This window comes from Mytilus trossulus, chromosome 10 (assembly GCF_036588685.1).
Source record: "Mytilus trossulus isolate FHL-02 chromosome 10, PNRI_Mtr1.1.1.hap1, whole genome shotgun sequence".
NCBI classification, from domain to species: Eukaryota; Metazoa; Mollusca; class Bivalvia; order Mytilida; family Mytilidae; genus Mytilus; species Mytilus trossulus.
Window position 1 is genome coordinate 29787900 of NC_086382.1, and position 144179 is coordinate 29932078.

At 31.5% G+C, this 144179-nt stretch overlaps 7 protein-coding genes across 10 annotated transcripts; 2 read left to right on the plus strand and 5 right to left on the minus strand.

The window, feature by feature from the left end:
• Positions 1-12368: 12368 nt before the first annotated feature.
• Positions 12369-20952, plus strand: LOC134686156 (uncharacterized). The gene is made up of 5 exons (XM_063545830.1): positions 12369-13054; positions 14656-14770; positions 16925-17026; positions 17316-17624; positions 20119-20952. The coding sequence occupies exons 1-5, from the start codon at positions 12509-12511 to the stop codon at positions 20880-20882; spliced, it is 1836 nt and encodes a 611-aa protein (XP_063401900.1). The 5' UTR covers positions 12369-12508; the 3' UTR covers positions 20883-20952.
• Positions 20953-23559: 2607 nt separating this feature from the next.
• LOC134687187 (uncharacterized) lies at positions 23560-28449 on the minus strand. The gene is made up of 4 exons (XM_063547279.1): positions 28346-28449; positions 27147-27266; positions 25888-25989; positions 23560-23716 (listed from the first exon to the last, which is right to left on the minus strand). Exons 1-4 carry the CDS (start codon positions 28382-28384, stop codon positions 23582-23584), a joined length of 396 nt encoding a protein of 131 aa, XP_063403349.1. The 5' UTR covers positions 28385-28449; the 3' UTR covers positions 23560-23581.
• An 11118-nt stretch (positions 28450-39567) lies between these two features.
• On the minus strand, positions 39568-71800 carry LOC134687185 (guanine nucleotide exchange protein SMCR8-like). Of its 3 annotated transcripts, none has more exons than XM_063547276.1 (26): positions 71625-71800; positions 70248-70458; positions 68967-69058; positions 67845-67911; positions 66705-66787; positions 66304-66349; positions 62070-62154; positions 61586-61725; positions 60831-60963; positions 60414-60478; positions 59560-59676; positions 58378-58435; positions 57862-57931; positions 57181-57271; positions 56083-56198; positions 53493-54766; positions 52733-52778; positions 52278-52354; positions 50093-50255; positions 49411-49540; positions 46777-46833; positions 45877-45953; positions 43975-44052; positions 42907-43009; positions 41331-41394; positions 39568-40505 (listed from the first exon to the last, which is right to left on the minus strand). In XM_063547276.1, the coding sequence occupies exons 2-26, from the start codon at positions 70440-70442 to the stop codon at positions 40447-40449; spliced, it is 3486 nt and encodes a 1161-aa protein (XP_063403346.1). In that variant the 5' UTR covers positions 70443-70458; positions 71625-71800; the 3' UTR covers positions 39568-40446. The 3 variants fall into 3 exon arrangements, with proteins under 3 accessions (XP_063403346.1, XP_063403345.1, XP_063403344.1); XM_063547275.1 differs by having other exon boundaries at positions 52733-52775; positions 71722-71769; XM_063547274.1 differs by having other exon boundaries at positions 71722-71769.
• A 6032-nt stretch (positions 71801-77832) lies between these two features.
• On the minus strand, positions 77833-94182 carry LOC134687186 (baculoviral IAP repeat-containing protein 2-like). 2 transcript variants are annotated; one of them, XM_063547278.1, is made up of 7 exons: positions 94101-94179; positions 90757-91214; positions 89824-89978; positions 87565-87595; positions 81238-81369; positions 80513-80611; positions 77833-78547 (listed from the first exon to the last, which is right to left on the minus strand). In XM_063547278.1, exons 2-7 carry the CDS (start codon positions 91136-91138, stop codon positions 78354-78356), a joined length of 993 nt encoding a protein of 330 aa, XP_063403348.1. In that variant the 5' UTR covers positions 91139-91214; positions 94101-94179; the 3' UTR covers positions 77833-78353. The 2 variants fall into 2 exon arrangements, with proteins under 2 accessions (XP_063403348.1, XP_063403347.1); XM_063547277.1 differs by having other exon boundaries at positions 77835-78547; positions 94008-94182.
• A 16713-nt stretch (positions 94183-110895) lies between these two features.
• Positions 110896-119539, plus strand: LOC134687190 (uncharacterized). Its single transcript, XM_063547282.1, has 6 exons — positions 110896-111137; positions 114175-114358; positions 115127-115212; positions 116418-116507; positions 117256-117270; positions 119305-119539. Exons 1-6 carry the CDS (start codon positions 111077-111079, stop codon positions 119472-119474), a joined length of 606 nt encoding a protein of 201 aa, XP_063403352.1. The 5' UTR covers positions 110896-111076; the 3' UTR covers positions 119475-119539.
• Positions 119540-120425: 886 nt separating this feature from the next.
• LOC134686157 (amiloride-sensitive sodium channel subunit alpha-like) lies at positions 120426-129242 on the minus strand. Its single transcript, XM_063545831.1, has 7 exons — positions 129145-129242; positions 128342-128407; positions 127013-127115; positions 124571-124634; positions 124144-124254; positions 122762-122837; positions 120426-120855 (listed from the first exon to the last, which is right to left on the minus strand). The coding sequence occupies exons 5-7, from the start codon at positions 124236-124238 to the stop codon at positions 120664-120666; spliced, it is 363 nt and encodes a 120-aa protein (XP_063401901.1). The 5' UTR covers positions 124239-124254; positions 124571-124634; positions 127013-127115; positions 128342-128407; positions 129145-129242; the 3' UTR covers positions 120426-120663.
• A 1585-nt stretch (positions 129243-130827) lies between these two features.
• On the minus strand, positions 130828-134183 carry LOC134687801 (uncharacterized). Its single transcript, XM_063548256.1, has 4 exons — positions 134040-134183; positions 132935-132968; positions 132285-132584; positions 130828-131030 (listed from the first exon to the last, which is right to left on the minus strand). The coding sequence occupies exons 1-4, from the start codon at positions 134181-134183 to the stop codon at positions 130828-130830; spliced, it is 681 nt and encodes a 226-aa protein (XP_063404326.1).
• Between the last annotated feature and the right edge of the window lie 9996 nt (positions 134184-144179).

Below are 144179 nucleotides of genomic sequence, written 5' to 3' on the forward strand. Positions count from 1 at the left end.
GTGCCAAATACGGCAAAGGAAATCCATGCCTGTTATAAGAAAGTCCTTAGTTTTTCGAAAAATTCAAAGTTTTGTATACAGGAAATTTATAAAAATGACCACATTATTGATATTCATGTCAACACCGAAGTGTTGACTACTGGTCTGGTGTACCTCGTGGACGAAACGTCCACCAACAGTAGCATCGACCCAGTGGTGTAAATAGTTATCAAAGGTACCAGGATTATACATTAGTACGTCACATAAGACTCATCAGTGACGATCATATCTAAATATTTATAAAGCCAAACAAGTACAAAGTTGAAGACCATTGAGGATCCCAAATTACAAACAAAGTTGTGCCAAATACGGCTAAGGAAATCTATGCCTGGGATAAGAAAGTCCTTAGTTAAAAACAGACATACAAAAGATTGAATTATTCTTTAGACAATTTTTAAAGCAAATTCAGCACTTGCCCAAATGCACATCAATAGCTGCAACTTTATTATCATTGGGGCGTATTCCTATAGAGTGATTAATTCATACGAAATGTTTTTAAAACATTTGGAAATATAATTAGAAATGATTAAGCCCGATACAGGAAAAATTGCTTGCAGGCGATTGTCTATGCAAAATGAAAAATCTAGATCAAGTTGGTTTACAAAACTACACTATTTAACTGAAATTTATGGATTGCCGTTTCCCCATGATATAATCAAGAATCCACGATAAAATGATAAGCTTGAATAGATGATAAATAATAGAAATATTTGTATGACTGGTTATTTTTTACATAATTTAAAGACGGAAGATAAAGAAAAGTCATCCTCGAAATATATCAATTTTAATGATTCCAACTTCATGAACTTAGAAACTGGTGCATTATATTTGGAAAGCAGTGGGAAAGACCCGTACTCCGTAAATATGGCCGCTATTAAAGTTCAAATTGCCACTGGAATAATGATTCCTCAGTATCAGAGATCAAGATTTTCAAAAAACTGTATCTCAGCCATATGTCCATAACGTAACGTTGAATCAGAAGATGTGCCTCACTTTATAATTAAACTGTCAAGCATAAGAAATCGCTTTATCCGAGAACTGAATCTAATTAAAGACTGTACAACACACTATTTTCTTACCTTTCAGGAACAAGTCCGTATAGAGACATAAACCAGAGGTCTGTTTTACAAACTATCTCAATCGTTTACTTTTAATGTCAGAGTAAATGTATTCTCAGTATAGGCGGAATAAAGGTAAACCAAAATATATTACATATCAGGTAACATTTCGGTATATGAATTTGATCTGCAATTTACGGGATTGTGTCAGGATTTATATAGTGATTCTTATTCTGCAATATTAAAAGGTGGACAGTTTTTGAACTGAATACTCGTATACCTAATGCACAGTGGAAAGTTTTATTTAGATTTTATGATAACAAGGATAGCGTGTGAACAGTAAATGCTAATCTGAGGTCAGGAGTGTTTAGCCTTCTTAATATATAGATATATAAATAGTGAACTATGGACAATTGGATTGTGTAATGCATAGTTAACTTCATTTACATGGATTAGTCCGCATGGTGTATATATGTTTCTGTTTATAATAACTATGTTTATGAACATATACAATAACCAATTTTATCAGTGCCCCGTGTGTAAGGGTTAGGGTGAAAATAAAAAAGTACGCTGTATTAGCGAAGCTCCTTCTAGAGGCGGAAAATAAAGACTAGGTAACAGATAACTGGTTAACAATAAATGCCAAAAAAAACCATAACAAGTTTTATCAACAGGTCAAATAAACAAGAAAGTACGATTTGAGAGTATATATTTATATATTCACGATACATACTATAATTAAAGATCGCCGAAAGCTAATAATATAGTTACCAACTATAAATAGTTTTTTTAAATGAGAAAAAGTCCACGAATATCAAAAAGGGAAAAAAAGAAGAAAAAACTAAAAGAATGATTGTTTCGTTTCAAGCTGATAAATCTTAATTAACAAAATGAATTCAATGTTTATTTCACACAATAATATACAATTACTGTCTTTTGATGAGGTAAATGTGTGAGTTGTGTTGACGTTTGAATTCCTTATATTCACTGGGGCCAACGGAACCTACAAAAACCCAATGAATCGGTCTTTGAAAAAAAACATCTTCACCTGCGGAAAAGTATATTCACCGCATTATTCACCTCACAAAACGTCGCGTGCTTTAACGTGTATAATGTTGTTAAAAAAATGCTTGATGTTCAATACATTTTGGTTAATATTTTCCATTACATTCATTTCTCTCGGAATATGGAATAAAACAATAACTGTCTTTTGTTTTGGTAAATATTTGGTTTTATTGATTTAAAAAAAACACTGATATTCAGTTCGACCGTTGGCCGTAGTGAATATCAGTTTTTCAAAAGTCAATAGAACTACAAATACCTCATCAAAAAACAGTAATTGTATAATATTTTAGCATTGTACTTTTAGGTATATTTATGTTTTTATCAATTTTTTTTTCTTTATCTTTTTTCATCTTTTTCTTTACTGTTACGTGTAACCCCATAGAGAGCCCCGTTAAAAGGTTGATATCACCTTGCTTTGAAATGTTAAATTTTAGGGACTCTATGCGGACCTATGTGGTAATTTTGGTGGTTGTATTGCAGTTGCGTAAATTTGTCTCCATATTTCCTTTCATCATTGTTCTTTTATACGAAAAGATATACAGGTGTTACATACAAAGAAAGAAGATTCAATAAGTTTGCAAAATGATATATCATAAATCGGCAAATACCTGTATGCGGATACGTCTTTATATTAAACAAAGATCATATTTCAGTTATTTAAGTTGAATTTAAAATAGTCCTCGTCATTTGTTGACGATATTAACATTTTGGTTTTAAATCTAACTTATGATTTTTATTTTACAATATAAAAGGACGTTAGAACGACAGGAACAGTGAGTATAGTAAACTGAATAATTTTTGCATATATAAAACCACCATTTGTATTAAACGAATTCGAATAAGATTAATTCGTCGACAAATATCTTGGAAAAAAGAAAACTTCTGAATAAAGGACACCTGCAGTAAACGGCAATGTGACATTAATCTTATTGCACAATCAATCAAAGAAATATATACATAAAAAAAAATTATGTGTACAATGAACAATATTTCTTTTTTGAAAATGGATGTTCTAGATATGATATAAAAAAAGTTGTATTATTTGTAGGCTAAACTGTACATTGCAAGAGGTTAGAAACTCATTTTGGGTGTATAAGTACTAAATATTTACGTACAAAAATATTTAAAAGTTAATATTCTTAACCAATTCTAAGTATTACAAGATCATATAAAATATAATGACCAGTTTTTCCTAAAAGGTTACATTTTTGAAAAGTCCAAACGTACAACTTTTTATAGATTAATTGAACTGAAAATGGAATCTGAAACTCATGTGTCAAAGAGACAACAATCTTTGTTTGTTATGTTAATTTCTATTATTTCATATCGGTTTAGAATTAATTCATCTTATTGGATAACAATGGGCCACATATATTTCTTTATTCTCCAGTAATCAAATCCATCGGTCTAAAACAGAAAAAAAAACGGACAAGAAACCGGTCGTTAACATAATTTTGCATGTTAATGAACGGTGCGGTATACGTATGGTTCTCTGTTTAGGGAGATGTCTCTTTAATAAAATGCAATCTCGATTCGTTAATTATAAAATATCAATTGATATTAAACTCATATATTGAAACGTTGCACAAATGCATGGCAGTGACGTCTAGTTATAACAATGACTGGTCTTCACTCTTTCCAATTTAAATTGTTCAATAACTATATTTTGATTTGAACATTTGATAATGCAATACACATTATAGTTATTGAAGAACTGGTCATGATCGTGATCCATAGACTGCCCGTAGGACAGTGGTATTGACAGCGACAGCAATAATGACCTCGCAAACGCGCGTCTGGCGGACTAAATTATAATGCTGATACCTTTGATAACTATTTACACCACTGAGTCGATGCCACTGCATTGGACGTTTAGTCCCAGATGGTACCACCAGCCCAGTAGTCAACACAACGGTGTTGACATGAAAATCAATAATGTGGTCATGTTTATAAATTTCTTGTTTACAAAACTCTGAATTTTTCGAGAAACTAAGGATTTTCTTATCGAAGGCATTGATTACCTTAGCCGTATTTGCCATAATTTGGCACAACTATTTGGAATTCGGGATTCTTAATTCTCTTAAACTTTGTACTTGTTTGGCTTTATATATAAATATTTTGATATGAGCGTCACTGATGAGTCTTAAGTAGACGAAACGCTCGTCTGGTGTACTAAATTAAAATCCTGGTACCTTTGATAACTATCTACGGCTACAGCTCAGTCATTATTGCTTTAGATTCTAAAGAATACCACTGTCCTGTGGGCAATTCATGTATCACGATAATGACCAATTTTGCAATAACTATAATCTAATTACATTTAATTTCTGGACGAGTGATCTTTTGCCAAGTGCTACTCGTTACATTTTTTTGATAACATATTCAGTATTGAGATTATACTAGCCTGACCAAGCACACATTTAAGTTATAAACAAACAGTCTCACAAATTTTTGAAAAGTCTTCATTTTTTCGTATTTGATTTCACATATTTTCATAAAAAATGCATTTTATGTTTTATTATGTTCAAATCCTTGATCCAGTTATCCCTTTTTTTGATATTTTGCTATGCTTTTAGTTTTCCAAATAACTTTTTTCGTTATAAGAAGCACCGTATCTAAAATTTAAAATTATAAAGAAGCTGTATTTATGAAAACCAAAATGATACTCGTTTCCAAATTTTGTAATTTTTTATACTCAATTTTGAACAAAATTCTCAATGTGTCATAAAAGTTTTCCGTCTGTTTGGAGCTATACTATTATCATTAAAGTAACGATTATCTTAAAAGGACAATTATTGCATCAACGACAACTCATTTTTTTTGTAAATTCACAGTAGTAGTTGTTCTTTTCTAGATTTAAAACTAAAGGGAAACTCCATACTAAACAGGGTGGGGAACAAACCCTCTAGATGGTGTTAAACATGTATACAGGGATGCAATTATCATTCTATAGAGGGATAACTTTTTTTAAAGGGCAGTATGGCATATTCTACTTATAATGTCGAGATACTTAACTTTAACATGCCCAGTTTACTGCTAAACTGACTGAATATACAATTTATTGTTCATCATAATTGAATTCTGTGATGATTGGGTAAATTCCACTCAGTTATGCCTCAATGATCAGCATTTTTATTGTTAGATTTAACATAAAATTTAAAGGTCAATTATCCCTTTTTTGTTGAAAAGGTGTTCAGATAGGTATACAATAGAATGCAAGTTCTGGCACTTGAGCAGAAAACTGATCATACCAATTTTAAGTAAAGTGTAATAATTGGTTAGCCCATATAATGCTATAAACTAGACAATACCATTTTGTCACTTTCCTGCTGTAATTCTTGTTTTAACAAAAATATCTCTCTATAGAGAAATAATGTTATCTCTCTATAGAATGATTATCCCTATATACACGTATAAACACCATATGGAGGATTTGTTCCCAACCTGCTTAAATTTACGACAAAAGAGACGGTTTTTCATTCCCTATTGCTAATATTCCTTCTTTTCAGACGTTGATGTTCCTTTTGCTCCACCATTCGGTGTATACCCCACACTCGTTCGTTATATCCGTTTGTGTAGTAATGTCATATATTTTAAGGAACGTAATAAATTCATCACTTGTAAATCATTAAGTCAGGGATTTCGGTACCATAAATTACTTTAAACCTTTACTAAATTCGTTCATAGATACAAAGTAAATTTTATTGTTCCTGTAAGAAACGTTATAAAACGGTATTTCACATCATAAATTTTACAGTAATATTGTTCTCAATATTGGAAATCACTTGATGATCGTATAAACTCTTCGAAATTTGAAAAAAAACAATAGTAAAGGTTATATTATATATGATGCAATTATACCTGTGAATATAGTTTACATTGCACAAATATCGATTTTGTCATCATCATATAAACATAACTCGTCTGGTTAATTGTTTTCTAACGTGATGTATAAAAACACATCCATTTTCAAGTTTACCTATATAAAGGTTAACTCCTATCTATCCTACTGCCTGTTGATATATATATTTTTTTGCATTTCACAAGTGATGTGTTCTTTGACTGTTAATGACGGTAACATAACATATCCCTGGGATGTGTTTTAGTTGATTTTACTCTCTGATTTTGTTCAAGGTTGTTGTTGTTTTTCTGTTCAATAATTCACAGCGGTATACTACTGTTGCCTTTATTTAGTCACCCTTTTTTGCACCTGTCCTAAGTCATGAATCTGATGTTCAGTAGTTGTCGTTTGTTCATGTGGTTTATAAGTGTTTCTCGTTTCTCGTTTTTTTGTTAATATAGATTAAGTTTTTGTTTTCTCCGATTTTATGGGTTTACACTGGTCAAATTTGATGCCCTTTATAGCTTGCTGTTTCGTGTTGAAGACCGTACTTTGACCTATAACTGTTTATTTTGATCAATTGTGACTTGGATGGATAGTTGTATTATTGGCACTCATACGACATTTTCTTATAAAAAAAAATATTATATTCATAGGCCTATCAGAATGACTATGCACGATATCGAAGTTATTTGATGTTCAAGTTGTTAAGGCATTAACGAAGTTTATGATAAACCTATAATTTTCTATCCAGTTTCTTTCATCTTTTAGCTTGTCAAAACTCTAAAGGATTTACTTTATTTATGTTTTTTTTTCATTGGAGGTCAAATTTGCATTATTTTAAGCATGACCCTTGAACTGGAATTTACAATTGCAAAAATTACTATATTTTCTACTAAATGAATATTTTTTCGTGACGGATTTTTCAGTTTTTTGCAAGTCGATCAAAAAATCTAAAATTTTATTTTTATATTTAGACAATTTCATTTTTTATTTGCCTAAAACTCTAACGTCCGAACTAGAACATATAAAAACATTATTTGTCATTATTTTCGTTTAGTGATGTTATACAGTATTTACTTTTTGCATTACGTTTATGTGTTTTTGAGTTTCCAATACTGGACATGTTCCGGACCATATGAGTATTTGGACCATTCGCGTATGGTCATGACCATATGTGTATACTCATATGGTCATGACCATATGTGTATACTCATATGGTCCGACCATACGCGTATGGTCCGACCGTACGCGTATGGTCGGACCATATGATTATAATACTCGTTTTGTTATTAACGGGGTGGACCATATGAGTATTTGGACCATATAGGTATATTTTTTTTCAAAATACATTATGAAAGTTTCAATAATACAGAAACGTTATCTAAAAAAATGATGGTAACATGACAATGTATTATTTTTATAATGCAAATACTATGTAAAAATTAAATATTGGTGCCATAGTTAGTTTTCATCGTTAATTATACCTTCTTACGTGTAGGCTTGGGTTACATTTACTTCCATACGGTATCATAGTTGTTTTGGCATTTGCAAGTCTTGGTTGTGCACGACCCTTTTCATTTACACCTTTTGTTTGCGAATGAAAAGCTAGCCTTTTTGTAGCTCTGCGTACAGTGACACAGAGGTCTTGGGCCATTCCGATATGTCTACGGTGTTTTTTTAAAGAAGCTCTAGATCTCAAATATCGTAACATGACTGCAATACATCATATTCACAAACCACTTAAATAAACTATGTAACTTTCCAGTTACTCCTTAATTGTTAGATGTTGTTCAGTTCATTAAGAAATTTTTGAAAGTTATTTTTGTAAGTCGAAATATTGCCATTCACTCGCAATAACAATTCGATATTGACCATCGGTAATGACCATAAGTATAAAGTATACAATGTGTTTATTATAGTTTCGACAAGTAAGTAAAATTAACAAGGTGAAACTTCAAATTTTAAGTTAGCTTTTCTCTTTATTATAATATTATAATAAAATTGCACATATGATAGCGTCATTTTGATGAACGGTCATACCATATGAAGAGTTTAGAAGTATTAAAAGTAAACTGTAACAGAGTGTTAATTACCCCGCCAATACGCGGTATGACCATACGCGTATGGTCCAAATACTCATATGGTCCGGAACAGACATACTTGTCCCCTTAAGTGTATTATACGTAATCCGCCATTTTTGTCGGTAGACAGCACATTCTCCTTGCAATTTGGGTTGTTTTCCCAACCCATATAAAGAACCATATAATTTATATAAAATTAAGAATGGAAAAGGAGAATACATAATTTAGTTGTTTTTTATAAATATGTCTGGAATACCTTTTTTAATTTCCAAACCTCCATTCAGCTTATTGTTTTATTTTATTTTTCTAACGAAATTTGTTATTCATATTCATTCTAGTCCCTGAAACGTTTTCATACAATTTTCAAGTTTAGATAATTTTTCGATCGACACCTCACTTTAAGAAAAGAAAAATGTGAATTATCTTCAGGTAACATATTAAGCTTTGTTTCAATTGTTTCCCACTTCCTCATTCATTTAACTGTAACGTTTAGTTGCTTTGCAACTTCTATAGTAATACTTTTTATTGTAATCTTAGTTTCTCCCATCATTAGAAACATTTTCGAATTGATTTTAATTTCCAGATTCCCCACAACCTATCGAACGTATTTCTAAATTAATCACACCTTATACATGTTATATAAGAAAGCCAGATTCTTATTGGTTGATAGCCAGTGCAAATTTCGCATATTCTAATAATTTTCCTCATTTCGCACGAATTTTCTTTTTTTTTCGGAAAATTTGACAGTCCCTTGACTGGTATTTTTCCAAAATACCCCTCCATAACATGATATATCTGTTAAAACCGACGTTTTCGGACCGTGTTCTGTTCAACAATTTTTAAATTCATGAATATTCCGTCATCTTCACTTAACAGCAAACATTATTGATTGACCTTATTTGTTTAATGTGAAAAGATTTATTCATAAAAAGATTTGATCTTTGTCTTTTAATTTACTTAATCATTTAGAAGTAGCAATGAATACAAATTCAAATTCAAAGACATTAAGGGAAGTGGCCACACGTTTTAAAAGGCTTTCAATTGCAACAGAAATGGAAATCAATAGGGCTTTGGAAAAACAGCATTTAAAAAAGATACGACTTTTGGAAAAGACGACCGTAGGCAAAAGCACAACGAAGCAGGTCGACAAGATACAAAAATATGTTAGAAAGAAAAAACTGGCAACTAACCATAGGAGAAAGAAAACATATTATGAATCCAAAGGCGTTCAGACCATCTGCACAGATCTTCAAGATAGAAAACGTATGAATTCTTTTTATGTTTTTTTTGGTATAAAGAACAGTGATATGTTCTAAAGTGCAAAAAAAAAGGAATAAGACTCTGACACGAAACCGTTCTGACCAGAGCCATCAACTGGAATAATGTACAATATATTAAGTAATGAAAGCAAGATAAAAAAAAACACTTAGCAAAATTGAAAAACTAATCACTGAAAGTTTAATGTTTATTTAGTAAAACACAAAAAAAAACATATTTCAACAAGATCATATCACACACAAATGCAGAAACACATAGCAAAAAGAAGGATGTTTCAAGCAGCGAATAACAATGCAACATAAGAAAAAGTTGGATCCATAAAAATATTCAAGATAGGAAATGGAAAACACATTCAAATATCAGATGTGGTATTTAATAGTAAATGTTTTAAGGTGGTATGGGTGTCTTTCGCCATCTTGGATTGTAAAAAACAGAGAATCTAAGGTCCATATTTTCTATCAAGTTAGCAAAATTTGATGTTGGAATGCAGATTTTTAATGTGAATTTTCATTTAAAAGAACCAATTTATAAGAATATAACTTATAACTTATAAATATTATTTTTGGTTGTTTTTTGAATATTTTCAAATTGGCAATTTAAGGGGAGATAACTCTAAAACAGTGCATTTTCTGAAGGACTCTACATGAAATTTTTCTATTTTGTCTTTTAGCCGGAAAAAACTTACGGTGACCCTATTTTTTCTTTTGATATTCTCAGAGCATTGTTTGAAAGCAATCTTTTCCTAACTTATTTTACATTTCTATCATTTTGTTTAGTTTCTATTCACAAAATGTTGTTTTTCCCTGTATAATCCATACAAAATTTGTCATTTTGTCACAACCTGTAGCTTGAGAAAATGCGCGGTGACCTATCATTTTTATAATATTTTTGAACATGTATCAATAGATACTACATTTTGACAAAGTATGAACAAAGTCTATCATTTTTATTTTAGACTTCCATACCACCTTAATGTGATCCAATGCGAAGTAACACATTAATTCGATCACATTAGTATTGTAAGACGCATGTCTCAATTCAAAGTTTACAAATCATTATTTTGTCTGAGATAATAGTTGTATTTCTGATATTATTTTTCATCTCCCCTCTTATAATAGTATTTAATTTACATTATGACATAAGCTCATTTTTTATATGGGTTTTTAATCGAGTATGCCGTTTCAATTGAGATATATTCAGACTGTGACTGGAAAAAAACATGCCACGAGAATTTTAGACATTCATATGTTTTGCTTCGCCATAGGCAAACTATCAATTTAGAAAAGACTTTTGAACAAACATATGACATTCCCTATATAGTAAATGACAACCAAGTTCATTCCACACGGGTTTTGATGTGTGTGTTTTATTTCCGTCACAGCAAGACAGATTCCCGTTCAACTTAAGTTAATCAGTCGTCGGAAAAACACCTGGTTGACCATATCTGTATCACTTAGTCAATCCGTTGAGTTCATGTCGTTATATACATTTATTATATATATATATGAAACATTATTGAAAGTTTAGTCATTGTAAAAAGTAGATCAAATTACTTCTTAGTTCTCTATTACCACTCGTCAAAATATAACCTTTTTGTGCTAATGCGGCGTACCAATCAATCGATATATTGTTCCTAGATAGATGGCTATTTTATATAAAAAAAATAAAAAAAAGAACTCTACACTGCTGTCTGGCCAAAAGAGGAAATTGCATATATGTTATACTTAGAAGTTGAAAGTTAATGTGCGTTAAGCAAAAGTGTTAAGTCTATATAAGGTTTCTTTCAGAACAGAAGACGAGTGAAAGTTTTTTTTTTATGAACTTGTAGCTTTTATATTGGAGATCACACAACGAGATAAAACAAAGAGGAAGAAAATCGCTTTTCTATTTAACAATAATTTGCTGTTCTAATTTTTTCACCAAACAAACCAATACATACATTTAAATAACCACTGGACACATCACAAGATATATGTTAACTTGACATGAAATAACTTAAGTATAAAGCAAACAGTTTGGGATAACTTTTTCAGACACAATACTAACCATTGGGTCAGATAAACAAACATATCGGAAAGTAGAAAAAATTTAAATCAAAATTGATTTAGGTGGAGAGTGTTGGCTTTTTGCCCGGCAATTATTAAATGTATTAAAAGCAAAACTGAACTCAAAGGAGAAAAAATCAAAACGGAGAGACCCTTATCAAATGGCAAAATGAAAAGATCATTCACATCAAACGAATGGACATCAACTGTCATGTTCCTGACTCCATACAAGCATTTTCTTAAATAGAAAATTATTGATATAGAATACATGTATAAGAAAATCACCAGGGAAACGTACAAAAACACGTGCGCTTCGATTTATTTATTTTTACGGTGAGATTTGTTTCTTTAATTGATTATTAACCTTGACGAATCCAAGTCTGTCTGAATCATAATCTGCAAGATGTCAACGTTTTCAAACACATTGATTGACACCTCGTCGACCATACTCAGCTTCTCAAAATGACATATTCAATTTAATCATATATTAAATAGAAAATAGGCTGAAGATACCATTCCATGTAAAACTATATAAAAACACTAACAGCAGTATTCTTAAAACATTGACACATAAAGACGGAACAAAACAAACTCCGCAATAAATTGAGGGTGATCTTAGGTGATCTAAACAGGTAGGAAAGTTTAACCTTTCTGTTGAAAACCTTGGTTAGAAAAAAATTAACATTGAGAGGTTGTTTGTGTAACTTCCTAAACATGGGTGGCAAATTTTGCGTCAATAACATTTATAATAGAAATTTTGTTCAATTCCATTTTTAATAGAAATTTAAAGCTTACAATCATTGATTTCAATTTGGATTGATATTAGTATTTGATATAAAGCGTTAGACGACATAGGAGATTCCTGCTGATAAAAATCCATAGAATTTAATTTACCCTTTACATAATTCGAATATTACTTTAGGAATATAATACGTAAACTATTGTTTTTTAGAGGAGGAGATAAATAAGAGTTACTTTTATCAACTTGTAGCTTTTATAGTTGAAATCGCACCAGATGTCATTAGACGATATTTTGAATGTTTCGTTCTTCGAGGACAAAGCTTTGAGGATTATTTGTCAACAATACACAAAAAACACATGTTGTTTCACATCTACCAAAAAATGAAATGCTGTGGTTGCGAGGGTTTTCCTGACAACTCAAATCGTCCTAATTTAACAAAAACGCAGTTTTCAGTACTGTACAAAATTGATTCAACGAAGCAAAATCAATCTCATAAAAAATTTCAAAACGGCAAAACAGCACAAGTGTGCATGTGCTCCTGGACGCCACGTTCTGATATCAACACTTCAGTTCTTGATATCTCACTTGCTCACATCGTTATTAAAAGTTGTGGAAAATTTGAACTGGGTGCAGACACGTGGATTGAAACCATTACTGATATCAGAAATGAAATATTTCACAAATCTGATATAAAATCATTGTCAAGAAATGTTTTTGAAAATTCCTGGGAGAAACTTGTAAGTTCTGTTGGTGGTCTAACCAAACTCATTAGTGAAGAATACAGCTCAGAGGTGCAGTATCGTATCGATAAACTAAAGGATCGGGTTATCGTTTCCAGAGTCACACTGAAACTTGAGCATTTGTATAGGGATTACTGGAAACAAAAATGTGCAGAATTAGAGGTATTTTCCATATTATAATTATGCAAGAAATTTAATTTATTGATTTATAAATTTAAAAATTTTCCCCGCTCAACAATTGTTTGTCATCATGAAATATTTGTTATACAATTCGAAATGGATATCCCAACTTAATCTCTTTTTGAGGACATATCCCTTGAGCATGTTTTCTATGAGTGAGTTGTAACGCGTGTCAGTTATGTGGTGAACACTGCTTATCAGTATGCATGTTATAGATCAAATAACTTCAAACCAGGTTTTTGTGAGATAAGTATTGCTTTGTTGTTGTTTTACTACGCAGCGTTTTTTTAAACTATAGAACTGTAGAAAATACATGTTAAATGAACATCTGTTTTCTTTTTGACAGTAGAGTTTCATATCTGCGACATCTTGAATACAATAGTTTGCTAATAAATCAGCATCTCACAGTAAAATTAAATTAAATGGAAAGGTAGAAACACCAACAACAACTTACTGTGGATTGTTTTATTTCCGTGGGGACAAATTTTTGTGGATTGAGGAAAACTTGTATATTTGTAGTTATTTAATTTCAATATTATATAAAATAAGTAATTCGTTGAATTTTTAAGATCATAGTTCCCCTGTACTAACGAAATCCATGAAAATTAGTATCCAACGAATATTATTAAATCCACAGAATATTATACTATTTAATTTTGTTAAAATAGTCATTTTCTTGCATTTGGTGATTTGAACGAATTGTAAACTTCTGCAGTTTACTAAAATAAATTGTTAATCTCGGGAATTGTTTGTACAAAATTGGAAATTAATACACATGATGCAGTTCAATGTAATATCATTTTCTTTTCAATCTTCGTACGATGATAAATGCAAAATGTATATCGTATTTACTGTGACCTTTTATTTTCTAAATTCGCTGAGTCGATAGTGTCTATGTTGTATTTTGCATACCTGGTCTGCTTTTGTCATGTCTTTGTCATTTTAGTTTCAACATATGATTTTTGAATGTCCCTTGGATTTAATTTTGCCTCTCTTTTATGTGCGGTATAACTTTTATCGAAGGGTTTATTTTGGGTTTTGAAAAGAGGACCTTTAAATCAATGTTTCTTCTTAAAAAATAAGAATAACTGCCCTTGGGACAACATTCCATCGAGGTTCAAATGAAGTGGATCTCAGCAATTATAGGCAACAGTGAGCAAAACGTATGCCGAAAAGTACCATTTAAATTCACCGCTATTTCATGTTTAAACAAATTGAAATGAGAAAACCATAGACCTCTAAGTCTGGAAAGGTGATGGCACAAGACAAAATACATAATGCATGAACAGCCGGAACACAACAAACAACTGGAACACAGGCAAAACAAAATAAAAATAATCTTCAAGTATTCATTAACAGTTATTTGAATGAAAATTACAAATAATAGATAGATCCTGTTTTGTAAACTAAACTATCAATCAGTAAAAAATATATGAATTATGGTTAAGAAAGAAACATTAACAGTTCAGAAACAGACAACCAGTTATTAAAAATTGAAACAATAGTCAAAAGGAAATAACCTAGCTAATTCTGATAATTAAATGATATACAATATATCTTTAAATGTTTTAAAACTATTTTAGGTGAACCGAAAAGAAGAAATTGAGGCATTTATGATGTTGTTGGAAGGAACATCAGAAAGCGATCACGAAATGAATTTAATGAAAAGAAAATTAATGAATGTCATGACCAAGATTGGTAATTTATTAGAAAAAAGTATCCATTATATTTTTCATTTTTCATAGTTTGACAGTAATAAATCAGTACATGTCCATTAAAGATTCATTAAAATCTTATTCATTTGACGAAAGCTCTCATGAAAGATTCCATTTATTGTTATAGTTAGGATCTAAATATTTGCTGATATAGCTATACTTGTTTAAAATAAAATTAAAATAAAGTAAAGAAATATCTTTTATGTAAAAGAGAATCTTGTCGTGAAAAACAAATCCAAATGTATTGTGTCTTTGATGAACAATAATTTACAAAGTGTTTTGCTTTAGTGAAAACGAAGCCACATGCATCGATTTAATCATAACACATTTTGTTGCTAGACTTTTTACAAACTGGAATAGAATTTCAGGAATGTGACGTGCTACATTCGTTAATACAAGATTTGCATGTGATAAGTTATCCTCCTCTGAATACAAACATTAATACGTGCACTGGTGTGAAATGTTTAACAGCTAAAACAATGAATAAAAGGCACTTTTCATATTTCATTTATTTTGAAAAATCTTCTATGAACGACCCAACATTCTACTGAATCAAACACAACCCGTTGCAAGAGTTTATGTGATTTGACGGATCCCGGATAGGGACATGCATAGAAAAAAATTATATTGTGCGCACAACTTAAACATCTTGTGCGCACAACTTAAATATATTGTGCGCACAACTGAAATATATTGGGCACACAAAATAATATATTGTGCGTTAAATTCTTTGACCTTATACATGGTACGCGGCTTTATGTCTGCTTTTTAAAGTGACAGAATGGAGAAATGCATAACAGCACTTTTGGAAAAAAAGATTATCGCTGCATTTGTATCAGCAACTGACATGAATACTAATCAAGCTACGTTTATTTCATCTGAAACTGGATTAATTAACATATGTGATGTCAGCTGGTACTTTATATCAGTGTTAATTAGAACGGTTTGAAACAGACTTGACAATATAGGAAGGACACTATCGCACTTATGCAGACTTTGATAGTATTGTTTTACCTGTTTTCTTGTAACAAATTTAAAACTACTATTTGCACTTATGCAATAAAATTTATGTCAAGATTTTAATTATGTAAATTGACATAAGACTGACATGTTGCTAAATTCACGACTTGGATTTTGTTATGCCCCGTGGACGATATAGATGGTCATTATATTTATAATTTTTTACGTCCGTCTATCCGTCCGTCTCTGTTTATGATAAATGTTTTGGTCATAGTTTATGATGCCGTTTAAGTGTTATAAACTTAAACGCATTTATCATTGTTTATATATTTGGTTTCTCTAAAGATATCATTGTAAAAGAGAAGAGTAAGTCAAATAAACTGAAAACTGAGTACACGCACAAAATCTTTATCAATGATGACTATGTAGGATCATGATTAAGTACGGTTTTACCCCAGAATGTTCTTTTCCTTATTGAAATGTGACGGTGTGAAGAATCTTAAGAAATTCACTTTGATGTAATGATTAAATAAAGATAAAACTGAGTACAGATATAAATCTGCAATATTAGTGCCAACGAGACAGCTCATAATTTTATGAGTGTGACTGTTCCTCTGGTATCTTTCGCCCTTTTTTAATTAAAAGTCAATAAGTATAAGTCATAGTACGGTCTTCATCACGGAGTGTTAGATCACAACACACTGCAAACTATAAAAGTCCCCATAATGACTATAACAAAACGCTAAACAGATATGAACCACACCAATAAATGACAATCACTGAACAACAAGCTCCCGACATAGTCTAGTATGCTTATTATGATTTAATTTTTTTTAAGATTTGTGTACAAATGTTTCAGGTCAAGTTTAGTTTCATTCTGATTAATAGAAGATAGGACAATAGGTCACTGATAACTATGTTTGATGTTAATCGATTTCATTATACAATTTTACAGAATGTTGTTCGTAAACAACCAAAATAGCTCTAACCCTATTGTCATTATTAAACTCTGGACAATTGACACAGATAATCGTGGGAATATGTTTATAATTAAAATGTATGTAGCAATGTATTGTTTTATCAAAGTAAATTCACAAAATCCGAACACACGTTTATGATAAGCGGGTATATTTTTTTTTGTCATTTTTATTTTGTCTTTTTCTTTCATTTCGTTTAGATAACCTACACTCTGAAGTGGATAAAGTGTCGGTGAATGTGTTTGGCAATTATGATGTCTTAAAGATTACGAATGAAACAAACTTGCATCAGCAATACAGTGGTAATGATAAACCGCATACTATATATTTTATGGTCAAACAGTTGAAACCAGTCTGCATGGTTTAAATGATAAAAACAGTTTACAATTCATTTATCGCTTTAAAGATAAAACAACAACTATTATTGACAATAACTTAATAATTTTAAAGTTCGGAAAAATTCAAATGTGGTACTAAATACTCATTTTTACTGAAACATTTAAAAAAAATCTTTGTTTTGGTGCATAATCTTTTTTGAATAACAACAATCAAATTATTCGAAACACTTTTATTAAATTGGATTATTTGCAGTTGATGAGTTTATCCCTGTCCTTATGCAACTACAAGTACCAAACACATGGGATAGTGTAAAAATTGAGGAGTCCATTGAGACCATCCGAACCAGCATGATGTCACTATCAGCAGACATACAAATCAGCACATGTTTAGATAACAGTTTAACATTTCTAACTACAATTCTTCAAAATTTGACGAAAAATAAAAGTAAATTCAAACAAGAGATACATCATATCCTGATGCAGCTATTTAAAGAATCAGAAATAGATACAGATATACCTGCTTCTGTTTCCCTGTGTCTTTCAGCTTATACTTCTTCTGAAAGTAAGTGATATGCTTAATTCTCAACCATATCAAACACTAGTGTCAAATATGTTTATTTTTTATTTCTTTTCCAGAAAAAAAGTCCAGATACCTGCATCCTTTTTTAAAATGCTTGCCGATTTATTAGACCAAAACAGAACCAAAAACAGAACTCAATGAAAAATTGAAAAGGAAAAGTCCTTTACCAATATCTAAATTAAAAATATCAATCACTTCAAACGAATAAAAAAAATGTTATATTCCCAATTTGGTGCAGACATTTCCTTATGTAGAATATAGTGGATTAAACCTGGTTTATAACTACAATGTAGATAAACCTCTCACTATGTGACAGCCATATATCATTCCAATAATAATAACATCAATGTGTGAGTCAAAGAAACATATTTGATAAGTCTAATTGTTATAATTGAGGTACAACAGTCAACAGTGTGTTACGATTTAAATAACTATACAAAAAACAAATGCCTATTTAAATAACGAATAAAAGGCATATATACACTTTACTAACAAAGTAAATAAGTGAAAATAAAAAATAAAAATAAAAAAATAACCAAAGAACAATAACACAGTTGCAGAATGTATAAATACCTAGATACGTCAAAAATGGACTATATAGTAAAGGTTTTTATAAACAAAGACCAAATAAAAGAACACCATAATCCATGTTTAAGATGTTTAACACAATCTATATCAATAACTCATACTTCAAGGGCATCCTTTGTGTTGTTGAAACGGAATCTGTAGTTGGTATCTTCTGATTATTTTGTTTTAAAAAAAGAACAATACGATCTACGACATAACTCTAGTTCATCCAGTGTCTGAAAAGGCAATGGTGACGTTTAATAAGGTTAATGAATTCCGAATGCGTTAGGAAATGTATATACCATATGCAGTTGAAAGGTAATAATGCTACTACAGTGATGGCAATGTATAATTTGAGTACTAAGTATCTCGTTTGTAATGGGTTTTGGCACTGAGAAACCAACCACTGATGTCAAATTTGATTATATGCAATAACATTGGTCGGAGAGAGCAGTGTCTGTTTCTTAAATTTATTGATGTACAATGTAAGTCATAATTTGTAAAAACCGGAATATTAGAAATTATATCCAAAAATTGTATGAAGATATATAACATTACATAATGGTACGTACTTTTTCCGTCAATGTGCTTGCTTCCAATTGATTTTAAGAAAAAATTACCAACTTGAAATTATAAACACTTTAAAAGAGGGACGTACGATACCAGAGACAGTCAAACTCATAAATCGAAAATAAACTGACAACGCCTGGCTGAAAATGAAAGAAGACAAAGAGATAAACAATGTAACACATGACACAACATAGAAAACTAAAGAATAAACAACACGAACCCCATCAAAAACTAGGGGTGATCCCAGATGCTCCGGAAAGGGTAGGTCAATCCTACTCCACATGTGGCACCCGTCGTGTTGTTTATCTTAAAACACATCCGGTAAATAGTATAATCCGGTAGGTCCCATTCATTTAAATTGTATAAGTATTTTCAAATACAAATCAAGATTACAAGTCAGAAGGAAACACCTGTTTATTTTTGCGCAAATCCAGACTTTTTATGGTGTTTTTGCTTTTTTCTGTAGCTGTGTGTTGTTGATATTTATGGATGTCCAAAAAAAATCCTTACGAATGACACCTCACCTTGTTGATGATTTAGAAGTACCAAAAAGATCCTTGAAATCCCCTTTAAACACGAAACTTATTCTTTAAATTCTGTGTATTAAAATAGAAATTCAAACCTATGTATTATTATGTTCTGCATACAACTTACAACTGAAATAGGGGTAATACTTTTTTAAATTATGACTTTCTTTCTGGACTTTTGTAGGGCCCGTGTGATCTCATAGCGCAGTTATATCTAAATTGTTTTATATTAAATGTGACCCAGTAGAGTAATCGTTAATCCTATTTTTTTCATTTTTTAATGTCCATTATGTTCTATAATTCTTACACGATGTTTCCTTTTCTGACCTGTTGATTACTTTTCTTTTCATCCACGTGTGGTTCGTTTAATTTTCATTGGTCGAAATTTTATTATGACGTAAACATTCTAGCTTTTCTTTGCATTTCTTACTGCGACTATGCCCCTGGTCTACGTCGCTAAGAAAATAAACACATATGTTTGCAGATAGTACAAAAACAAGTATTGATTTTTCATATCTTTTTAAACCCATCAACGAAAATGATTTCACCCTATCTATATAAACCATATAATTGTCGTCGCCCTTCAAATGATATTGTCTATTCTTTTCTTGTAACTTTGATTATGTCATAAATTGTTTGGACTCGGATATATTGTTTCCTTTTTTTCGTATGTTTTATTGAAGAACATGTATTGTCCTCAAGGCCACACTTGAGTTACATTAATTGCATATCAGACAAATTATTGAACATCGTAAATGCCCCATCATTTCTAAATTCCTAAATATATTTTAATTATTATCCTTTTATTTCAGGAATATTACAGACAAAATTTAAATTACAACTGAAGAGAAATTTCGAAGAAGCAGGGTCCCGTATCGCTGACTGTCTTCCAATGGAAAATGGTGAAGTAGTTTTTCTTGTCAAAACAGAGCACATGGGTTGCAAACTGTACATGCGTGATGAAAAATTATCTGAAATTCAGCAGAAATCGGTTTCAATAGATTCTCAAAATATTTTGATCTTTGGTACAGACAATGTAGCTATTTTAGCAAAACGTTGTTTGACTATGATAAACATATGTACTGGTTTACATACAGGAGAAATTCCACTTCCAGAGGACAACACTTTAGCAGTTTCCAATGGCAACAAAGAATTTATATTTTACACCAATAAGTCTTTGTCATTCATCAATTGTCAAGGGAAAATTGTTCGAAATATTTATATCGCGTGCGAAAAATGTTACTTAATTCACACAACTACCAAGTTAGTTTATCTCTTTTCTAAGAATAATGAATTGTTGGTGTGTACAAAAGATGGACAAGAAATGCAAAGGCATAGTCTTCCTGAAAAGGTATGTTCTTGTACAACAGCACCTGATGGTGGTTTGATAGCAGTCAGTAACAGTAGTTCCGTATACTACATGGATGCTGATGGATTTATCTGGTCACTTATCCAGTCTGATTTCGAACCAATGACAAATATACATATTGTTAGTTTCTGTCTTCGAACTAAGACGTTAATGTTTTGCCACGGATTTGATGATGTTTCTCTTTATGTGTATGAAAATGTAGAATAAACCGTCTTGCTACACAAAAAAGAATCTGTTTTTTTCTGCATATCGTACTACGGTGATTTTTGTTTACCAAAACAGTTAAGGTGGCTGGGGCGTCTTAATTAAAACTGATAGAATTTTTTGATAACTTGTCAAGATAAAGCTTTTATCATGCTTTTTTCAAAACTGTATTAAAAAGTATGGGTCACCGGACTTTTTTTCACGCTACAGGTTGCGCAAAATTGTCAGATTTTGTATAGATTATTCATGGAAAATTAAATTTTGTGTGATAAAACGAAAACGTACTATAAGAACTTTAAGATAAAATGTGAGAATATTGCTCTTATAACATGCTTTCAAATAAGCAAAAGAAAAAATGGGGTCACCGAACTTGTTTTCTTGCTACATATCAAAATAGGTAAATTCATAACACTTTCTATTGTAAAATTTACTTTATTGGAGTTATCTCCCCTTATTTGGCAAAGTTTGAAAAAATCTAATCAAACACAAACAAGGCGTTTTTACAAAATTACAACTGCAGTTATGTTAAAACACACAATTTTCTATATTTATATCAAAAGTCTTTTACATAATTTACATACAACTCTCAAAATTTGCACATTTCATCAAATATATAGACCAAAGATATCTGCTTATTTGAAATCCAAGATGGAGGAAGACACCCGAGCCACCTTAATGCACACCACACTAAACACTACATCATAAAAATAACATGGTAAATGATAATGATTTTGATTGTTTTGTTTACGTAAACTTAGAAATAAATATTGCAGAATAACACTTTTACTGACAGATATTTTTACAAGCGTTTTTTTCTACTGTGTAGGATTGTGAGTGTCAAAATGTTTCCTAAAATTGATACTTTTGAATGTTTTACCGTCAAAAATTTCTCAAATATTATAACATTCGTAAATTAACTGTTTGGTTCTGCTTAGCCAAAATTTGATCTCCGACCACGTTCATAGTTTTTGGTATTTCTCTCTTTATTTCCTTGCATATATCGTTTCATTTGTGAACTATTCATGTTGTCTTTTCTTTTAACTCATTAAGGTGGTACCCAACACTTTAACTAAAATAAATTTGGCTCGTTTAATTTTCTTAAAATTTTGACAAAGTATTAACTTTGACCAATTGACAAAAATATAAAAAAATCAAAAAGTTAGAACCAACCGTTTTATCAGAAAAATTACACTGGTTATATAGCAGTTTGACAAACACTTATTTTGATCATTGAGAAGCTTAATATTACCTTAACAACACAAAGTAAATAAAACGTTAAGCTGATTTTACAGAGTTGTCTCCCTGTAGTGTTAGGTACCACCTTAAGTACCACTAGGTGCATATTTTTCTATATCTCCGTTATACCATATCTAAATACATGTATTAGGATGACTTCATTTTACAGTTTGATCGAACCATGCAATAGCTCGGTCACTTAAACAAAAACTTATTTAACTGTTTCGCGGATTGTAAGAAATTGTTGTATGTACATCTTTTTTTATATGTGTGACATTTTGTTTTGTTTAACTAGTTAAACATACTGGATAATAATCACGTATTGAAAGTTTAGCAACATATCATTGTAGTATCAAGTCCATATTGGCACATGCATTCGAACTCATGTAATTTTCAATGCCCTATCAAGAATATTATGATAAGATATACAAGCCATGGAATATAGTATTAACTATGCTAGCTACAAGAGATATTCTCCATATCCAGCCGCTGCTGGAATGTTGCTATATATATTAATAGAAAGTTCACAATTGAGAAACTGTTATCATCTCTTTTGTCGTAAAGTGATGTTCTAAATAAACCTTCATTGTTAATTTCTGAGTGTAATTCAAGATATTAATTGACTGTATTTGTTGTATCAAAATAAAGAAATGATTCAGAACGTTTATGAGATTTCTTCAGTATGTGTTTGTTACCTCAATGTGTCTTATCGGTGGATTAAGGGCATACGATACAGATTTGATTCCGTATTTACAATTTGATGAAAATTTCCATATAGGGTATTTTTTCCGGATTTGTGACCGTATTTTTCCTTTAGAAAGAAAAACATAACTTTTTTGTTTTACAAGATAAACACAAATTGTTTTTTTTGGAAAATAATATGTAATTTCTGTATTTTATAAGCATCATAAAAATTTATGCACTTTTTAGTCAGAAATAACTCGCATTTATCAAATGGTTATGAAATAAAAACAAAAACGTCTTTTTTGCTGTATATTATCGAAATAAAAAAAAAAAGAGTTTTACACGATTTGGTCCTCATCATCTCTCTGCAAAATGAAACAAAATGTCGTTTTAAAACATAGGGGTCCATGCACTCGTTTTCAAATTAAATCAGTTTGAATGATAAAAATCAATCGAAAAATGCACTTTTCTCGATATGTCACAATTTGACGTCGCGAAAAATAACATTTAACGTTAGCAACGTCATAACCTCCCCTGAAACTGTATCGTATGGCCTTAATGCGCTATCAACACCGATAAAACATTGTTAAATGTACAAATGATACACTTCTTCGTAAACAGTAGTTTCAGAGTTTCGAAATATAATTGTTACAAAACTATAAAAGTCCCATGTTAGACCGACAACAATGACCAAACAAGCAGAAATATAAAAAAAAACTCACTCAACTTGTCAGAATTCAAATAAAAACACTGGCACATTTATAAATGATGTAGAGTTAGTTTTAATTAAGTTTGTATGTGGTCCATCCAGCCTTGTTACAAGAATGGGATAACAATTTACTGACAGCGGTGAGTTCATCATGTGTCATGGTACTGTAGGTCATAGTTGTGTCATCTACCATTGTAATAAGTTTTGTCTGAAATTAATACATAAATGTTGTAATATTGATGTCTGCTCTTCTGTGTCATAATAACAAGCTTTAAATACGAATTGATAGTATATAATTAATGGAACTTATTTATTATGGTAAGTAGAAAAATGTCAGACCAGTGTCCTTACTGTTGAGGTTTAAAAAGGGAAATTTGGTTATAAATTCTCTCTAGATTATTTTAGACCTTTTTTTCTTTTAAAACTATTAGAAAAAAGATATGGATTTTATAAGAGTTTAAGAAATAGCTTTAAGAACTATATATATGTAATGAAATAATGAAAAGAGAATGGTTGTCCTGACAAAATCGTTGACCTACATTGATTTGAGAAGTCGAGAAGATTACAAATATCTGACAAAAAGTCAAAAACAAGAAAAAGGAACATCCTTTAATGTTTAGAAAGGAATACATCGACTAACACCTTTGAAAACAATAGTAGGAGGGACATAATTTCAATCATTTACTTCATCAAAAAGTTTAATCAGAGCGAAGAATGTATTGCTTCACTTAGTCAATGATCAATTAAATCACATAAACTAGCGATTAAGAACTTCAAAATCCGTCTTATTGAATGGGGGCCCTATTTCAGGATAAAACAGAATTACAATAACATGAAAAGATCGTGATTCATATGCTGTCAGGCATATATTGAGATCCCCAATTTCATGGGGGAAAATAGTGTGGAAAATAGATGACAAAACAAATATTCTGAACCCAGAGTATCCATATCCTTAATTTTATAATAAAATTAAAAATAAAAAAATAGTTTGATTGAAAGTGTTTAAAAACGAGGGAAAACAACTAAGGAAAGATATCTACTCAAAATGGCCGAAGTCACCGGGTATATCAATGAAATACTTATTTTTGCCATTTCATCTGGAACGTTATTAAATAAAGGCAACAGTAGTATACCGCTGTTCAAAACTCATAAATCCATGGACAAAAAACAAAATCGGGGTAACAAACCAAAACCGAACGAAACGCATTAAATATAAGAGGAGAACAACGACACAACACCGAAACGCAACACACACAGAAACGAACCAAGCATCAGACAAAACACCACGAGAATAACAAATATAACATGAAAACCAAATACATGAATTTGGGATAGACAAGTACGGTGCCAGGTCTTATCTCAATATCTCAAAAATAAGAGGAAACACAAACAACTCAACGTTAAAATGCAACACACAGAAAAACGAACAATAATATAACAATGACCATCTTCCTGACTTGGTACAGGACACTTTCCAAGGGGAATAAAAGTGGTGGGTTGAACCTGGTTTTATGGCATGCCAAACCTCGCACTTTAATGGCTAAGTTAAATACAACATTGAAATGACAACATAATATTACAGGAATACAATACAAATAAATAGGAGAACATATTAGACAAAGAAAAACATGATTGATAGATAACAAAAAGCATCAGGTTTAAAATTCAATACGCCAAAAACGCGCCTTGTCCACACAAGACTCACCAGTGACGCCCAGATATAAAAGATCGAAAGTGAAAAAAGTACAAAGTTATACAGCACTGAAGATCAAAAGTTGAAAAGGTTTCGCCAAATACGGCATTGTTTTTATGCCCAGGATAAGAACATTCTCATTATATAGAACAATTCATTCTATTGCAAACAGTAAATTTTATCAAATGAATATGAAAGAGATATACACAAAGAAACTGAAGTATTAACTAATTACAGAAAACTAAACCTGAATACATAACGCCTAGATATAAAAGATCGAACGTGAAAAAGGTACAAAGTTGTACAGCACTGAAGATCAAAAGTTGAAAAGGTTTTGACAAATACGGCATTGTTTTTATGCACGAGATAAGAGCATCCTTATTATATAGAACACTTAATGCTATTGCAAACAGTAAATTTTAACAAATGAATACGAAAAAGATATACATAATGAAACTAAAGTATTAACTAATTACAGAAAACTAAACCCGAGTTTATCACAAAATAGACACACATCCGAATCAGTCCAGGCGTCAACGTAATTAAAAAAACATGTGACGTCACATACGATGGCGAAAAGGCAGAAACGTTATGCCACATAAAAACTGTATTGTGATAATTGAGAAGTTAAAACTGGTAACAAATAATTTGATAATTTGAAAAAGAACTATTGCAAATAATCATACCTCAAGTAAATGGAGACCATGAGTTGTATGTACATCAGCTGACTCTGTGCCAGCCATGGTGTAAAGATAACATTTATGATGGGTCATGGCAGCCATAATATGCTGAAAATATATAAATGATAACATATATATATAACGGTATTCGTTGTATCATTTTTGTTTATCAATGTAATTTTCATACGATAGATTATATATTTAACAGTTATTTTGTGTTCAGTTTCAATTCAGGGAACCATGAATCTGTTATAACCGCTTGTTGGTATTTCATATTGTATTTATATGAGTTCCCTTAGGTCCGTGAGTTGTATCAATTTTTGAAATTTTTATTGTAAACTTTGTGTTGATCCGGTAAGCGATACCTTTATCAACTGATTGTATGCAACTTTTAAATTTATATCCCGTTGCGTATTAAGTACAAATGATAAAATTTGTATTTTTGGACAATGTAATAGTATTGTGTTATCTTACAATTTAGCCGTGACACTTCTACATTATCAGACGTTGTGTATCAATTGTATGGTTAAATAAATCAATATTGCTTCAACCTCGAATGAGGATCACAAAATTAATTGTGTTGTTAACCATATTCTAGTTTGTTATATAGATCTCTGAATTGGTTATACCTCAGGCATAGATAACCTTAGCTGTATTTGGCAAAACTTTTAGGAATTTTGGTCTTCAATGCTCTTCAACTTCGTACTTTATTTGGCCTGTTTAACCTTTATTTGGATTCGAGCGTCACTGATGAGTCTTTTGTGGACGAAACGCGCGTCTGGCGTATATAATTAATTCAGTCCTGGTATCTTTGATGAGTTTATATACGCAAGTTATGATATAAAACATTAAACGGTTGTTAACGTAATAGTTTTGTAAATCAAACAGTTTTCTAATAAGAGAAATACGAGACCTGTGGAATCGTTTTGTATTCCATGAAAAGAAAAGGAAAAGTTGTATTGCTATGCCTGATTTTTGTATAATTATAGTTGGTTTATTGCAGAGGGGGTACATGACCTTCATCGGGACTCTGGGATCGGGTGTTTTTAAGCTCGGAATTACAGATTTGACCCTTTCGGGATCCGAGAATGTTTTTTTCGAAATTCGGGTTTCCGGGATTTCAATTTATTGTTCGGAATCCCGGGAGCTCGTGTTTTTAAGCCCGGTTTTTCGGGATCAGGACCCCTCATACCCCCTCATTGTAGGATAACAAACAAAGATCCTACCGATGTCAACACATTCTCTTAAACATAAGATTTACTTACAGAATGAGGATCATATTTGAAACCGAATACCTCTGTCACTGCAGATTCATGTGTTGGACGTGTTCCATGGTGATGATGATGCTTTGTACTATGTGGTGCCATTGTTGTAGCGGCAAGAGACTGAAATTAGATATACAACAAAACATTTTATGATTCATTTCACCTTTAACGTATCGTAGATGGATGGCTAGATTTACATGTTCAGTTTAAGATTAAATGCTTATTCCCGACGAGAACGATCATAATTATGAATACTGCTTTGTAGCAGACCGACACGCTAACGCCGGGTTTTCAACGTGTTAGTTCACAAGCTAAGAATCGGCTTTAAGAAATGTCACTTATCTTGAAACATTATTTTAACACTGATTCGACCCGTCTTTGTTGTAGCTCCTTAATCCCGGTTGAGCAGCGGAAAAGCTGCCGATTTCAATATTAACACCTTTGGTTTGACCTTCTACATGTGTTGTCATGAGAAACGGAATACAATATTTTAATATAAAATTGAGAATGGAAATTTAAGAATGTGCCAAAGAGACAACAACCCGACCCTAGAACAGACAACAGCAGTAGGTCTTCAATGCAGCGAGAAATTCCCGCACTCAAGAATTAGTACAATACTTTTAAGGATGAACAAGAATATATAAAATATCATTCAGTCAGGAATATGACAGTTCTTGTCTATTCGTTTTTGATGCGTTTTGTTATTTGATTTTGCCATGTGATTATGGACTTTCCGTTTTGATTTTCCTCTGAGTTCAGTATTTTTGTGAATTTACTTTTTCCCATCTCAAACTATTATACTGTTTATGTTAAATAAACATCAAAATCTAGGTCACAATGCTTATTCGGCTTTCTTATTTTTTTAAAGCTTACATCGTAATAAGCATGTGTCTAAAGTTGCAAATTTGATCTACCAAAACTCATGCTATAAAAGGTATAAACAAAATTACCATATTTTTGTACATTTTATATCATATACAATATTTTTGTTCGTGTTATAACATACACAAAACCGCAACATGTGAAAGACATGTATACTAACACATCAATCATTGTTTTTCCTTATTTAGAAAATAGAATTATTGAAAGTGAGCGGTGTCCTTGTGTAAAACAGACTAATTTTACACAAAGGATGTTTTAGTTGGTGTGATAGAATACTAAATACTGAACGCTCAGATTAATTTAACAATTAATCTTACCTGTCCGACAAAGAAACAGATCAACAGTACAAGCATCATTGTGTTTATTTTCCAAAACTCAATTACTACATGAAATGGTTTGTAAGGACAAGACTATATATATATATATATATATAGGTTGTTCTAAATTCATATCTAGATCGTGAACAAGATAAAATTTCAGGTTGTATAACTAAACTATGTAATAAACATTCCGATAAGGCGTGAAAGATCCATACGGTCGATTTACTGAAATACCTTGTCTCACTTGAAAGTTCTATTGACACCGTTATTTTAAGCCGAATTGCAACGAACTTTGGTGAAGAACAGAAATGTCGTTTGCTGGTATTCAAGTCAATATTTGACATGTTTAAACCATATGTTCACCATTAGAAAAATAGTTTACTTGAAAATACCCCATTTGATATTGATAACTATGATAACGAAAACTAAAAAATGGGAACAATTATTTATCAACGTTTCTTTTCTCTCTCTCTTTTTTGTCGATGATATTTTTGGGCAATAAAAGTCCCCGATATGACAATATGTAAAACAATTTAAATGAGTGAGCAACTTTAATGATAAAGCAGTTATTGAAAAACAAATGTGGCAGACAGAAACACACGACAACTACGTTGCACTGATTTATCATCCCGACATTAGACAGCCATACAAAAGCTTTGTTTCTTCATCAATATATTGCACGCCATACAAAAAGTGTGTGAGATTTAAATATGTTTTTGAGAGTTTAAATCTTCCTTTACCAGGACAGTAGAGTAGCTGCATATGATAAGAATAACTAAACAGTTCGCCGCTGTTCAAAAGTCATAAATCGAAGGAATACAACTCTGGGTTACATACTAAAACCGGGGGACGCACATTAAATATAAAGGGAAAACAACGAAATAATAGGAACATTAAAGTGCAACAACAAACAAACGACAGCGAATCAAACATAGTAACGAACTATTAGATAACAATCGCTATATTTCTGACTTGGTACAGGACATTTCCAGAAAAAAAATATGTGGCTTGTCAAACCTCGCGCTTTATGATAATGTTAAATATACCGACAAAATGCTAACATTGCATGACAGGAATACTCTGCAATTAAGTGCAAGAACACTCAATACAAAGAAATACACAAATAAATAATATAATAGTACATTATTTTGACACGTTAAACACAGGATAACAAAGAAGACCTTAATTTAATGTAGGACAGTACACAAAAACAGCATAACAGAATATAATAGTTGGTTAGAAACTGCTAAATACCATATGATACAGTTTTGATTCAGTGGTGGTTTTAGTGAATATGTTCATTCAAGTTATTTTTCATCTCGTCAATTCAGTATGTTAAAACATATTCATTCGTTTGCTACTATTAATGATAAAATGGGTCGAAATTTCTAGCTGCCTTTAACTAAAAAAGTTGGATTCTTGGAAATTTCTATCCTTAAGATAGATATACATATTTTGTTTTGCTTCAAAAGATAGATACAAGCGAATTTGTTTTGGTGAAATAATTTGGAATATCTCATTTTCCTAAGTATGCTAAGCCTAAAGATAAACCATTTTTATGAATTTTCATTTGTTGCAGTACATTATCTCATCTAAACAAATTTCATCGGTAATTTGTTCATAACAATTAGTAGAAATAATTCATTATTAAACTAAATGTCAACACAACACAGGGATTCATGAACTCGTTTTCAAGCTATGTCGTCAAAGAAGTCTGTTTTCTAAATATCTTGTATATGTCCCAGCGTGAAAACAACATGAAAATATTAGGAACGTCATTACGTCCCCTGTATTTGTATCATATCCTTGTAAGAAAAAGTCACCGTTCTAAAAGTAGTTGCAGTTATTTAAAGCTCCTCCAAAACCAATTATAACTAATAAACAAAACATGTAATTATCAAAGATCGTCACCTTGATCAAAAGAAAAGGTATTCTTGCCAGTTTGAGTCAAATATACCAACAACATCACATTGGCACATGTATCACATATGAATTCTAATTAGAGGACATCAACGCTTCAATGTAGGCAAAAATAGTTAACCGGGGTTCAATAGTCAAAGTTCAATTAAACATAAACAAATTAGATACTAAACTAAAATCTAAGGACACATATTAACTATAAGAGGAAAAGAACAGAACAAAAGAAACATTAAACTACAACAACAACAAACGCCAACATACATAGAAAAGGACACATTCATATTTTGTTACAGGAAATATTAAGAAAAAAATTATTGGTGCAACCTTGTTTTGTGGCTATCAAAACCTCCCGCTTATATGTCAAGGTTAAAAATACCGCTAAACTGACAATTGTGGACTGTTGATGTGTACTGATGTTTTGTTTGTCTTAGACATATGATTTTTATTATTTGTTGTTATTAGTTTTAAAATGTGTCCTTTTTTATGTTTAATATTGCACTCAAACAGATATTGAAATATGTTAGGATGCTGTAAAAAGTATGTGCACGTACTTAGTTAACAAGCTATGTATCAAAAGTCAAGTAAACTCTTCATAGATGATGAAAAAATTAACATGTACATAACGGCCATTATAAAAGTCTTCTAAATCATTCGACAGTCTTTCATAAGATTTGGTATCTGGTCCTAGAGATGTATTTACAGTACTATAAACTTGCTATGCAATTTCCACGATGGTCACATATATCTTCGGTCATCACATTGTATGATGAGGTAATTTGGACATTACTCTTTCTAATGTTTTATTAAGGTTAAACGATAATTATGATAAACTGATCATGTTGGTGTAAAAATTTCAGTTTATAATTCAGCTTATTTCATCTTATTTTTTTATTTTATTTTAAGAGGCAAATTTAGAAAATTCGAGAACAAGAATACAGAACTGTAAAAGTTGGCTGTTTTATATAGTCATCCTACTATGCTAAGAACTGTAAATTTAATTGTTTTGTGTATTTACGTTTTGGTGTTTACCTGAGTCAATATATCATGTATAGAGTGGTTATGTCTTGAAACTCGGTAAGACCGGTGCTTCTGCTATAAATAGGTCCATGAACTAAATACCGAAATAGAAAGAAAGAGATGAAATGCGAAACTGTGAGAGAGTTCATTGTACCGCTTTCAAGTAGATTGGTACTTTTGGGCACGCTATGGGATTAAATTTTAAATGTTTGACACTCGTCCAGAGATAAGGACAACTTTGACGTATTTGTCCTACTTCACGGACTTTCTTGGCCTCATGTATGAACTCATACTTTCTCAGTTGTTTTAGTGGTTGATTTACCCATTATGATATGAATAAACAAAAATAAGAGGTGTCCTGCAAATAATTAGTATGAAAAATGTCATTTAATTGTCCACACAACGGTATACACAGATACACAGCTCTTACGATGTTTTTCAATGTTGTAATTGTTTCACATTGTGTCAAGACGTTAATAAAAGAAGCAGATTATATGTTCATTGTTATTGACCTATAATAAACTATGTTTGCTTAAATTCACTTAATTTGGATTCTGGTGGATAATATGTTGTCTATAATGCAAGTTTCTGCCAACAAAATCAATATTGAACAAGTAATCCTTTGTTAGGATGCTTACACAAAAGTCACCAAAACGGACCACAAATCAGTGTTCTGCATTATCCTTGATTTCATTATATTAAAAGCATTTCGCATTTTTCCCCACTTTAAGCAGTTTCCATGGTTACAGCCGTCATTTGGGAAATTCCAAGTGAAAAGTCCCGTCCTCATATGCTAGGCAACATTTGTTATAAGTTTCATTTAATTTGAAGCATTTTGTAGTTTTTCATATTTTTACTGTTTTCATGGCAACGGCGGCCATTTTTGAAATTCCAAATCAAAAGTCAAATCTAGATATACTAGGCAACATTTGTTTTAAGTTTCATCAATTTAGAAGCATTTTTAAAATTTAAAACATTTTTGCTGTTTCCATGGCAAGTCAAACTGCTACTGCTTATTTTTTTCTCCATAATTATATACCATCATATACCATTAAATGTATCTAAAACAAATTTGATGTTCTGGAATGTTCCATGAAAATTCACCCCCTAAAATTATGCCAGGAGACCCCCTTCTGAAATAAAAAAAAAGGTCCATGTTGAAGCAGACATGTGTCTCTTAATATTCATAGAAGTAATCATTATTCCATCTACTCTACATACAGTAGGAAATTTAAGAAATGTAAAAAAAAAATGACCCCATCCATCTTTGAGCCCCCCTAATTATGCCAAGATGACACCCTGGTATCATAGATTTTGGGTTCTGCAGTCCCCATGATGCAGACCCATACCCAGAAAAAATATAAAGTTTCCATCCCTTTCTGCTTCCAGGTGGGACAAAAACTGCAAAATATAACAAAGTAATTATAAATAAAAGAATTTTCATCAATGATAAAATGAATAACACATGTTTAAAATCATGCTCACCAATCTACCTTTTTGTTTAAATAACAATGTGATTATAATCAACATGCCTCAATTTAATACGTTTTTATTTTTTACCCTTTTTTGTTTGGACTATTATTTTTTTTACTCTTCATTGAGCATATATAAAGGCAACAGTAGTATACCGCTGTTCAAAATTCATAAATCGATAGAGAAAAAAACAAATCCGGATTACAAACTAAACCTGAGGGAAACTTATCCAATATAAGGGAACTACGACACAACAGAGACACAACACCGAAACGTCACACACTGAGAAACGAACTATAATGTAACAATGGCCATTTTCCTGGCTTGGTACAGGGCGTTTTATGAAAAAAAATGGTGGGTTGAACCTGGTTTGGTGGCATTCAAAACCTCCCGCTTTAATGGCAGTGTTAATTATAACATTAAAATTACATCATTATACGACAGGGTTACAATAAATAAACAGATGAATGGGAGACAATATAGGACAGAGAAACAAACGAATAATAGCCATCCAAAGGTAACAGGTTAAAACATATTATTATACACCAGACGCGCGCTACGTCCACACAAAACTATGCTCAGGTGTAAAAAGTTTGAAGGCCATAACAACTACCAAGTTGAAGATCGTCGAGGACCATTATATCGAAATAGTTGTGATGCCAGGGTTATCCGCCTGGGACAAAACATCATTATTATCAAGAATAATACATAGTTTTGCGAACAGTAAATTTGATAAAATGACTATATAATAGATATACATGATTAAACTGAAGTGGTGCCTAGCTATAGAATAAAAAACGAATAAATTACAAAATCACAGCCCTGTTAGCCATAGTCAATGCAACGCCCAATGTGACGTCACATATACTATATGTTGTCTTTGGTTAGACGATAAAACACTTTTGGTATGTGAATCGTTTATACCGTTGGATAGTTTGAATGTAAAAGTGTAAGGTTCACTCTTATCTGCCAGCAAAAACAATTATGGATTATTACAAAACACGAATAAAAGTGTTTGGTTTTTTTTCTAAACTAGTGTGATTTTACTTTAAAAATTACAATAATATTGAAAAATAAAAACCATCATTTTTGGCAAAGTGGTATGTGAATCTGTGAATCGTTTAATTCAGTGGTAGATGTACTTAATGACAAGTGATTTGGTGACTTCAAGTACAAAATATAGATATAGATATAGTACTAGATTTAGAGATCATAGTTTATTCATCTAAGAGCAGAAGGTGACATTCTAGCACGCAAATTACAGCTTTCGTTCGCTTGACTATAAGGATCTTCAAACAAAAAAAGCATGAAACCCCTGATGTTTTCATGCGAAGTTTTAGGCCGACAACTAGTAAATTTCGTCCTTTAACTGGTTATATATTATACGCAAATAGATATTTAAATATGTTTTAAAAGAAACTGCAAAAACCGTGCCAAAAAGCATATGCTATTGACTATATAAACAAGCTCTATTCATTGTCAAAATGTCCATCAAAGGTATATATAAAATGTCAAATAACTCTTCATAGATACATGTTATTTACCAGTATAAAAATTGTGAACGCTAGACACTCTTTTTTTCCAAAAGACTCATCAATACTAAAGATACTCGAACCAAATCGATTATATTCTATTGCTAATATTTTTCTGGTTTTAATTTATATCAGAGATGCCTGTGCTAAAAACAGATAATAGTTATATGGACCAAATATCGAAATAGATAGAAATAGGTGCAATAGAAGTGCACTATGTGATAAACTATGAATTTTCGATATTAAACACTCGTCCAAATATAAAATAACAACTTTGACGTCGTTTCTCTACTTTGACCTATTACATGAAACTCAGATATTGTCTGTATGTTGCTTAAATTCTTGATTGAATTATGATCCATAGAAATGAGAGGTTTACTGCAAGCCTGTAATTATCAGAACCACATGTTTTTAAAATAGGACATAATATATAGGTCCATATACGGTAATCAATGATAAACATCACTTACGTTAGTTTTGTTGATGAAATAACTTCACATTTTAACTTCGAGTGCCTTTTATATATGTAGCTGAATTTTTTGGTTTTGTTCATTGTTAATGAACCACAATCTAAGTTTGTTTACAATCACTTTATTTGTACTATGTTGAATTATAAGTTGTCTTATGCAAGTTTCCGCCAGCAAAATTTCTAATGAAATATTACAAAACCACTAATCTTTCTCCGATTACATTCTTTTTCAAAAGTTTGTCTGTCTGAACAAGCGTGATTTTAATTACTTAAATAAATTCATCAATTTTTTGAAAGAACTATAATTCCAGCTTTTTATTTTACATTCTGCATATTACTATATTTCGCCCTTCGTCTTTTGCAAATAAAATTTTTGGAAGGGATATTGATATGTGAATCGTTTATACCCTAGACAGGTTGAGCGTGGCTGTTTAATGAATGTGAAGGTACACACTTATCTATCTTTGACGCGGGTTGATTCTATACGAGACATATTTGGTGTTAAGTGATTCGTTGACCTCAAGTACAAAATATAGATATATAGTACTAGATTGCCTGATTACTATATCATAGTTTGTTTGTCTAAGAGCATTAGGTGAATTCCTAGTACATAAATAACCGCTTTCGTTCAATTGACTAAAAGGATCATCAACTAAATAATGAAAACCCAGATTTTTTATGCGAGGTTTTAGGCCGAAGACTATAACTAAAACATTGTAAATACTCGTCCTTTAACTTGTGTTATATTGCACTATTATATATTATTATATGCCGAGCAACACGACGGGTGCCACATGTGGAGCAGGATCTGCTTATCCTTCGGAAAGCAAATGAGATCACCCGCAGTTTTTGGTTGGGTTTGTGCTGCTTAGTCTTTAGTGTTCTATGTTGTGTCATTTGTACTATTGTTTGTCTGTTCGTCTTTTTTTCATTTTTAGTCATGGCGTTGTCAGTTATGAGTGTGACTGTCCCTCAGGTGTCTTTGGCCCTCTTTTTTTATTTTATCATATTGCCCCTCGTTTTTAGTTATTATTTCGAAATATTGAAAATCTTAGTAAAGACACCATGACCAAGTATTTGAAAGAAATGTATGATGATTATGATGGTCATGAGTAAATTCATTTATTTTTCGTGGATAACAATTTTCGAGGATTGAGCAGTTATTGCATATTTGATGGTTTGTGTATCTCTGCATACATTGCAATACAAATATTTTTTGTTCCCTGGTTACCTTGAAATCTAGAAAAATGTGTATCCAATTCAACGAATAACAATAAATAGAGAGTAGTCACTTTGATTTGAATTGATTTGAATCCAATATGATTCGTGCATGTTTTTATTTATTTGCCTTCATTTGCTATCATGCTGCTCGTATTGCTATGGGTGTCTATATTCTCTTTGGTGATGATTGTTTACAGTCAGGGTTAGTAAGGGCTTGTTTTAGGTTAGTGTTAGCTTTATAATGTTTGCATACGAAAAAGGGTCGAAAAAACATCCTTTGAATGTAACAGGTGAAGGAAAATAAGTCTACACTTCATTGCAGTAAAACATTTCAGTCAGAAAATATATTTGTGGTGTTCTAAACACCATTTTTTGTTATTTGGTGTTTCAATAGAATATTTTGGAGACTTAAGGTTACATGATTACTAAAGAGGGACGAAAAATACCAAAGGGACAGTCAAACTCATAAATCTAAAACAAACTAACAATAGAACATATGACACAACATAGAAAACTAAAGAATAAACAACACGAACCCCACCAAAAACTAGGGGTGATCTCAGATGCTCCGGAAGGGTAAAGCTTGCACGCAGTTTAAAAAGAGATGAAAATTTGATTTGTTAACTTCCAGTGAATTTTATTATCTTTTATTCAACGAAATGATTTGTGAAATTTTGTACTGGACAGGATAAAACTTCTTAATAAGAAACATATGCACTTTTAAAAAAAAAATATATTACAAATTTTAATAGGGAAAATCAGTGGTGGTAAATCTCCTACAGTGTTTATTGTAATGAAGTACGTTGAACATGCTGTTCTGTTAACAGTGTGGTATAACTCTTAGTGTTTATTGTAGTGAAGTACGTTGAACATGTTGTTCTGTTAACAGTGTGGTATAACTCCGTGTTTATTGTAGTGAAGTACGTTGAACATGTTGTTCTGTTAACAGTGTGGTATAACTCCTAGTGTTTATTGTAATGAAGTACGTTGAACATGCTGTTCTGTGAACAGTGTGGTATAACTCCTAGTGTTTATTGTAATGAAGTACGTTGAACATGCTGTTCTGTTAACAGTGTGGTATAACTCCTAGTGTTTATTGTAGTGAAGTACGTTGAACATGTTGTTCTGTGAACAGTGTGGTATAACTCCTAGTGTTTATTGTAGTGAAGTGCGTTGAACATGTTGTTCTGTTAACAGTGTGGTATAACTCCTAGTGTTTATTGTAGTGAAGTGCGTTGAACATGTTGTTCTGTTAACAGTGTGGTATAACTCCTACAGTGTTTATTATAGTGAAGTACATTGAACATGTTGTTCTGTTAACAGTGTGGTATAACTCCTTGTGTTTATTGTAGTGAAGTACGTTGAACATGTTGTTCTGTGAACAGTGTGGTATAACTCCTAGTGTTTATTGTAGTGAAGTACATTGAACATGTTGTTCTGTTAACAGTTTGGTATAACTCCTACAGTGTTTATTGTAGTGAAGTACGTTGAACATGTTGTTCTGTGAACAGTGTGGTATAACTCTTAGTGTTTATTGTAGTGAAGTACGTTGAACATTTTGTTCTGTTAACAGTGTGGTATAACTCCTTGTGTTTATTGTAGTGAAGTACGTTGAACATTTTGTTCTGTTAACAGTGTGGTATAACTCCTTGTGTTTATTGTAGTGAAGTACGTTGAACATGTTGTTCTGTTAACAGTTTGGTATAACTCCTACAGTGTTTATTGTAGTGAAGTACGTTGAACATTTTGTTCTGTGAACAGTGTGGTATAACTCCTTGTGTTTATTGTAGTGAAGTACGTTGAACATTTTGTTCTGTTAACAGTGTGGTATAACTCCTTGTGTTTATTGTAGTGAAGTACATTGAACATGCTGTTCTGTTAACAGTGTGGTATAACTCTTAGTGTTTATTGTAGTGAAGTACGTTGAACATGTTGTTCTGTTAACAGTGTGGTATAACTCCGTGTTTATTGTAGTGAAGTACATTGAACATGTTGTTCTGTTAACAGTGTGGTATAACTCCTTGTGTTTATTATAGTGAAGTACGTTGAACATGTTGTTCTGTTCACAGTGTGGTATAACTCCTAGTGTTTATTGTAATGAAGTACGTTGAACATGCTGTTCTGTGAACAGTGTGGTATAACTCCTAGTGTTTATTGTAATGAAGTACGTTGAACATGCTGTTCTGTTAACAGTGTGGTATAACTCCTAGTGTTTATTGTAGTGAAGTACGTTGAACATGTTGTTCTGTGAACAGTGTGGTATAACTCCTAGTGTTTATTGTAGTGAAGTGCGTTGAACATGTTGTTCTGTTAACAGTGTGGTATAACTCCTAGTGTTTATTGTAGTGAAGTGCGTTGAACATGTTGTTCTGTTAACAGTGTGGTATAACTCCTACAGTGTTTATTGTAGTGAAGTACATTGAACATGTTGTTCTGTTAACAGTGTGGTATAACTCCTTGTGTTTATTGTAGTGAAGTACGTTGAACATGTTGTTCTGTGAACAGTGTGGTATAACTCCTTGTGTTTATTGTAGTGAAGTACATTGAACATGTTGTTCTGTTAACAGTGTGGTATAACTCCTACAGTGTTTATTTTAGTGAAGTACATTGAACATGTTGTTCTGTTAACAGTGTGGTATAACTCCTTGTGTTTATTGTAGTGAAGTACGTTGAACATGTTGTTCTGTGAACAGTGTGGTATAACTCCTAGTGTTTATTGTAGTGAAGTACATTGAACATGTTGTTCTGTTAACAGTTTGGTATAACTCCTACAGTGTTTATTGTAGTGAAGTACGTTGAACATGTTGTTCTGTGAACAGTGTGGTATAACTCTTAGTGTTTATTGTAGTGAAGTACGTTGAACATTTTGTTCTGTTAACAGTGTGGTATAACTCCTTGTGTTTATTGTAGTGAAGTACGTTGAACATTTTGTTCTGTTAACAGTGTGGTATAACTCCTTGTGTTTATTGTAGTGAAGTACGTTGAACATGTTGTTCTGTTAACAGTTCGGTATAACTCCTACAGTGTTTATTGTAGTGAAGTACGTTGAACATTTTGTTCTGTGAACAGTGTGGTATAACTCCTTGTGTTTATTGTAGTGAAGTACGTTGAACATTTTGTTCTGTTAACAGTGTGGTATAACTCCTTGTGTTTATTGTAGTGAAGTACGTTGAACATGTTGTTATGTTAACAGTGTGTATATTTTGTTCTCTCATGCTGTGTTAAACTGGATATACGTATACAAGTATTTCTAATTCTTGCAAATAAATAAATTGAATGAGTTCATATGAAGTGAATGTACGCAATCATAGGAAACTATATGGCCTTGGTGTTAGGTGAAATGGTTTGCTTGAAAGCTATTAATTAATTACATACAGAGGCTTATAACCATCTTTATTTAACAAGTTTAAAACTGCCAATCTGAAATATTATTTGTGTATTAACTACCTCAACTTCAGTGTCTTTGAACTCTTGCAAGCAACATTTAATCCTCAAAAGGCATCTGGTATATTTGAATTATAAATATTTTTTTTCTTATTTACAACTTCAGATAGTATACGGCTTAAAAAAAAGCTAAAGTCTCTTGGAAAATAAAAATTTATTCTTTCATTTATTATTATAAACAATTAAAATTGCACATGATTTGATTATAACAATTAATAACAAGATGATAACAGCAGTTTATAAAATAACAAATAAAGGATAAAATCATATGTGCACCATAAAATTACATTTCAACATAATCAGTAAACATAATGCTGAATATAATGATCATGCAAGCAAATGCATCCATCTGATAAAATCATAGAAAATAATGATCTTATTTTCAAAAAGAAAAAAGACCAGAGTTGCAATGTCCCCCCTATTACATTCATTTTTTCAATCCAAGGTACAAGGGCAAAAATTTAATTAAAAAAAAATGTTGTTTTGTTCTTTAAAACTTTTTATAAATATGTTAGAGATTAAGGCTTCAGTGCAAACGCAATGTGATTTCTGTTATATTTAATATTTCTTAGGGGCGTATTTTGTATGATCATTTGATCAGCACTTATTTAAAAAAAAAGTGTTGAAGACATTGATGATAAAAACCTATGAAATAAGTTTTATAAAAATCTGACAAGAATTGACATGTGAGAGCTCTAGCCTCTAAGAATGCAATTTTCCATATAATCAATATTTCCAGGGGACATAACTCTTTCAGAAATAACTGTTCAACACTGATTTTCAAAATTAGTCCCAAACCTTGGTGATATACCAGTAGGAAACCAGAGTAAATCTCTAACACTGGCACATCTACCAAATCAACACAAAAGCTAACTAAATAGCCATGTCTATTAATAGTTTATCACAGTCATGATGTCACTTTGGCACTTATATCTTGGTTGTTCCCAATAATAATCAAAATTAACAGTCTTTCATGACATGAATACCAACGTCCATCTTTTAAATTTAACAGAAATTTATAATTATAATCTGTGTAGCTGGCATGGATGAATATTTCTGGTAAAAGGTCTTGGTGGTATCCCTGAAATATTTAGATGCATAATAAAAAAATGTGCCTCATAGATCTATATATTCTCTAGCAGTGAATTATTTTCAGATTTTCTGTGTATGCTGGAACACCATATAGAGTACTTTTTTTATTCCAGCATCACTGATGAGTCTTTTGTAGAAGAAACTTGTATCTATCATTTGAAATTATAAGCTTGAATATTATACACCTTTCTATGATGATTTTTTTTATTTACCACTCCTGATTTTTATATGAAAATCAGTTTTGGCTGAAATAAGTTCAGTTAAAAAGAGTGTTTTGTAGCAAAATTAAATAATTACAAACATTAAAATCTAAAGTGAGATTTATAATTAACTTGGCATGCTTAATTATTACATGTAGAACAGACGTTGCTTTAAATATACTACGGATTTATTTCTATAAATTTGTACTTTAATATACGGTGGATTTATTATTTTTCAGTTTGTACAGTACAGTACAGTTTGCCACAATTTTAAGTATACTGTACATTCAGAAATTATTTTGTGTATTTATTATTGTGATTTTAATGGAAAACACATCAGAATTTACAAGCTGTAGTTCTTTTGATTGCAATAACCAAACAGTAACATTATTTGCATTAATAATAAAACTGAGCAATGATTTCTGAAGTACAAATTTCCTATAGCTTATTCTGCAAACCCAGAAAATCAAGTCTGCATGAAAAATCCAAAATTCCTAATCAATTACCGAAAATTTATCCCAAAAATATAAATGAACCTGCAATAGTTTTTAGAATGGACCTTCAACATTTAATCAGATACCTATTTACAACTCTAATTCAATCTATAAATATACCTGTTGTGTTTAAACTTTTGTAGTGATCTTCAATGTGCTGATACTTCACCAGTTCTGTAAGATACTGAAAAAATCATAGTATATAAGAGCATCTGGATGGGTAATCTTTCATTTCTGTATTCTTAAAAAATTATATAATGTATCATTTTCTCCAATATTTAATTGTTAAGGTCATTTTTCTTTATTCTTCATATGTTTACATGTATCCCATTATTCTCCATTTTTTCTATATTAAAGCATCCCATAAAATTATGTTTTTTCTTTGCCTGATTTTTTGTAAACTTTACAGGGAATTCTGTAGAAACAACTCGAGTTCACAACCAAGTAATGAATATTTAACTTTTTCTATATACATTACCTGTGAAATGGCGCAAATGAAGTTTTTATTTGTTGGTGCAAATGAAGTATAAACTTGTGGCACAAATGAAAGATTCAATTTTTTTTAAATTGGCGCAAAGTTTTAAACATGTCTGCGAAATGTTAGATAACCAATCATGCTCTCATTACATTCATTTGCTCATCTTATTCCAATTGGTTATACATGATATTTAAAGAACCATTCCTGAGGGATAAGTAATAGTTTAATATGCTCATTTTCTCCTATTTTCCTACATTTTTTTTTTGTGGTCCTATTTTTTTTTTGGCTTTTTTTTTGCTATAAGGATTTTTCTCTATTTTTCTCTATTCTATATTGATTTTGCCCTATTTTTCAATTTTCTTTTTTATATTTTGGTTCCATTTTACAGTAGATTTGGTTAACTTTTCCTTATTCTTTTAACCCCTAAACGAATGCTTAGGGTACAGCTAAGTATCAACAGGCCATAAACTTTTTTTAAATTTTGAGACAAAAGTATATATTGGTAAAAATTAAACTATCACAAACAGAAAGTAGCTGCATGCTGGACATTAAAGTTGTTAATTACATGTTACAACAAAACATAACAAAGCTACAGTCCAAATAAAACATATTTTTTACATTATACATGATAAAGCAAGGAAGTGTTGAAAAAAAAATCTTCCAGAGGTCTGTCAGATGGATGGACAGAATGAGGGAATGAGGGAAATGTGAAGATGTGACAAGATTTGCCATTGTTGTTGATGAACCAAGAGACCTTAAACATAAATGTCAAAGTTGAAGGCATAAACCTTGTGCTATTGACCTCTTGGTAATTAATAACATATCAACCAGAAGTGTTGTTTAAGAATTGAATGCTTCTTTTTGTAACTTCATTGGGTTGTAAAAGTGTTGACTGAAGTACATATGTGCACAAGGTCAATGCTTTTACAACCCTATGAAGTTACAAAAAGAACCATTCAATACTTATAATTACCTTTTTCAGCTAGGATCATGAAAACACGATTTTTATCAAGTTTTATTTAATTTTTCTGTGCACTTGTGGGGCTTCGTGTCATCATGAATGATACATTTTATTGTGTAATGAAGTTGATTAAGAAATAACATGAGATTGCAGTGTAGCCAATCAGAATACCATATCATAATGAAACATACATCTAATGTAATTATTCATTGTTGAAACCTTATTACCAACAGTAAATTGTCTATCCTTATTATTACCTCCATAATATCAATATCGCAGTCTTGTATTCCTAGTTTACTAAGAAAAGCTGTTGCAGTCTTCTTCACAGAATCACTTTCCCTTATAATACTCCCTCTTTTGCTAAAATTAATGTAAATAAATGTAAAATTAATGTAAATAAATGTAAAATTAATGTAAATAAATGTAAAATTAATGTAAAAAAATGTAAAAAAATGTAAAACTAGGGTATAAATATCTTTAATATTTGTTCAATAAACTATCATTTTATCTTTAATCATTTACATTTGTTATATCTTTAAGCTTGGAGTATAAAATTGTGTAGGATAACCTGTCCAACGCTTATACTTGCTAAATTTCTTATGAAATAACTATTAGGGGCATAACTCTTTTAAAATATTTCATCAGCATTGACTTTTTCTTAAATTGTCCAAGAAATTACTGAAATAGACCTTTGATATAAGATTTTAAGGAAGCTGGCTTGTCATGTTTTGGTTTTTTTTTGTCAGATTTTCGAAATCCTCTGTTTTTATCCATTTGAATGCCTTGAAAAAAATTGCCTGGTGACCCCCATTTTTCTTTTTGTAAATATTTTTCATGTACAATGATAAGCCATCTGTAAAAGTCTGATAACATTTTAATTACTTTTTAACAGTTTTTGAGGACTTCAACTTGTCAATGTGATAGTAATTACAATGCAATCTTACATATACACAATATTTACAAGGGGCATAATTCTTATGAAATAATTAATCTGCTCTATTTTTCGAACTTCACTGCAACATTGCAGTTTAAACTCAAGATTTAAGTTTCTTAAAAATCTGACAAGAATGGTACATGCAAGAGCGCTAACAAGACTGAAAGAACAGATGGATGTAAGCATGGGATTTCTATGTCCCCCCCCCCCACAAAGTGTTGTGCAAGGAACAACAAAAGACATGGTTGCATATGCATCTCAATTTTTTGGCAGACTGGCTGTATAAAATGTCAGCAAAGGGTGACATACAAGTGTTTCAATTAAGTTGATATTCGATATTGATTTCTCCTTGGTATGATACCTCAATATTTGTTTTCTCACTCATACCTACCTTGTTAGTGTACCAACTGTACCAAGACAGAAGGAATGGAAAAATATAAATGCTTTTGATGAAAATTCACAAAGTGATCTGAAAAATAAATTGTTGTTATGAGTAATTGCATGAAATGAAATAACTAAGGAGTTTTTCAATTTTTTTTTTCACCGTTCAGTTTGAAACAAAGAATTGTCAAGCTTTTCTTAGTACAGGTACTTTCCATGTCAACAAAGAGGGGGAGGGGGTCGGAGGCTTCCTCATCCTGAAGTCCTGGGCATAAAAACATGAAATCCTGAAGTCCTGAATTTAAAGAAATTTAAATCCCGACATACCAAAATTCATAAAAAGAATTCCCCACTCCCACTATCGTTTTCTATGTTTAGTAGACTGTGAAATTTAAATCCCGACATACCAAAATTCATAAAAAGAATTCCCCACTCCCACTATCGTTTTCTATGTTTAGTAGACTGTGAAATTGGGGTAAAAACTCTAATTTTGCATGTAAATTAGAAAGATCATATCATAGGGAACATGTATACTAGGTTTCAAGTTAATTGGACTTCAACTTCATCAAAAACTACCTTGACCAAAAACTTTAATCTGAAGTGGGACATACAGACGCACGAATGAAAGGACAGAGGGATCGACAGACAGACAAACAAACGGACCCACAGACCAGAAAACATAATGCCCCTCTACTATCGTAGTTGGGGCATAAAATGTCCAATAAATGAATTGGGACCTGTTAAAACTTTTAAATCATGGCATTTGTTTGCACCTGTCCATAGTCAGGAACCACTTGTTCAGTGGTTGTCCTTTTTTGATGTGGTTCATAAGTGTTTCTCATTTTTTTATAAATTAGACCGTTGGTTTTCCTGTTTTAATGGTTTTAAATTTTTCAAACTCTTTATAGCTAGCTGTTTGCTGTGAGCCAAGGCTCTGTGTTGCAGGCCGTTAATGGACCTATAATGGTTAACTTTAAAAAAAATTATGATTTGGATGCAGACTTGTCTCATCGGCACTAATACCACATCTTCTTATATTTATAAAAGGAGGAGTTGATCTTTATCAAAATAAACTAAAATATAACCAAACTATGTCTCACTTTTCAACAAAATCTACAAATATATTCTGTATACTGTAAACTGGGAAATTTTCGCACCGTCTTTAATTCACGATTTACTTACATGATCCTAATTCGCGCCGTTTTCAATTCGCGATTTCCTAGTGGCCTAGATAAATATTTTCATAAATGATTTGGAAAGTGATCAGCTTTACATATATATCTTAAATCAAATGATAAAATCAATCAGAAATCTTTTGTTTTCGGTTGATTAAAAATTTGGCATGTTTCAATGCTCCTAAAAACACATACACAATAATAGAAAAGTAAACCTAATTAGGAATAAATTAAAATAAAAAGCTGTCAGAATTAATGCTAATTAATCGATCTTTTGATTTGATCAATCTTTGTAGTAGATCCAACGAGGTGATACCTTTATTACTGATTGACAGGTGTCATTAACTAAATTATAATGAGTGTTGTTTACATAACAATATCCTAATGTTCGCTTCAGTGAAATAACTGATTTGTGTTAAAGACATGACTTTTAACATTGCTTTTCATTAAGAGATACAGTTATAATTTAAATCATATATTTGTAGTCTTTGAAATCAGTGTTATACAGTAGTCCTATAGATATATTCATATACATAGATATAAGAAGATGTGGTTATGAGTGCCAATGAGGCAACTCTCCATCCAAGTCACAATTTGTAAAAGTAAATGTAATTAAAAGAGTTTTTCCTTGATATTTTCGCGGTCGTTTTATTTTCGCGTTTCACTTCTTACCGCGAAAATAGCGAAAATAAAACTACTGCAAAAATTTCACTGTTTACAGTACTTTGGATACTTACACTTTTATAAACTGGATATAACCTTCTTCTGTCTTAAATGACTTTTTTCTTGATAAAATTGTTGTGATCAAACTTCCCTGAAATACAAAATAAAAATGGAACTTCAAATTCTCTCAGACAAAAATGACAGTTCAGTTTCTTCTATTCTAAACAGCAGCTTAGGAAAGTTTATCTCTTGGCTGGAATTTTCGCAAATATTTTTTGGGAAAATGATGTATTTAGAGATAGGTAAGTTAAAGATTGTCAATTTAATTTTTCTATTTTTTACTTTAGAGATGTTAGAAAAAAAACTTCTGAACTATTCAAAATATTTATTTTAATAATACCATGATGATCTTTGGATTAAAAGTGTTGAAATTTATTGAAATAGCTTTATTTGATAAAATAAATTACTTTTGATAAAAAAAAAAAATTTTAAATTGGCAAACAGACTTTTCAGGTCAATTGTCGTTGCTTTACTGAAAATCTTTTTTGAAAACAGTAGTCAAAACCTCTAAGATATGACCAATAACAGGACTTATCGTCCTTCCCTTCGCCTATATCACCCTGCTCTGTCGCTGCGTAATTCTCGTATCAAGGGGTCAAAACGACACCATGCATTATTAGCGACATCACAATGCAAGAGGAGAAGCTATCAGCAACGTAACAATGCGAGCGGAGACGCTATCAACCTTTCTCTCTTCAATCGTAAAATTGTCTTAGAAAGAGGGAATAGAATGATAAACAGAAAAATGGATTTTCGACGTATGCATATTTTAAAAAATATCAGCTGCTCTTCACAATTTGAAACGTTTTAGCTCGTTAGCTGCCCTCACTTGCCAAATAGGTTCACATTGTAGCTCACCGCTGATATTTTAGATAATGTTACAATGTGTAGAAAACGTGATAAAGTATACCTACCTGATAAACAGGTGAAATTATTACTCTTCTTTCTACATCCAATAGTGTAATGTATTTCTGAAAATATAAAAGTACTGTAAATTCAGAAATTATTACGTGCATTTATTATTGCGATTTTGTCATTTTATACTGAAATGCGATTTTAATTTTTGTGATATTTAAAAATTCCTGTTTAATTCATATAAAAAATTCAAAATGCGAGTTCAAATTATTGCGATCGCAACCATGTTGCATTTTTCACAATAATAAAAACCTTGCATTATTTTCTGAATTTACAGTGGTAACAAAATTAAAGTAAATAGGTGCATCATGTGCAAACAGCAATGAAATACACATTTCTTAATCCTTGTTTATTCATATTTTTTTTACAGTAAAATACAGGTTTGCCTTTATAAGTTCTAATGCTTAGGTGTGCAAAATTCTATTAAAATAGCAGACTTATCAATACTCTTATTTCTTTTTATTATTTATCTCCAATTTTTTTTTTTATTAAACTGGAAAGTTAAAAGAAAACTGGTAACTGTTCATGGGAGACCCTCCTGGGTAGATTAGGTCACTAAGAACACCCTAGAAGTAGAAAACTAATTCAGGGTTTTAGCTAGGATTTTGAGGGCTTTAGTCACTTTTGCGCGTGATAAAAATCAGCCTTATTTTTTTATAAAGCAAGGGATCTAGGATGTTTATCAAACTAGCTATACATATATGTCCAAGTCCTTCAAGGACTAGTCTAGGATCTTTGAAGACTTTAGGATTGCTAATGTAGGCAGTTATTTGCAATATTGAATGAATTGACTGATGTGATGCTAAGATATGAAGATAAGAACAGGGATCTGGTAATATGGTCAAAACTTCACTTCAGTTATTTTCAGGGCACACCCCTTATCAACAAAAGTTGGGTGCCTTAAATTTATTTTTAACCACTGCACAAATGAACTTGTAACGACTTTTTCACTTCACAATCATTTATATCCTTGAAAATACGTTTTAATATCTATTTGGAATCAATTTCTTTAATATTGGATAGAAGGATCTGCATCTATACTTAATGGGACAATTCTAATGACTGTAGACTGTAGATCACGTTTACTTTCGATTTTTAAACGAAATGAAATGAAAACGGGAAGTGACAATTGAATAATAATTTTAGAATAAAACCGGATTCATCTACGAACTTTTACGCATGCGCAATGCATTGAACAGGAAGCACCTGTTTGCAAGTGAAAATATTTACGTTTTGAATAAAGTTCATTCTTTTTAATCGAAGTTGTCGAAAGTTTTTGATGAATATATTTATATAAAGTATGACGAAAATACGTTGAAATGACGAAACTACGACAAGCAAACTGCAAATTATAATTCTAAGGGAAATATTGAAATTTAAAATTAAAGTTGAAATGTCCGGGAAGTTTATCAATCTTGTTCAAATGACGAAAATACGACTGAACTGTGAGAAATGATTAAAATGAAATGCTAACTGACTGATTTAACTTAAATAGATTATTATGATGGTCATTTATGAGGTTTTTTAATGATAATTAAGGGATTAGTGACCCATCTGATTGGCGATAAGCGGATTACTTGTCATCACAACTTTTAACACCTTTGGTAAACGTTAATTACCCGAGGGCCATAAACTTGTCAGAATCATAAAGACAGGTAGAATTCAAGTAATTTGATGTGTAAATACTTTTACACTTTCCAAATTTAAGTGACGAAATTGATATGAAATATTTTCGTCATTTCGAAAACCTTTTCGTAAAATACGAAAGTGACGAGCGCTAGCTAAATCACTGACTAATTGGCAATTGAATGGTTTCTGAGTTACTGAAATGCTTAACAGTCTATTACGTTTTACAATTGAATGGTTTCTGAGTTACTGAACTGCTTAACAGTCTATTTCATTTTACAATTGAATGGTTTCTGAGTTACTGAACTGCTTAACAGTCTATTTCATTTTACAATTGAATGGTCTCTGAGTTACTGAACTGCTTAACAGTCTATTTTGTTTTACAATTGAATGGTTTCTGAGTTACTGAACTGCTTAACAGTCTATTTCGTTTTACAATTGATTGGTTTCTGAGTGACTGAACTGCTCAATAGTCTATTTTGTTTTACTATTGAATGGTTTCTGAGTTACTGAACTGCTTAACAGTCTATTTGTTTTACAATTGAATGGTTTCTGAGTTACTGAACTGCTTAACAGTCTATTTTGTTTTACAATTGAATGGTTTCTGAGTTACTGAACTGCTTAACAGTCTATTTCGTTTTACAATTGAATGGTTTTCTGAGTTACTGAACTGCTTAACAGTCTATTTTGTTTTACAATTGAATGGTTTCTGAGTTACTGAACTGCTTAACAGTCTATTTTGTTTTACAATTGAATGGTTTCTGAGTGACTGAACTGCTCAATAGTCTATTTTGTTTTACAATTGAATGGTTTCTGAGTTACTGAACTGCTTAACAGTCTATTTGTTTAACAATTAAATGTTTTCTGAGTTACTGAACTGCTTAACAGTCTATTTTGTTTTACAATTGAATGGTTTCTGAGTTACTGAACTGCTTAACAGTCTATTTTGTTTTACAATTGAATGGTTTCTGAGTTACTGAACTGCTTAACAGTCTATTTTGTTTTACCTGAACTGCTTTAGGAACCATTCTGTCTACCGATCTCTTTTCCTGTCTACAAATACCAATCAGTTTTATTTCTATCAGGTCTGTTACTGCTATTGCTTTCGAAGACCACTGGATACAACTAGTCTGACATCTATAAATAAATGGACAATATATAGCATTCTTTAAATGGGCAACAAAGTATAAAAACGAAAAAGTTGATTTTATTGCTTCTTGATTTCATGGTTTTTATAAAAGCTATACACAATCCTATTACAAACATACCTTCCAACTGTCAACTATTTGCGGGGGATTTCCCCCATGGAGGCTCCAAAATGGATATTTTGTAAGAGTAATTTTGTCCACAATTTTAAAGAAAATAATTATTTTTGCAATGGCTATGCTCAGCTTGTTAAAGCATGAAGAAGCCAAAAAACAACATTAAAATATATTTGAAGGACCCCTTGAAGGTTTTGTAGAATTATAAGAACCATCTTGCACGTAAAACCCCCATGGGCATTTTGAAAAGTTGGCAGGTATGTACAAATATATACTTGGTTGAACAATTAAATTTGAGTACAGAATGCATATACAAATGAAGTCTGTGATAATTAGTATTCAATGAAAAATAAATGAAATAACAGTTCTAACAAATCACTTATTTTATTAACTTGTATGTATATCACAATGAGTCAGAAATATTTACCTGTGACAACCAGGTAGAAATAGTTTCAGTGCAGTCACCAGATTTTTTACTTCCTCCTCGTAGTGTGATGAACCAATTATTACAACAGTCCTCCCCGTTAACATACTATATATTACATTCTGGATATGGTTATAGGTCTGTAGTACTTTAGTGATTCCAAACCCTACAAGAAATATAAGATTTTTTTTATCTTAACTAAAGGTGGTACCGTGGTAGATAACACTACAGGGAGATAACTCTGTACAAATCATCTGTATGCTTTATTGATCACATTCTATTGTTAAGGAAATGTTAAGTTTCTCAATGATCAAATTTAGTGTTTGTCAAACTGCTAGAGTGGGGTGCTCATTTTCGCCATATCTTTCCATGTTTTCTTCAGTTTATGTTCAGGTCTTTATGTTTTTGAATTATACTGATATTTCTATATGAAGATAACTTCAAATGCAAAATATTCTTAGCTTGAAAACATGTTTGTTTTGAGTAAAATCATCTAAAAAGTTGGATTAAAGGGTGTTTGAAAATTTACTAATTTTTTGTCAACGGGGGACGCATATTTGCCTTTTACATATCTTTTTAAAACCAAATAACTGCAGCTTTAAACAATATTTATCAAATAAATTTCATTAAAGACGAATAGCAGACAGTTAAAAGGTGTAAAAAACTGAAATTTAGGGCAATCAGTCAAAGAATTACTAAGGAATGCTTTTTTGGAATCATTTTTGTCATTCAGGAAATTGGCTAAAAATCGTTGTCCATTTTTCAGTCCTTTGCCGTAAGTGCCGAAATTTAGTCTCATTTTCAAAAATAATCATAATTGTTATAAAAATATAATTCAATGGCATATTTCTTCCATTTCAACCATCCTTTGAAGTTTTTACACCTCAAAATCATAAAACGGGGAAATTGTGTTCACGGCGATATATGAGCGCCCGCCCCACTCTATATATCTAATAAAGTTTTCCAGATGTGGTGTACATGAGTGATTCAAGTTTTTTGAAATTGTAATATTTGTGTCAATGGGTTGAAGAAAGTATTTTGTTCAAATTTATTTTATTTTATTTACAAATTTGACAAGAAAATGTTTCACAATAATAAAGACTGGCATTTTAAAATATATGTAGCATTATATTTATGTAGCACTCTCTAGGCTTAGCAAAATTTCGGTCCTTTTATAACATAAAACTGATATAATTATGGAATTAGGTTGTGTGGAATGTAAAATTACACACACATCCAGTCAAAACAATGACTTTAAATTTGAAATCTGATCTAGGGAGATTAATATTTAAGCTGGAAATGGGGGGGGGGGGGGGGGGGGGGGGGGGAGGGGTGTAACAGGTGGCCTGCTGCAAGCTCCAAACAAAATATATGCCTTAAATGTTAGCAATACAATTTAATGTAAAAATTTGGGAACCATTTATTTAAGAATTAAAAATATGAACCAAGTGCACATAAAATATGGCTGCTAGATTTAATCTTAAATTAAGTAAAGCATAATAACAGAAATTATAGCTACCAAAATATTATGTTCATTACAAATAAGAGGTGAGAAATTTTCTGCAATTCTTGCACTTCTTAATTATTTAAACATTAATATTGTAGACAAAGAATTTGCAATAGTTTATAAATTATTCATACATTTTATATATATCATGTTTATGTTGTGCACAAGATGTAAGTTTGTACAAATTATGATTTGTACAGGGTTTGTGTACAAGTTATGAGTTTTTTGACACATACCTTCTTGCATCAGGTGTTACAGATTTATCTTCTAAAATGTACTAGCTTAATGTTTTAAATTCAAATTTATATACTTCAACCTAACCTTTAGTGCTAGTCTCCTTGACCTCAAACTGGAAATGAGGATACCTGAATGATATAAATTCTAATTTTATTTTTATCCTTATACCATATTCATACCTATAAAAAATCATTTTTGTGGTCTTATAATGTTTTGTGTATCAATGCTCAATATAAGAATGTTTGATGAAGTTGTGAAAATATGACAGAAATCATCAAAAACAAAAAACTGTGTGCTTGCATCATCCATTTGTGTTAAGCAGTTCACAAAACACTGACAACTTGTGCACAACATATACATGATATATGTATATATGTCTTTTGTGTTGTTTAGCATCATATATAGATTATCTATAGTAAATTAAAAAAATAAAAATAAACATACCTGAAGATAATGTTTCAATTTGACTGCTAAATCTAAATAGATCTGTTTTACAGCACTGCTCCATTTCTGTCTTGGATCTAAATGTAACATCATGAAAAAAATAATATTGAAAAAAGCTTATCTTGAAACAGGATAATTTACCATAAACATGATAAAATAAAAAAACAACAACATTATTTGTCAAAATCATCATGCATCAAATGTACCATATAATTGCATGGGTTCCTTTTTGATTTACTCAAAAACAAAATAAGGTTAAATAACTTCTTTAGCTAATTTTGCAATAGTACTTTTTTCCTTCAACTGAAGATTTTTCATGGTCCTCTTCTTTGTGACAAATTTTATGACTTGTTTTGTCAAATTTTTAAAAATAATTTCTAAATGTCATTTTAACATTATAATTGACTAGTGTTAAAGTTATAATTGACTAGTGTTAAAGTACTAGTGCAACCTACCCTCTTCTGCTAATATTCTCCTGTTGCTGTATACTAATTTCATCTTCTGAAACAATCAAACAATCTAAATAAAGTGCTAATGGGATACTTTTATATTGAAATTACCTCACAACACCTACCATATCTTTAAAATAATTTGTTACATGACATTAGTAGAAACATTTGAGAAATAAGAGCTCAGACACATGAAATTATTAAAGTGCTGTTTTCTTTTATTGCATAGGGGGGTAAAAACATGAACAAGATGAATGGTGTATTGATTGTTAAAATTTTTTTTTTTAATTTATGCTAGATTAATCATTTTATCAATATTAGTTAGTTAAACAAAACCTGAACTTGTCATTGTACAATTATCTACGTATGCTAAAAGCATAGTTCTTTGGTTTGATTTTTGGTGTTTTAATGCCACTTTTAAGCACTGCATAGTTCTTTGATTTGATTTTTGGTGTTTTAATGCCACTTTTAAGCACTGCATAGTACTTTGATTTGATTTTTGGTGTTTTAATGCCACTTTTAAGCACTGCATAGTACTTTGATTTGATTTTTGGTGTTTTAATGCCACTTTTAAACACTGCATAGTACTTTGATTTGATTTTTGGTGTTTTAATGCCACTTTTAAGCACTGCATAGTTCTTTGATTTGATTTTTGGTGTTTTAATGCCACTTTTAAGCACTGCATAGTACTTTGATTTGATTTTTGGTGTTTTAATGCCACTTTTAAGCACTGCATAGTGCTATGATAATTATAAAGCCAGCATACCTGATTGTAAAGACTGTGATACTTTGGGTGGACATCCACTACAAGATGACACTCCAGAACTACTATCTATATCACCATGGGGACAATTATCACAGTCTAAATGACCTTTTGTTATCATTTGACCTAAATTTTCAATAGCATTTGTATCTGGAAATGTTTTGCCAATGACTTTCTTCTCATCTTTATTTCCAACAATTGCAAATTGAGCATTTGCAATTTCTGCTGATTCAGCTAATTCACTTCTTGTTGATTGATCAATTCTATTATTAGTAAATTCACCATTTTTATTTTTTGTTGATTCATCCATTCCACTATTTACAGATGCAATATATAAATTGTTCATAGATTCAGTATCCATATTATTTACTGATTTATTTTTGCTAATATTTTCTGATAAATTATCTAAATCACTTGCAGTTTCATTTTCTTCATCAATAAAAGTTATATCTCTTTCTATCTTAATGTCTTTTTCCATATCCTTTGAAAAATCAACATCCACATTAGTTAATGTTTTTAACCTATCTCTTGACACAGCCATGCTATAATCACTTGAGCAATTACTTTCCCCACTTCGTTGAATTTCATCCGAAGTATCATTATCGTGATTGGCTTCATTTACAATTGTTGTTGACCTTTCCCTGTGTTCAAAATCATTATCAACAACATTTATAGATGCTTCATGATTATCAATCTCTTGCAAAGAATCAGGTGTTGGTCTTTCCCTGTCTATAAAATCGACCTCAACGACATTTATAGAATCTCTGTGATTATCAATTTCATTCAAAGAACCAGTGGTCCTGTTTTTTAAACTTTCATTTCTATCATTATTTCCAATATTCTTAATAGAATCTTCTTTATTTTGACACAGTGTTTCTTCAAGGTCATCTTTACCCATATCACCTTGTGTTTCCTGAGTTGTATTGTTATTTTCTGTTCCTTGAATTTCATTGGATAAAGTCTTTTCTAATCCTTGAATTTCATTGGATAAAGTCTTTTTTGATCCTTGAATTTCATTTGATAGAGTCTTTTCTGATCCTTGAATTTCATTGGATAAAGTTGTTTCTGATCCTTGAATTTCATTGGATAAAGTCTTTTCTAATCCTTGAATTTCATTGGATAAAGTCTTCTCTAAAGTATCCTCTGAAGCAGGATGTTCATCCTGTAATGAGGATCTATTACTATCTGGAAGGAAGCCATCCTTTGGAGGTGTCATGGAATTTTTGAAACTATCAAATGACCCTACTAACTGGAATGATCCTAAACTATTGGTCCTCCTAAAATGATTTAGATAAAATTTTAATATAACATTTATTTAGTTAAAACATATTTATTTAGTTAAAACATATTTATTTAGTTAAAACATATTTATTTAGTTAAAACATATTTATTTAGTTAAAACATATTTATTTATGGTGGATTGGGAAACAAGTTTTGCAACTTATATTAACCCCTTTTCTCTTTGCAGGTGCGAGTGCTGCCTTGTAGCGGCATTAGTCTGCTCTTTTTTCGAAAATCTACAAGCCTTAGGGTGTCTTTAATGTGCAAGAGATATGCCTCTCTCTTAACATGGGTCAGCCATTTATCGTACCCTTCCGACGGACTATCATCTTTTCCTCAAAACCATACTCTCAAATGGTGAAGGGGGAGCCGAAAATTCAGTCCCTGAAATGTTCATCCCAGACAAGAATCGAACCAGGAACCTTTGTGTTAGTAGTTCGATGCACTAACCACTACACCTTGGCTCTCTACTAAATCAAATTTCTGTACCATTTTGCCCTTCATTTTATAAAATTTGTGTAATTAAAGATGTTTTTACTTGATCTGGTTATATAACACTGAATTACTTCTCAAAATAATTGAGGTACATATAACTATTTATTTAAATTTCAATTTTCATAGATATTAATTTTGGGGGTTGAGGATTATCCCAGATATATTTCTGATTGGTGGTTTTGCCAAAGTATGCATATAATAAAAAATGTATACTTCGTCAGACATTGAAATTCGCACTTCACCTTTACTATATATGAAATCCATTAAGATAAATAACCTACAAAAGAATGAACCAACAGTAGTTGAAATTTGTACATTTTGGCCAAGGCCATGTGTGTTCAAGTTTTGTTCATTTGCTCCTCTTGTTAATGTGAATCCTAAAACTGATTTTGATTTTATTCATGACCTACTTTTCTGAGTCATAATTATTTGCAAAGTTCCAGAGATCATTAAAGATTGGTTGACCGATTTTTGCTAGATGTTCTGCGGCACATGTTTCATCCATGCTCAGAGAAGGCAACAAAAATTCTGAAAATAACTATTGATAGTATGGTCTGAAAATAACTATTGATAGTATGGTCTGAAAAATAACTATTGATAGTATGGTCTGAAAATAACTATTGATAGTATGGTCTGAAAATAACTATTGATAGTATGGTCTGAAAATAACTATTGATAGTATGGTCTGAAAAATAACTATTGATAGTATGGTCTGAAAATAACTATTGATAGTATGGTCTGAAAATAACTATTGATAGTATGGTCTGAAAAATAAGGAGCTGTGGTATGACTGGCAAGTCATAGAGAGATCACTTACTGCAAATAAAATCCTAGATCACTTGTAGCTGATAACATGGAATCGGAGTCTGAATCGTCATTAACTACTGATTGGAAAGAACTTGGTACTGACTTGAAACTGGACAAAGTGTCTGTCTGTAAATGATAAAGAAATTATTACAAGCAAATAAGGCAATACCAATGTCTGTAAAACTATTCTTTTATCTTTTCTACATATAATTGAATCTCATTCAATACATATTCATGTAAAAGTAAGCTTCAAATAATATACAATGTATACAATTCTAAAAAATATCATTGTAAGTTAATCATCAGAATTTAAAGTTAGGCTGTGTAGTTGTGCATCTTGACCACTAGGTCTAAGAAGATGTTCTGTAACCCTTTTCAATATCCTAAGCAAAATAAAAAAAAATTGAACAAAATTGCACTACGTGGATTCATTATTATTTGTAAGTTATCAATTACAAATTAACCCTTTCCTCCATAGTGACGCCTTTTGACACCACCCCCTTTACTCCATAATGACGCCTTTTGACGCCTGTGTAGTAACTCAGTTGAAACACTTTGACTACAAAGTGTCTGGAGTAGACTACATAAAATTTGTATCCAATATGAAAAGGAATATCATAAGAATATCCGACTTAAATTTATTTGATGAAATATTTGTTTTTCGCAATGCATTAATACTTGAAAGCATATTATCAGAATTTTATTTAAAAAAACCTATGCGAATCAAGTAAGCCAAAAAACAAAATCAATGGAGGAAAGGGTAAAGCGGATCATCTTGGGTATAAGTAAACATTGATTTTAAATGGGTTCTCTTTTGAAATTTTTCATGTTTTTCTTGTCTTTTTCTTTTCTAGGTCTTTTATGCATTATTACCTGGCAATATTCAGCATGTGTTTTTCTCATTGTTGAAGGCTGTAAAGTAATACATAACTGCTTATATCTAAGTCATTTAAATTCTTGTGGATAGCTGTCTCCTTGACAATCATACCACATCTCCTTATTTGTATATACTGTTAATACAGATATTAATGTGTGTATTTACTAATGTCGATCCTTAACTTCTAGCAAAATGGTACTAGTTGTTTTTATATTAATAAAATATACTTACTGATGACCAGCTGTGTCCCAACATGTTCCAAGTTTCCACATTAGTTCTGGTCCCAGGTACTCTCATAAAACAACATGTACTGATACAGATTCTGTAACAAAAAGTGTAGCGATTTTAGTTTTGGTGCTGTAATTTCAGAAGTTATTGCCAGGTTTTTGTTAATGCAGAAAATGCAACAGAGTTGTAAACTCAATAATTTGAACTGGCATTTTGAAATATCTTATATAAACAAAACATGATTTTCTCAAATTGTAAAAATTAAAATCACATTTAAGCCTAAATTGACAAAATAGCAAGAATAAATGCACGCAATAATTTCTGAATTTACAGTAGTTGAATTTCTAAATGGCTAACAAGTCTTTATATTAATACTTTTAGATTTAACTTACTACATTTCAATATAAAACATATCTCAATAGGACACCACCTGGTGTTCATAAGCTAAGTTATTTAAATTTTACCATCTGGTATATAAACCTCGGTTACCACATCTATGAAACTGTCGGGTACGGCCTGTAGTTTGGTATATTGGTATATACAATGTATAAGTGGTTGCAAGAGAGATTTGAGAGGAATAAAAGGAACATAATTATGTAGTAGCAGGAATTATTTAGTTGTAAATAAATGTAAAATTGTTGTACAATATATTACTTATCAAAAATATATATATATGTCACTTACTTGTCAATGTTTGTCATGAAATTAGAACCTATGAACTTGTTCCCAAAGGTCACCAAACCAGCTGGTGGATCTACAAATATAGGTTTAGGATATCAAAATCAAGTTCTTACTACTGCAATACTCACCAAGTAACATTATGTGCATTAATAAAAAAAACTCTCAATTATTTCTGAATTTACATAAACATGTTATATGTGTAATGAGAATGTTTTATCTGTTCTGGAGTACTTAGTTATACCTTACAATGAACAGTCTTATTCTGAATTAATAGATAGAAGTCTTTTCCAGGTTTTGTTCAACACAGTAATTGTTTTGAGAATTTGAGGTTTAATTTTTTTTTATTCTGTGGTATTTATTGACCATACAAACCATTTTGAAAATTATTACTACTCTTGAAATATTTCATGGAAAGCATACGATTTTGTACTGTTGACCAATTTTCAGAGAGAGGCCCCTTTACAGACATGGTTTAGAAATTATACATAAATTACTCTTGAACAGCAAGTCATCTCTTACCCAATAAAGACAGGTCTCTTTTCTCCATCTGAAGAACTGCAATGTCCTGTTTGAAATACTAGAAAAAATAAAAGTTCATTGAAAAAACTTTTTTTTTTTGGTTAATACAAGTAAGTGTTTAGGAGCCAGGCTGGACAAGGTTTTTTTTGTATTTTTTACTACTGTATCACTAGTCTGTAAACCCTGAAGTTGTGAGTTTGAAACCCACATGTTACAGGTGTGTTTGACTCAAATCCAAGTGCTCATATAGACTAAAGTTGAATTGTTTTACAATTGCCATTCTGGGGCCTTATGAGTAAGGCTGTCTATGCTGTATGTGCTTTGCTCATTGTTGTAAGCCGTACAGTCACCTATAGTTGTTAATTTCTGTGTCATTTTGGTCTCTTGTCTCATTGGCAATCATACATTCAACATTTTCTTATTTTTATATATTTATTTATAATTAACATCAAGAACCAATCAATCAACTCATTAGGTAACAAGTAAGTAAAAACTTAAAAATTTTGTACAAAATAAATTACTTTTTTTGCCCGAAAATTGATAATTCTTTATAGTTTGGGTATAGAATAAGATTATGTCTTCCTGAATTTTTAATGAGATTGCAGTGTCAAATCTTCAATGACATACAAAAACAAATATCTAATGAAGGACAGCACGTTTCTGATCAGCAGGTTAAGAACTCAGCAAGTTTAGAACTTGCTTTCGATCACTGTCAGGTATTTTACACAGTATAGATTCCAATTCATTTTATGCTTTTTTTATCAATTATAATACCATTTTTTTAAATAGTGCTTTTCAAGTACTTCTTTTTATTATATTTTCTTATGACTGCTTTAAATAATTAAAAATCTGGATAAACCACTCGTGTTCTCATGACCCCTGTTTCAAGTCAGGCATGTCATGACTGTTGTCAGTAGCATAACATAAAGTTTCTTTGTAATTTAGAGGCTTCTGTATTGATGGCAGATCTTTGTTCTGTTAAATCTATTTTTGTAATAAGGTTGCTGTCTCTTTTTACACATGTATGATTATAGAAATGCATTTACATACAGTATAAAAAAAAGTATGATACAATTTTACAGCTTTTTGAAGTGTAGGTTATATGTTACTGAGACAGCAAATAGCAAATTTAATCATCTATTAATTAAATTCGCCAAGGCAAATAAAAGTGGTTGAACAAACCTGGTATATGTGTCTCAATTTCTGAAGTCCTTCTTTGGCACCCCATGAACATAATTCATGTAGTCCTCTTAAATGTAAATCAAATTTCCTGCCTTTGGAGATTTCTACTAATTTAGGCTACAAAAAAAAATATTTTCTCAAAAAAAAGAACTAGGTTTAAATTAAATACAGAAAAGATATCTTTTCTTTAACTTTTAACCCATCAATGAAAACATCAATATTAAAATGAGGATGTGCCCCTGCTTGCAAATAATGCTATAAAAGGGTATAACTCCAGGAGGACAATAGTGACCACGCCAAAATTCGAATTTTATCAGTGCTTGTGATGTAAAGCATTGTGTATCAGTTTCTTCACATTTGTTTTTGAGACAAACTAAAGTTAGAGAATGGAAATTAATTTTGAAAAATATAAACTGACAAGGGTAACAGTCAATGCCCCTCCGCTGAGTTAGAGCCATTAAAAAAATGGTTGACTTAAGCTGAAGTCCACTAAAATATATCCTACATTTTAAGGATTTACCTTGCAATATGTTTGTGTTGGTCTTTATATAAAATATAAGGTCAATATCGGAAAATATCAATGTTTTTGTTTAGGCCTATATTCAAGGTAGAGAGTTACTAAGCCCTTCAACTGTTTGACGTTGACTATATTTTTTGGAAACATTGACCTTAAATTGTTTTTATACTTTGGATAAAAACTGCTACAATTATAGTTATGAAAATGTCAACCCATAATTAAAACGCATCTAACCCTAAACAAACCCCAAATTGTGAATAAAAATCATATGCATGAGATTAACTTCACAATATTTAGAAGAGAGACAAGAAGTGTTCTATGTTTCAAATTATTTTACCTTGTAATGATTGGTTTCAAAGAACAACAAGTTATCTGTGTCTGCTGCACTACCAAGGGAGAGAACTGAAAAATAATTATTGAAGTGAAACAAAAGTCATAAACACAGAACAAAGTGAATATTTCAACAATCGGGATAGTTAAATGTGTTAGCTAGTTTCCATAACCTCTCAAATTAGTAGTTGGTCTAACGTTTTAGCATGTTTAGAGCAAAACTACATAATTTGTCAAATTTGAGTGTCTTAATTGAAAAGGTAAGATATGTTTATAGATGGGTTTTTTATGAATGTTTTATTATTTTTTTTAAATTTGTTTAAATATATAATATATTGTATATTGATTCTTGTTTTGATCACATCCAGGGGCAAATATTATATAACTATTCTACATAATCTTCTTATTAAAGGTATAATATTACACTGTATTTGGTTTTCTGGTGTTTCAATACTTTCCCAGTCACAGAGACTTAAGTTATCATGCTTCGGTTTTCCTTTATTAGCTTGAGCTCTTTCTTCTATTTTTGAAAATCTCTGTTCCAATCTTTTATCATTCTTCAAAAAAGAAATTTCATAGCTGTTATGAAATAATTCATTTATAAGAGATCTGTGTACTTAGAGCTGTTAATGTTTTACTTTTTCAATATATTGTGGATTTATTCTCGTTCCTTAATTTTCATGGCTTTGCTCAATTTCATCTTAACCATATCATTTTGACATTTTGACATATATTATAGATAAATTAATCTAACCTTATATGTATATAAAAGACCACTTACAATGTCATCAATGAATAATGACCGTGCAAGGGCTGTATAGCCAGTCAAGGTCGTAAAACATTTCCATTTATTATAATGAATAAAAGTTTAACAGAAAGAATACAAAAGCATAAAGATAAGTGTATATTATTCAGTGGTTGTCATTTATTGATGTGGTTCATAAATCTTCTTGTTTTTAAATAGATTAGATCCATGGTGTTCCTGTTTGAATTGATTTACACAGGTAATTTTGGGGCCCTTTAAAGCTTGCTATTCGGTGTGAACCAACACTCTGTGTTGAAGGCCATACTTTGATCTATAATTGTTTATTCATTACAAATGTGACTTGGATGGAGAGTTGTCTCATTGGCACTCATACCACATCTTCTTATATCTACACACTGCCACAGTTCACTTACCAAAGTAGGATTAAGTTGACTCAGGACTCCCTGTACTTCTGAGATCTGTGATTCCAGTATTTTAAGAGACTGTAATAGCTTGTTATCCTGGTCAGTCTGTCCTGGCTGTATTGTAGTTCTGTATCTGTTGACCATCTGGTCTGTAAGAACATTTCATAACAGAACAAAATAACTCATGTTAGGGCCTTTCAAAGCTGACTAGCATATACATTGCTTATTTCGGAAGGCTGTACAGTGACCTATAGTTGCTTTAATCTGTTTCATGGGGACTCTGTTGGACAGTTGTCTCGTGAGCAATCATATCAAATTTCTTATTTTTTTAGTATGAAAATCAGTTACTGTAATATGTCCCTTTTACTAACAGTGTAATTTTGTTAACAATGTTTTTTGTTTACTACAAATGTACAACGTATACATTTTATGGAAATTTTCAGATTCACACAATTTCTGGTTGCTTTATGTAGAACTAGTTGTATATGTTTACCTTTTGTATATTGTAAATCCATCATAAATTTATCCAGGTCATTCTTGAAAACCAATTTGTTACCATACTTCAGATATCTAGCAATCTAAAGGCAAAGAACATATTTAAAATACATCAACAAACAAATTTATAAAACTTTGAATTGTTTATAAGGATTTTCTATCCCAGAAATAGATTGCCTTTACTGATAGTAAACTTGACAAAACCTCTCTAAATTTTGGGGTTTTCTGCATGCCCTTTTACTCCTTAATTGATTTGGTCTTTTAAGTTTTTTGATTCAAGTTTCACTGATGAATTTTTTGTTGAATAGACGAAGGTTTAGCTTACCAAATTATTAGCTGGTATCATTGATGAGTTTTCCTTGTTTAAGGCTATACAATTATTTACATACTAGTCTTTTTATTTCTAGTGGGTAGTTTTCTCAAACAAAAGGTCTTTAACTTACTCTAAATTCAGAAATGATTGCGAAAAATGTGACAGGGTTATTATCACAATAGTCAATATATTAAACTTGCATTTTGAGATTTTTTATACGAACTAAACAAGATTTTTGTCAATATTGCAAATATTAAAATCTCATTTGTCTAAAATGACAAAATTGAAATAAATTGAATAATAAATGCACACAACAATTTCTGATTATACCATATTTATTTTCATTAATACTTTTTTTAGCCATTTAGTCATTTAGCCATTTTTAATTTGTCTATGAGGTGATTTATTTGCACAAATCTGAAGTTTGTAGGTGTCCTTATATGATGATGATCAAATTTTGTCATACTATTATCACATCGTTTACATTTGAGTTATTTTCCCTTCTAGCAACATATGTGGATCCAAGAATTAGGAAACTAGAGGCTCTAAAGAGCCTGTGTCGCTCACCTTGGTACATTTGTATATGTGAATATTCAACAAAGGACACAGATGGATTCGTGACAAAATTGTGTTTTGGTGATGGTGATATGTTTGTAGATCTAACTTTACTGAACATTCTTGCTGCGTACATATATCCCCATCTATAATGATTGGCCCAGTAGTTTCAGTTAAAAGTGTTAGTAAAAATTTACAAATTTTATGAAAATTGTTAAAAATTGACTATCGATTCGTCTGAAATTTTCAGGGCAGAAAAATCTTGACCTGATAAACAATTTAACCCATGCCAGTTTTCCTCTTAATGTTTTTGTTTTTGAGTTATAAGCCAAAAACTGCATTTTATCCCATGTTCTATTTTTAGCCATGGCAGCCATCTTGGTAGGTTGACCAGGTCAACAGACACAATTTTTAAACTAGATACCCCAATGATGATTGTGGCCAAGTTTGGTTTAATATGGCGCAGTAGTTTCAGAGGAGAAGATTTTTGTAAAAGATAATTAAGATTTACGAAAAATGGTTAAAAATTGACTATAAAGGGCAATAACTCCTAAAGGGGTCATTTGACCATTTCGGTAATGTTGACTTATTTGTAAATCTTATTTTGCTGAACATTATTGCTGTTTACAGTTTATCTCTATCTATAATATTTTTCAAGATAATAACCAAAAACAGCAAAATTTCCTTAAAATTACCAATTTAGGGGTAGCAACCCAACAACAGGTTGTTCGATTCATCTGAAATTTTCAGGGCAGATAGATCTTGACCTGATAAACAATTTTACCCCATGTCAGAATTGCTCTAAATGCTTTGGTTTTTGAGTTATAAGCCAAAAACTGCATTTTACCCCTATGTTCTATTTTTAGCCATGGCGGCCATCTTAGTTGGTTGACCGGGTCACTGGACACAATTTTTAAACTAGATACCCCAATGATGATTGTGGCCAAGTTTGGTTTAATTTGGCCTGGTAGTTTCAGAGGAGAAGATTTTTGTAAAAGATAACTAAGATTTACGAAAAATGGTAAAAAATTGACTATAAAGGGCAATAACTCCTAAAGGGGTCATTTGACCATTTCGGTAATGTTGACTTATTTGTAAATCTTATTTTGCTGAACATTAATGCTGTTTACAGTTTATCTCTATCTATAATATTTTTCAAGATAATAACCAAAAACAGCAAAATTTCCTTAAAATTACCAATTTAGGGGTAGCAACCCAACAACAGGTTGTTCGATTCATCTGAAATTTTCAGGGCAGAGAGATCTTGACCTGATAAACAATTTTACCCCATGTCAGAATTGCTCTAAATGCTTTGGTTTTTGAGTTATAAGCCAAAAAATGCATTTTACCCCTATGTTCTATTTTTAGCCATGGCGGCCATCTTGGTAGGTTGACCGGGTCACCGGACACAATTTTTAAACTAGATACCCCAATGATGATTGTGGCCAAGTTTGGTTTTATATGGCGCAGTAGTTTCAGAGGAGAAGATTTTTGTAAAAGATAATTAAGATTTACGAAAAATGGTTAAAAATTGACTATAAAGGGCAATAACTCCTAAAGGGGTCATTTGACCATTTCGGTAATGTTGACTTATTTGTAAATCTTATTTTGCTGAACATTATTGCTGTTTACAGTTTATCTCTATCTATAATATTTTTCAAGATAATAACCAAAAACAGCAAAATTTCCTTAAAATTACCAATTTAGGGGTAGCAACCCAACAACAGGTTGTTCGATTCATCTGAAATTTTCAGGGCAGATAGATCTTGACCTGATAAACAATTTTACCCCATGTCAGAATTGCTCTAAATGCTTTGGTTTTTGAGTTATAAGCCAAAAACTGCATTTTACCCCTATGTTCTATTTTTAGCCATGGCGGCCATCTTAGTTGGTTGACCGGGTCACCGGACACAATTTTTAAACTAGATACCTCAATGATGATTGTGGCCAAGTTTGGTTTAATTTGGCCTGGTAGTTTCAGAGGAGAAGATTTTTGTAAAAGATAACTAAGATTTACGAAAAATGGTTAAAAATTGACTATAAAGGGCAATAACTCCTAAAGGGGTCATTTGACCATTTCGGTAATGTTGACTTATTTGTAAATCTTATTTTGCTGAACATTATTGCTGTTTACAGTTTATCTCTATCTATAATATTTTTCAAGATAATAACCAAAAACAGCAAAATTTCCTTAAAATTACCAATTTAGGGGTAGCAACCCAACAACAGGTTGTTCGATTCATCTGAAATTTTCAGGGCAGAGAGATCTTGACCTGATAAACAATTTTACCCCATGTCAGAATTGCTCTAAATGCTTTGGTTTTTGAGTTATAAGCCAAAAAATGCATTTTACCCCTATGTTCTATTTTTAGCCATGGCGGCCATCTTAGTTGGTTGACCGGGTCACCGGACACAATTTTTAAACTAGATACCCCAATGATGATTGTGGCCAAGTTTGGTTTAATATGGCGCAATAGTTTCAGAGGAGAAGATTTTTGTAAAAGATAATTAAGATTTACGAAAAATGGTTAAAAATTGACTATAAAGGGCAATAACTCCTAAAGGGGTCATTTGACCATTTCGGTAATGTTGACTTATTTGTAAATCTTATTTTGCTGAACATTATTGCTGTTTACAGTTTATCTCTATCTATAATATTTTTCAAGATAATAACCAAAAACAGCAAAATTTCCTTAAAATTACCAATTTAGGGGTAGCAACCCAACAACAGGTTGTTCGATTCATCTGAAATTTTCAGGGCAGATAGATCTTGACCTGATAAACAATTTTACCCCATGTCAGAATTGCTCTAAATGCTTTGGTTTTTGAGTTATAAGCCAAAAACTGCATTTTACCCCTATGTTCTATTTTTAGCCATGGCGGCCATCTTAGTTGGTTGACCGGGTCACCGGACACAATTTTTAAACTAGATACCCCAATGATGATTGTGGCCAAGTTTGGTTTAATTTGGCCTGGTAGTTTCAGAGGAGAAGATTTTTGTAAAAGTTAACGCAGGACGACGACGACGACGGACGACGACAGACGCCGGACGCAAAGTGATGAGAAAAGCTCACTTGGCCCTTCGGGCCAGGTGAGCTAAAAAGGAATGGGACAGACCTACCAATAATGTTAGGAGTGAGACTTGTAAATCAACCTCTGAGCAAATGTTTGGTAAGTAGGTCACCTGCAAAACTTACTTGGTTTAAAGTATATATTGTTTCTTACTTACGGTTGAAATTATTAAAGGCAATATAAGTTATTGAAAGAGGGGGAGGGACATAATATATTAAAAGACAAACAGTAGTGCTATGAAAGTGCAACTATAGAAACAAACTTATTTGTCCATTTGTACATATAAAAATACCTTTTTAAAATTGCAGCTTAATTCCTCATAAAAGTTCAATAATTTTCTGAAAGAAATAAAAGATATTATAATATCATTTCACTGATTTAAGCTAAATCAATATTTCATTGGTTGAGACTAGACCACATGACACTGACCGATACTTCATATTCTCCTCTGAGTATGAAATTGCCCTTTGAACATTGTTGCTCCCTTTATGTGACTAAAGAATATTTAAGGCATTCATGTCAATGTTGTAACAGTCCAACAATAAAATTATAATTAAAAAAGACTCTAGAAGGTGGCTTTTCATATTTCTGTTGGATTGAAAAATAAATGAAGCATCAAAACAAATGAGACATTTATTCCTTATATCAACTAAAAATTCACAATGTATAGTATCAAGGTATAATACAATATACCTTTGATCTGGAGTGACATAGCTGATAGCAAATGGTCTAGAATAACCCCTAGCTTGTTTGTCTAACAGGAAAAAGTGATGCACCTGTAAACATAAACAAAGATGTTAACCCTTTCAATGTTGTCAACATTGCTTGCAATTATATGGATTTTCATATATGTATATAATCAACAACAGGCCCTTTATTAATTAGATTCATATTCTTATGCAATCCACAAAGTGGACAGTAATATTTGTTGAATATAGAAGTGCACAATTTTTTAATGACAGTGAATCAGATACAAGTGCCCACAAGTATCTACCTTTTAACCATATTGAATTTCATTGAAACATGTTCGTTTCTGTGTGAGTTACATTTTAACGTTGCGTCGTTTGTTTTCTCTTATTTTTTAGTGTAAACTCACATTGCGATAAGACGTGTCACGGTACTTGTCTATCCCAAATTCATGTATTTGGTTTTGATGTTATATTTGTTATTGTCTGATGCTTAGTCCGTTTCTGTGTGTGTTACATTTTAATGTTGTGTCGTTGTTCTCCTCTTATATTTAATGTGTTTCCCTCGGTTTGAGTTTGTTACCCTGATTTTGTTTTTTGTCCATGGATTGATGAGTTTTGAACAGCGGTATACTACTGTTGCACTTCATGATATATATTCCATGAAGCACTGACATTGTTTTTAAACAGTATTGCACAATAGCCCACAGTTAAACTTGTTTATTTACTAATGGTTGGTGGTGATCACATTATTAAGGATGTCTGCTACTCTGTTTCAAAATAACAAGATTTTTAATAAGTGTTCATTATAATGTAAGTGAAGAAGGTGTCAAAATATCACACAACAAAGCATGGTAAGATTAAGCTTGATACAAAATTTCAGGAAGATTTAATGTGTAATTCCTAAGAAAATGAGACAAAATAGTATGGCACCGTTGGAGCAGGTGTATAGTGATAATCTAGCTAACATTTATTAAGGATCCCAAAACCATGTTTTTTAGGGGCTAGTTGAAAGCCAACTCTGGGTGCAGGATTTTCTCACTGTGTGGAAGACTCATTGGTAAGTTGGGCTTTTTTCTACTCGTCTGTTGGGTGGTTATATAATTATCTCCTGGACACATTCCATACTCAATTTTATTTTACTTACAAATGCATACACATTCTCTTTTGCATCTGACATCATGACCTGTGAATCTTCTGGCATGTTAAAACCTCTAAAATTATGAACAAGTGAGATGATAAATATGTAAATTATAATGTGGATTCAAAATTACTTGTTTGATACCAATTTCTGTGGATTTCTTGGTTACCCTGGAACCATGAATTCCAATGTATGAACGAATTGCAAATTTTCTACAAGAATGTATCCAGGCAGACTTTGGCAAAATTATCAAATCAATTATTCTCAAAAAAGCATGTTTTCCTGATTCCACATAAACAAATAAATCAACAGTATTCTTATTTGTTTGAGGTGAATGTGCTACCATAAGGCTACTAAGACATTTCAAATTACAAATTTGAAGTTGTTAAGAATAAGAAGAATGTTTTCTTCTTTTGTGACTATTTCTTTCCCCTTAACTTAAATTTTAATTGCCAAAGCTTTTTGCAATTTCAGCATATTTTGTGTGTTATAATTCATATCTTTTTAATTTGAATTAAAATATAATTTTGAAACCTAACATCATAATCATTATAAAGATCAGGTGTATTAAATAGTAAAATCACAAAAATACTGAACTCCAAGGATAATTCAAAACAGAAAGTCTCTAATCAAATGGCAAAATCAAAGGATAAAACACATCAAGCGAATAGACAACATCTGTCATATTTCTGACATGGTACAGGCATTTACAAATTTGGAAATGGTTGATTAAACCTGGTTTTATAGCCCTAAACCTCTCTCTTTTATGACAGCGACATCAAAACCTAAGCTATAGGTTGGTGTGACTTAAACTTAATTCAAAATACATGGACCAAAATACAGGTAACAGTAAATTGTTGTAAATTCATTATTCAGATACATTTTTGTACCATCATACCAATCAAATAAAAAACAAGCACTGTCGGAAGGAATCACATAAACTCCACAACGCGATTGACTGAAGTGTAAAATTAATATTGAGAGTAAATGTCTCTTGATTTGTTTAAACAAAAATTTACACCCGATTACAAGATGGATGAATGGACAGAGATGCAGACCTTAAAACCAAATGCCCCCTTGCTATTGGTGGCAGTGATTTAAAAATGAAAGTCAAAACATAATACATACTGTTGTCCAGATGACCCAAGATCTACTGACATAATCCTCACTGTAAAATCATTAATGTCAAAATGTATTTCTCTGTCATTTGGAATGGTTATCTGAAATAGAATTGTTATCATATAGTAATGAACTTGACTGACATCATTTTATTTATAGGGCTGTTCCATTAAAGCATTTTTGTACCAATGGCAGACATCTTGAAAACAATGTTTCTCCCTAAAGAAGTTATTTGGAGACTTGCATACAAATTTGGAATAATAATCAGTTCAAGTAACCTCCCATGTATATTTTTTTCCTTGAATGGTCCTCAATGAAAGGTTTGATTTTTTTACTGCTTCAAAACTGTTTTTAAAAAAACATAACTTTTCCATTTGCATCAAGACTAGCTTAATTACAAACAGTATGAAATTAAAAGGGAGATAATTTTAACAAAAAATCTAGATGACACAAATCAAAAACATTTAATTTTGATAGGCATAAGAGTTACATATGTATCTCCCATTAATTATCAAAACCTCTCTTTTGTCATAAAGTAAGTTGTCAAAGGTAAATATTCTAAACATGCATGGGACCCTTGCCAAATCTATGCTTCATGCATATGTAAATAAGGCTAGGTGTGGAAAAATCCTTGTAACATATTTTCATTGTTTGTTTCTATTGTAATAGCAATGGGTTTTTTTGCTGTATCAATTTATAAAACTATATTTTAATGACTGTAAAACATTTTTGTAAAAGTTCTATTTTCGCAAGAGATTAAAATTAAGAATTTTCTACTGGTACTTCACATGTCAAACCTTTTCAAAAGCTTTTTTTTTGTCTTTATTTTTATGTTTGTCTTATCTCTATTTCTGAACTGGAAAAAACATTAAATTTATGTACAGAGTACTGTTTTTTAACGCGTTTATCTTAATGAGGAAATTCGCATTGATTAACCCCCTTGATAAAAATCTCCTGATTACAGTATATGCATGATATATTTATGAGGGTCTGGATGAAATTTACAGAATTTAGAGTATGGGACAAAAAGTGTAGAATAAAGGGCAAATAAAATAAAGTCAAAATCAGAAAAAAGAAATATTGACAAAAAAGTTAAATATAGAAATTAAGGGAGTGCTAAACTATAAAAGATGGAGAATAATGAGCCTAATGAATAAAGACTACAGAATAATGGAAATAATGGATAAAGAATATAGAAAATTGGTCTATAGAATTAAAAAAAAAAGAAGAGATATTCCAGACCATAATAAATGCTTTAACTGTAACATATTGACATATAATGTTGTTTACCACTGGTTTTGGTCCCTCTAATTCTGAGAATTCAGCTATGACAATGATATCAGTATCTAGCTGTGTTATGTCAGGTTGCCTGTGCCATGGATTAGGTAATCTGAATGCAGGGTAAAGATATTCAGGTAAGTATGAGTCAGTGAAAGACTCATCTTCCATACAACCTTCCATGTAAGCAATGTCTGCCCCGAACATGGCTGTTGATGGTGATCTGAAAATAGAGTTTATTTATTAAATAGTGTTATATAGATATTTTTCCATTGTACACTGATCTGAAAACAGAGTTTACAGGTATTCATTTCACAGCATCATCATGATCATATGTCATACAGTTCTTATAAAACATGTATAAAAAGTAAAATCACAAAAATACTGAACTCAGAGGAAAATCAATTTGGAAAGTCCATAATCACATGGCAAAATCAAAAAACAAAATGTATTATTATTGTACACTATAATCCACCAATTGAGGTATAATGGTATACACCAATTGATGTATAATGCAATGCTTTTCTGTTGTCTGCTCTATGGTCAGGTGGTTGTCGCTTTGACATATTCACCATTTCCTTTCTAAATTTTATATTTTGTAATTAAATGCTAGTGTGAGATAGGAGCATGATTTTGCATCTTGCAACCTATTTCATGACCCTTATTGAGTCCTCCGACAGTTTCAGTATTGTCAAAGCCTGCTGCATCTCTTGAGAATGCATGTGTACAACAATTCTTTTGTTAAAACATTTGTACTATTGACCATGATTGACTTTTGATAATGAAAGTTTAGTATTAACAAAGAGCTCCATTCATCTGTGGAGTTGCACTCATGATCACATGACTGCAGACAGTAATGATGTCCATTGACAGGTGATTACAGGTAAAAAAAAATCCAATCAAGAATTGACAAGATAACAATAGAAGAAACTTCAAATACAATTATTGATTAAATGCAATATGTTCAGTTACTATACTAAACTAGGAATGTTTGACAAGTTTTCATACCATAATATAGTTTTAGGAAAACAATGCTCCATTTTGGTGGAATAATTTGTTTTGAAAAACAAAGAATTATACACCAATTGGTCTATGCCATTATACCTCAATTGGTGGATAATACGTCAATTGAGGTATAATCCACCAATTGGTGGTTATTCCTGACCTGATTACATTTATCAAAGGCTAATATATGTGTTTTAGTAAGCATGGGTTTAATTTTATACATAAATTTTTGAATGAGAGGCAGAATTGCATGTACATGTAAGCAAATGCATGTGACGGATTACATTAAGGTGAAATGTCATGTGTATACAGTACATGTATAAATAGTGGTTATATTTTATCACTCAATTCAGTTTCTGACTCCTATAGTAAAAGTGCATGTACCACTGTTATAGGATGTAGCAAAGCATGTCATGTGATAGAAAGTATAGTCAGCAGATAATATCTAAAGCGACAAACTAGCTAAATTATGCTTCTTTACAACATTTCAATATTTATATTTTCCAAAACAAGTCCAAAATATAAACCGGATGTGTGACTTTGAAGTGTAAAATTGTAACGTAAACGGACATTAATTGTAAATGCGGATTTCTTAAGGAGCTAAACTTTGAATCCGCTTGTAGACCTTAGGTGTTTTAATATTGATTAATATTCACGAGATACAGTTTACTTATATCGATGATTTTTTTCTGCCGTTTCAGTCTTGTTGAAATATTATTTTCAAAAGTTATGATACAAGTGGAAAATATCAACGATATTAATAAAATGGACTATTAATATCACCAAACTTAACTCATTTGTATCATAGTAGTAGAGGGTCGTATGAGTACTAGTACTATACAAATCCATGATGAAAAAAATATGTATTCCCCATAAGTAGTTTTTGTGCAATAAAATTTCCAATTTATTTATCAATCAAGTCAGTTTCCCTAGTCAAAATGTCGAGAAAATTGGTGAGGCCATAAGACTTAGAAAGTATTTTTAACATGACTAGAAACTTGTACATCCAGTATAATTTTTTTCTTTTAATACATTTTGTTCAATTATTTATATCAAAGAAATTGAAATAATATGCCTTTTGTTGTAAAATGAAAAAGAGAAACAAAATCTCAAATTGACAAAGTTGACAGCATACGGAGAAATTTGACATGAAAAAAAAACCACAATTTTTATGTAAAACTTTCTTATATCAACATCTACCTTTAGGTGTATTTTTAGTTAAATTAGAGAAATAGTATATGTCTCTGGTTAAACTAATTAAGATAGGTCCAAGTGTCTTCAGCTTTTCTGCCAAACTAAAGTAAAGGACAAATTAAATGACTAGATACAATAGCACCACTTATGAGTTCTTCAAAAAGAAACTCACCATGCAGAGAAATTTTGCTAGGGACTTACTAATACCACTATTTATAATGTTGTAGTAGTTACAAATATAAAAATTAAAAAAATAATAATATGAATATAGAAATAATAGGTTGTATTGATTAAAGGGGGGAGGGGGGATTACAAAAATTGGGGAAATGAGATATAGGGATAACAAAGGTGGAATCTCGGTGAAAGCTTTATAAAAAATCTCCCAACTCTGACTTAAAATATGGATAACTATAGAAATGATAATTGTGTACTTTTTTCAAATATACAAGATCTAAAATGTAAGCTTGACAGTTGAATTGAACATTTCTATTCACATCCAAAATTTTATGGAAATATTCTTTATAAATTGAAGCACAAAAATGTCAGTATTCTCCTCAAAAACTAACAAAACCTTTAAATAGACTTATTAAAAGGGGATATAGTTACGATACTGTTGTCAGGTCATTAAAGATTGCATATTTTGGCTTTAACATTGATTCACTGATAGGGTCTTTGCATCGGAACTAAACACATTTATTTCTAAAAAAAAAACAGTTGTTGGCATGGCACGGGTTATGTTCTTCTCATATATTTTATGAAAGTATGATACTAAACCCCTGACGGGAGGGGTTGTACCTGATATTCATATGATGAAGACATAATCTTTCAATCAGTTTAATTGAGGTCTGGAGCTGGCATGTCAGTTAACTGCTAGTAGTCTGTTGTTATTTATGTATTATTGTCATTTTATTTATTTTTTTGTTACATCTTTTGACATCGGACTCGGACTTCTCTTGAACTGAATTTTAATGTGCGTATTGTTATTCTTTTACTTTTCTACATTGGCTAGAGGTATATGGGGAGGGTTGAGATCTCATAAACATGTTTAACCCCGCCGCAATTTTGCGCCTGTCCCAAGTCAGGAGCCTCTGGCCTTTGTTAGTCTTGTATGATTTTTAAATTTTAGTTTGTGTGTATAATTCGGAGTTTAGTATGACGTCCATTATCACTGTACTATTATGCATATTTTAGGGGCCAGCTGAAGGACTCCTACGGGTGCGGGAATTCTCGCTACATTGAAGACCCATTGGTTGCCTTCGGCTGTTGTTTGCTCTATGGTCGGGTGGTTGTCGCTTTGACATATTCACCATTTCCTTTCTCAATTTTATAACATGAGGTAAAGAGGACATAACTATCGCTGTATTCCTCTGCTCTGAAGCGTGTAGAAACGACAATGAAATTTACAAATCAGCCACCATCAAGTGACCAATCAAAGAATTTATTGTCCTTTGCAAACGTTTTATTCATTTTTTTAAACTCGGAACTGATCATAACAATAAGATCTATAAATCAGTCATCATGGCCGAAATTTTCAACGAAATTGAATCATTGAAATATAATTTTTGCATTTAACGGTCCAATTTTTTTTAGCAGCACTCCGACTTGCGGTCATAAAACTTTCGAGCACGATTTTTGTACTTCAACCAATCAAAATGTTGGATTTCATGTTTCGAGCATGATTTTTGTGCTCCAAGCACTGAGCAAAGTTTTATGACGTCAACCCCAGGGATTTGCGTGTAATCCGATCACTGAAATAACAATGTTGTACCCTTTTCAAATAGACAAGATCTAAAACGTAAGCTTAATAATGTCAATGTGCCAATAGCTTTAAGTCGTTCCTTTGGTGCGGATATTAAAATTGAATGGCGGACCAGTTTAGAGTCAAATAGAACCTAAGTTTGTGTTACAAGTAATTACTGCCTTCTAATTCCATGTAAAACCATAGATAAAGAGATACACATGGAATATACACAACAAAAATTATAATTATAAGTTGTCCACATTGGACTATATGAAGAAAATACAAATTTCAATTACCAGTAACTAGTTGGAAGCTTAACCACGGAAGATTCCCTTTAAAATGTCCATATATATACTTTGCGACCCCCTGGTGCTGCTTACGATAATATTACAAGAACACACAAATAGTGACATGCACATTGTGTTGGCCGGACAAAAACAACTGCATCAAAAACGTGAGCGAGCGTAAAATTCATCTACTTTATATAGTGAGGTCGTAACAAGTAGGAAGAGTATCATGCATAACTAAAAGTCCCGATCTTCCCTATGAGGATAAGGATTAGTATAGTTTTAATTAATACAAAGCCTTAATAAAGTTCACGCAAAAATGCATTCAGCATGTTGGACGCATGGAATTTATAAAGCCTAAATGGTTTGTTTTATAAAGATTAGTTCATTTATACCTTTCAAAAAATGATAGATCTTGTTCAAAAACAAATAATATTAAATAATTATGTAAGATTTTATTGTTAGCTCATCTTGCCTAAAAGTGTTATCAATTGTTATCCGTCCGTCCATCCGTTAATAGTCGCAAGTTATAAAAAAATATTCTCCTCCGAAACTACTGGCAATAGGATACCAAACATTGTTTTTAACCCGAATGTTCCTAATGGTATCATGTTGAAAATTGCATCCGTTCAATTGATCCATCATCAAATATGGCCGATATTGCTTAAATATGAACATAGGAGTAAAACGACTTTGTACATGTAGCTAATATACCTAAAACCAAAAACAGTAAGAGCAAATTAGTCATTGCGTAGAATTGCTCAGTAGGTCCAGATCTTTCTTGGAAAAAATGGACAATCTATTTTAGAGTTATTGCCCCTAAAATGTTTTTATCATTTTAGCAAATTTCACTGTTGTTGGCATTATCTTGAAAACAGATTTGTTAACAAAAAGGATGAAAATTATCTTCGGAAACATGAAGTCAAAGCACATACGAAAAAGAAGACACGAACTTTATATAATAATAAGATATAAATGATAAAAGTATATTTCCCATCCTAATATCATACTTGTGGTTGTGGAATGCGTTCAAACTTGTGCCTATCTGGTTTTAGTAAATTATTCGAAACACTAAGGATTCTCTTACCCCAGGAGTAGATTACCTTAGCCGTATTTGGCACAACTTTTTGGAATTTTGGGTCATCAATGCTCTTCAACTTTGTATTTGTTTGGCTTTTTAACTATTTTGATCTGAGCGTCACTGATGAGTCTTATGTAGACGAAACGCGCGTCTGCCGTATAAAATTATAATCCTGGTACTTTTGATAACTATTAGTATTAATTTCATCTAAACTCTGAAACAGATAGTTTTATAGTTTGTTCTTATGTTGCACCACGGTCTCAAATTAAAGGAGTTTGAGTTTAAGCACGACACACTCTGAATGTGGCTGTCCCAAGTCAGGATCTTGGTCTCTAGTGGTAAGTTGTCTCATTTGCAATCAAACCTCATTTTCTTATTCTTATATATAATTAAATATCTGAACAAATTCAGTATATACTGTTCAACAAAAAAAGTCATTGATCATATCAAACACGATCCCTTATAGAACCATTTGATTCGACTCTCATACAAGTCAGAGGTTTAGCGCTATAAAACCAGATTCAATCCACCATTTTCTACATTTGAAAATGACTGAACCAAGTCAGGAATATGATAGTTGTTGTCCATTTGTTTGATGTGTTTTACCATTTGATTTTGCCATTTGATTAGGGACCTCCTTTGTGAACTTTCCTCGGAGTTCAGTATTTTTGTGATTTTTCTGTTTTCCCTAAATACAAGTAAAATATAAAATGCACAACTTACGTCTACACATTACGGTAACCTTAGATTCATCGAAATAGATGCTCACAGTCGCATTAAACTTGGAATATGTTCATAAGATAAAATTATGAAAGTGAAATGAGGATATGTCAAAGAACCCACAGACAAACCGACAAAAGACGACCAATGGGTCATCAACACAGCGGTTTTAGTGCTTTCAAACAAGTTTCATAAAACCCGAATTGTCCACCTGCTAATCATGGTAATAATATGCGATTTTCATTTATAAATTCATTACAATCAATAAGGATTGTCATCATAGAATTTACTTCGACAAAGACACACGCCGCGAAATGACAATTGCTCACATTTGAACCAAATCCGAGACATAATCAGCATGTACCTTTTAAATAAAGGCAACAGTAGTATACCGCTGTTCAAAACTCATAAATCGATTGGGAAAAAAACAAATCCGGGTTACACACTAAAACTGAGGGAAACGCATCAAATACAAGAGTAGAACAACGCTACAATAGAAATATAAAGTGGTTTATAAGTCATATGTCTTTTGCCACTTTGATTGTATATAAAAAAAAATCAATATTAGAAACATGTATAGTTTTGTGAAAATAAATGACACCATATAAAAAAGTAAAAATAACCAAAATACCGATCTTGGGGGAAAAAGCTCAGAACGGAAAGTCCCTAGTTTTGGAACAGGTACTCTGTATATATAGTCGCCTGTCCTAATCAAATGGAAAAAAACTTAAATACCATGGATAACAACTGTCATATTCCTGACTTGGCACATGTCATTTTCATATGTAGAGAATGGTTGATCAAATAATACTTGTAAATTTTAAAACAGAATGCCACAATAAATTCTGAGACATTAATTAATGCAGTTTTCAACATTCATTTTGTCCTTTTTTTTGTATTTTTTTTTGTATTGTTGTATTACAATCTGTGGTAATTGTTTTGTAGACAAAACGGACGTCGACTGAAAACACATGAATCCCGACCAAGTGTTTTATTAAATAGCAACACTGATAAGTCTAATGTAGACGAAACATGTGTCTGGTTTAAAACTTAGTATATTTGACGACACGTTTGTTAAGGCAGGCCTATGTCATTATGTTTGATCATGAGAAAAAAATGGGTGGAACGCAATGATTGTAGTTAAGAAATAGAAAAAAATCAAAACTGTAACAAATCAATCCAATCTTTTATCTCTTACACAGTCGTAGACTTTTTTTTTTTTTAAATATGCTAGGTTCAGACAAATTGTTTCATATGTGCATGCAAGATATGCGAATGTTATATTTTTCGACTGAAGCTCTATAAAATACGACTTTTCATTGATTTTACAAGCATTGAAACTAGAAACACCATCCACATTTTTAAAACATAATTTAAAATACACTTTTTTCATTTTAAAATATTGACGAAAGTCAGTACATATTTAATATTTATGATAACAGTTATGATAAAGTATGCAAATGAAATGATATAGTTTTACAACATTTACAAATATAAAAACGTAAAACTTAATCTCCAGTTAAATGCTAAAATAGGACATTAAAACATATATACTTATAATTTTCTCTTGAAAAGTAAAATATAAGTGTAAAATTTGCCATTGAACCTTTAATATCATATTGTAATTGAAGGCAGTATTAAATGTTAAAATATTTCACGTGAATGCTTTAAATGATGTAACTGATGAGAGCAAAATATCATGTTAATCCTTACATACATAAAATTATATATATATTCTGATACTTTTTATATAAGTAACATAGACGTAACAGATTAGGGAGCTACCATTTGATTTTAACGGGGGGGCTAGGATGAAAAAATATGTCCTGCATTTTTTTTAGTTGTAAACTCTGTCCTGCATTTTTATTTTTCACTCTATCCGGTCCTGCTTTTTTTTTTAGTTTATCCTGACTTTTTTTTACATAAATTTCGCATAAAAATCAATTGGTAGCTCCCTTAGCACAAACAGAAGATTTTGCAATTGTATCAGGAAGTTAAAACAAAATTATTCATTAATACAATTCTTACTTCACGTAGAATATAGATCGTAACACCATTAAAAAAAGTCCATAAAATATGAATGCAAGTCATTACATAAAGACAGAAACCTTTTTATAAACTTGAACATTACAAATAAGGCAATGCGTTATTTCCGCACCACATTCTATGCAACAGACAAGATGTCCACATGGCAAGAAAACTAGATTTACTTGACGCTGACCACATATTTTGCAGATTGTCTTATCTCTCATTTCTCTATTCTGAAGGGTCAATGCTCCAACATCTACAACAAAACAATGTATGTGTATATTTACTATCTCTCATTTTTCAATTATTATAGTTATAAATAGTTATCCGAAGTACCAGAATTATAATTTAGTACGTCAGATGCGCGTTTCGTCTACATTAGACTCATCAGTGACGCTCATATCAAAATATTTTATAAAGCCAAACAAATACAAAGTTGAAGAGTATTGAGGATCCAAAATTCCAATAAGTTGTGCTAAATACGTCTAAGGTAATTATGCCTGGGATAAGAAAATCCTTAGTTTTTCGATAAATTCAACACATTATATAGTAAGTAAGTAAGTAATTAGTTTATTACAGTGTCACAATCTAACATTATACATAATATATTATACATAAGATAAAAACAGCATAAAAATATATTAGATTCCTGCCTTAAAAGACATATGAGACACTTTTACCTCCTGCTCATTAAATGCATACACAATTAAATACATTTTTCAAAAGTAAAATTTAAAAATACGAAACAATTACAAAAAATGTACTTAGTAGATCAACAATTTAACTTAAAAGAACAAAAGTGTAGAATTGATTTAAAAATCTTAAATAATATGCTAATAAATTATAATTAAAAATTTAAGTTCTTTAAAAGTTATAAATTTATCTTTCTCCTCTTAAATTAAACATCAAATGCAATGCTTTAGCTAACAAAAATTGAATTTCATCACAGCTCATAACATAATTAAATTTCTCTTCTTCACTCTAGATAATAAAAACATAGTTTGATAAAAAGGGTGAATTTAAAAATTCCTCTCTCAAGTCCGAATGAAAATTACAGTTCATTAAAAAATGTTGTTCAGTTTCAATCGTATCTCCATCACAAAACTGACAAATTCTTTCATTTAAAGGTGTAACTGGTTTGGTGAAACGTCCTGTATATATGTCCCCATCTATTTAGTGGCCAAACTGATATTCGTGAATAATTAACCATACATCTTATAAACGTTTTGTTTCCAAAGTAAATACTGTGGGCTCATTATTATTTTAATATGACATGCTTCTTGTAAACATGTAAACAACACACTGATAAAGTTATCGATATATCCATGCTTAGCGGAAACTCCGACATGTACATACTAGAAAGACAATGGAAAGATGGATAATAAATGAAATATCATTCACATATTCCTTAATTGTAAACTATTTGATCGTGTTGATTAAACGATATAACACTGACTCACGAACTGTTTACTTTTATCATGTTTATTAAATATCGATTACATGTGCTTTCTCTCTTTTACACATTTTTCCCCATTCCTTATTCTAACTTAACTATATACTACGTTTTGACAGAGTCTATTCTAACTTAACAATATACAACGTTTTGACAGGGTCAATGTATTGAATCTGAAAATCCATGTACACATTTTTACCTGCTAAAATAATTAATCAAAATATGAAAATTAAATTCATAGAAATATAAAACTATTTCGTAAATACGTTTTTCATAATTGATTCACTTAATCAGACAACATTCTGAGATACAAAACGACAAACAGAATGTAATTCCTCGCTGATAAATTATATGTACTTTTTTTTTTAAGTTCGAGAAACATTGTAGACAACTTTTTTGGCTCGAGTAAAAGACGACTTTAGGAAAATGTTTGTTAGACAGCATTATAACAGCACGGGGAGTACTGTTAGAGTACAACATTTGGACAAAACACAATTGTGTAAGCAATATTGCAAGGTCCTGATTCGTCGGAACTTGTAGTCTAAAAGTCAACTCTGCAGCTTTTTTGGTACAATTTTTCATTTATGAAACTATTAGAAATTAAATACAGCACACAGACATAATTCTATTTGGCGTATGTTCAATAAACTAGAGAATATTCTTTCATATAAATCCATATCATTTCACCCAAAGAGTTTCAAAGGCCTAGATGCCTGTTGATTAGGAAAACTATTCCATAACAACTTCATATTAAAATAGATATCATACCTAAATTGTTGACCATGTCTGTATTTCCACTAGCCTGCGAAGACTGGACTTCTAATATTGCTTGAACAAGTGAGTCTAAATTTATTTCTGCTGGATTTCCTGTAAAATTAGTAAAACTATATAACATTTTTAACATATTTAAAGAATAAACAATCACTATTAAATTTCTCACATTTATTTTTAAAAAGTTGGCATGAACATAATATGATATCGTGTTATAAATTGGTTATCAAAGATACCAAGCTAATTAAGATAACCAGTTACAAAACATCGGATTTTTCTTATAAAAGCTAATATCTTTCTAACTTTCAAAGGTTATTTGCTAGATCTTTGTTTCTGTTTTGGCATATACATACTCTTTTCATCTTTGGGGAAAAGTTTGATACCAAGCATCACTGAGGTGACATTTATTGTCGAATTGTATAACTTGTTTAATGCAATTGGTCCTATTAATGTTATTTTTACCACTGAGTCGATACCACTGCTGGTGTATTGTACGTCCCCGAGAGTATCACCAACACAGCAGCTAGGTCGTTGGTACTGACATGCAAAAATGACTAGACTAAACAAAATGGTACCGTTAATGTTATGAGGATTTGATAACCTATGCCATTTATTTAATACAAATATATACAACCCAGTTTAACAATTTTTTGTGTGTTTTTAATTTTGTGCAGTTACCATAAACTATGAAGATATATGTAATTTTTCGTTTGCATTCTCACCTAACGTTTTCATGGCCTCGCTCACTGTAAGTTGGTCGAATCCCATTAGGACTGCTTCTAGTTGCGCCGATGATACAGGACTAGCTGCATAAGCTAACGACGAGGCTGATGCCACTGTTTGGTCCGTTGAAACTGAAACATATTTACTAAGTTAATATGATATGTTACTGATAAGAACATATTGCTACAATTCAAAATCAAATTTTGAAAAAATATGAAAGGGGGATCAAGTTTCATCAAAATGTAAATACATGTATATTACTATAATATTTATATAGAAAAGGTATTTATATTGCCTTTCAAATGTTTCGATTCGAGTGTTTAAGATGGAATTCATGCTAAATACAGAAAAAGTTCCTCAGACACATGTATACGTCATAAAGTGGGTTTCCATCTATTAGGAGTGATGATGATGGCCTTTTCGTGTCAAAATGCAACCGAAAGTAAAAAAACATGTAATGTGGTGATACATCGTGACACAAACATACTATTCGCAAAGAAAGTTTTGGTTAACAGTATTTTTGTGGCATCAAAGTGACGATTTTTCATCTTAAATAGAATACAAACTTATCTAACTGAAAGTTCAAGACATTCTCTGCATTGTATTGAGCAGAATTTCTTGCTTTGTGTCAACAAGCTTACCCATATGGCATGAGTAATACTGCTTCGGATTTAATCAAAAAATCTCAACTATATCTGGCATATAACATATGAAAAAAATATATGGTTATGAATGCAAAAATAAAGTACTTTTTTATATATGTATCTTACAAATGAGTTTATGTACTGTTTTAAGTATTTGCCATAATCATGTTTTATAGTAATGCATATCTCACAAAATTTCAACACGTCAGTCCAAAACATTAATTAGGCTTCAATAGGTTTTCTGAATATATCGTGACAGGAATCGAAAAAAACTTTCAGACAAAAGATATGCATTTTACTAGAGCATACATGTGGAGTAAATTTCTCCTAGTTGATACGATATTGCAGTGGTAGTGTTACCAATCATGACTTTCTTTGATGAGTGTTTTTGATAATACAGTCACTACAGTTGGGGTTCGTGTTGCTTGGTCTTTAATATTCTATGTTGTGTCTTGTGTGCTATTGTTTGTCTGTTTGTATGGCGTTATAAGTTTGTTCTTGGTCTCACTCTATGAGCTTGACTGTCATTGTGGTATCTTTCAAATGACAAATGGCAAATTTGAGCAATAGTAGAATCGACTTGCTTTATTATATATGTATTGTATTTTAGTTGATCTTATTATTCTTTTTAAGTTCTAGTGTCATTGATGAAGTTTGCAAGTTTGATATACACAGAACTTTGTAACCGTTATATTATAGGTGAGTTTATTTTAATACCAGTGTAAAAATCTATAACAAAAAGCGAATTAGAAGATACATATGAAGATACCAAAAAAATTCAACGGAATCACACGAATTCAAAAAGGAGCAAGACCGGTTGTGCTGACAGGGTAAAAGAGGGACGAAAGATACCAGAGGGACAGTCAAACTCATAAATCGAAAATAAACTGTCAACGCCAGGGCAAAAAATGAAAAAGACAAACAGACAAACAAAAGTACACATGGCACAACATAGAAAACTAAGGAATAACAAAACACGAACCCCACCAAATATGTCAGGTACTCCCGGAATGGTAGGCAGATCCTACTCCACATGTGGCAACCGTGGATTGTAGTTACGACGTATGGAACATATCCGATATCATTTGTGATACGGTAATTCCATAACAGTCAACCAACTCGTGATGGCGTCCGTAAAATTTTAGAAGGGATAATTTCAACTCCACCATTTGGAACTCCTGGTTTAATAGCTTCCTTGTGAGCAGCAACCCTCTATCAAGAAAATCATGATAGGAAATGCAAGCACGGGAATATCGTATCAATTGGGATATAAATACCCCGTATGCAGGTGCTCCGGGAATTTTGCTACTTGTAACCTACCCCTACATGCATCTCATGCCAACATGTCCTACTCAGGAATACGATTCAGTCTTTAAAATTACAGATTAGACAACAAGCACGGTATCTTAATATATACTATATGTCAACCAAAACATATCGATAATGAGTAGAGACAAACATATGTTATATTGGTTAACTAACTCGAAATGGAGACCGTAACAAACTCTGTCAGAATCGTTTTTGTGTAAGGAGCAAATGAATACTCACGAGCGTTTCATTTTAAATGAAATTTGAAACGCCATTATACATGTTATATGGACAAATCGGGTGTTAATTGATGTCAACATAATGGAATTTTATGCAACTGTTATACAAGTGAGAGATTTGGCTAGATTTACAACCAGTTCTATCCAATATTTTCCATATAAGAAAATGACGATACACCAAGTTAGAAATATGCCACTTCATATTCATTCGTTTGATGTTTTTGAGCTTTTGATTTTGCCAGTTGTTAAGCGACTTTCCATTTTTAATTTTTTCTTCAATAATTTGAGCTAGCTCAAAGTACGTTGATTTTGTTGAACAAGGAATACTGCTTTCTCAAAAGTTGCTAAGACAGGGCTATAAAATGAATCAATCACATTAGGGTCATCACTCAAGAAAGTTTACGGTCGCCATCATCACGCCATTATGACAAAAGTAAGTCAGAAATCATATCTGATATTCTTCCTCAGTCATATAATAATCTCTCATCATATGAATTACCTAACTGAACAAAGAAAGAACACGACGGGTATCGTATACGGAACAGGAAATTCTTACTCCTCCGGAGCATCTGATTTCCCTCCCGTTTTTTTTAGTGGAGTTCGTGTTGTTTCTTATTTATTATGAGGAACTGTTGATGTACATAAACTCATCATAGATACCAGAACTAAATTTTATATATATGCCAGACGCGCGTTTCGTCTACAAAAGACTCATCAGTGACGCTAGAATCCAAAAAAGATAAAAAAAAAAGGTAATGTCTTTTGGTTTTATGCGTCTTTGTTTACTCCTTGGTTTTGATTGTTATTGTCTGTTTTTGTTATTTTACTTTTTACTCCCAAGAATATGAAAGTTGAAATTATCCTTTTGTCAGAGATTCTAGTATCACATATGCACACCGATACTTCATTGTTGTAATATCAATCACGTCCTGTTTTGATGATTGAAACTTTTCACCATAGGTTTGCTTAAAGGAGTAACACGGTGGTTCTTTTTTGTGATTGGTGACTTACATTTGAATATTCTGCGTTGTATTTTGTTGTCAATTTGTTTGGTCTTTTCGTGGTCTGTTTTTGTGGAAGTGTTAGTTTATGTGTTGGAAATTAAATTATCCAGTGATTAACGTAGTGTATTCATAATGAGTCGTTTTAATATCAACTCATGTTCAGCTCTAATCATTTAGCATAAGGCAGAAAGATATATATCAAAACGATCTTATATTCGATTGTATTGGAGGTCATGTATGCAGTTAACAGCTTGTACCAATCTATCAGGAATTGTTTTCCATTCATTTTATGTAATTAAGCGTTTGATTTTGTTCTTTAATAAAGAATTTTCTATTTTGAATTTTCCTTGGAGTTCAGTCATTTTGTTTCTTTACATTTACAGTTATTATGGTAACAAAGTTGAAACCGTAATGTAACGGAACATTAGGTATTTTTTTCTTTTTTTTCAGTTTTATTGGCATTTTTTAGCGCTTGTAAAGCTGATAAGTTCTGTTTTCGTTATTTCGTATTCGTTCATGATGAACAGGGGCGGATCCAGGATTTTGGAAAGGGGGGGCGAAGATTTTCAATTTCGCCGAGCGGAGCGAAGCGAAAAATTTTTGGGACCTTTTTTCGGCTAAAAAACATAAAATAAGTGTAATATGCACAATTTAAACGGTTCCTGGCTTGGGGCATGTATATTTTATACTTGCAGTATTAAAAGTGTAAGGTTTGACATTTTTTATGGACATGGACATTCGATGAAATTTACAATACGACCAACACGAGTTAAAAAAGACAAACAAGCAGTTTTTATCAAAATGTTTGATTGATATGTTTCACCCAACATAACTCAGAGAACCGAAGTGAGGGGTTCTAAATCCCCCAAAGATTACGAAAGTGTCTGAAATGACAACGAATTTAGAATGATGGTCGACAAATGGAGACATAAAGGTCACACCCAGTAGGCAGGTTACAAAGTATTCAATATATATAAGTCCGGCGAAACAGACATTCAAGTCAGACACCCGGCCACAACATGCACAAAAAAAACTACGCCCGTTTTTTTCATCATGTTCATTTCATGCTAAATAATTTTGTTGGAAATTTTCGTTTTAATAGCAAAAAACTGGACAAGACTATTGTTTTCAATCCAGATACGGTTCAGAATTTTTGTTTAAGGCAAGAATCAGAGTCAATTTTTCTCTCTCAAATATCTAAGACTGTCTCCTCAAATCAAATGGTTCGTACCTGAGACTTGAAATTTTTCTAGAGCATATACTTAAAATTGAGAATGGAAATGGGGAATGTGTGAAAGAGACAACAACCCGACCACAGAAAAACAACAGCAGAAGGTCACGAACAGGTGTTCAATGAAGCGGGAAATTTCCGCACCTGGAGGCGTCCTTCAGCTGGTCCCTTAACAAATATAGTTCAGTGATAATGAACGCCATACTAATTTCCAAATTGTACACAAGAAACTAAAAATAAAATAATACAAGACTAACAAAGACCAGAGGCTCCTGACTTGGAACAAGCGCAAAAATGCGGTGGGGTGACAGGGGTTCATTATTCAACTTTGTTATTTATAGAATAAGCTGGTGCATTTGGGGTTAAAAATGTTTTCGTAGGTAAATAATATTGTGGAACTTTCTTTTTCTTGAGAGTGCAATAGTCTAAAGAGTATTTACTATTACTTTTTGTTTGGTGGAATAGTGAAATAGAAGTCAATATGTTCTTGCTCAATCCTGTGTTGCTTTGAAGGTTTCCTGATTGTCATGACATCCTCAGCCTAAGCAATGTTTATTACTGTAATTCTAATTTCAAAATGACCGTGTTCCGTTTTTTCAACGCACTGGTCAACTCCACCATAGCAAATCACATGACTTTGACAATCAGTAAATACCACCGAAAAATATCTTTATAAGTAAAGAATTGTCGTATAAAAATTAAATACTCGGGAAATGGCAAAGTTCACGAAGTCTAGTCTGATAAATAATTTTCCAAAAAAAAAAAAAAAAAAAAATCCGAGCAAAGGGCCCCCCCTGAATCCGCCACTGATGAAACTACTGTTTGCAAATGTATTAGGGAGTGTACAAAGACCTGCTATATATAAACATTGCAACTTAAAACAATACTTGCTGCAAATTAAAATGATATTAAAAAAATGGACGAAATTAAACATCTTCTTTCCTTCTATAAATCATATCATTTAAATATTCTGAATATTTTTTTGCCATCAACAAAGTGTTATAATGGTCATAAAATAAGAGAAGCACTACTTTTGATTGTTTTCCCGTTGACTGTTAAATGTAAATTCAAGCAAAATACAACTACTGAGCAAAGTGATCATCAGTGAAAAGCATGGAATAAAGCATAAGCATGGAAAATTAGTCCAGACAAACACGATGTGAAATTAGAAAGAAGCCCACACCAGGAACATGGGTTATATTTCTAAGTTATTGTGTACGCCATTCTTTTACAAAATGGTCTACATCAGGCTAAAGGGAAAATTGTCTTTATAATTAACACTATCAATAATTTTGAGGTACTATAGAGATCCCTAAATTTTAATGACCCATTATGTGCTCATCTTTGTGAGATATGACTCCAAGCCCAGAAGTGCATCTACATTGATCCCAGTGTATTCACCATGAAGTATGAAAACCAACATCCCCAACAAAAAAAACCCACATATCTCAATTTCCTCCATGGCACAGTGTGTTCAACCCTGATTTTAATTGAAAACGAATTCCAGTTTTCCTGCGGAGAGTCGATGGTAATCTCTGGGTGCTCTGTCTTCCTCACTCAATAAAACTGGGCATTATGAAATAACCAACAGTGATGAAAATGGTGCATAACATCAACAAGCAATCAATCAACCAATGTGAAATTAAGTGCTGCTTATGACACTGCAATATTTCTATTTGAACAATAGGCACTTGTCTCAGAATTTTTTCCCCTACATACCTTATTATATTTCTGAGACAAGTGTCTGTGAATTGAACATGTTATTAACAGATGCAATACTAAACTATGTAGAGAGAAGAAAAGTAATTGATTATAACTTCAGAGAGAAATATGAGATGTACATGAAGGACATTGAACTCTGTTGTTATACATGTTATAGAAGTATATCAGAGCAACTCACCATTTTGCACAGGAGTTCCTTGCTGTACATGCTGAAACAAAAATATTTCTGGTTTTATTTCTTTATTTCAGATTTACATAAAATATTCCAATTATTTTCAAAAGTATATAAAGATCCTAGTTGGAAAATTTATTTACTCTCAATCTACATAACTGTATTGTATTAAAAGAATACTATCTTTATTAGAACATACAATAAATATTGCACAAAATAAATATTACATAGTTAAAGTTATAGATAAAAGTACTGATAAACATGTAATCAGCTAGTCTGTTAGAGTAAAATATTTTCCCCATATCACCTATTTGTCTTTCATATAATAACACTTCAATAGCCCATGACTAGGTCATTATCAAAATTTATGCAGATTCTAGATATTTTTCTTTATGATCTGAGATTCAAATAAACATTAGGCAAATGTCTGGGTCAGCCTTTTCAAGCCATTTTTTTAAAAATGAAATATCTCAAAAAGGAGTTCCATCACCTATCAATATTTCAAGCTTATATTTTTCCTTAACTAATGATTTATTCTGACTTATAGTAAAAACTTAAATGCTAGTTCTTTTATAATTTCACCATGAATAGAACCAATTTGCCTATTCATGCTGCAGGAATATCATTCATTAATATGCTAAGAACAATAATTTAACAGTCAAAAATATAAAATGCTAATCATTATACAATTATAACATTTTTCAATTGTGAAGTTTTCCCCACCTTTTAACTTATATAATCATGGTAGCCAACTTCTCAACTTAAATGTACCAACATATACAAGGATGTTTGATACTCTTGCTTTTTACTTTTTCTCGGATATTTGGAATCCTCTGGTTTTATCCATGTAAAGCTAAAAACAAAGTTGCCTAATAACTTTAGGGGCTTTGAAATAGCTGTCAGTAACTGTGAGTACTTACAGATCAGTATTTAGTGTCTTTGTTGTTGGGAAGTTCAAGTACCTGTCCACGTCCACTTTTATTTGTAGTATTTGTAATTTTATCCATCTGATGAGTCAAGTCTTTTTCACCTGAGTTTTATTGTTCGTTCTTTATAATTATGTATTACTGTTACACCACTGTCCCAGATAAGGGGAGGTTTGGGATCTGTCTTACATGTTTAGCCTCGCCACATGCTGTTTATATGTGCCTGTTCCAAGTCAGGAACCTGTAATTCAGTGGTTGTCGTTTGTGCTACATATTTGTTTTCGTTCATTAGTTTTCTTGTTTGAATTGATTTACATTTATCATTTCAGGGCCTTTTATAGCTGACTATGCGGTATGGGCTTTGCTTATTGTTGAAGGCCATATATTGACATAATAGTTTAAATTTCTGTGTCATTTGGTCTCTTGTCAAGAGTTGTCTCATTGGCAGAATATACCCCCCTCCCCAAAAAAAAAAAAATATTCAAATGATATTATCTCAAAACTAAGAGCTTGAAACTATTATTTTTTTCTACTTTATGTCTTTTAAAAGGTTGTTATATTGACAAGGGGGAGTGAACATCCTTAAAGCTCATCTTAAATTTAAAATATCTTCCCAAAATTAAAAGGATCCTATCTTTCTTTAAACTTATGCACAGATGTTTTTTGTAACCACTTTATTCTTTAAAAAACTTATTTATTGCATATTGAGATTCTACAAGTAATAAATGCCAAATAAATATTATTTGAAATAATACAAATTGTCAATATTAAAACACTGATAAACAATCATATGAAAGTTCAACAAACATAACAAATAATTCATCAAGTTAGTGATTCACAATACACATTAATAAGGTGTAAGGACTCAAAAAAAAACCTCTTGCTATTGTTCAGACTCTAGAACTTAGAGGACATTGCTGATAGGTGATAAATAGGATAACTGAGTGATGGTCATTGAATAATAATGAATCATCATACATATAAGTTTTCACATTTAATGTTTCCTAGATTTAAATTTTTGATGCTTGGTCCATATTGGAATATATGAAAATTCAAAACAATGAAACAAAAGAATAAAATACATCTTGTTTACTTATCTCACAAGTAAAAATCTTCTTCAACAGTCCATTCTCATTTTTATAATGCAACATGCACATGTACAAGCAAAAACTGAGATAGTGGTGCACATTTATAAATTTAAAAATCAAAGACTTAAGAATAAATGAGTAAAATGCTTTCTTTTATTTACTTCGCCAAGTTGCATTGCCCTTTACCACATTAAATGTCTTAAAAATTGCTTATGACATTGCAAACATCTATGATTTTAAATTTTTCACACCTGTTGAATTCTTTCTACAAATTCTTTTCCTTTTGATGCCACTAACCACTGACACTGTGGAAAACTTTTCGCATGTTCTACAATTGGAATGTCATTTGCTTCCCACTCAGACAGCATCCCTCCACACCAAAAACATTTTGCCTTGTCCCCTTGACCTGCAAAAAAACCCAGCAATTTTAAAATTTAAATATCTACACATGCTACATGTATGCGAAAGCAGTTTGGACAATTCAAATTTGCTTAACTGTTTTTTGGACCAAAGACATGACAGTATCTGCTTTCCGATTGATAATTAAACAAGAAATGCTAAACATAAATTGAGAATGAGTCAATGGGACACAAATGATGCCCCTGCTTGCATATAACATTATAAAGGGACATAACTCTTGAACAGTAAAACACAACCATAATTTGACCTTGATCTTACATGTAGTATTGTCTGATTGTGGTAATAACTACTAATAAGCATTGTGTATAAGTTTCATAAAATTTGGTTGAGGCATTAGCTCAGGTTCAGGAGTTTGTAATTCAGTGCTTGTCCTTTTTTTTTTGCTGTGTTACATATTTGTTTTTCATTCATTATTTTGTTCATAAATCAGGCCATCTGGCCATTTAGATTTCTTGTTTGAATTGTTTTACATTTGGCATTTCAGGGCCTCTAAATAGCTGACTATGATGTATGGGCTTTGCTCATTGTAAAACGCTGTAGGCATACAGGTATATAGTCATGATAGTTGTTTATTTCTTTGTCATTTGGTCTCTTATGAAGATTTGTTCAATTGGCAATCATACATGTACAACATCTTCTTTTTTTTCATAAAGTTAGAAAACTGAAACTAATTTTGGGACTAAGTTAACACTTCACACCTTTCATGGCATGTCTGGTGCAGTGGGGTCATAAAACAAACATGAGAAACTGAACCAAAATTTTACCTGCATAAAACAACCCTGCTTCTGCTAAATCATCAGGCTTTTGCCTCATTTGTGGTGGCCACCCAGTAAAACTTGCTTTTCTTGTAGATAAGTCTCTATATGCTGCCATTTTGTATGGAGATTTCATCATAGGACACTGTGGAAAGTTTCTTTTATGTTCTGCTAAAATGTTATCATTCTGCTCCCAGTTGCTCAATATTCCCGCACAATATACACATTGTACACGATCACCATTTCCCGGACCAAGAAAATAAAATCCTTGGTTCACAAGTTCATCAATAGACAAGAAATTTTTTTCAGGAGGCCATCCATTTTGAAATGTTTCTCTTCGTAATTTTGAGTCATTCCTAAGGGGTGCTAATCTGTTCCGTGGATGATCCATGGCAGCCAAGGATCACATCTATTTCCTTAGCATGATGTGGACCATTACATTATTCTTTTACCTGACATGCTTGAACCTAAATTAAAAAAAAAACATATCGTATTGATCATGTTTAGCAATTTATTGGATAATTGAAAATGTTGAATCATTCCCATCACATATTTTCCCGTACTTTTTAATACTAAATTTTCATTGGACAACAATAACGTCCTGTACTGTACTGCTTTGATTTGTTGCGCTTGGCAATGTCAAACTCTTGAGATATCTATGATATCTTAAACGATATAATCTGTAAGTATTCGTCATCCAAACTTCTAATTAAAATATACACATGTCTTACTTACAAAAATGTACCATCATGACCATGCATACAGAAGCAATTAAAAAAGAATAAGAAAATATATGTGACATGTTTTAAGAACTAAAACAAATGTCACATAATGTATGGTATACATGTACATCATGTTGTATTCATAAATCTGGAATTGCTTTGGTGTACGGTAGCTATTCTTTATTAGAATGTAGGATAGACATGATAGAAAGTCACAGACAAAAAGTCACGGACAAAAAGTCACAGAACAAAAAGTCACAATACATTTTTTCTGATTATTTTCTTTGAATAAAAGTAAAAACACTTATTTCTATAATTTTTTATTGTATTTTTCTTGAACTATTGAATATAAATGAAACCAGCTTTGTAAACAAAATTTATTAAAAAGATATATCAAAGATGATCAAATAATTGTTAAACATGTTAAATGGCAAGGCTATTTTATTTTTTTTCTTTGAGGAAGGTGTTCCAGAAAAAAATAAAATAGCCTTGCCAGACGTCATAATTAATTGGACTAGTATGACTAGTACAAATTTATGTGTGCGATCAACTTTTTAGAAAGTTGTTTTGTTTGGTTTAGTTTTAATAAAACACTTCATGTTTGCCAAGTGCAAAAATGGTTGGTACCTCAGGGACGATAAACTTGCTATAACCCTCATAACAAGTTAATCATGTAAATACATTTGTAGGTGTATACTGTTATGAATTATAGTTATCCACTACCATTGTAAACTCATACACACGTAACCTGTACCACTGCTAACTTGTACCAACTTATTCAAATGCATTTTAATTTTTGATGATGGATATATACATGATTTACTTTACTTTCACTCAATACCTCTTCACTCAATACCTGTTTAGTCTTTATAATGTATATAATTTGAAAGTACAATGACCATTTTGTATCTAATCTCCTCTTTATGAGGAAAGTGAGCTTTCAGATAACTCATATCAGCTTTTGTTTTAATAATCAGGAATTTTCATTTAACAATAAACATTATATAGCAACAATCAGAATGTAATTATATGATTAAACAAGTTGATTAGTCAATAATCAACCAATAATCACATAATCAAAGGAACGAAATATATCAATTAGCAGGATAATTTAGAATAGTGTTTTATTTTTTTGTATAAAGCTTAAAAAAACATTCTAATATTTGTCTTAGTTTTCATTAAAATCCATTATAAAAATCAAGTAATTCAACTTTAATTCTATGAAGTTTACAAAAAAACAACAACAAAAATTTCGTATTTTTTTATATATTTTTAATGGTACGAGTTTGCAGTGGTACAAGTTCTGAATGGTCAACTTCCCAGTGGTACAAGTTAACGTTGGTACAAGTTAACAAGGTTTGAGTTTTCTGTGGTACAAGTTAACTTGCTTCTGTAACGTTTTTCCTTTATTGCATGCATCACTGGGTTTTATTATCATTGTATAATCAGATTACTAACATTGACTAATTCTCATTAACAGTTATAAAGCAATTCCTTAAAATCCATGTTTATTGCCTTCCATAAGATTATACTTTTTAAATGTCAAATCAATCATTTTAATCAGCTGGTGTCCCATTAAGATGTTTTTGCAGGTGTCTCACTTGACCTCAGTTTCAGTTGACCTTAGCCATGTTAGCTCCAGGCTCCTGTAATATAGCTCCTGTAGAATATTTCATTGTTCGGAGTCATTTAACCATATTGTAATCAGGTTACTAGAGTTAGTAGAGTAGTATACAAGAGAGAAATAGATAGTGAGAGGGGATACATATACAAGAGTAGATACGATATACAATACATATTATATATATACGAGAGGAGATGCGATTTTGTGTACGAGAGGTTCGACGTAGAAGATTTAAGATTAAGCCACCGTTTTGTTGAGCCTGCAGTTTAGATGTTGTAAACTTGTATAACTGTAACATGTACTTTGGATTTTGAATAATACAGTATTGAACTTTTAATCGACTTTGTGTTTATGTTAACTAGCAAGACTTCGTTCAGACTACACCAGGATCCATTTATTTATTTATATGACCAGGATTCCCTTAATCAAGCTACCATAGATTTTTAGGTTAACCCTGTTAAAAAGTATACTTGGCATTTGTCGTCCCTGGACGTGTGAAACGTAGACACCAAACAACAAAGCACAAACACATGAATACACACTTGAGTTCAACATGTTCAAGTTGCATCACGGCAAACATAACTAAACACTTTAATTTACGTCCTCATACTTAAACCTTTTAGTCACACTTCCACTGTTACTAACTCAAATTGCTGGAGGTGTGCCTTAGAATGCAGAAGATAGATAATAGAGATACAATGTATGCATGGCGATTGCATACATTTGTACATGTTCAAAACATTGTACCTCAAAGTGCCTTTCTCAGTATATGCTAATGATATAATTTATATATGAAATGGTATTTATTGAATTAATGTATTGATTATTCTTGACGTATTTTTTAAATGTGATCTTATCTATTTTGTATATATACAAGTTATGTCCGGGAGAAGGCCTCATTGATTACAACGTACCTGTTTTGCGTCGGTATGTTGGTTCAAAGCGATTCAAAAGCTAGCATGGCCATATTTATAATTCAAGAGCTATCTGCAAGCTGTTGGTGTTACCTTAGCTTCTTATGCCAGTTAGGGGTCTTTCCAAGAAATATTATAAAAAATAATAACAGGAAGTGAATGAAGAAAATCCAGAAAGTCCGGAAAGGTACAGTATTTATTCCGGTACTTCAGGGATAAAAGCATTACAAGTATTAGCCTTTTAAAAAGGGCTAGTCGCCTCTTAGCTGAAGAAAATGGAAAGTGCTCTCGCTTTGTAGATTAATTCATTTACTAGAATAGCCACGTGTCAATCAACAAATTTCACCACACACGTGAGGTCATACGTTATGAAGTTACTGTAGTATATATCGTTTAACGTTGTTGTTTACGATACACCAGATGATCATAGTGTTCGGCTATCTAAGTATAGTCAAAAGTTACCTGTGTACCAATATCATGAATATGCATGATTAATGACCAGGCAAAATCTAATTGCTAAAATAGAGAGGACAAATCCGATACTCTACGAGACTGAAGGACATTTACTAGGTTTGGATTGTCCTAACCAATCAATAACTTTTGATTATTCACGTCTCGAAGCATTCACGCACTGACCACAGGCGCTTTGGTCTATGATACAGATTTTTTTGTTATTAAAATATTCAATTTTTTATATTTATAATACATATCTATCACTTCTGTGCATGTCTCACCTAGTTTCGAGTGATTTAAACGACCCAGAGAAAATACCAAATTTTCTTAGTATGGATAGCAAAATTTGGTATATTTTCTCTGGGTCGTTTAAATCACTCGAAACTAGGTGAGACATGCACATAAGTGATAGATATGTATTATTAATATAAAAAATTGAATATTTTAATAAAAAAAAAAAAAAAAAATAAAAAAATCTGTATTTGGCACTGACTGTCATTCGTTCAATTCTTAATATTGCCGCCTCAATTCATAGCTTTTCTAAAATGCTATCCGTTTCATAGCTAATGCAATTAATTATTTGAATGCATACTTTTTTTTATGAATTACAAAAAAATAAACAAGAAATACGTTCAAACCTATAATTGCGTTGTATAAAAACCGCAATTTTTATACGTGTGCATGTAAACAAATTTCGTTGTAGAAGGGTTTAAACAGCACAAACAACATTTTCCAAAAGACCAAAAAAGTGAAAAAGCATATAAAACAAAACGCATTTGACTAACAGGTCGAACAACTGATGTTCTTAAACCCTGCTGACTGCCATTGGCGATTGCCAAATAAAATTAATCACGAGATGTAACAAAATGGATCTTAATATAAATTTGATACTATTAAAACAGAAACGGTAAACTTGTGGCCAAGATGTTATGCCACAAACACAAGGTGTCAATATTTTTTTTTGTATATATAATAGACATTGGTACAAAGGCTGTTATATCTATGGTATAGATCTAGAACAACGCAAAAGGGGAGGAGAAACTAACCTAATCATCTGCGTTTGTATCCTCTTAATCCACCTCTGTATAGATAAATTCGTTTCAGAACAGAATCTTGCAATAGTGTGGTTAATTGTTATACATCATGTTATAATAAATAAAAATGTGATTGTTATAGTTTTGTAGAATACAGCGCTTCGTTCATTCTCTTCAAACCTAAGTTTTGTTAACTCCGTAAAATATTATTTTCGTGTGCCTTATTAGGGTATACATTCAACCGTACCTTCCGAAGCGTTAAAATTAAATTCGATCTTTTTCACTTCATCGCGTACGTGGTGACCTATTTTTATAATGGGAGAAAAATTAAATAAGACCTTGTTTGTACTTACTCTTCAAACTAAGCTATACATGCTGAATTTGCATACTATATAGGTATTGGAAGATGTGGTATGAGTGCCTATGAGACAACTTTCCATCCAAGTCACAATTCATAAAAGTAAACCATTATATGTAAATGTACGGTCTTCATTACGGAGCCTTGGCTCACACCGAACAGAAAGCTATAAAAGTTCCCATAATTCACTGTGTAAAATCATTCGAATGTGAAAATCAACGGTATAATCTATATAAAAAAAACGAGAAACGAGTAACACTTATGAACCATATCAACAAACGATAACTACTGAACATCAGATTCCTGACTTATGATAGGTGCAAACAATTGCAGCTGGATAAAACGTTTTATTGGTACCAAACTTTGACCCTTATCTGAAACAATATTGTAACATCACAGCATAGACAGACACACTATATTCGTTTGTGAGAGACTGCTTGTATAGTTATGTTGACATGAAAGTAGATGTCTTCCTGATTCATTATCATAGTATTTGGATATGTTCTCATGATTTAAAATTCCACTAGAAAACATCCGGCTATTTTCCAAAAAATAATGTAAATACCAGTATGTGTTACAATCTTTGAGATGTATATATATATATATTTTCTCTTTTTCGTAAAACATGTTTGTTGGTGTGTAACATGATTGTTTTTCGTTCATTTTTTTGTACATAAATTGGGTCGATAGTTTTCTCGTTTGGATTGTTTTACATTTAATTGTCATTTCGGGACTTTTTATAACTGACTATGCAGTATGTGGTTTACTCATTGTTGAAGGCCGTACGCAGTGACCTATTTTTGTTAATTTCTGTGTCATTTGGTCTCTTGTGGATTTGTCTCATTGGCAATCATACCTCATCTTCTTCAATAAAATCAAATCTTCCGAAGGCTAAACAAAAGACTACACAGAACCTTCAAAGGGATGCATCTATATTATCATAAATGTGGCAGATAAAGGCGGGGTATATTGATTATGGACATAGATCAATGTTAATGGTACTAAATCAACTGAAAGAAGGTGTCTTCTAACAAAAACTTAATGGAAATATAAACAAAAAAGGAATAAAGGAATATCCTAACAACCTACCAATAAGGAAATAGATTATCTTAAAATACAAGAGGCTCTCAAGAGCCTGAATCGCTCACCTTAATTTTTTTGGTTAAATCTCTAATCAATGATTATTTTGGCTTTTCAATTTATTTAAATGTGCTTTGAATCATCCTATTTTCTTTTAAAGCAAAAACAAAAATCATTTTCTCCTATGTTCTATTTAAGCCATAGGAGCTATGTTTCTTGACATACAAGGAAATGAAATATAAAATTTAAACTAGATACTCTGAAACTCATGCATGCATTTAGCCTAAGTTTGGCTGAAATTGATGCAGCAGTTTCAAATGAGAAGATTTTTAAAAGTAAGTCAACATGATGAACAAATAGTGAAAAAAGTTTTTAAGGACAACAACTCCTTAAGGGGTCAATTGACAATTTTGGTCAAATTGACTTATTTGTAGATCTTACTTGCTTAACATTTTTGCTATTAACAGTTTATCTGTATCTATAATAATATTCAAGATAATAACCAAAAACTGCAAAATTTCTTTAAAATCATCAATTCAGGGGCATTATACCTGAAAAACCAGTTACCCAATTCGGCTGAAAATTTCAGGACAGGTAGACCTTGACCTAATAAATACTTTAACTTCTTGTCTTATTTGCTATAAATGCTGGAGTTTTTGAGATATAAGCCAAAAACTGCATTTTACCCTGTGTTCTATTTTTAGCCATGACGGCCATGTTTTTTGACGAAATAAAAAATAAAGCACACACTTTATTTTATTCACCCTACTGATCATTCAGTTGAAGTTTGGTTGAATTTGGTTGAGAAGTTTTAGAGGAGAAGATTTTTTAAAGTTAGCAAATATGATGAAACAAATTGTGAAAAATTGTCATTAAAGGACAATAACCCCTTAAGGGGTCAATTGACAAGTTTAGTCATATAAAAACTTATTTGTAGATCGTACTTTGCTGATCATTTTTGTCGTTTACAGTTTATCTTTATCTATAATTATAATAATATTCAAGATAATGACCAAAAACTGCAAAATTTCCTTAAATTAACCAATTAAGTGGCAGCAACCCAACAATGGGTTGTTTGATTCATCTGAAAATTTCAGGGCTGATAGATATTGACCCAATGAACATTTTTACCCCATATCAGATTTGCTCTGAATGCTTTCGTTTTTGAGATATAAGCCAAAAACTGCATTTGACCCTTATGTTCTATTTTAAGTAACGGCGGCCATGTTTTTTGACGGATCAAAAATCGAAGCACACACTTTGTGCAGGATAATCTAAGGAACAATCATGCTAAGTTTCATTCAAATCCATTCAGTAGTTTCAGAGGAGAAGATGTTTGAAAAATTGTTAAGGACGACAGACGACGACGACGACGACAACGACGACGACGACGACAACGACGACGGACGCCAAGTGATGAGAAAAGCTCACTTGGCCTTAAAGGCCAGGTTAGCTAAAAATTGAGGTTAAAACCAGCAATTTTTGCGGCTTTCGAAAATCCACAAGTCCAAGGAAATTCAAGATCATTTAAAAATAGTTATTCTATGAATATTAAAATCAACAGACCTACTGATCTAAAACTAAGACCGATAATTTACAGGACATTTATGTAGTACCCAAAGGCTAAGTTCCTTGATATTCGATTTAATCCACTTTGCATAAAAGTGCCAAGTTTTTTCAGAGATGACATGGATTTTCTTAACTTTATTCCAGACAGGGTCCCTCAGGATATCATACTAGTGAACTTTGACGTAATTAGCCTTTACACGAACATTCTTCATACTGTTTGGTCGCAATTGATAACATCATTTATCAAACATTCTAATTATAATTCCATGATTTTGAATATAACTTTTATGAGGTTTTAGAATATTTTCTCACGTCGGAATAGAAAAGAATTCTGTTTCTTTACCTTATGATCCCAAACGTGGTCATATTTGATAAAGCTCGATCACATCACTTGAAAAACCTGAAAATCTTAAAAACACTGTTCCTACCGTGTTGGCTAGGAAATTATTAGAAAAGTGCTTTACGGGATTTTGTCCTCAAATGACAATTTCAATTTGATCTTATTCATTTTCATGTTTTGGCTAGTTATTCATAAACATTTTGTTTAACAAATTGTCGGTATTCCAATGGAAACGAACTGTGCGCCTCTCCATGCCAACCTCTTATTATTTTTACATAAGTCTGAGTTCCTTCAGACACTTGTCAAAAACAAAAAGATCAAAGAAGTCAGGTAATTTAATTCCAAATTCAGATATATCGATTATGTTCTTTTCATTATCAATCCAAACTTTTCTGATTGGGTACCATTATAACATCCCCATAACTAGAAATTGAATAAACGACAGACACGGCTGCCTCCGCCTCATTTATAGACTTTAACATCAAATATGACTTGAAGGTTCTCTCAGTATATACCAGAACCTATGACAATAGAGATGATTTTAATTTTGAAATTATCTATTTCCCCCACCTTAGTAGCAATTTTATCTTAAACCAACTTCACCTTTACATGGGATATACATTTCCCAACTGATGCGTTATTCAAGAGTTTGAAGCTGCTACTCAGAAAGTTGATGAACCATAGGTATGTCAAAAACTCTTTTTTCTTATAAAGTTTTTCGGAATATACCAAGACCTTGTTGATAAATATCCCGTAATGTGCTTCATAAATAATACACGACAGTCTTGAAGATTATATTCTATGTACAAGCTGACATTGTTTATCGTCTTAATAAGATTTAATCATTAAGCATTAAATCAATTTAATAAATTAAGATTATCGTCTGCTAAACTAGAGTTATCTTTTCTTTAATTTTGAAGGACTTGAGCGTCTTTTATTTACCTACATAATTTCGTAAGCGGTTTTCCCGCTTTTATTTGGTATAAAATTGCATGCTTTTCGTGATTTGTTCATTGCGTGATTTCAACTGAAGGAACACAAGGGATAGGCTGATTCAGACATAAGATAAGTTCATATGTTTTAGTGATAAATAGATATAGTTGTTGCAGTTGAATTTTCCGAATGATTTTATTTCTGTAATTTATAAAGAATAATTCTATTTTATTTGAAAGTTGTTCTTGCCAAAATTTTGATTCTTAATTCAATGTATCGCTTACTTGGATAGCATTTATACTGATTAGACTATTATTTAATAGTTACATTTGTGCACACATATATTAATCATTGAATAGCATTAAATTTAAAATGCTTTAATACAGGTGATATATTTGTTTTGATTGTAATGTATGAGCGATATTCTTTAAACAGGTAATTACATGTTTGTAGTGTAAGCCGTTTTAACATTTACATGCTCGCTAATGTTTAATTTGTTACACGTACATCTTTTATAAGTTTTTTGATTTGCGGATAATTAAATAAGCTTGGTAGTTTAACTTATCGTTTATATCGACGTTATATTTGGTTTGAAGGAACATTGCACTTGTTTTAATTGTGTTTTGTTACCAACTTCAGTTGTTTAATGCATTCAAATGTATATTAATTTTATTTAAGACAACGTAGTGGGTTATATGTGGTATTTTATTTATCTAACTTGAATGAGAGAATAAGAAGTTGAATTTATATTTTGAAAGATGAATGGGCTTTCAAGACTTGATGTATGTAGCTAATCTGTTTTAATAATTATAATAGTTTATAACAATGCCAAGAGGTAGAGGCAGGCGTCGTCGGCATGCACGGTTAGAGACTTCGTCTTAGAATGGCTCCCAGGGAACAACTTCAACCACCATTTAGGAATGAGAAAAGGCGTCCCAAAGTTGATCAAGATGCCCCTGTAGTAAGACGACGGAGGGTTGATGAACCTCAACTAGTTGCCTTGCAACCAGATGTAGAATTCAAGAGATTGAACCTGAATTAGCTGCCTTAGGTGAGGTTATTGATGTTTTTGATGAACCTCTATGTTGCCTGGTTTTAATGAGGTTGTTATATTGATAACTCAAAAGCTTAAGGAAAAAATTAGGCATTGAATATATTGATTTGTCCCTAATGCATCAAAACAATTTCAACAGTCAAACAAAATGAAAACACCATTGAAATTAATGACGGTATGCTGGTTATACAAAACAAAGTTGAGAAAAACCATACTGTTAATTATGTTGAGGATTGGACTGATGGTTGTATTGCTTGTGTCCAGGTCCTTATTGAAAGGTATCCGGGAAAAGCAAGTGAACTTTTCTCATATATGTCAATCATAAGCGGTGCAGCGGCTGATCATCCTGTCGAAAAATGGTATTCTTATGACCAATAATTTCGTTTGAGTTGTATCAAGGGATCGTACAAAAAATGGTCATCCATAGATTTTTATTTATTTTTTGTTGTTGCGTATTTTAACTAACAATACTCAAAAACAACAGCAGGCTAATGTTGGATATAAATGCTGTGATTTTAATTTTAAAGGTTTTTCCAATAAACGCATTTGCACATACAGGTATGCATGTCTCAAATGTGGTTTTAATCATCCTGCTTTATGCTGTAGTTGCTTTATGGACTATGAATGTAATACTGGTCCATCTAGGTTTAAGAGAAATAACATTTCACGTTTTGTTAACAACTCTGCTAATAGACAAAACCAAAAAGGAGGTTTTAAGCAAAGATAATTTATAATTTTTCAGAACTACATCCAGACCAGTTTAATATTTGGGCCCTATGAACATCTCCGGTTAATGTAATTGAACTCTCTAAGCTTCTGGAACTATATCATGATAAGCAATGCGCTGTTGAACTTTTGAATGGATTTAAATATGGTTTTAAAATTCATTAGGTCTACACGTTCATGTGAATTGTGAATATAGAAATTTGTTGTCTGTTTTGAAAAACCATTTTGAAGCTCAAAAGAAGTGGAATAATGAGATATCATTAGGTCGAATGGCAGGCCCATTCAAACCTATTTCAAATCTTCGGTGCTCTCCTATTGGTTTAGTTCCTAAGAAAACTGGTGGACTTCGATTGATAACTTATTTGTCTTACTTTCAAATGAAAGTATCAATGATTTTATTGATACTCAGTTTATCAACGTCACTTATTCATCATTTGTCAATGCAGTCAAAATTGTAAAACAAATGGAGAATTCGGCTTTAATGGCAAATATGAATATTAAATCGGCATTTTCCTTTACTTAAATGTTATCCTGGTGATTTTGATTTACTAGGCATCTGAAACTAAATGGTCTTTACTATATCCAAACAATAATGCCCATGGGATGTTCTATTAGTTGTGCTACATTTGAAAAATTTTTAACCTTTTGCATTGGTCAGTTAAAAATAAAACGCATTCTGAAATTTGGATCATTATCTTGATGATTTTATATTTGTTGGAGAAGCTCATAAAGATGACTGTCTCTGTCTTGTGACTGCATTTTCAAAAGTTTGCTCAAACTTGGATGTTCCTATAGCAAAAGAAAAGTTACTCTGAAAGAAGTGCGTCTTTAACAGGTTCATTGGTTTTTTGTGCAAGGGCTCTTCCCTCCAGAAGGGCATTTATGAGGCATCTATTTGGCTCTTTTAAAAATGTTAAAATATCTCATCATTTTATAAGATTGACCAAAGGAATACGAGATGATTTGCATATGTGGCAATATGTTTATAAAGAATTTAATGGCTAAACATATATCCAAGATTTGAATTGGGTTTCAAATGCTGATTTACATTTGTATACTGACAGTGCAGGTGGTCATTCACTGGTTTGTGCAGCTTATTTAAATGGACCATGGGCAATTTTACAATGGCCATAATTGGGGCAAAGTTTTATTAAGTGACATTACTTAATTGGAAATTATACCTATTGCTTTGGCCATCTTTTTATGGAAAGAAAGGTTTACGAATAAGAATATAATTGTTCATTGTGATAATATGGCTGTTGTTACATTTTTAAAATCAAAATCTTCAAAAAATGATAGGATTATGTTTTTTGTTAAGAAAAATAGTTTTGTGGACATTATTATCTAATTTTTAATTTAAAGCGTTGCATATTTTTTCAAAAACAATTTTATTGCTGATGCTTTATCTCGTGGACAGATGAAGAAGTTCAGAGAAGTAACGCGCAATGCCGACCGGACGCCACAAACTATTCTACATGAGTTCTTAGATCTTTTGTTATAGAAGCTTCAAAATTGTTGAATTATTCAATTTCTCAAAGTACCAGAAATGTTTATAAAAATGCATTGCATTCGTTCAATATGTTCAGGATGGAATATTCTATTCCCCTTAGTTGGCCACCAAGTAACAGACAAATTATTGGTTACATTGGTTTTTTGTCACTAAATCATTATTCATCGTTACAATTAGATCATATATATCTGGAATAAGTTACAAATTGAAAATTCAAGGGAATGAAGATTTAACTAAATATTGTATCACTCAGAAACTTTTGGGTGGTTGTGATAGACTTTACAATTCTTAAGATCTTCGGGCACCTTTGACTATTGATATTGATTAGATTAAATGTGGCTTTGAGGCACGTGTGCTCTTCTTATTATGAAACAATATTGTTTCAAACAGCATTTAACTTAGCTTGCTGCATTTTTACGTGTGAGTGAATTTGCCATTACAACGAATGTTATGCAAGAGCATGTTTTACATAGGCGGGATGTTTATATTGACCATCTTAAATTAGCTGTTTATTACAATATTTTTTTTTTTTTCAAAACTGACCAAAAAGGGAGATCCACTACTTAAGTTGTAAAAATAAATAAAAATGAATCAAATGAGATTTGTCCTCTACAAAGTTTGAAAGCCTTTTTGCAAATAAGACCTGGATATGATGGTCCTCATTTTTACCATATAAATGGGAAATCATTGTCAAGATTTCAGTTTCAGACTGTTTTAAACAAAGGGGGTTAGATCTTACTTACACAAAGTTGGGGGCAAGGCTATTAAACATACTGATTTTGATGATATCCACCCAACTCTTTTCGCTGATCATGGCGAATCTGTCATATATTGGCAGTGACATTTTTATTAATGCTATGCAGTCAGCATTAGAGTTGTTTATTAAGATCCAAACAGATTTTTATACCCAAATGAATTTTAACCTATTTAAAGTTGCAAGCCATCGTGCATGGACACATGAAGTTGTATGTCAGTTGAATAATTTATTTCATTTGTTAAACTAATGCATCAAGTTGAACAGCTCTGTTGAATATACAACAGTTTTGTTGTTAGTTGTAAATACAAAGTTTAAAAATCTTAATTTTGTTGTGCACGTTGTTTATATTTGTACTGTTGTATAGTGAAGTTGATTACTTCGTTAATCTTTTGTTGCGTAAAGTTGATAACTTAGTTGATCTTTTGTATAGTAAAGTTTTTTACTTCGTTGATCTGTGGTATAGTATGGTTTATTACTTCGTTGTTTTGTTGTATAGTAAAGTTGATTACTTCGTTGATTTGTTGTATAGTAAAGTTGATTACTTCGTTGATCTGTTGTATAATAAAGTTGATAACTTCGTTGATCTGTTGTATAGTTTAGTTGATATTCTTCATTGAACTATTGTATAGTATAGTTGATATTCTTCTTTGATCTGTTGTATAGTAAAGTTGATTACTTCGTTGTTCTGTTGTATAGTAAAGTTGATTACTTCGTTGATATGTTGTAAAGTAAAGTTGATTACTTCGTTGATATGTTGTATAGTAAAGTTGATTACTTCGTTGATCTGTTGTATAGTAAAGTTGATTACTTCGTTGTTCTGTTGTATAGTAAAGTTGATTACTTCGTGGATCTGTTGTATAGTAAAGATGATTACTTCGTTGATCTGTTGTATAATAAAGTTGATTACTTCGTTGATCTGTTGTATAGTTTAGTTGATACTCTTCATTGGACTGTTGTATAGTATAGTTGATTACTTTGTTGATCTGTTGTATAGTAAAGTTGATTACTTCGTTGATCTGTTGTATAGTAAAGTTGATTACTTCGTTGATCTGTTGTAAGTAAAGTTGATATTCTTTGTTGAACTGGTGTATAGTATAGTTGATATACTTCGTTGAACTGTTGTATAGTATAGTTGATATACTTCGTTGAACTGTTGTATAGTATAGTTGATATACTTCGTTGAACTGTTGTATAGTATAGTTGATATACTTTGTTGAACTGTTGTATAGTATAGTTGATATACTTCGTTGAACTGTTGTATAGTATAGTTGATATACTTCGTTGAACTAATGTCTAGTATAGTTGATATACTTCGATGAACTAATGTTTAGTTGTTAAACTCAGTTCAATTAATATGTTTGTTCAAAACCTAAATTTTTAATTTGTTTTGTGTGTTAAAGTTAATTTTTTGTCATGGATTGATAAATTTTGTTTGGCGATGCTTACAAACAAGTTTGCTAGCATTTGGCTGAATTTATTACAGTTGGCGTCTGGTAGCCCAGTTGCCATTTGGAGAAAACATATGATGGTTGCCCTTCTATGTTTTTATCTTGGACATTAATGATACATTGTCGATGAATGCAAATTCATAGGCCGGTTGATATATAGTTGAACTGTCCTAATAAATCCATGACAAAAAATTGCCAAAATTCAAACTTACTATTTGTTGTTTTTTATTATTATTATTTAGTTTGTCTTACAATTTATCTTCATTTGTATAACGAAGGTAATCTGGAGTCATTGGAAATATTACGAGTGATTTCAATGGATTTGGGTTATCTTTTATCTGGTATATCGAATTCCTGAATTTATATCTGATGGTTTTTTTCGAATATTTAATAATAAGATTTAATCATTAAGCGTTAAATCAATTTAATAAATTAAGATTATCGTCTGCTAAACTAGAGTTATCTTTTCTTTAATTTTGAAGGACTTGAGCGTCTTTTATTTACCTACATAATTTCGTAAGCGGTTTTCCCGCTTTTATTTGGTATACAATTGCATGCTTTTCGTGATTTGTTCATTGCGTGATTTCAACTGAAGGAACACAAAACCCACCCTATCCCACCCTTGAGAATATTTTCTGCTCTCTGTTGTATATTTTCAGATATCGTTAAAGAAGCGTCATGGATTGGACAGAATATGATCTGAATGTATTGATTTACTGAATGGCTGAATTTATTACAGTTGGCGTCTGGTAGCCCGGGCCAGTTGCCATTTGGAGAAAACATATGATGGTTGCCCTTCTATGTTTTTATCTTGGACATTAATGATACATTGTCGATGAATGCAAATTCATAGGCCGGTTGATATATAGTTGAACTGTCCTAATAAATCCATGACAAAAAATTGCCAAAATTCAAACTTACTATTTGTTGTTTTTTATTATTATTATTTAGTTTGTCTTACAATTTATCTTCATTTGTATAACGAAGGTAATCTGGAGTCATTGGAAATATTACGAGTGATTTCAATGGATTTGGGTTATCTTTTATCTGGTATATCGAATTCCTGAATTTATATCTGATGGTTTCTTTCGAATATTTAATAATATTATGTTATAGTATTCTGTTAACTGTTTTTTTTAATATTACTTGACTGTACTATTTAGTGCTATCCATTTGACGTGGCTCGGTACTTGTACATCCCATCATTGTGTTATTGCGCTATGGTAAATGCTCGTATTTTATCTTATCATTTTTGCTCATATGTGCTTTTGAGTTTCTTTTGTTACATATTTGTATGTTTCTATAGTGATTAAGAATTGTAATACAATGTTGACAGTTGTACCCTTATTTCGAAATTTTTACCTGTTATGTCTGTTTGTTTACTTCACATATTGTTGTCAATATAATGTAATTTGAGAGACGACCTTTTCATAGAACTGTATACAAAAGAGTAGAAAGATACATACTCTACAGAAATGGTTATAAATTATTCACAAAAAGACACGAGTTATCTATAGCTATTGAATGCATATGTCACAAAAGCAGATTGGTGTGCTCGATAGTTTTAGTGTGAAATTATATTAAAGCATACTTTGGGAAATTGTTACATAATATTAATTACTTTTTGGAACACTCAGAAAATTAGTGACCAAAAAAATCTTTAGTTTTTGAATGTTCAAGATTTTTTCCAATTTGTTTTATCAATAATATGCAGCAAACACAAAAAAAAAGAAGATGTGGTATGATTGCCGATGAGACAACTGTCCACAAGAGACCAAAATGACACATTTTAAAACAACTATAGATCACCGCAAATATTGGCTGGGTTTTATTTCTCTAGTTTCGCAAGCTTCATACTTAAATGCAATGATCTCTATAACAACTGAACATAAAACATCGTGTATTTGGACGTATATTTCTAGTAACACAGTTTAACAAATAATATCTTTAAAATGTACAATTATTATTTAAAATAATTTTTGATCAGTATAGTCACAGGTATTGTTTTATAATTGACTTTCTCAACTCTTCCATAAGAAGAGTACGTAAATTTTCTTTTGTTTTAGTTCACTGAAAATCCGACTGGTATGTAATTTCTGTGTAAGATTTTTCATAGGTAATTATATATGTGTTTCGTCATATACACGGCTGGTTTTTTTATGAACATAACATACACTTTTTTATTTATATTTTTCAAACAATTCCACTTTAGGTAAGATAACTCAGATAGAAGGGGAGATATAATCCAGATAAAGTAAATTTTATAATAGAAAGTGTTTTGATTGAATTTTCCTTATTTTGTACTATGCAATAAGAAAAAAGTCAGGTGACCCATATTTTCCTTATCCAAAAGCATGCAATGAGAGCTATCTTCTCACATTTTTTCTTCAAATTCTATGCTGTATCTATTCTTTTTATCACACAAAATTTGATTTTGACAGAAGACGAATTAACGAAGTTGCGAAAATCATAAAAAAATTTCATTTACTACATGTACAATTTGACAACAAAGTTGGAAGAATCAAATACCCTTGTTTTATTTCAATGATTAAAAGCATAATTATATTTCTTTTCTCTCGATTTTGTTTTTAAGTATGCACGAACCTAATTACATCTTTAAAAATATTTTGTTTGTTTATATTTTTTTTAATGGCCACAGTTTCAAATAAAGGCAGCAGTAGTTTAATCCTTCGACCCCAAGGGTATCACCAGCCAAGTATAGTCAGCACTTCGGTGTTCACATGAATATCAATAACATTGTATATGGTAAACTTAAAACTTTTCGATAAACTAAGCAAAATGCTAAGGATTTCCTTATCCAAGGAATAGATTACCTTAGACGTATTTGGGACAACTTTTTGGAATTTGTGGTCCTCAATGCTATTTAACTCTGTATTTGTTTGGCTTTATAACTATTTTGATCTGAGTCACCGATGAGTCTTATATGTAGACGAAACTCGCGTCTGGCGTATCAAATTATTTTCCTGGTACCTTTTGTAACCATTTACAACACTGGGTCAATGCAACTGCTGGTGGGCGTTTCGTCCATGAGGGTATCAACAACCCAGTAGTCAGCACTTTTGTTTTGACATACATATCAATGATATAGTCATTTTGATGAATTTCCAATGACGAAACCTCCATATTTTCGATAAACTACGGATTTTCTTATCCCAGGAATAGATTACCTCTGTCGTATATGGGACATCTTTTGGGAATTTTTGGTCCTCAATGCTCTTTAACTCTGTACTTGTTTGACTTTATATCTATTTTGAACTGAGCGTCACTGATGAGTCTTATGTAGACGAAACTCGCGTCTGGGGTATCAAATTATATCCTGGTACCATTGATAACCATTTACAACACTAGGTAAATGCCACTGTTGGTGGGTGTTTCGTCCACGAGGGTATCAACAACCCAGTAGTCAGCACTTTTTTTTTGACATGCATATCAATCATATAGTCATTTCAATGAATTTTCTTTTGATAAAACCTCCATTTTTAAAAAAAACCAGAAATAGATTACCTCTGCCGAATGTGGCTCAACGTTTTTGAATTTCGGTCCTCATTGCTCTTCAACTTTGTACTTGTTTGGCTTTATAACTATTTTGATATGAGCATCACTGATGAGTCTTATGTAGACGAAACGCACATGTGACGTATTTTAAAAATAATAATCCTTGTACCTTTAACTATATACCGCTGTTAGAAAGTCATAAATCGATAGAGATCAACAATTGCGTATTTTTGTCAAAAATATTTCTATCATGTTAATGTAAAAAATAAAAAAAAATAAGCTGCAATGTATGTAACTTTACTAAATATTAACGGAAATTAGATAATTGCAATTATGTAATAAATTCTGGCCCTCATTGACTTGTTTCACGATGTAAACGTGGCACTAAACAAGAATAATTACATTAGATGTAAGTTTCATTATAATACGTTATTCTGATTGGCTAACGTGTTATTCCGTAAACAATTGCATCAGACAATAACATTGATCATGCATGATGACACGAGGTCCCACAAAAAAGTGCACAGGTGAATTTAATAAAGCTGGATAAAAATCGTGTTTTCATGATTTTAGCTAAAAAAATGTAATTATAAGTATTGAATACTTCTTTTTGAAACTTTATAGGGTTGTAAAAGCGTTGACCGTGCGTACATTTTTAGAATGAAGCGCTTCCGCGCTTCATACAAAATGTACTTCGGTCAACGCTTTTACCACCCAATAAATTTACAAAAAGAAGCATCCAGTTCTTAAATAAAGACGCATTCTGCACAACTCGGATCATTTCGTACGTAGCGGATTCACCCGATGATTGCCGATTGATAAAGAGGCAGAGTGAAACATCTACTTCTAATCAGATATTTTTTTTATATATTAGAAAGTACAAAGCTATTTTAAGACAAGGAAGCTAACAATTGTATCAGATTGACTGTGATCGGTGAATGCCCGGGAAAAGGAAGTATCTATAGTACTTTTCTTGTTTTTGTTCATAAACATTATTTTTTATACAGCATGTACACGATGTATGGTGCGAACTGGATTACAAATACTTCAGCTATTGTCTTAATCAAATTTTTTGACACGTTAGGCACTGAAATATAAACTTCAAAACGGTTGTATACCAAGAGATCTCATTGTATTTTTTTTCAGGAGAATTTAGTGAATAACCGTATAACAGGTTATTTTCGCGGTTGTAAAATTTTGCGTTTTTCATTGAATAAGGTATACGAAATATTTTGGCAGTTATCAATTTTTCGGATTTAAAATTTTGATCAATACCTTTGCATGTACACTTTTAAATCGGCTGAATTTTTTTGGCGATTTTGTTCAATCCTCGAAAATAAGCGAAATTTTCATCCCGCAAAAAATTACCCGCTGTACGGTAGGTATGTCATGGGCAATTTTTCTCATGAGACATGTCACGATTGTTGACAATTCGCCGTTTCAGAATCTAATGTATTCTGGGTAATATTTTCAAAAGTGTACATCAAAATTTTTTATTAGTTCAGAATGTTTTAAACAATGGAAATCCACCCAAAGGCGTAACGTTATTTTTATTTTGGTGTACGAATTATTAGATTACCAATGGTCCTTAAATTCTGAAACGGCCAAGTGCATATTGTTGCCTTAAAGACTGCTAATATTATATGAATTTAAAACATATCGCATCAATATTTTGGAAAACCGTTATTAGGTAAACATGGTGTAGAGTAGACAGTGTAAACAATAATTCCAACTTAAAGTATTCAAAATGACTAAACTTTCAAATTATGTTTGTCAAAACGAGATAAGATCTGTGATTTTCTAAATGCTTATGTTAACATGTACGATTTATAAATGCTAATAGTAAAAAGGCATCTTATTCGTTCAAATTTTGTAAATCATGGATTGTTTTGAGTAAACCCCGACAGACATTATTTTTTAGAAACAGTTTAGAACGAACAATAAACGAATGCATTTTCCCATACATCAGTTACCAGGGACAATCCCACTATTTCCTTTCATACGACACAGAATCACAACATGTGTAGAAGGCTCGAATAAATATTAACACACTGTAATATATTTTTCACGCAAACATCATTGATTTCTTAAATTATTTGATCAAGGAAGTTTTAACTTGCCACAGCTTGTAAAAAAATGACAGTAAACGCAAGTAAAAAAATTACAGTATATGCAAGTGAAAAAATGTATACTATATATAAATATACATAAATGATGAAAAGCATCACCACTTCATTGGAATTGTACACGCTATTTAGCTTAAGATAGACCTGCGGGATATAGCAGGCAACATGTACAATTACAAGGAAACCCTGATGTATTTCATTTTCGTACTTATTGAAGTATGTGCAGGTAAGAACATTAGTAAACAATTCAGAAAGTAATAGCTGTTTAATTGTCATATTCTTTTTGAATGAAAAAACAACTTTACATGGTAAGACATGTGGTCTTTTAACACAGCATTTATTTGAAGTGATACACATGAGTTTAACAGGTATGCTTAGGATGAGAAAATTAACTTTTATATCACAAGTAATAGCTTTTCTAAAAAAGGCTAGCCGTCTCTTAGCTGATGAAAATGGAAAGTATTCTCGCTTTGTAGATTAATTCATTCAGAATAGCCTTGCATTATATTAAACAACAAATTTTACCACACACGTGAGGTCACACGTTATGAAGTAGTATATCGTTCAACGTTGTAAGTTTTTACAAACTCTAGAAGATTCGGCTATTTATAGATAAAAGTTACATGTGTACCAATATCGTGAATATGCATGATTAATGACCAGGCAAAATCTAATTGCTAAACAAGAGAGGAAAAATATAATACGCTACGGGATGGAAAGACATTTACTAGATTTGGACTGTCCTAACCAATCAACAAATTTTGGTTTTTCACATCTCGTAATATCTTCCAATCATGTAGTAAGAAGCATTCACGCACTGACTGTACATGTCCATCGTTCAATTCCTAATAACGTATCCAATGAGACGTTAATAAATGAGTGTTTCGTTGTTGAAATTCAATTTTGAAATAAATACAATGGATTTTTTTTCACCAACTTAGTGTGCGTTTTATACAAATGCTCACCTTGTTATTAAGATTTTTTTCATGATATTTAAAAAATACATTTTTTTTAGTTTGAATTCAACGATCCGAGGTTAAATGCATTTTCCACCACAAGTTATGACATAACATAAAATTACAATAATACAAATTGCCAGCTCCGAATGATAAGCCTTAAAAGTATCACGCAGTATTAAGGTCAATATCAGTTAAATAAGATTACAGTTGGGTGCTACATGGGAGCAGGATCTGCTTACTCTTCTGGAACACGCAAGATGACCCTCATTTTTTGGTGGGGTTTATGTTGTCTAGTCATAAGTTTACTTTGTTGTGTTTTGTGTTCTATTATTTGTCTGTTTGTATTTTTCCTTTGTTAACAATGGTGCTGTCAGTTTATTTTTATTCTATGAGTTTGAATGTCCCTCTTGTATCTTTCGACCCTATTTCATAGAAAAAAAACCTAATTACTACACAATGCCATGATCTTCATCAATGCCCTGACTAAACTATTTTGTATAAAATCTAAATACAATCTGAAGGACAAGGTTCTTTTAATGCATTCTATGATCTTGATTTCAATTTCATCCTAAAATGTAAAATGACTATTGAGAATTATTGACAATATGCCCAAGTTACATTTTTACACAAATATGCATAATAAAGGGACCAGTACTTTCTTTGTGAGAATATAATGAATAAAAATAAAGTTATTTTGTATTATTATTGATATCATTGTTCAATCTGAAGCCAACGGGAACTTATAATGTGCTTGCTAACGAAAGGCAGCAAATTATATAATGAGGTAATAACGACTTGAATCAAGCAAACCCATATTTATGTTATATAGTTGAATTTAAGACCTTGTCTCTTAAATGTATTTAGTTCATATTATAACTGTTATGTATTTTGTATTATTGGCAATAATGTAGTTATCAAAAGTACCAGGATTATAATTTAGTACGCCAGACGCTCGTTTCGTCTACATGAGACTCATCAGTGACGCTCAAATCGAAATATTTATAAAGCCAAAGAAGAACAAAGTTGAAGAGCATTGATCGACAAATTGACATATTAAATAAACCTGTCCAATGATTGTCTTTCTTATTTTTAAGTGTTGAGAATTTTGTATCGTTGAGGTTAATAAATAGATGGACAAAATGATTACCATTATGCTTTTTTTTAACATTTATTTCATCCAAAAAAAGTAGGTTTTACCAAAAACATATTTTAAGGGCATTTACGGTTTGATTAAAAAAAAAAAAACCCAAGGCATTAAAGATGAACAATTGTTTAAACACTTTTTGTTTCATTTTGTCATTCTTTTGTCTTAAGTTCGTTTTTCTTTTCTCCTCCTCTGAACACAGATAATTAGAATTTACAACTTAATTTGGTTGAAATATACAGCTTGTTTCTAAATGGAAAATAAGAATTGTCTTTAGCTCGAGAGAAAATGAAAATATTCCACAACAAAAGTACTACCAAATAAAGATATCAACCTGTTACAATTGTACCAAGTTAGATCAGTAATTAAAGATAAAAAAAAATAAAAAAAAATAACAGAAATGATCCGATTTTTATTTTTGAAACAGGTTTATATGAAATACAGAACTCCGTTATAAGTATTCGTAAAACATTCATAGCGGTCACGTCACGGAAGACTAAACACGATTTGACCGTCGTCTCCATGTCTCAATCGGGATTGCAATGAATATATATAGATGGTCATGTGGAAAAACATGTGGTTGTCATGTGACACGTGCGTGATGAAGTCAGAGGCGTCTGAACATACATTGTAGCTAATGTAAACAAAATGGGTCGCAATGGAAAAGAACTGACATCTGATCAGAAAAGTCGTCTCGATGCATTAAATGATGCAAGTAGCAATTATCTGTATCCGCTTTAGATTTGAAAATTGAAGGATAAAGCATATGCTCCAAACAGTGATGGTTTCCGTCCCAGAATTATTTTCATTACTCCATCAAGTGTAGAGTACCATATACTAGTATGCAGATCAGAGCTTGAACTGTCCGGTGGTTTGATTCAAACTATTACATTCGGAACAGTTGAGTTAATGACGATCGAAAGACAAACCAAAATTATATTTTATTCCGAAACATGCTTTGTATTTGTACTAGGCTGCTGACACCAGGATAAATTGTCACAATACCTCTTATACTTTCGGTTTTAAAGCACTGTACAAAGAAATATGTATTACAAAAGTACATAGTATATCGTTTAATTTCAAGGGAGTTACATACCTTTCTGTTTTCTATGAACCCATCGATTACTAATTTGGGTTGAATGTTCTACCTTACATTCCAGGTGTTACTGAATTTCCATGCCAATTTCCTTGTCAATGGCGCAACAAAACATTTCGTTTATTTGAAGCACGACATGAAGATGCATGGACGTTTAGTGCTGATGGTAAAACTAGCTTGTTAGGAGACTCTGAAGGTCGTCAAAATTTCAGTTGTTATCAAATAACAGAACGATTCCTTATTTTGAGGTTTGTTAATGTTAAAATTGCATGTACAATGTACCTTGTTGTCAAAATTAGTTTCAGTAATTCGTTTAATAAATTCCTTCTAGACTTGGAACTATAAATTAAAAATCCCAAAATTAGATGCACTGCATGATGCCTTTTTTTTTTTATTATAAAAAAATGTATACGCATTAGTTGTTTAAATTCATAGTTCCGTTTGATTAGGACAATGTATACAAAAAGGGAACAAAACTTGAATAGAAGCAATTAAGTTGAAAATATCATTATATAGAAAACGAGAGACTTCAGTTTTTTTTTAAACGGAAAACAGAAGAGGAGACAAGATACAACTTACAAGACAGTGCACGAGAACTAAACTAACATAATTGCTTTTCGCATTTGATTCAAGATTGTACGCGTTCTTGGTTCTCTTTTTACTGGTTTCTTGTCACGTAATGTTGTCATTTGTATTGTTATATTTAACATTGCCATACAAGCGCGAGGTTTGGCTTGCTACAAAACCAGATTCAAATCATCATTTGATTTTATTGTCTCCTGATATTTGTCAATACCTTCTTCTAATTCGAGAGACGACAATTATGAAAAAAAAGTTTTAAAATCCGGCACATAATACATAATAGGTTTACTTATAAGAATCGAATTGCATTGTACTAATGGGATTAACTTAGGTCAAACGTAACAAGCATTTAATAAAGATATGAATAATTGTTTTTTCAAATATTGAATTTAAACTTTGACAAAATTTAACTACTGATTTCTGCACCTTTTCAGGCTTAAGGATCGTGACTCCTCATTCAAGTGTTTTCCGATCTTTTATGACCCTGCAATTCCCTTGGAGATTAAATCAGGCGGTTGGAGTAAGTTTATTTGGTGTTAATCGCATTATTAAAGTCGCATATTCTATAAACGGAAATTCCAGTTATTGGCATATCCGTACAATTGCTACATGTATTTTGTAAAATATAATACAAACATGTATGATTTCATTATAATTCTGTCGAAATTCCCATACCCCTGAATATAACGATAGAATCATTTCTAAAAAAAAAAATGAAACCTGTATCTGACAATTATATTATACCAACCAAATATTCATGAGTAGCACACATGACTAATATTAAAATTTTATCATTTTGTTCAAGCTGACACATTTTCCGTTATTTATTTTTTTTCAAACTAATGCAGAGTGTGTTCTTTAAAAAAATTGAAGAAAAATGCAAATTAACCACTTACACCATGCAACTTGCATATAAATGGTGTAAAAAATGTAACTTTATTGAATGAGAATGTTTGATATATCATCAATTGTGGTAATTCAAATTGTATGTAAATTCTGTTTATTTGCAATAATTCAATTTTGGATGTAACGCGTCTAAACTGATTGTCTGACAGTGTTTTGTCTATCAGACCATTGGCATAATTTAGACATGTCAACGTGACGTTACAAGCGTTTTTTTCTCAGGATTATCTACGGCTTAAGATGGAATTTAGAATTGACTATAATATTTGTTTAGTCTATTCGAAATAACACAAAACATGTTGTTTTTGTTGTTTTTTCGTCATAGACAGAAACAAATATTACAGTCATTCATTAAGTATCAAACGAACTATCGTCTATTTTGGCAATTGCCATAACGTTGACTGTTTTTCGTCAATTTGTTTGTTTTTAAAGTTCTTTTGGTATTGCTGAAATATTTTAGTTCTGTTTATAGGTCCACACCAATTTCAAACGTTTCGATTGAGAGATGCTTTCATAACGCGCAGTTATGTCATGCATATTTAGAGCCACAGCAAATTAAAGAAATAAAACACTGAATAGAGACATATAAATGAATATATATATATAGATAAAAGATATATCATGCAAAGTTTGTGTGGTATTGTATCAAAGATATACGAAAATGTGGTGTGAGTGACAATGTGACAACTCTCCATCCAAATAACAATTTATTAAAGTAGACTATTAAAGGTATGTTTGGGTTCATTTTGAAGAAATCTAGAGACAAACAAAAAATCGCTCAGCCGTTCAGTAAGTGTTCTTGAAACGTTTGTTCTGTTTCAGATAACTTATATTCTCCCAATAAGACAGGTGCATTTACTGATTTATGTCCAGTATGTCAAGGGAAAGATGGGTTCACTTTATGGACAGCTGGTAAGCACAACTATTTTGAAATAAAATAATATTAATCTTTTATTGAGGTCCTTTAACGTTTTTCTTATATCCTCTGGTTTTATGTGCTTTTCGATATTTTACAACATGTTATTAAAATAATCCTTTACACAATCGCTTCGGGGTCTCATCTTCTGAATGTCTTAATAGTTCATGTACGTTAATTCTTTTTTAAAATTACACTTCAAAAGAGGAACGAAAGATAACAGAGGGACAGTCATTAATTGAAAATAAACTAACAACGCCATGGCTAAAAATGGAAAAGGCAAACAGACAAACAAAAGTACACATGAAAAAAAATATAGCCTTAAGATGATAAACAACTCGAACCCCACAAAAGACTAGGTTTGATCTCATATGCTCCGAAGGGATAAGCAGATCCTGCGCCACATGTGGCACCCGTCGTGTTGCTCATGTTATAGTAAATCCGGTAAATAGTCTAATTCGGTAGGTCACTTTGATGAAAAGAAAGGCGACTGTAGTTACGACGTAAGGAACATATCCGATATCATCTGTGAAATGGTTATAAAAATTGCACTAACTAAGTAGTCTGAAAGAGAAACCAATCACCGTAACTGATTTGAGAAAAGAAAACTGGAGTGGCTTTTTGTTTAATACTCATGAACATGATAAAGAACATACAATGGAAGTATTAGAAGTCCAAAGAAAATGTTGCTTGATTACTAACTTAATAAAAACCAATCAATTGATTTTTTAAACTCTTTTTCAGACCCAGGACCACCGTGTAAGTTTTAAACACTTTTATTGTTTTGCATTAATATACCCACCAGAACTAGAAATTAAAAAGACTACAGACACGGCTTCCTCCGCCTCATTTTTGGACTTATATCTCGAATTTGACATTCACCGTCATCTCAGTACCAGAATCTATAACAAACGAGACGATTTTAATTTTAAAATTATCAATTCCCCCCACCTTAGTAGTAATATACCAACTTCACCTGCATATGGAATATACATTTCCCAACTTATTCGGTATTCAAGAGCTTGCAGCTCCTATTCAGACTTTGTAAAACGTCACCAGTGTCTGAACAGAAAGTTGATGAACCAGGGGTATGTCAAAGAACGTCTCGTCCTTTTTCTAAAAAAGTTCATCGGATGATATCAAGAACTTGTTGATAAATATTCCGTATCAACTTCACAAATAATACAAGATGGTCTTAAAGTATATATTTTGCGTACTGACCATGCTGACGTTGGTTATCATCTTAAAAACGTGTTAAAGTATTCTTTTATTTGTCTTTATTAATATTACTTTTACTTTTAAGTCAGTTTGAAGTGACTCTGTGCTTATGTAAAACATCATACTTTGAACGACAATTTTTTTTTAATTAATATTACTTTTACGTATGGATCTTGACATACTTTGAATGATAAAACTGCTTTATTCAATAATACTACTCTTTCTGTGAAGTCTGTTTATATTTTACATTTGACTTGGAACTGTACCTATGTATCCCGTCATACTTTGAACCACACAATTATTTTATTTATTATTATTAATTTTACTGTTAAGTCTGTTTTTTGTTATATCTACTTTACGTGACTCTGCATTTATGTATGCCGTCATACTTTGAACGACAAAATTATTTTATGTCTACCTGTGCGAATTTCAAACGCGCAATTTTACACGAGTACTGAAAACCTTCCATTCTTTACGGGTAGACTTTACATAGATAAATAAAGTCGTATAAGATAAACAAAATGAGTATGTTAAATTTGATGTATGCCTTTTTGTGCTTCTTCATTACATTTGTTGTTTTTATAGTGATTAAGATGATAACACAATATTTACTGCTGTACCCCTATTTTTGACATTTTTACTCTTTGAGTATGTTTGTTTTGTTCATGCATCGTTGACAATGTAATGAAATTTGATGCGACTGTCATACAAGTGAGAGGTTTAGCTAGCTTTAAAACCAGGTTCAATCCACAATTTTCTACGTAAGAAAATGCCTGTACCAAGTCAGAAATATGACAGTTGTCATCCATTAGTTTGATGTGTTTGGACTTTTGATTTTGTCTTTTGATTTCGAACCTCCCTTTTTGAATCTTCCTCGGAGTTCAGTATTTTTGTGTTTTTACTTTTTTGTTGCTTTAATGAAAACAAAAAAGTGCTTATAATCTTTATATAAATAATACAAGATGTGGTATGATTGACAATGAGACAACCCTCCACAAGAGATCAAAATGACACAGAAATTAACAACTACAGGTCACCGTACCGCCTTCAACAAAGAGCAAATCCTATAAGCATAGGTATCTATAAAAGGCCCCAAAAAGACAACAAAAACTGTATTTTATTATCATTAAATTTATTATTACCTTTATGATAAGCATAATGGTAATATTATCATACGTATAGTGATAAAGTTAACATAAGCATAAAATGAAATCAATATAAAGATAATGAAAAAATCATTATAAGCATAATGTTTAAATTGTCATAAGAAAAATGATAAAATAAGTATAATAATTATACTAATATCAGTTTACGCATTATTATTTTATCCGTGTGAGCACAGTGATATAATTACAATAACGCAAAAATGAGTTAAATGATAACAATTGTCATTTTCCTTACTTGGTACAAGACAGTTGAAGAAAAACATGAAGATTGAACCTTTTTTTTTGCCGACCAAACCTACCGCTGGTATGGCAATGTTAGTTATAACACTAAAATGACAACATTGCAGGACAAAATTTACAATGTATTACACGATATGAACATTGATCTACCCTTCCGATGTAATTTTAGCTACCCCGCTCCCTCTGTCGCTAGACTGTAATAGACCATCATCATGTACCCCGCCTGGTGTAGTTTGTAATATGAGTGACACCATCCCAAAAACATGCGCACCAACAACTGAACCAACAACAACACATAGCCACTGTGGAAAGAAAAAGCAATTGCATCCAGTAATTTAGACATAAATGTGTTGAATGTGTCCGCTACAAGTTTGATATGCAAATAAAGATTCATTTCTCACTTATTTATTTATCTATTTATCTATTTAGGGAATGTATCAAAATAGGATAGCAAATCACAATGTGACAATCAAATGCAAATATTTTACTAATGGCATATACGACCAACGTAGTAAAGAAATCAAACTAAGACAGTTCCCCCCTTTCAAAAAAAGAAAGAAAAAAAAAAACCCGATTTAATTTTAGGATTACACATTTCTTAAATTGTGATGTTTAAATCTTCCCTTATACCAAAGCAGCACAAAAAGAAATAAAAGCATGGTTATTTCAGTACGATTTTACAGTATTGAAACAAGTTTTCCTTCAAACTAATCGTACCTAGTGTGGTTATTTACCTCATATCTTCATGTTATTTAAATGAAATGTTTACAACTGGATTTATATCATTCAGTCATTTTATGATAATTATTATATTGATTATCTTAACTAACATTGGAGAAGAAACAATTGGAACCGTCTACGTTATAGCAAGTCACCATGCATATCAAATATTTTTGCAGGAAAAGATATCTGCTGAACAAAACGTACAATCTTATTTCTTAAAATATGTATATATAGATCATGTAGATATGATATGTTCTTCCCGTATATTCTTTGTGCCAGGATATTGATTGGGCGTATTGCGTCTGTTTGTTTATTCCACATTGGCTTAATGCACAAAGAGAGTGGTGAGATCCCACATGACATGTTAAATTTCCCTATCCTTCGTAAGTATTGTGTGATTTTTAAATCGTGTTTCATATTAAGGTTTCGGAGTTAAGTAATGGCATTCATTTCGCAGAATAAATATACATTATTGTTACATTTTGTTAGAACTACCATGGCGTCTTTTGACAGAAAATGTTATTCCATGAACTTTGGTGAATAATTCTAACTAAATGCTGACGAAAATGAAAGAACACAAACAATGCAAATCCGCTATTCTTTTTAATAAGTTCCCACAGTTATCAAAACAAAACACCAGTATAAACCTAACATTCTACGTGCATGATTAAACAAATCTTTAGACTGACTTATAATACTCGTATGTTATCAGTTAAGTCTTGGTGACTTGATGATTTGATATATTAACCTTCCCTTCGACATGTTCGAAAGGTTATTTATCAAAGCAAATTGTGTGTTTCTATTGTTAGAGATCAGTTATAGTAGTTTCTACAGTGTCATGTATGATGACATTAGTTTGCTTCTCTGTAACCTTTTTATGTCTCTTCATACTTCTCAGGAGAAAGAAACACAATTCTAGCAATTCTCCGATGCTAATGGCAGACATTCCAATCCATAGACCAAGAGATCCTCCAATATTTGATAGAAAACTTTCAAACTGCAACCAATAAACATTTAGAAATATAATAGCAACCCATCAAAATACTATAACGGAATCTAGACAGTCATTAAACTTGGGGTTTAATTATTGTCACGAAACAGCATGCAATGAATATCAAACTTTCCTTTTGAATACTTTCCTAAGTAGTAAAACACGAACTCAGACATTATGAAATACCTAGACATGCATTATTGATTATCGAGTTGCTACTAGTATATTATTCTATTGAACTTTGCAAAATTAATGACCATTTTCTAATTCATATCATAGAATATCCTGATATTTTTACATAATAACGACTTGGTCAATGAAGTCAATGAATATCCGACTGCGTCTAACTATTCTGTTGATACATTAACGTTCATTTCTGTGTGTGTTACGTTTAGGTGTTGTGTCTCTTTTGTGTCGTAGTTCCCTTATGTTAGATACGTTTCCCTCAGTTTAAGTTTGTAACCCGGATCTGTTTTTTTTCTCTATCGATTTATGAATTTGAACAGCGGAAAACTACTGTTGCCTTTATTGATTGTTAAGCAGAATCCAATGATGTAATACATGTTTATCATATTATAACATATAGAGGAACTTAGAAATTGATTGTTTAATTAGTTGTAGTATCATGAGTATGAATAAATCTGTTTGTTATATCACTTCCCGAACGGAATATTAAGAACTACTTAGAAGGGAATAGATCTACGATTGTTATACAATTTTCATGTGGGAATTAAACATTTCATAATGGAGGGAAAATTTACGTCAACTAATTATCTTGTGAGCGTTTAATATTATACTGGACTTCAAACAAAACAAAATAAATGTACCCTATTTTGTACTTCTAACAACTTATATAGAACTATAGATATCTAATTTGAAGTAAAACTCTTTTTTTCGCTTCATATGCTGGCTTTTATTTGTCTATTCATTACTAAGTCGACCGTTTTAAATATTTTCTAGAACGATTCCCTCGGTAGAAAATAAAACATCAAAAATATATCAAACTCCGAGAAAAATTCAAAATGGATAATTCAATATTTAAATGGCAACATAAGCTCCAACCTATCAAACCGTCATATTCCAGACTTGGTACAGACATTTTATAGTGCAGAAAATGGTGGAACAGACCTGGTTTTATAGCTAGTTAAACCTCTCACCTGTTTAGTGTTGCTTCATATAAAGGAGCTACTTGACTTCGGTTATTTCAAAGGGGTTGAAAAAAATAAAATATTTCCTTTGAATGTTTTACCATGTTTACGTACGTATATTGAGTTGTTTAATCTTTATAGAAATTACTTATCACCAAAGTTATTAAAAACGAGGAACACGTTGCGTAAAATGTGAAGTATAGATTCTATTCATCCTACCGGGGACAACAAATAACACCTGTGTTTAGCGTGGTATGTTTTGCTCGGTCTTTTGGGTTTCTATGTATATTTTGTGATTGTTTTTTGTTTGTTTATTTTTTTCTCCCTTTACATTGACCTAAATGAGTCGTAAATTTTTTTACATCTTATTTTAACTTCAGTCTAGGTGTTCCCCACTCGATGTGTGTAAATTCACTGAGTGGTATGAAAGAATAGTATGGAGATGACATGAGTTATGAAATATTCCTGTTGAAGCTCTCCATTGGTACATTAAGACATTAATAATAAACTAAGGTGCCCTCACACAAAGTTGACGTTAGGTGAATTCATCTACATGTACATCTACTTTTGTAGACTCCTTTTGATCTTTAAGCTCTTAGCGTTTCTACCCATTCATAAATCCCTTGATCGTGGCTTAATACAGTTCCCGGTGCATGTGATGATTGTTAATACTAGGAAAGCGCTCATACATCAACAAAGTTATAAATTGTTGTTTTTATACTCTACCATAACAGCAACTCAACAAATAAGCACACATATCGTACCGTGATTGAAGGTATTTCTTCTGTTACTTCCTCATACAGCGACGAAAAGTATATACTTATTTGCAACAAACTGTTTCTACAAAACAAAAGCTTACATATTAGGCCATGTTCACACCAAACTCTATGTACAGTAAATATGTTTACAATTAGTTCTATGTAATGTGGTTTTACATCAAGTTTGTCTACATCTATACACCTGGTGTAATAACCTGTTTTTATAACGTTTACATGAGGTTTGTTCACACTTGTAAACTATTTGTCATTCAAATGTTCGTTAAATGGATTTGAATTTAATTTTCCTGGACAATTTTTGTAGCAGTTTTGAAAGACATTTTAATTATTTGCAGTAATTTCATATTTCACATATACATGTAGGATATAAAGATAATAACATGTATTTTATAACCTGCACAAAAGATTTGTTCACACTTGTAAACTATATGTCAAATAAATGGTCGTTACATACAATCGAATTCAAATTTCTCAGTCATATTTTGTAACAGTTTTGAAAGCCATTTCGATGATTTGCACTACATTAAATATACTTAAGGAGCTATCATCTGATTGTAAGTGGGGGTTGGATGCAAATTTAAAAAAGAAGGCACAACAGGTTTTTTAAGTAAAAATTAATAGCAGGATGAGCATCTTGGCAAAGAAAAGTCAGGATGCAGAACCGAATTTAGTTGAAAAAAATGCAGCATGCTAACAGACAAAGAAGAAGGATTGAGATAAATTAACAGTTCGTACTTTGCAAATTAATGCTGTTTTTTTTTTATTTCTTATGCATTTTACCTCATCTCAAATAATAGCCAAACAATACATGTTTAGTTTACATGTGAATTACACAACACCGAGTTTAGGTTAATGGGGACCTTAGTCGCTAATCCAAAACAAAACTAGCATGTAACATTGATTACTTATATATATAAATATATATTAATGTTGTACATTCATTTTGAAAGGCATTAAAAGAAACCATCAATTAAATACTGTGGGTAAATGTAAAAGAAGTAGATATTGTTCATTGCCATATAAACCGATCACACATCAATTGACGCGGATGAAAAAAAAAGAACGAGCTAGCCGTAAAACTAGGGTTTATCAATCATTTTCTACATAAAGAAATGTGTGTATCAAGTCAGGAATATTACAGCCGTTTTCAATTCGTTTGATGTGTTTAAGTTAAGGATATTGCAAGTGACTTTTCGATTTTGTTTTCAAATATCTTTTTAATGTTTGAAAAGTAGTTTTCAGTAAAAGTCAATCATTTATAATTATTCATTGATAACTAACATTAGATTGCAACTTGTTTAAGAAAAATGCCAGATAAATTTCTTAGTGAGAAAATATACGATATAGAGATATAAAAGCACGTAGTCTACCTTGAATTTGCGTAAGATAGTCCTTTGCTTTTCAATATTTTTTCAAGTAAATCTTCATAGTTTTCTGCTGGCCATCTGGTTGTCGAAATTGTCATCGCGTGCCTTTTTTCACTACAATTTTTAAAAGGATTTACATCAATTCAAAGAAAACGAGAAAAAAAACCGAAATTCTTTAAAATAAGAATATTACGTTGGCGTTGGTACTTGCTTCACATTTATGTTCTCATCATATAAAGTTCTATATACCATTACAGTAATTAAATTCCAAACAATAATTTAATAAAAAAACCCACATATTTGTATTCAAACAATCGAAAGAAATGCGTTCTGTATAAATGAAAAATGTACTGACTGAAAAACATGTAAATCCTTAAATCGATTTATTGATTCATCTTTTTGTATTGTTTGTTTAAAGTCTCCTATTTACCTGCAAGGATTTAGGCAGTTGCATCCAGTCACGTTTTCATGGACATTTTCTATACAATCAAAGTCTGAAAAACAACATAATTTGAAATGATAAGCTTTTCGAAAACTAACGAAAAGTTTTAAAGTTAGCGAGTCTGATAGTTTACATGTTTTTATTTTAAGGTTAGCTTTACAATAATTCATAGTAATTTAAGTTTATTATTGAGGAAGTAAAAATCTGCATGTAAACTTCACTATTTGATATCGTTACTTAAACGCTGTAAACATTCTTTTAACAGAACAGGGAAGAACATTGCCAACATTTGAAACCACTGTGGACGCAAGGGTATCATTTTTGTGGATATCCGAAAACCGTCATATGCGTGGATATTTGATTTCGTGGTTTGGCCAATCGCTGTATAGTATACAAAGTCTATTTAAAATATATAATTGCGTTGAACAATTGAATCCGGTGTTCACCTGTACCCAACAATCCATTAAAAATTGGTATCCAATGAATATTGATAAATCCAAAGTATAAGTACTAAAATATTTTAACAATACTAGTACTGTATGTATTTGGTATGTTAAAAGAAATAACAATCAAGAACAGGATAGACAATTAGCCTTTCATAACTGTAATTGACAGTGATAGACGTCGATTGAAAGACTAATTATTGTTTGTCAAAATTTCAAGATAAATGTAAGATCTTTATTTTCATATCAGAGTTTCCTTCACTTAGTAGTGCTGAAGCCTTTTTAATGGACATTGTGGAAGAAATTAAGTTTATTACTTTTTATGTTATGAAAGCTTCTAATTGTTTAATTGTTCTTTTAAAGGGAAATTTTGGGTATTCACGCGAACTGTCCAAATACACATGTATTGCTTTTTTTTGTTGTTTTTTTAAATCCTTTTCCATAATCTTTTTTCGGCAACTGTTTCCTGAATCTATTTTCATATTTCGTCAAGTTTCTTCGTGAACTATAAACGACTGAAAAAAGTGGAAATGACGGGAAGCCAGGTTATAGATTTCTATTTGTTCGATTTTAAATTTTTGAAAACTTTCTGAAAACAAATGGCTCCAATTATTTCACAAAACGCTCTCGTTTTAGCCTAAACGAAACATTTGAATAGTCTTTCTAAATCTTTGAAATTATTCAAAATGTCTTCTGATTTTAACGGTATTCTTTGGTTTCCTACTGTGTGTATTTCGTTCAGTATTAATCATATCCGTGTTATGGTAACATATGGAACGACAAGACTGCCTTATGTTGATGATCAGCATAATATACTGGGGTCAAAACATATGCAGTGGTCAAAACTGTATATGCAGTTCTCACAGCATTATATGAAGTGGTCACAACATTATATGCAGTGCTCACAACATTATATGCAGTGCTCACAACATTATATGCAGTGCTTACACCATTAAATGCAGCGCTCACAACATTATATGCAGCGCTCACAACATTATATGCAGTGCTCACACCATTATATGTAGTTTTCACAACATTATATGCAGTGCTCACAACATTATATGCAGTGCTCACACCATTATATGCAGCGCTCACACCATTATATGTAGTTTTTACAACATTATATGCAGCGCTCACACCATTATATGCAGTGCTCACACCATTATATGAAGTTTTCACAACATTATATTCAGTGGTCACAACATTAAATGCAGCGCTCACAACATTATATGCAGTGCTCACACCATTATATGCAGCGCTCACAACATTATATGCAGCGCTCACAACATTATATGCAGTGCTCACACCATTATATGTAGTTTTCTCAACATTCTATGCAGTGCTCACAACATTATATGCAGTGCTCACACCATTATATGCAGCGCTCACACCATTATATGCAGCGCTCACAACATTATATGCAGTGCTCACAACATTATATGCAGTGCTCACACCATTATATGCAGCGCTCACAACATTATATGCAGCGCTCACAACATTATATACAGTGCTCACACCATTATATGTAGTTTTCACAACATTATATGCAGTGGTCACAACATTTTACGTTTTATTGTTGATAAAATAGATGATCAGTGATGGTGATGGTGATGATTGATGTATGAGATGCCTTAAAGATAACATGACTTAAATGACTGTTTTAATCTGTTTACTGTCCATTATCAATTATGACTGGATTCGGCAATTTCCGCTAAAAATAATCCAAAGTTAACCGAATCTCAACCACCACCATCACATACATCATCACCATCACTGATCATCATTATATATGCAGTGCTCACCACATAATACTCAGTGGTATTAAAAGTGCTTAAAAGTGGCGTTAAAACACCAACCAAAAAAATCCAAATAAAATAATAATAAATAATACTTCAATAATAGACATTGAACAGTTGGAAAGTGTTAATTATATTGAAAATGTATTTGTTATCAGATTGTAACATGTTTTATCATGAACGATCGATACCTTGACTGGTACAGGTGTATAGATCAGTCTTCCCATTAGGAAAGGTCAGTAGACAGGTGCACTTTTCTTTTACATTCCTTTCAACACATTCCTCGAAACACGCCTAGAAAAAGTATATTACTGTTGAGTGCATTATACTAGTTATGAATACACAATCGTGTCTGAACATGTAATAGTAATATCTAATATGTTATAATATTCCTAATTGTTTTGTCGTCAACAAAAATAAATATGTGGCTCAATATCATGTAAGTCCAAAAATTTTAAACAAAACAAACTACGTGTATGCAAAAACAGAAACATACAGAATTTTGTGTTCTCGTGTAAAGACATTTCATTGTTTTAATAAACGTGTCAAATAAGGGTTTTAGAGAACTCTTTAGAACATAAACATGTGTTCTTTATGCATATTTTGATGTATGAAACATGTCCATTTAATGTGTACTCGTAAACTTCGACATTTTTAAACATTACAAAGATAGACTTTGGAAAAGAAATATCATGGTAATTATTAGACCTTTTCATTTTTTGGTAGTAAATCTAAACAGTTTCTAATGCTGGACGGTCATTTCACTGTATGGGATTAATACATTTGTACAATTTATCAGATTTAAAATCCTTTTCCGATAGGATTTGTGAAATGTCTTTCACGAGAAATTTGTGTTTAGAATATACATGATATAGTGAATCAAAATTCAGAGTTGTTGCAATAGTGCTAAACGTACAAAGAGCATTGTACTCTCTTAAATGACGTGACTGCCATCTTGTTCATCCAGCCGCACTGTGTCATTACTACTACTGGTTAGCTTAAACGAAATAATGATATCATATTTCTATTCCCTAGTTTTATCGATATAATTTTACCACATTGACAACTTATCATACTTTTCAAAAGTATCTGTCATGATTTTATCTGTTATGAACTTAAATCAATAACTGATGATTTATGTGTTCATGTTGTAAAAAAAATTCATTAACTGAGGACCATTTGCAATTTCGTGGATATTTTATCTCCTTGCTGTGCTACACAGATCAGGGCAAATACAAAATGCTAATAGCGCCCCAACAAATAATGTCATATAACCTTTCTCGGTCACATTTCTGTCCAGATTGTGAAGTTGCTGAAATTAATTTGACGTTTTTCTAGTGTTGAAAGGGGGATTACAAATATAAATGTTTATCAACCTTAATATTGCGAGTTTATTGAAAGACTATACTGGTTACTAGAACAATTATATGTAACACTGGCAGTTTCTCGAAATCATCTCATCATAATATCCCTTGCCACTATGTGTTAACAAGACAATATAATAAAAATAACTGACTTACATTAATATTACTGAATGTGTTGCTTTCATCACAAACTGTTGTACCAGATATTCTCTCAATTTTTTTCTTAAAAAAATGAATCAACGTAGTTTGAATTTTTATTTCTGGATTGACAACATGTTTCTTACGATTAATGGACTTATTTTTCAATATAACAGTTTAAGCTTTCCTATTGGAAGAACGATGCCACTCGTCTCGCCGCTAGTTCTTTTCTTTATGAATAGAGAGAATTTCAGCTTCCGAATTGTTACTTACCATTTGTATGTAGCAGTATTAGTGCCTGAGTATAACATCTCCCAGTCGATGCGATATTTCAGAGTTTTTGCTCTTCACAAGGAAGGTATTAAACCAAGATTTGAAATTAAATGACGCCATCACGAGTTGGTTCACCGTTATGAAATATCAGTTTCACAAATTTATGTTACTAAAATTTCGTCCCGTTTTCTGAATGTAACCTTCCGATTTTAACATATTAAACATATTACCGAGTTTATACTAACATGAGCTACACGACGGAAAACACATTAGGATCAGGATATGCTCGTTAATTTTTTATGTGTACTTTTTTGTCTGTTGGTGATTTCTCCTATTTTTTGTAGCCATGTTGTTGTCAGAAAAACAGGAATAGTCCAGTATTTGAATTTACAATTCTCTTCAATACGCATGGTGTACAAGGAATAACAATACTTTTGCGAAAAAAAAAATATTTCAGTACTTCATATTTCATTTTGTCACCCCATATTTTCAACAACTATGAAATATGTCTATATGTGAATGGGGACAAAGCCTGGACTAATTCTTACCTGAATTAAAGAAATGTCAGTTCTAAATCCAGTAGCAACAGAGATACCATTGTTTTCTAAATAAGGATGAGAACCGTGTTCATGGATAGACAATCTTATCCCCGCTTCAGAAGCTATGAATGGGACGTAATCACTCTGATTTACATTGATTATCAGCTGTAAAGCTAAATATATATAGACAAATCAATTTGTAGCTTCAGATAATTTACTTCACAAATCTTGTTTGAACTACAATTCAAAATCATGTCACTACAATTTTACACCAACTAAAAGTATTTAAATATAAACAAGTTATACAGTATTGTCAGGAGTGCTGGTATGGTCACAATAATATGAATAAAAAAATACAAAAATTTGTCTTTTCGTAGTCTATTTTTTTTTGTTATTAAAACTGTGTAAGATATGTTACAAATAAACATATTTACCAAAAAGTGGCCCTGCACGTTTTGTGATCACTGGTTCTGGTGGAAATCTGTAGCATATACCATAGTACTTGTCAAAAAATGGAACGAATACGCTGAAACGAAATGAATGTATTTTAAAACCTAACACCCAAATAAACTAGTTCTACTATTTAAAGCGGTAAATTATAGAGATAACAAAAAAGTATATGATTCGATAACAAAAAATTCTCAATTCAAAACTATACTTTCTTTACTTTGTTTAGTTGGTTCCAGATCTTTTTTCATTTTTTCTAAGATCATATGAAGGCTTCAGTAGTATATAGGTGTTCAAAAGTCATACATTGATTGAAAGAAAACAGATCGGAGTTACAAACCTAAAACGAAGGAAACACTTTAACTATAAGAGAACAACTAAAATTATCAAAAACACATGTCAACATACATAGACACGAATCATTTGATAACAAGTGACACATTCCTGACTAGATACAGGACATTTTCAGACAATGGTGGATGAGACCTGCTTTAATGGCTAGACAAACCTCCTGCTTTTTTGGCAATATTAAAATGTATCGCGCGCGAAAAGGACAAAACTATGTGACAAAAATACAGAACGATCAAACGCATGAACTGTCAACCCACTGAGGTATCAGCTCTTATTTGATAAAAGCATTTTCTGCGAAACTTGTTTTCCCTAAACAAAAAATCGAATTAATTTAAACAGATCAAAATATTACATATCTGTATTCATATCAGATTTATTATCAGTCGTCTGTGATATGACGAATATCATGTTGTAATTTTATTCTATTGAAGCTTCCCCTTTGACAAAATATTAGTGTAGAATAAAAAACTATTTTATTTTTTAGAATTTCCACACGTAATGGTTAGTGCAAAACAACTACATACTAGTCGATGAATATATCTAATCATATTTAAGAAATATGTAATCATAAAGTATGCAAACGCACTTGTATTTTCTAGATATTTCACACCAACACCGATCATACTGAACAACATATTGATACTCTCAGTATATGATAATATTTGATATATTGCTATGTTAACATGTAAATTTCAAAGAAAAAAATACAGTATATCGCCATAACTAAAATTGACAACTGTGCAATATTTTACAAAATAATGTACAAGTAATTTCAATTCATTAAACAATTTCTGTCTACGTTTTTTCAGTTGATATTATACTCTTACAATTAACCTTTCTTCCGGAAAACAAAAGTACGTATGCTAGATATGTGACCAATTGCATAGCAGAAAACTAGAACCAGTTAAACATATTATACCTTTCATTACATTGACGTCCCTCAAAATTGCAATAGATAACAAAGTCGGAATAATCCGCAGACAATGCTTTAATTGCCTGCTCTGTTTCATTTTCATAATCGCCATTGCTACCATAACTACTCATCATTAGTCTGAATGCCCCGGATGCTCTCAAGATTGGATCAACATCTAAGTCCACTGCAGATGAAATAATTTTATTCAAAATAATGATACATGAATTTAATTATTTTATTTTATCCTGCAATTGGGTGTTCTACTATACAGATACAGCCCTACAAATATCGCTGTGCTGTACATGTATGCTATACAGAAATCGCTTTAAAGCTCTGCCCACTGCCGGACTGAGTATTGAATGAACCTGCGTGACCTCAGAATGTGTATTGCAGTCGCATTTCAATGATGTATTAATTGCCAATTAACAATTACTTTTATACGTTCTGTTTGAACTTTCCGGATCATTCAGCCACTGAAACGCCTATTAAAGCTTCAGCCCAACATTTTCATTTAAATAAAGTGCACAATATAAACAAATTAAAATGTCCATCGTAAACAAAACAAGGAGTGATCGCATGCCGCCTTAGTGGCTAGGTGTTGAATCGTACATGATGGTGTAATTATCAAAGAAAAGAGGATGATGAGAACAATTAATTATATTTGTAGTCACACTGATGTTCCATATCGAGATTGTAACATAGACTGTAAGCCAATTGTTATTGTTTTGGTTTTTAAAACCACAACTAGTTGTCGTTTCTTTTCTGCGCCACCAGCCTTTTAGCCAGAACATGTTTAATGACATGAAATATCAGTGATACGTTCACTTTCTACAACTATATTATTCTATAAATATTGTTGATTTGGATTTAAAAACATTAGATCGATGCCACTGATATGTGACATGTCTCTTCTGAGCCAACAGACTGTTAATAATGACATATAATATCATTGATAATATGTGTTTGATCTACAAAAATATTGTTTATTAAATGTTATATTATTCAAGAAATTAAGGCTTGACTACCAAAAGTCATACATTTTTTTAGTGATTTAACAAATCATTTTATAATTCCCGTTTTTCAAGTATTCCTTAAAACAATAGTCTCTATTCTAAATTTTAAATTTTCAATTATCAACCGCTGTTTCGAACAATCGAAACCGTCTTTGAAAATGAATATATATGTTTTTAGAAATGAGAGCATTTTGGACTAAACGAAGATCTATAGTATATCCTGTACAACTCCATAGGATGTGGTTCATAAATAAGATAAAAAAATTGAAATAAAACGACACTTTTTCTGTCGATTTTAAACTGTGGTTTTTAAAATTAAAATGCATCTGGCTAACAAACCATCATTGTTACGGAAATGTCGGATGCGACAATCGTTCATTTTGCCAGCTGAACTGCACCAGAAGCAATTAGAAATATTTACATACCAACGACAAGTTTTAAGTATATTCTTGGACTCTCAGCAATGCCGTATTCATTTTCAGCCGTACATATGTAGACTCCACGATCACTCTGTTCGGCATTGAAAATTGTCAGTGACGGATTGTCGGGTGTAGACCCATTGTACTTGTTTTCACTGTCACTTGTTAAATCCACGGTGGTACCGCCTACTTCCCTCTGCCAATTAATAGAAAAGTCTGGAGTATTGTCGGTCACATCACATTCCAGTGTTATCGTTCCCTTCAAGTGAACTGTGTAAAATGTTCTCTGAATTGCAACATTAGGAACTGAAAGCATGAATAGTTACGCATATATCGATAGATTTTTTACACATTCATTTATTTTGATTCAGTTTTATTAAGGTTATAGATAGAAAAGAATATTTAATTTCTCAAAATGCACAGTATAACATATTAAAAGTGTCTATGAGATATATAGTACAGTGTTGCACTTTATAAATATTTTACCGACAAAGCAGATAATCAACTAGAATTAAGGAACTAGAAATATTACAATTTTAAACAAAATAAAAAAAAAACAATTATGATAATCCAAACTATCTTTGTCTTCCAGCTCTCATTATTAATAGCAAATGAAGGAATTTTTTCAAGATACATTTTAGTCAAAATATATTTACCCTGATCGTTTTCAACTGCTTTACGAATGTCCCTCTAAAAGAAAAAAATAAATGAAAGTAATAATTGAGATTGATTGTGGTAAAGGTCATTAAAATTCAAAATAGAATATGCTCCTTAAAATAAAACAAGAAAAAAAAAAAACACCCCACAACAACAATTGAATTACACGTTATAAATTTCAAGCGTTCGAAGCGCTTTTTTGTGACCTTTGCAGTGTTTGACGTCAAACACACAAAGCAATACATGTTTTAAATTTGATAATATTTGTTTTTGTTAAATATTTGTTTGGTTCGATATTGTGACACAGTGATGACTGTTGTACCCATAGTCTGACCGATTTATCTATTATGTTTGTTTTGTTCATGCCTCGTTGACAATATAACGTAACTGATGCGGCCGTCCTGCATACAAGCGAGAGTTTTAGCGCTATAAAACCAGCCACCAATTTCTACATAAATGCCTGTCCCAAGTCAGGAATATGAGAGTTCTTGTTCATTTGTTTGATGTGTTTTAACATTTGATTTTGCCATTTAATTAGGAACTTTTCGTTTTTAATTTCCTTCGGAGTTCATTATTTTTGTGATTTTACTTTTTCTGTACAATTCGATATTAACAATTATAATGAAAAACATTACACACGATCTTGAATGTGACAAACTAGTATAACTAACGTTCCTTTATGATTTACTTAAGTGAAAGTTAAACATGATAGTAAAAAAAATCGTTATATTAAATTTGCATTGGTACAATTTGTCAAATCGAAAAAAAATTAAATTAGAATCTGCCTCAATTTTGGCTTCAAGTTTGGGATTAGACATTTGAAGTTTTATTTAGATATTGATTTATCAGAAATACTCTAACCTAATCATCTGTAGGAAAAGGATAAATCAATATGATATTAATTCGTTAGTCTTAAATACATGACCATTTAGTTATAAACTGGTTTGATACGCAAATGGTCCATCGTAGCAAATATAATCTAGTATGTCATTTAAAGTCCGTATACGTTTTAGGTAGATATATTAAGATGAGGTATTAGTGCTATTGACATTTCGTCATCTCTTCATCGAAGTCTTAATTTGTAAAATATGAAATAGTTATTACCTTTTTACGTTTGCCATGACCGGCTGTTGAGTCATCAAAACGTTTTTCGATTTCTGTAATTATGATTTGGTGCTCTAAAAACAATTCATTACCCATATAGTTCTCCATTCCATGTCCATCCCACTTTGAATATTGGTCTATCATCTTTGAATAGCTGACGGGGTTCAAATTACAGAATGAAACAGCAGGAAAGTACACTTCCTTGTATCGGATGGAGATTTTAGTGTTGACTATTTTACTGTAGAATGAAATATATAATCAAGGAAGTTAATGACGTGGTATGTGGTTTTTTGGGGTACATGTAAATGTAGCACAATTGCTGATTTCCACTCTAGATCACCTGATTTAGTATTTGAGTTTGTGAATTAGGCTTTTTAAAGCGACTGTTTGGCTTTTCGTCATTGTATTTGATAAGTAAAGACGGCCGACATCGAAAATTAACTAATCAAAGGAGTAATTGATCTTAAAAGTCGCGTTTTGCTTATGATTTTGCGAAATTAACAACAGATTAATTGAATTTGTTTAAACATTATTCACTGATCATCGTCATAACAAGTAGAAAGCATTCACCATGACGAAAACAGTCGGATGAATCCCTATAGAATTTAATGTCCGAGAAATCAGACAATTTTTAAACAAACATGAAGACGTAAATACATATACATGTTCTTTCTCAGAATGGGTGAAGGATGAAAGTTCACTGGAACAAATGATAATTAAAAACTGTATGAGACTATGAATTTAAATGCTACTTTTTTTTTTTATTAAAGACTCAAAAGTGCTAAGCATCTAGAATACTTATATGATAATACGCTATTTTTTCTGCAGATAAAAATGCCTTGTTTTGGAAAGAGGGAGATAAGTTCCATTGCATAAACTGCTTGATAAACAGTTTCGGTATTGACGATTCACTTAGAAACTTCATATATAACCACACGACACTTTGTGATGAAGAAGTCTTGAAAAGCATAGGTCTGTTCTATGTTCCTTTTGACATTTCCATAGCAGACAAAGGGCTAGACATACCTTCATTGTACTAGATATCTACTTTATATATGTGTCCTAATTTATTACAAACAATGTTATAGTGTTAGGTCTTTGATGTTCTCAACAAATAAAGGCAACAGTAGTATATCGCTGTTCAAAATTCATAAATCGATACAGGAAAAAAACATATCCGGGTTACAAATAAAAATTGAGGGAAACGTATCAAATACAAAAGAACTACGACTCAACAGAAACACAACATTAAATGTAACAAACAGAAACGAACTAAAATATAACAATGGCCAACAAAACCATTTTCTAAATTATTAAAACCCGTTCTGTAAGCAATGAAAGATGAATAATGAAGTTATATTAACTACCTTCTCTAGGTGCAGCATGACTTATATTTGGATACGGAAAAAAATCAAAAGATTTGTTATAATGCATACTATCTTAGTCTCTTTGTTGTTTATATAGAAACAAACGATTATTAATTCTTTACACAAATATTCCACAATCCCAATTGAAATGCAAATCTATGGAACGCCAACACTGTCTTGTTATGATCATTTTCATAATATGATGTGCATTTACCTTTATATGATGTGCATTTACCTTTATATGCTGTGCTTTTATCTTTATATGATGTGCACTTGTCATTATATGATGTGCAGGCACCTGTATATGATGTGCAAATATCCTTATATGATGTGCAAATATCCTTATATGATGTGCAAATATCCTTATATGATGTGCAAACATCATTATATTATGTGCAAACATACTTATATGATGTGCATATGATGTGCATATATACTTATATGATATGCAAATATACTTATATGATGTGCAAATATACTTATATGATGTGCAAACATTCTTATATGATGTGCAAATGTACTTATATTATGTTGAAAGATCCTTATATGCTGTGCACATATACTTATATGCTGTGCACATATACTTATATGCTGTGCAAATATACTTATATTCTGTGCAAATATACTTATATGGTGAGTACATATCCTTATATTACGTGCAAACATCTTTATATGATGTGGTTGTGTCATTATATTATGTGCTTGTAATCTTATATTATGTGGTTAGGTTTACTTCATTATATGATGTCGAAACGTCATTATATGATGTGCTTTCATCGTCGTTATGGTCAATGAACGTGATTACGATTAGAATGATTACTGTCTACGTCATAACTGATTCCGATCTGCTTCTGTAAACTATTAACCCGGCTTAAATATGTGTCTATCGCTAGCAAAAGTGCAATTTATAGGGAAAATGAGACAAAGCAATTTAACAAAATCAACGTTTCAAAAATTTCGGTTGAAGATTAAGATCAGTTTATATGTTGACAGTGTAGGAGCTAATTGAAGAAATTCCCGGCTGTGGAGAATATCATACCTGTCAACTGACCCGTATTCTGCGGGTGTCACCCGAGCTTTTGATAATTCTGAGGAATCGCCCGGGACACCCGCCGGGTCATTGAAATAACCCGGGAATTCCGAAAATGACCCGATTTCACCCGTATTTCTTTGCCTTGAGATTGATTTCATAAGTAATATTTCTTTGAAATACCGGCAAATTCGTAATTCTTTCATGAACAGGAAGACTTTAAATGTTCTATCGAGAGTACATACAAGTCTTTGGACTTTGATGCTTTTTCAATATTTCTATAGGTTTGTGTGCTGTAATATTCTCCTATTGTAGATGATGGAATTTCTCGAAACAAATATAATTCTGGCAGCATAACAAGAAGAAAATTTTGAAAAATATATTATTTGTTTACTGACAGAGAACACAGAAAACTATACACATAACATAAGTAAACATATAAGCAGACAAAAAAGCACTACAATTCTTCATATTTGAATATTGTTGAATATTTTATACAAGTAATTTTCATTTAACAGTCTATTTCAAGTGAAAAATTTAATTAATTGTTCAAATAAAAAGTGAATACAATTTATATTTACTAATAAAATATTCAATATGATATGGATTTAGTTAAATTTCTAATATCTTTTTTTTAGTTTGAAATAATTGTATTTAACTAGAATATCTTTAATATATTTTTTAAATATATTTTATTCTGAGAAACATTTTCATTCCCAAAATATATTTTTTTTAATAAAAAGTAATAAAAATACTTTTATTTTCTTTATTTCTTTAGAATTTATGATAATTTTAACCCCAAAATCTGCTATATATTCTTATAGAAAACTGATAAGATGTTTTATCAAGTTCTCTAATTAACCTTTACACTTAAATACCAGGAAAATCATTTAAATAGTTATAAAAACACCTATTGTTCTTATAAATATCTATTGAAATATTTTGGTTGGCATTCAAGGAATAGGTAACATATAAAATGTTGGTATTCGAGGAAGACACCCATACAATGACATTATTAAAACATGTGGTGTTGAAGGTGAATACTTACCTGTTGGGTTGGTAACTGAAAAGGAAGTTACTGAATTGATAGGACAGTTTAAGTATAGAAAATCCGCCGGACATGACAGAGTCCAAAACGAATATTTGTGTCACGGAGGTATTTCTGTTGTGAAGTGTGTAACTGCTATATTCAATATCATTGTCAAAAAAGGGAGAATACCGTAGAACTGGAAGCTAGGTCTCCTTGTTCCTATCTTCAAAGGTGGAACCAAGTGCAAGACTTCACTGGATAACTACAGACCAGTAAGTTTACTGTCCTGTATTTTGAAACTATTTGAAATCGTTATTAAAGCTCGGTTAATAAATTTTGTGCTATTTGATAAAAACATTCCGAATCTCCAACAGCAAGGATTTCAAAAGTACCTTAGTTGCTTAACAGCATCATTTAACCTACATGAAACTATTTATCATAACCTTGAATTATTCAGTAAAATATTTGTTGCATTTTTAGATAGTAAAAAAAGCTTTTGATACTGTGTGGAGAATTGGGTTAATGTATAAATTGTATAATATAGGGGTAACAGGTAAAATGTTTTATTTATTTCTCTTTAATTGTATGTGATTGTATTTTGTAATTTACCTCTTGTTTCACATGTCAATGTGACTGAGTGTTTTTAAAACAAAGCATATTGTATATTGTATTATTGTATAATTATTATAATTAAAACAATCTTTAAAATGACTGTCATATTGGTACCATGAGTTCTGTAGTTGTTAACCAATGTCATTCTGATTTTTTTCCTGTATTACAAGGTGTAAGGCAGGGAGGAATATTGTCTGGTTTATTATATTTAATATTTATAAACGAAATGTTGGTTGAACTTGAAAAATGTAACCAGAAAACAGGTGTATATCATAAAGCCAGCTGCTCTCCTGCTCTCGCTGACGACATTTCATGTATTGGCACAACCCCGTCAGGTTTACAGCGAATGTTAGACACATGTACTGATTATGCTAATAGATGGCGATTTTGCTTCAATGCGAAGAAATCTTGTGTAATGCAATTCTCCCTAAATCCACGAGAAGTTCGGTTACAACACGATTGGCATATTGCAAACAGTGTTCTCCCGTTAGCAGAGGATTATACTCACTTGGATATTGAACTAAACTATAAATTTAGATCGGCAGAAAGGACCTCTAACTCATGTAGAAGAGGCAAAAACTCATTTTTCGCTCTTAACGGTGTATGTCTCAAGTCAGCAAATCCATGCGTTCTACTTAAACTGTATAAATCTATTGTGTTACCTACTGTACTGTATGGTTGTGAAATGTGGACTAATTTAAAGTCAAACGATATAGCAACGTTGAATTGTTTTCAGCACTTATATAGTCAAGCGTATTTTAGACTTGAGAACTTCCACTAGGTCGGATATGTGTCCAAGTATACTGGGATTGCATCCCATTACTTCAACTATAGAGATAAAGAAGTTATATTTCTTACAAAAACTTTGTAGCCTTAATGGTAAATTCTTGACGAAAAAACTATTTCTTGTGCGCCTGTACTCTTATTTTATTGACACCGAACGTAAACATTATGGGTTCATTCAAGAAATTATGGATATCTTATATAAATATTATCTTCATGAATATGTGATTATCTTTATGCGTGATGGAGTTTTCCCTTCAAAACAATCTTGGAAAATTATAGTAAATAATACGGTAGACAAAGTACAAACTGATGAATGGACTCGTCGAATACAGAGTGACAATAACTTTTCTCGTCTTATAAATATTCACCTCTCGGTCAAAGTCCCTGATTTCTGGAAATGCGCTAGATCATCAAGAGAAATCATAAACGCATACTTCATAACAAAATTACTAACTGACATCCCTAACAACACGGGACGAAGTACTTGCGATCTATGCGACAGACCATTTCTAGATGTGTACGTACATGCGTGTTGTAGTTGTTGACTTGTGGTACTCAATCAATCAGAGATGCATAGTGGGATTTCATTATTGAAAGGTTTCCATTGGAATTGTTTGTCGAACTGTATTCATATGATGATGAGCAGTTATATTGCATTCTTTTGGGCAAGCACATATCAACAGTAAATATCGACACTGACACTTTTCTTAGTTTGTGCCACGTACATGTTGCACTCTGTGTTGCTGAGTATAGCAGAATAACGAGAAGGATGATACAGTAGCGTGCTAAGTACATGAACTGTCGTTAGTGAGAGCAATTGTCTTAAAATGGTCTTTTGGTAATTTGCTTTAGTTATTGTAAATAGTGTAATATTGTAATGTGTATTGTGTTGCCTGTTATGTAAACTCTTGTAATTTAATTTGTTAACATATATATGTTGTTCATTGAACCTCTTGATAGAGGAAATAAAGAAATGAATGAATGAATGAATAGCTGTTTAAACTGCCAAATTAAGTGACCCATTAAGTGCATGGCTTCACTCGACAGCTTTGGTGTCAAACACACTGTTAATTAACATCAACACCATAGCTTTAGGTCGTAAATAAATTGCACTATTCAGTATTCGTTTACAAACATATTTCAACTAGACAGTTACTTCCCCTTATTTGTCACCATTCAAAATTATTCCTTATATTTACGTTTTATGGGTGAAAAAGGTTAAATCATATAAATATAAAATTCAAATACATATTGAAAAATAACTTTTCATTATTTTAATACCTTAATACAATTTTTTTTTTAAATTGAAAATTATTTTTTACGTTTATACTTCCTTTAACTGTATTACTATATTTTATCACACTCTAATTTCCTACAGATTAGTATGAAGATATGATTAAAGGCTACATATTCAGTATCTCTAACATTTAAAAATAAATTCTTGTATTGACAAAAAGTAAACATTTAAAATTACATTTCAAAATTTAATTCTTGTATATGAACAAAAAGTAAAGAACATAAGACAGTGTAACACAAATTTATAAAAATCCTTAAAAGTGCAATGAAATAATAATTAATAGGATTTAAAATGACCTAACCAAGTGAACATGCATTGATCATAGACGGATCAAGGGGGGGGGGGGGGGCAGCCCCCACCCCACCCACCCCTTTTGTGGGAAAAATTTGGTTGATTATATAGGGAATCATTGGAGCATGACTGGAGCGGGCCCCCTCTCAGGTCAGTCAGAGCTTATTTCTATTCATTGCAAAAGACATCATTGAAATCCCAGTCTGTTTCAAAAATATTTCATAACAATAGATATGAAATTATCTACTGATGCATAATATGGCGAGATGATTTGTTTTATAAAATGTTATTGATTAAAATTAATCTGTAAATGGTAAGATGTATAATGAAGTATTGAATATGTACAATGATATTAAATCTAGTATATCATATATAATCTATGCTACTAAAGGAAGAGACCGATTTCATTGAGTCGCAACTCCTCTAAAACCATACCAAGTCGGAAATATTTGTGATATGACGTTTACATGTAGTTTTTTTACTTTTAATTTGTCTTAGAACCAATCTTTTTTCCACAGAAAACGCCAATTATGTGAGAAAGTACCCAATTTCGAAGACTGCAAGCTTAGTCGACGTAGTGCCCGCGAAATATGAAACGGCTTTGTGGGTAATTATAGAAAAAGAAAAAGTTGTATCTTTGCTAATGAGACAACTCTCAACAACAGACCAAATGACACAGAAATTAATACCTATAGGTCACCATACGGTCTTCAACAAGGAGCACATTTTGGCATATACAGATAGTTTATTTTCAACTTATTTTAATGAAGATTTTTATAATTGCTAATAAAATTCTGAAACATGAGTTCTAGTATGTCAACAGATTTGGAGTAGCGTCAACGATTTTTGAGATACAAGGGGTTGATTCCTGATGAAGTGTTTTAGATTTAATTTTTCGTCCGATTAGATCGGATTTTCCCTTTGTGGTACTTATTTTGATCCTTTTCGGTAATGGCATCGGAATTTACGTAGACGATACAGTTATTCAACTCTTGTCCATTCGTTGGCATCTCCGTGAATCATCGGTATAGCGGATATAGGTACTAACCAAGGGGTCGTGATCGATTTTTCTTCTGACACGGTACGAAAATCTTTGTTTTGTTTACATTATATCAATGTTTACTTCAATCTAAACATATTTGTTGTTTTTTAGAAATGATTTTGGTTGTGGGTTGGTGATTAGAGAAGTCTCACTATTTGCCCAAAACAAGAACCCTTACTAAAAACATGTGTAAATACTTGTCAAAGAAGTTGGCGTTCGTCTCATCCGATGTGATTTTATATTCATTGAAACTCCTTTTCTGATAGAAGGCCACTGTTTGTGTTTAATAAGTATAGCTGTTTCAAAAATTGTCATTGAAATATTTTGTACATATGTTATTTTTCGATATTTTATTTCGACAAGAAGCGTTGTGTATAGCTGTCCACATGAATCCATCTGTACGGTGCATAGTTAAATGAATGTACGGAATATAGTTTTTCACGCTTCGAAGTACCTATAAAGCTATATCCGCTGTACTGATGATACACAGTAGTAATTATAATTTGCTTGCTAGTGACAATGGTGTTCGACAAGGAGAAAACTTATCACCTTTCCTGTTTTATTTACTTTGATTGACTAAAATAATTTCTTTGTGACTAGAAATATTACAGGACTTAACAGAACTATACCAGAAGATCTTGAAAAGGAATTAGAAATATATCTTAAGTGTTTTGTTATATTGTTTGCAGATGACACGGTGTTGTTGGATGGAACAGCACATGACCTGCAGACTCACCTCAATGCTTTCCATGATTATTGTAAGGCTTGGAACTTGAAAGGAAAGTTGACAAAATTAAAGTCTTAGTGGGTTTTTTTTTTATGGACGAAAGCCAAAAAATCTCCAACTTTCTTACAATGATACTAACATTGAGATGATAAAACAATATAACTATTTGGAAATTGTTGTTACTAAAACGGGAAATTTTAATATGACAAGAAACATTTATCCGATAAGACTTTAAGTCATGTACGAAAACTTGAAAACAGGAAGGATGTGTTTTCTGTTTAATCCCAAAAATGTTTAATCCCAAATTTAATTCCAAATTTAATCCCAAAAATTTCTGTAAAATGTCAACTTCAGCTTGTTCGTTTATATAAAAAAAATATAGTCACGTGCGTTTGTCCTCCAACTGGCTTAGTAATTTTGAAACCTCTCTCTCTTGTTTTGTATATACTGTAAATAGTTATCACTTTATCTCTGTATACTGATGTCATACATTGACTTTGTGAGACTAAATATATAGATTTAGAGGCCATAAGTATACCGGTATGGATGATTGATTGACTGCTATTTAGCGCCACTTTTAACACTTTCATGCTATTTCGTGGCGGTGAGTTTATATTAGTGGAGAAAGCAGAAGTGCCCGGAGAGACTCCCTGACCTTCGTTTGGAAAACAGACAATTCTGGTCAATTAAGATTGGAATCGAGCTTACCTGCCACGTGCGGGATTCGAAATTGCACACCTAAGTGTGTACATGCTAGTGATACAGCAGTTCGATTATTATAAAAAAGAAGATGTGGTATGACTGCTAAAGAAACAACTCTCCACAAGAGGTCAAAATGACACAGAAATTGACAATTATAGGTCACCGTACGGCCTTCAACAATGATCAAAGCCCATACCGCATATTCAGCTATAAAAGGCCCCGAAATGACAATGTAACCACTCGACAACCTAGCGCCCATCACTTTCACCCGAATTGGATTAAAGGAGATATGGAATGAACCTGAACTCAGTTCATTATATTTACGTGCAGCTTTTTATCATGGTTTTGTGCATATATTTCAGTTTCAACTATAGATGATTATGAATGGATTCTTGACATCCAGCGGCAAATTGATATATGCATATTCGTACAAGAACATGTTAATGTGATATGAATATTAACACTGTTTTGTACTAGACCGACACCCTGAGCCGGATTTTTTAACATGCTAGTTAAAAGGTAGCATTCCGAAGGAAGACATTTATATCACCTTACTCAGACACATTTTTCTGAACACGAGCCGACCAGCTTTTGCTCTTAATCCTTAATCCCGCGTGCTTATATAATTAGCCGGGAAGCAGCATGTAAATATGAATTTTAAAGTCTTTGGTTTTGACCCGACCTCCCTTAATCAAGGCGAACATGCTACGACGAAAGTACCACCACTAGACATGCAGTAACCGCAATATAAAAGGTTTCGTGGGAAGCCGCTCATATACTAGTATACGCCTCTAGACTCAATTAAACAGGGTACGACCATTGATATTTTTATCATGTGAATGGGGGTGGGGGCAAGTTGTTTTGTAAATGTTTGAATCTAAATTTCTTGAAAGAGATTTTATTGTTTTTCAAAAGGGAAGCGAGATAGTTTGTTTCCATTTAAAATGAGGAAAAAATAAAACAATGATGAAATTTAAAACTAGAGTCGGTGTCTAACACATTTATTTATTAATATATAATGTACAGATCATCTGTTTAAGCTTTGGATACAAGGTTCTTACAACACGTCATTTTATTTTCCTACCTTGTGTTTATGATATCAGCCAATGAAATTTCAGCCTTCAAATTTTTGAAGGTGTGTATCAATCCAACAAAAGCAGAGAATTGAGCGTTTTTAATCTGGTGTCTAAATGAACTTAAAACACTGCATTTATTTATTTTTTACTGAGACCTGTTTTTCTCTTACAGATAGAGAG

Bases quoted from the DNA above. Each gene is read 5' to 3' on its own strand.
- LOC134686156 (XM_063545830.1), top strand. From the start codon at position 12,509: ATGTTGTTTCACATCTACCAAAAAATGAAATGCTGTGGTTGCGAGGGT. The intron at 17,027-17,315 runs GTAATGATAAAC...GATTATTTGCAG, and splicing joins CTTGCATCAGCAATACAGTG to TTGATGAGTTTATCCCTGTC. The intron at 17,625-20,118 runs GTAAGTGATATG...CTTTTATTTCAG, and splicing joins AGCTTATACTTCTTCTGAAA to GAATATTACAGACAAAATTT.
- LOC134687187 (XM_063547279.1), bottom strand. From the start codon at position 28,384: ATGATGCTTGTACTGTTGATCTGTTTCTTTGTCGGACAG. The intron at 25,990-27,146 runs GTAAGTAAATCT...ATATATTTTCAG, and splicing joins TCAAATATGATCCTCATTCT to CATATTATGGCTGCCATGAC. The intron at 23,717-25,887 runs GTATGATTATTT...TATTAATTTCAG, and splicing joins ATGGTCTCCATTTACTTGAG to ACAAAACTTATTACAATGGT.
- LOC134687185 (XM_063547274.1), bottom strand. The intron at 60,964-61,585 runs GTAAGTGAACTG...TCTTTTTTGAAG, and splicing joins GTCAACTTAATCCTACTTTG to AATGATAAAAGATTGGAACA. The intron at 41,395-42,906 runs GTAATAATAAGG...TGATTTTTTCAG, and splicing joins GCGATATTGATATTATGGAG to TATCTTACAGAACTGGTGAA.
- LOC134687186 (XM_063547278.1), bottom strand. From the start codon at position 91,138: ATGGATCATCCACGGAACAGATTAGCACCCCTTAGGAATGACTCAAAA. The intron at 87,596-89,823 runs GTGTGAAAAATT...TTTTTGTTTCAG, and splicing joins TTGTAGAAAGAATTCAACAG to CATGTACAGCAAGGAACTCC. The intron at 78,548-80,512 runs GTATGATATCTA...GTTTTGTTGTAG, and splicing joins AGACATGGTCAACAATTTAG to ATGTTGGAGCATTGACCCTT.
- LOC134687190 (XM_063547282.1), top strand. From the start codon at position 111,077: ATGTACAATTACAAGGAAACCCTGATGTATTTCATTTTCGTACTTATT. The intron at 111,138-114,174 runs GTAAGAACATTA...CTTACATTCCAG, and splicing joins ACTTATTGAAGTATGTGCAG to GTGTTACTGAATTTCCATGC. The intron at 114,359-115,126 runs GTTTGTTAATGT...GCACCTTTTCAG, and splicing joins GAACGATTCCTTATTTTGAG to GCTTAAGGATCGTGACTCCT.
- LOC134686157 (XM_063545831.1), bottom strand. From the start codon at position 124,238: ATGACAATTTCGACAACCAGATGGCCAGCAGAAAACTATGAAGATTTA. The intron at 122,838-124,143 runs GTAGACTACGTG...TTTGTTTTGTAG, and splicing joins CTATCTTACGCAAATTCAAG to AAACAGTTTGTTGCAAATAA. The intron at 120,856-122,761 runs GTACGATATGTG...TATTGGTTGCAG, and splicing joins AAGAAATACCTTCAATCACG to TTTGAAAGTTTTCTATCAAA.
- LOC134687801 (XM_063548256.1), bottom strand. From the start codon at position 134,183: ATGATAGACCAATATTCAAAGTGGGATGGACATGGAATGGAGAACTAT. The intron at 132,969-134,039 runs GTAATAACTATT...TTTTTCTTTTAG, and splicing joins GTCATGGCAAACGTAAAAAG to AGGGACATTCGTAAAGCAGT. The intron at 131,031-132,284 runs GTATGTAAATAT...TTTCATCTGCAG, and splicing joins ATACTTAAAACTTGTCGTTG to TGGACTTAGATGTTGATCCA.